At 41.0% G+C, this 132,096-nt stretch overlaps 3 protein-coding genes across 3 annotated transcripts; 1 reads left to right on the top strand and 2 right to left on the bottom strand.

The window, feature by feature from the left end:
• The first annotated feature begins 1,590 nt into the window (after positions 1-1,590).
• On the top strand, positions 1,591-12,746 carry prpf4bb (pre-mRNA processing factor 4Bb). The gene is made up of 16 exons (XM_041967622.1): positions 1,591-1,697; positions 3,450-3,519; positions 4,327-5,459; positions 5,849-6,022; positions 6,224-6,382; positions 6,903-6,984; positions 7,114-7,315; positions 8,221-8,294; positions 8,421-8,511; positions 8,650-8,797; positions 8,921-9,058; positions 9,175-9,328; positions 10,365-10,479; positions 10,559-10,710; positions 10,819-10,905; positions 11,594-12,746. The coding sequence occupies exons 1-16, from the start codon at positions 1,639-1,641 to the stop codon at positions 11,795-11,797; spliced, it is 3,042 nt and encodes a 1,013-aa protein (XP_041823556.1). The 5' UTR covers positions 1,591-1,638; the 3' UTR covers positions 11,798-12,746.
• A 2,403-nt stretch (positions 12,747-15,149) lies between these two features.
• gli3 (GLI family zinc finger 3) lies at positions 15,150-112,848 on the bottom strand. The gene is given in 20 exon segments (XM_041967621.1): positions 15,150-17,920; positions 18,403-18,796; positions 20,714-21,004; positions 21,099-21,263; positions 21,355-21,504; positions 28,748-28,762; positions 28,764-28,889; positions 29,804-29,917; positions 30,887-31,106; positions 32,221-32,425; positions 36,133-36,288; positions 40,195-40,252; positions 40,254-40,286; positions 40,289-40,336; positions 40,338-40,385; positions 40,387-40,408; positions 58,184-58,289; positions 75,381-75,626; positions 96,553-96,726; positions 112,423-112,848. Coding segments are annotated over 19 exon segments (4,902 nt in total). The 5' UTR covers positions 96,686-96,726; positions 112,423-112,848; the 3' UTR covers positions 15,150-15,548.
• Positions 112,849-124,197: 11,349 nt separating this feature from the next.
• ccr9b (chemokine (C-C motif) receptor 9b) lies at positions 124,198-127,086 on the bottom strand. Its single transcript, XM_041967460.1, has 3 exons — positions 127,027-127,086; positions 126,820-126,872; positions 124,198-125,520 (listed from the first exon to the last, which is right to left on the bottom strand). Exons 1-3 carry the CDS (start codon positions 127,028-127,030, stop codon positions 124,465-124,467), a joined length of 1,113 nt encoding a protein of 370 aa, XP_041823394.1. The 5' UTR covers positions 127,031-127,086; the 3' UTR covers positions 124,198-124,464.
• Between the last annotated feature and the right edge of the window lie 5,010 nt (positions 127,087-132,096).

Genomic DNA, 132,096 nt, shown 5'->3' on the forward strand with positions numbered 1-132,096 from the left:
CACACCAAGAGATTTTGTCGTACCACACTTTTTTTAGCATCCATATCACAGTTATAAATCACAATGTGCAGCTGAAATAAGTATTTTTAGACTTTGCACCAACAGCTGTCATGAAATGGCTACAAAATCAAATCCTCTTCAGCTGCACTGAAGGAGAGAGAATCTGAACCAAGCATTTATGTAACATTTTTCTTGCACATACCAATGGTGCACACAAAGGAGGAAAAACCGTGGGGTGCATGAGGGGCCTTCGGCAATCACATGATCCACTAATTGACCTCCAGAGCCATCCTGTGGTGTTGGCAAACTGAACCTTTTGCCTCCTTGCTTTTCTCTTTTTGCAGCTTTTTGGCAACCCCTCAAAATGTTTCAGTAAGACCGTTACTACAGTTGTTCAAAGGTTAACATCATCCAGCACTGCAGGCTTACAGGTAAATGTTGAGACAATACAAATAAGATGTGGTCAGACTTTACTCACAGAATTATGTTTTTTGTTGTTTTTTTACACACATTTTCATGCCAACAGATACAGTGAATAGCATACAATGGTGCACAAATTAAATTTTAGGTGAGGTAAAGATAAATGGATCTTGGAAAAAAAGTAAACGATTAAGCTTTTTTTTAATAGCTAAACTTGTGTATTATTTTGTTTTAAATAAATTTTGAGAGAAAGAGGAAAAAGCCTTCAGATAATATTTACTAAGGTAAAAAACAAAACAAAAAAAACAAACATTAATTAACTTGTTTGTGCTCTGGCTTGGTCAAAACCAGCCAAATTATACTAAAAGCTTTATTGGTGCTCTGACTCCTCAAACCTTGTCAAACACTGATGAGCTGTAGGTTATTCTTAACAGTTGCCTAGCATTCATAAAGTTTAAATGATTAATCGCCACAAAACACAGGAAAAGGCTTCAAGAGAAGATACAAAAGCATTTCAGCTTGTTGTAATTGGAACAACGCTGGAATCAAACTATAACAAAATTTTGAAGCAAACATCATACTGTCTACAAAATAAATGCTTAAGTTGAAAAGAGGATGGAAAAAGGGATCCACTGGGATAATAATACTGAACAACACACTTAAAAATCCCCAATATTTGACCTCAGGACATGCATGGTTCTAGCACTCCCTCACAATTTAAACTTAATAAAAACTGTGACTAGACCTCAGAACAGTGGTGCATACAAAATGACGAAGTAGACGCCTCTTACAGGAAGAACGGGTGAAAATCCCACAACAAAAACACAAGCTGCCAAGATATTGCAATCACCAGCTTAAGCTGTTGTAGTAATAAACAATTTAATTATTTATGCAAACCATGGGCATTTTCCCCAGGTTATCATATTATGACACGTACAAGTGCCTCTACAGTTGCAAAATATCTGTAAAGTCAGACTATTTATTTATAAAAATTTTTTTACTTTGAGCTGTTCCATCAGGTACCCTATAGTACCAACAAAGCAAGACAGCTTGACATCTTTCAGTTGGACAAACATACACCCTGGTGGACGTAGGACAACCTGCAAGGTGCAAAATTCTGGCTGCAGTTCACCGCCAATACACCAGAGTTCATGCCAGTATTTTCATTCCACTTCTAAACCATCGAAGAAGAAGAAGGTGGCACCTCGGCTCAGGAAAATGGCTGACGTTGAGATGGACATCACGTCCAGAAGAATGAATAATGGCAACGAACACGTGTAAGTCATTTAAGCAAAGATAATTAAACTTGATGGCAATAATGTGTACGCGCCTTTTTGGTACAAAACCAAAAGAGAACTGTTACAATTCCGGAGGCTAACAGAGTAGCAGGTTCCAAATGTGGCCCGGGCTAGCTAAATGACATGCTTACGTTTGGCTAGCAGTTATAGCTATTTAGCTAATGTTCCTTAGCTTAGCCATCGTTAAGTTTTGTTAAAGGTAAAGTACATATAGATGCACACTAAATACATTTACGAGCGTTTTCTGCAGTAAAACTATGCATGCCATGCCACTAAAAGGGGAAACGATAGGTATTTTACAGTACGTAACGATTTTATAATGGAAGTTAGCCCGCTAGTTTTTAAGTTTGCTAAAGACGTTTATCATTACGGAGCTAACGGCTAAAATCCTCTTGGCGCTCTGGGTCAGGGAAAGAGCTAACTGGGCTAACAAGTCGAGTTTGCACAGAAACGAAAGGTTGTCGGCGCCCCACAGCAATATCTTAATTTCTGGCGTTATTGGGTGTCTCTTATGTCAACATTTCTTCTTGGCGTTTTATTTGTTTCAAAGCTAAGTTGAGCACATTACGTAACCTTGGTTTACCTAACGTTTATCGTTGTGCTCATCTTGCCTTGGGATGCTGTTGTCTGGGTGAGGATGAATTCAAATCAAACTTGAATACGTTCGTTTTACTGAAGTCTAAGCCAAACACTGTACATCACTTATATTGCTAATTTAATTATGACATGTCTATTAGTTATGAATAATAGTTAAAAAGTCACTTCACAAACTTTTTGACAAGTAGTCGTATTACGTTGCTAGGATGAAGAAAATGTATGTATATATTTAGCACTAGATTCTTACAGTGCTGCAGTCTTTTGGTCTCTGTGTTAATCTATCTTAGCTCTTGTCATATAAAACACGACGAGAGTGAAGAACTAACTTCCATCTCTGCAAATGCTTGAATAATCGGCAGCTCTCTGCCTTAAACCTGGGCTGTTAACAAATGTATTATGTTGCCTCGTGTTGTGGCAACAGTTGCCAGGCACCACCAAAAATGTTCCAGTTGCTTAGCATCAGTCTAAGTAGCCCACATATTACCATACAGCTTGTATATGAAAACTCTTTTTATCTTTAGTGATAGAAATTGAAAAGTAATTTAAGTTTTTCTTTTGTATGAAGCAGCAAAGATGTTGCTTTTGTGTTTATTTTTGTTTGAAATACTCCACGTTGATGATGATGTACCAATATGTTTTCCAGTCATACTTTAAGTTAATCCTTATTTGTAGTGTTATTGAATGAAAGTTTTATTGAAAATCAAGTTAAAAAAAATCACACTTGTATTTGAAAATATTTTAAGTGAAACTGGTAAATGGCAGCTAAATTGGCACTTGAAATCTTTATCATCGCTACCTGATGTGAGTCAGTGCCGGCAAGATTTCATATAACCCTTTGTTTTTTTTTTCTGACACAGATAGCGTAATTTTATTGATGATGATCACAACCTCTGTGAGGTTAAAAAAATGCAGACATATCAAGTCATCAGAAACTTTTCCATTGAAATGATATAAAATTCAACGAAATTAAAAATAAAATGAAAAATACTTTGCAATTTCCCTTTGGGATTAATAAAGAAACACAAGGCTTGCTGCATATGTCTTAATTTAATCTGTGAGCTAACTCACTGTTAGTGACTTGCTGTTTTAATATAATTGTGAAACACATTTTGTTCAACATTTCACATTAAACAGAAAGCAAGATCTGGAAAGCCATGAAAAAAGTGGAAATGAGGACAGTGGAGACTTATCTGAGGAGGAAGAGGTAAGACTACACAAGAGCATGACCCAAAAATTTTCACTTGTATCATGTCATGATTTACATGATTTCTCAAAACTATTAATTGAAAATACCTAAATTATTTTGAAATTGTTATGGGACCAACAACATTTTGTTGGATTCAAACTGTGATACCAGAAGTTCTCAGTATCTAAACTTTGATAATGTTGCCTCTATTCAAACATAATGAAGTACATATAGTGACATGGTTATGCATATATTCATGCACTGTAGTCCTGAAATGTTCTTGGCAATGCAAATGTCTGCAACTTTCAGTACTTTCTGCTGAGATTTTCTGCTGTGTGTGTGTGTGTGTGTGTGTTGGTGAAAGATTGTAGTTTCAACAGACCTGTATGCTGCTTTCCACTCACTACCTGTGATTGTGGATACATGTAGTTCTCATATCACATTCAGGAGCCTCATCTGCTTTTCTCAGTGTGTTGTAAAGAAAACACAATGATTCCAACAGTGTAATTTCTGCATCATGTGGTACCTCCTGCAAGCTATAGAAAGCTGTTACCCCACACCTCCTCCCTCACATTTCCAGCTGGGAGAGTGCATCTCCAGGAGAGAGCCTTCCTGCTGTGATGTGCTTGTGTGAATAGCAAGACCAGAGCAAATTGTCCCAACTTGCCCCTGAAAGTATATCTGGTGTTCATGTGTAAAAAAGTTAAGTACCATAAAGATAAAGGACAAATTATTATACCCATGTTTACTTCTTGTCCAAAAATGTAAATATTGGTGCGATCTGATGCCTGAGTTGTTTTTAATTCTGCAATTTTCTCATCCTAGGAGGAGGCTGAAACTAACGGTGAGAAGATAGAAGAAGGATCCAAACATCACAGTAGCAGTGGAAAACACAAGAGGAAAAAACACAAGCATCGCAGTAAGCACAAAAAGCACAAACATGCATCAGATGAAGACAAGGACCGCAAACGCAAGCATCGTCACAAACACAGAAAACACAAACGTAAAGAAACAGGCTCCTCTCCCTCTGGAGGTATACCTTTTGGCTCCTCCGGCCAGAGGAAGGTGGAATCTTCACCCTCCTCTGGAAATCCAAGTCTGGATGACAGAGCCTTGTTGGAGGATTTGGAGAAGCAGAGGGCCATGATTAAAGCTGAGCTGGACAGCCAGTTGATGGAAGGGAAGGTGCAATCTGGCATGGGTCTGATCCTTCAGGGATATAACTCTGGATCTGAAGAGGATGGAGATGCAAGATTCAGAAATGGAGAACAACGTCCAAGGGGCAGCTCAGGTAAACCCATATCTCCCAGAGGGGGTAAAAGTGGGAAATCTAGACGAGACTCAACAGAGGGCATTAAATCCAGCTCCAAGCGTCGCAGTCGAAGTAAGTCTGCAGATAAACCTGTCAAGGAGTCTAAGCAAGACAAGGGGACCAAAAGCACCAAGGATGCAGGTGTTAGAGACAGAGGCCGTGGCAGGAGCAGGTCAAAAGACAGAAAGCGCTCACACAGCACTGATCAGGCCAAGGAGAGAAGGAAGTCAAACTCTCCTTCCAACTTTAGAAGTGAGCAGAAAGTCAGTCGTCCTGATAAACGTTCCTCTCCTCAGCGAGATGAAAGACCAAACCAGGAAAGAGCGAGCCGACGGTCACCCACACGAGACCGGCCAAGTCGCTCAGATGCTGACCGGGACAAGCGGCCTGCTAAGTCTCCATCGAAGGACACATCATTAGGAAAAGAGAACCGCTCCCCTCACAGACGAGGGCCTCACAGTCCCACGAGAAAACGCAGTGCTTCCCCTCGCCATAGGGAGGCCCACCACCAGTCCGCTGGTGCCTCAGACAGGACATCAAAACAGAGTCACTCTCCATCTAAAACAAGGCCCTCACCTAGGAGAGCCCGCAGCCGCTCACCAGACCCCAGGAGGAGAGATGTTGACAGGCAGGACTCACCACTGAGGTCAGTCACAAGTCTTACTCCCACCAGTAAAGTAAGCTGTGAGACTAAAAGGAGAATATAAGTTTAATTCTTAGGAAATACATGTAGTCAAGCTGAGTAAAAGTCTGTCTTCGAAAAATTTTTGTGAATGTTTAATCACTAAAGAGATCAAATAAAGTAACAGAGCTCAGTATTGAAGTGTACTGGTGTATCAGGGCTCTGTATTTTGTAGGAAGATGTTTGGTTACACTTATTCATAGTTAATCTGCATTGCAATTTCAGCCGAGTTTATAAACATTTATAGCACAGAGGAATTAAAGGAATAACAAAAGAAAGAAATTAAAACAGAAAAGATGGTATGACTGTAAATCTGGGATGATATTAAAGATTATTCTTTTACGTTGCTGTAGGAAGCGCTCTCGGGCAGATGCTGGACCAGGCAGAGACAGATCACGAGATAAGAGTCCCAGGTCATCCTCTCGCCGCAGAATAAGTCGCTCACCTCTGAGGAGGAGGTCCCCGTCACCACGGCGGCGCTCTCGGTCCTCACCACGCAGACGAAGCAGGTCTCCACTGAGACACAGGTGATGGCTACTCACTTTTCACTCAACAGTCCCTCACCTAGGACAGAATATGTTTCATTGTGTTGCACCAAACTGTTCAGTACAAAGCAAAGGCAGAATCAGGCTTTTGCTCAGATTTAAACAAGAACTTCAGTCTCCTGGTGCAGCAAGACCTTTTTTTTAAGCTGATGATTCATCTCTCTTGACAAACATGCCTTGCAGGTCTGGGGAGCGAGACAGGTATGGGAGACTCCGGCAATATCGGCGCTCAACTTCTCGTGATCGTGAGAGGAGAAGGCGGCGCAGCAGAGATGAAGACAAGTTTAAAGGTAGCCTTTCAGAGGGGATGAAGCTGGACCAGGAATCCTCAGAGGAAGAAGTGTGAGTAAAGGGCAGTACTTGCACCTATGCTGTATAATTTATTTTTTTATTATTATTATTTATTAATTATTTTTGTATTTTTTTTTCATGTAGTTTTGTTGAGCCAAATTGTGAACTATTTTTTTAAATATAAAGAAAATTTATTTCTTTTATGTTTGGTATTTTGTCTGTTTTAACATGCCACACTTGATACTGATTTAAATTATTAGCTATTATATAACTACTAATTTAGTGTACAGTTATTAGTTTAAGGTTTAGGCTTCTTTTTCTTCCAGCTGGTTTTAATTTGTAATAACTGGTACTAATAAATTCAAAGTTTTGAGCTTCTGTTCTTGCAGTTCTGTCAAACTTTTTGTTTTGTATTTTATTAAGAAGTCCGCTGTATGAAACAGATACTCTGCTTCACTATTCACTTGATTTTACATTGGCTCTGTTAATGTATCGTCACAAAACTTACTGCTCATTCTTTGGCAGGAAGGTTTAGTTTTTCTGTTTCTTAAAGCCTGGCTTACGTTTGCAGCTTGGAGGACTTTGAAGGTGAAGAGATAGATGAAGAAGCTCTCATTGAACAGCGGCGTCAGCAGCGTTTGGCCATTGTCCAGGTCTGTTTATCTCTCCCTAACCACTTAATCATTTTTAAGCTTGAATGATTTCATGGCTTTAAATGAATTATCTGTCTTCTCTCAAATTTTTCCTACCCTTTTTTTTCCATTTTTTTTTTTTTACCCCAGAAATACAAGATTTTGAATGAGGACACCAACATGGTATCAGAGCCCAGCAGCCCTCAGAGCAGCACACGGAGCCGCTCTCCTTCTCCTGACGACATCTTGGAGCGAGTAGCTGCTGACGTCAAGGAGTACGAACGCGAGAACCTCAATACCTTCGAGGCCAACATCAAAGCCAAGCATAACCTCATCGCCCAGGAGAAAGACGGTAATGTCTTTGTGAAAATAATTAGATCTGTTGGTGTACAAGGCCAACTGAATGAACCACAACATCACGTGCGCCTCTAGTTATTTAGAAATATGTCTGGAACCTTCAGAATGAATACAAGAGGATGCACAAAAACAAGATTACCCTGATTTAAGTTGCCATGTGCATGTGAGTCATTGTGCTTAAGATTTCAATGCAAGTATTGATAGAATTCCCAATCAGTGAGATCTACTGGCAGACAATAAAAGAGAACAAATTAATTAAAATGCATTCTAATTTAAATAGTTGCATTTCAGAAGTACAGTCACGTTTAACGCCAAGAGGAGGATAAATACAGAGATGATGTAGAAATATAGTCAAGTTGCTGCATCTGATAGAGTACAGCCTTCAGGGAAAATCAAGGTGATCAGCTAAATGCTCTGTACCCCAAGTACAGAGGTGTTTTGGATAAACTCTGAATTTTGTTTTAACCATGAAGCATTCTTGAGTTCACAGCCCACCCTGGCAATTTCTAAAAGTGCGCTCTGATTAAACAAAACAAAACATTTTAACCCTGCGTTTCAATTTGAGTTGTAATTGTACAATAAAATTGGCCCTTCATAGCAGGTTGGCATTTTCACATGCACACAGAGTCACATCGAACACTGACACTAGTGGCTTGAACTGTGTGAGAAATGCAGTTGTGTGATGCAGGGATTTTAATTTTGTTTCTTTCTGTCATATGTTCATTCAGTTGCTGGCTTGTAATCCAAAGCCTGGTTGTGTCTGCCACCTGCAGCATGTTTTGATCTCTGCAGAGTATGTGAATCAAACACATGTTCCAGATTTACTGTTTTACAATATGCTGTGGGAGCTGAGGAACTCATCTGCTGTTGTGCTTGTGTGTATTTGTTTTTATGTTTCAGGAGGCAACCCAAAGAAGCCTTCAGCTCCTGACATGTTTACAGAGTCTGACGACATGTTTGCTGCTGATTTTGATGTAAGTATTAATAAATGAAGCTCTGTGTGACATCTGGAAGTTGATCTATATTTTATCGACTGATTAACTGGTTCATGTGACGTTTCAGATGGAAGCATTTTTTTCTATTTTTTATGCTGTTTGCAGAATGCCAGGATGAGAGCAGCAGGTTTGGGAAAGGACTTCAAGGAGAACCCCAACCTCAGGGACAACTGGACCGATGCTGAGGGTTACTACCGTAGGTGCCTCTGAAATGCCTGCAGCTAACTTGCAGCATGCTTGTTCCTGTCCGAGTTAACTGATCATAAACATTGTATCAGTGTTTACATTTATTTAAGCCTTCCTACCTTTTTTGTTTTGTTTTTTTTTTACTTAGGGGTGAACATTGGAGAAATATTGGACAAGCGCTATGATGTGTATGGCTACACTGGCCAGGGTGTGTTCAGCAACGTGGTCAGAGCCAGGGACACTGCCAGGGCCGGCCAGGAGGTGGCAGTCAAGATCATCCGAAACAATGAGCTCATGTGAGTCAATCCCATTTTAGTGTAAATATTTTTTTTATATATATAAATTTGAACACTTCCTAATTTGTATTTGGCAAAACAGAAATGTACTGAAAATAACACGAATGGGTTTGTGATGAACAGGCAGAAGACGGGTTTGAAAGAATTGGAATTCCTCAAAAAGTTAAACGATGCTGATCCTGATGACAAGTTCCACTGCCTTCGTCTTTTCCGGCACTTCTACCACAAGCAGCATCTTTGTCTGGTATTTGAGCCTCTGAGGTAATGAGAGAGGGAGTGTCAGCTTGCCTTTTAGCATCATTTGAAATCTACACACTTCGATTATCACTGCATCATTCATCTCATAACCACTTGTTCTCAACTTGTCTCATTTTTAGTATGAATTTGCGAGAGGTGCTGAAGAAATACGGCAAAGATGTTGGGCTCCACATCAAAGCTGTGCGATCGTACAGCCAACAGCTCTTTTTGGCCCTCAAGCTGCTCAAACGATGCAACATCCTCCATGCTGACATCAAGCCAGACAACATCCTGGTACCATCAAAATACTCACTCAGTAAAAATCAGGAGATGGATTACTTTATTGTCAATCAAAAAACAGTACACCAGAGATGCACTGCACAATGAAATAAGTTTAAACTAAGACAATGTAGATTAAAACATTGTAAAAAAGAATTTTTAAAAGTAAGCAACAATAGTTAGAAAATTATAAATGCCCTTTAAAAAGAAATGAATATAAATATAGTGCAATACTGAATGAAAGTGCCAGTGGCCAGTATTGCGTCATGTTGGGACGGTTCGAGTGTTTAAACTGTTGAGCAGTGTGATGGCGGTGGGATAAAAACTGTCCCAGAACCTTCCAGTTCTGCATGTCAGACTGCCTGATGGCAGGACACAAAGCAGTCCATAGCAGTGTTGAGCGGGGTCCTTGATGATTTTCACTGCCCTGGTCAGGCAGCGTTGTTTTGCCAGGTCCATCCAAATAATCCTCTCAGCTGCTCTCACCACCCTCCTCTGAGGCGCTGCTGCTTTCATACCACAGAGAGATGCTGCCGGTAAGCACACTCTCAGTGCTGCCTCTGTAGAAGGCGGTGAGAATTGTTGGGCTGAGGTGAGCGCTCTTTAAGAAATGCAAGCACTGGTGGGCCTTTTTGACAGTGGAGGAAGTGTGCAGGGACTACATGAGGTTATTGGCTATGTGAATGTGTGGGAAGATCTCCAAAGCAGCACCTCTGATGTAAATTGGGATGGGCACAGGCTGTTTTTTCCTGAAGTCGATCACCAGTTCTCTGTTTTTTCCAGGGTCAGGTTATTGTTACTGCACCAGTCCAATAAAAGTTTGACCTCCCTGTAGTGCCTCTCCTCGTTGCCAAGGACAAGGCCCGCATAGTTGATGTGATTTGTACTGTACTTGACGTGGCAGTTGTGGGTCATCAGCTGGGCTGCATCAGTCCCAGTGGGCCTAGTTTGTTAATGAGGTGCTGCAGGATTATAGTATTAAAGGCTGAACTCAAATCCACAAACAGCATCCAAATGTTGATGTAATATGTATTTTATTTTGTCTTTAAAGGTAAATGAGTCAAAAACCATTTTGAAGCTTTGTGACTTTGGTTCTGCATCACATGTTGCTGACAACGACATCACACCATATCTGGTCAGCAGATTTTACAGGGCTCCAGAAATTAGTAAGTTGCATTCTTTATTTGTTGTCACTATTTATCAGTGTCTTTTAAATGAGAATTTTACTTAATCTCTCTTTTACAGTTATAGGAAAACCTTATGACTACGGCATCGACATGTGGTCTGTCGGCTGCACTTTGTACGAGCTGTACACCGGCAAAATCCTGTTTCCTGGATCTTCCAACAATCACATGATCAAGCTGGCGATGGACCTCAAAGGCAAGATGCCCAACAAGGTATTATTGCATCATAACGTTTTGGTTCCTCCCCAAGATGAAGTGAGAAGTGTTGCTGCTTCATGCAGTGTTCAAGAAGTGATGCAATGCTGTGGATTCTTTCCTCAGATGATCCGTAAAGGCTTGTTCAAAGACCAGCACTTCGATCAGAACTTGAACTTCCTGTACATTGAAGTAGACAAAGTGACAGAAAGGGTAAGATGTTTTTCTTGTATGAAACATTGTGATTATTAACATGTGCTGAAATTTTAAAAAGTACAAAATTCTATTTGCTTTTGTGACAAGTGCTTGACGTGAATGTGTACTAAAAGTGCTAAGTACAGTAAATACCTCAAGATACGAGTTTAATTTGTTTCGTGACGTTGCTCGTATCTTAATTTGCTCATATCTCAAAGCAATTTTCCCCATTTAAATTGAAATCCCATTAATCTTTTCCAGCTCGCAAAATTCCACTCCAGTTGTTTTGTTTTGAATATGAAAAATGTACAGTACCTGTATTTATAAATGACAAATATTGTATAAAAACATACAGTAATGAAAGAGAATGTTAAAAAATAAACTGGTTTTATTAAAAAGTGTATTATTTTCTATGGAGATCAGATGACTTGAGCTAACGGAAGATGTGCACGGAGGTTAAGGGAGGAGTAAACAGCTTTACACAAGTGTTACCAAAGCGAGCTACACAAACAGAGCACACGTTGTTGTTGGGAATCTTTGTTTCGGCGGCGTCTGCTCGGATGCTCGTATCTCAAAAATTTGGCCGGATCACAGCTCGTATCAAAAAATTTGTATGTCATCGCACTCGTATCTCAAGGTATTACTGTATCTAATTTTCACATAAATCTCTTTTTTTTTTGTTTCCCCCCCTGGTGTACCCCTTCAGGAGAAGGTGACTGTAATGAGCACCATCAACCCCACCAAAGACCTGCTGGCAGACATGATAGGTGGCCAGAGACTGCCTGAGGACCAGAGGAAGAAGGTGATGCAGCTGAAGGACCTGCTAGAAGGCACACTGATGCTGGACCCAGCCAAACGCATCAGCATCAACCAGGCTCTGCAGCATCCGTTTATCCAGGAAAAGATCTGACACGTTAACCCCACACACTCCCAGAGCAAGCAGACAGAACCGACCACTAAAACCACCTCTGACAGGAACTCTGCAGTGCGGCAGTCAACCCACAGACTTAGTTTCAGAATGTCAAGTTACGTTCTTTTTCAACATCATTTTGCTAATGGATGCATTGTGTTTTATTGTAAATAATCATTAAAATGGTAGCCACTCTCAAAGACATTTTGGCATTTTTCATTGTGAACTTCCCTTCATACCCCATGATGCATTTATGGACTTTCTTTTTTTATTTAACAAGCATTGGAGTGACAGATGTTTAAAAGAAATTATAATTCCTGTAAATACTGTATGTCTATTGCATTAACAATCTCAAGCAGCAGACAGTTTGAAATTTTGTCAGTTTGTTTTTCACCACATTGCTCATTGTGGGGAGATGCATGCTTTCGAATGTGCACCCTTTTGTCTATAGGTTTCTGTGGTGCAGGCCTGTGTAAACGCTCTATGCGCATCAGTGTCCCACGTTAACACCAACCCCTCTACCTTCTTACGATGTCCTCAACCATGGAGGCCTACGATGAAGGAATAGATGCATGTTAAGCATTTCTTGATTCATTTTTTCCCCCTTTCTTTTCATTGCGTCATTGCTTTGTTTTTTGTTTTTAAACTTTCCTCTCCCTCCTCTCTGGCGAAGTCCTGGCTCTTAAGGCTCTCCCATTCAAGTGCCTCCCGTACGAGCCTGGTGTGTTAAAACACCAAACAATGCTGGCCTATAGAAGCCACATCTGTGACCCTTCCAATGTTGTAGATAGTCCATAGTTACTGTCCTTTCATGTATTAATTATTTTTCTTTCAATTATGTGGTAAAACCAATCTTGTGATTTCAATAAAGAATAGTTGTGAAAATCGCTGCTGAAAGAGCACCTTCAGTACAAGATGGTTTTTTAGTAATAAAATGTTTCTTGTTGTATACAAGCCCCTGGATTTTATTTGGATATTAAGTCTTGTTTTATTAGAAACTAAATTTTATCAAAGGTTGCATAGTTAAGTGAATATATGAAAATTAGCTTCTAAGGGCTCTAAAGATGCAAGTGAAAAAACAGCTTAATTTTGTGGTTAAAAAAAACCCAAAAAGCTGCACCCTTGAAGCATCAAAAGTAAAACCTCTATCTTGCATCCAGTTATAACAAATTTTTTTGCTCTAATGCTTCATTTAATTTTCATGGTGTGATTGTAGTTGTGTTGAGGCCCTAGAAAAGCATAATGGGAGGCTCGCTCAAAAAAGATTCCCATTTCTCTCCATCTGGAAAGTGGGAGAGTGATGCAATTGCTCTGCATGCTTGCAGAGTGCACTAAAAGGGCTTCAGATAGGAGCTGATGGGCTGTCAAGCTAAAGAGGTTTGTAAATACATGTAGGCTGTAGTGGGATAACCACCAGTAACGATGTCAGAATGAATGAACTGGCATGCTAACACCTGCTGGCTTTAATCTCAGCATAGAGATGCAAGGACATGACTGCCTTTAATGTGAATATGTAACCAAACAAGTTATTTATTACTTAAATTCACAAGCGCTGCATAGCTAATGTCTTGAAGTGGTCAGTAGAGGGCATCAGATGTATTACAGATTCTCCATGACTATTAAGTGTTTCTAAACACTAAGGTTGTAACTATATATTTCATTTGGCCTTTGGATGTTATTTAGTTATAAAAGTTGCATTATAGTTGCAGGAAATACAAGTTTTGAGGATTTACAGGAATTTGAAGTGGATGTTTGCTGAGTTACAGATGTTTTATCCCCTATTTTTGTTTAATGTCTGCATAAAACCCGAATACATCATTCAGTACCTTCTTTTTCACAATTCATCAAAGCGTCACATATAAAGAAGAAGAGAGACTTAAAATATGATTTCCATTTTTATTAAAACCATACAAACATTTGTTGTCAGTTATAAAAGCGAAGCGGCTCTTCTGGCAGAAGGGCAGCGCTGGGCACACGAAGCTCCGCTCTGAGCCAGATCTGCCTGGCCTCTGACCAGGGCCTGGGAATCCCTGCTTTCAAAGTCAGTTCTTTATTGGTCCCAGGATACTCCACATTTCCTTTGCTAAACCTACAGAAAGAGTAATGTATTTACATGTGTGTATATATATATATATATATATATATATATATATATCACAATAAATGCCAAAAACTTAAAAATAATAAAAATAAAAAACAAACAGTAAAAGCAACAAAAGTAGAATGCATTTCACAAAATCTTAACTTCTGATATTCAGACTTTTATATAAATGTTCTGTCATGTTATCTTTTTTTCAGGTCTCATAAGACACTTTACACGTTTCATTTCATTTGTTCATTATTCACAATGGAAGATTGGCAGTGATCTCTCTTTTTTAACAGGCAGATCAATTAAGGCACATACCTCAGTAATTTCCTTCTTTCGAAAGGAAATGATTTCTACTTCTTTGAAATAACGAAACACCATCAATGCACAGCTACAAAAATGACAAAAGTACCAAAGAACAATAAAACAGTTTGTACCTCATTGCTCTGACGCTGAATAAAAGGTAAACTACTCAATATTCTGTGTGCAGCCACAGAAGACTGCAAGGCATAACTAACACTGTTGACAAAGTCACTGCAATACTTGATGGCAGTACACATTCTGAATTTTAAGAGCTTTGGAAAACACAATACGGATAGTTACCCATAAAACATCACCTTATGGCACGTAACGTGCTGTGGGCCTTATCATGTGTTGGTCATTACGACAGTTAAAAACCATGGAAGTCCTCTTATCAAATAAACGTGAGCATACATAAAGCACCAAATCCAGTCGACATTTCAACTCCACACAACCGTGCAATCCAACATCAAAAATCTGACCACAAACACTGTTATATACACTTGTGAGTACCTTACCAGACTAACATAATCAAGCCATTTAGATATCAAGTAGACGACAATCTATGGTGTCTTGAAGACTTGGGTGTGTGGTCCAGTTTTCTTTTGGACTCCATCTTGACAAAAACACCACTTGGTAAAACTCTTTAGAAGCACTGAAACATTTAAAGCCTCAAAAAAACCAAAATGACAATATACAAATGTCAATATATCATTTATTAAATCCTATGATATGTATATACGTACACACACCCACTCACACATACATACACACACACACACATATATACATATATATATATATTTATATATATATATATATATATATATATATATATATATATTTTGTGGTCAGGGTCTGTTAAATTAATGACCCACGTCTCACTTGTTATGTCAAGAAAAGATTTTGCTGTTTTGTACCTGTAGGATTAGACTGCTTGACAGTTGGCACATGGGCTAGTCTATGTACATATATAGACAGTGTTTAATGTTTAGCTTGAGTACATGCAATTTTACAAACAGGGTATACAGCAAAAACAGCGACAATACACAGAATACTGATTCAAGGAAGTGAGCTTTTGCTCACCATCAAAGAGAAGCGGCTTCCAAAAAATAGCCTTCATTCCAGAAACGGAATATAACTACTTATCTATACACATTTTTGACACATCCCAGTTCTTTGTGGGATGAGATTTTTACAAAACTGAAAGAGTTTGGCAACTGCTGTTCCACAACACTTTTAAGTACATCATGAAGTTCTTAAAACTGTCACTTTTTATGTCTTAATCTTCACATACACCAGTCTTTTCTTCTTTTTTTCCCATTTTTTTATCCTAAGGGAGGAGAAAGCAGAGAGAAAAAACAGCTACTGCATGATAGTTAGGAACTTGCTCTCCTCAGCAAGAGTGGTGAGGAGAGAGCTCATATCGCCAATGGCCATGTTGTTTAGGCCAGGGGCCATGCTGTGAAAGGTTGCAGAGGCTCGAGGGGTGGTGAGGCGTGACGAGGTCCTAGACAGGCCCTGGAAGATGGAGGGACTCAACACTCCAGAGACTAGGCTGCCTTGGTCGTAGCCGTCCTCCAGGATGGCACCAAAGTCCAGATTTACTCCTTCATCTAATACCCCAGACACATGGCCATCCACTGTGCTTGTCACCTGGTCTGTACCAGGGGAGGGAAGGGCAAACGAGTTCCCAGTGCCACCACCTGGGCCATCAGACTTCACTATGGAGTCAAGCAAGTTTTGATCCTCCAGAACAGGGAATGAGGAAGCCTTGCAATCTGCTGGTTCATAAGAGAGGCAGTCTGCAAAATTCTGCTCCAAGTATCTGTGGTCTGGATTCTCCAGTTTCAGTCCAGATACCTGATGTGCAAGGGAACATTGATCTCCACTCCTCTGCAGCTGTTGAGGTGAGCTAGGGCTAGCATGGGTTTCGCTGGAGATCTCAGGACTGAGGTACTGTTGGGTTTTAACCAGGTTCCTGTAACTATTGATTGGTGGGTGAGGGACATGTAACAGCTGATTGTGATAAAGAGCGGGTCCCTGGGAGAGACTTTCCATGGAAACCCTGCTGAGGCTTGGATTGTTTCCAACCTGCCAAGAGGTGCTATTGTTGTTGTTCTGCTGGAAGTTGCTGTGTTTCTGAGGTCCATTGGATGGGTGCTGTTTCAGACCCTGGAGAAGAGGCCCATTGATGATCTGCAAGATGTTTGATCTGCCAAAGGTGTTTGTAGAGTTGTCACCAGCACCTCTTATCTCCATGCAAGTGTTAGGGGCTGTCTCTAACTTCACTGCAGGGTTAACAAGGCAAGGATTTTGAGATTGATTAACCTGGGTGCAGCTGTTCTGGAAGTCAGTAGACACCTGCTGCTGAACCACCATGTTTCCAAACCTTCCAAAAGGTGCAGATGTGGGTCCATGTTCCATGCTAGGCCACCTCCCACACTGCGAATGGTGGTTATGTTCCCTCTCAGGAGACCTGTCGGTACTTCCAGAGCTTACTTCATTCCACTGGATGGGAAGCTTACTGGGGCTCTTCCTCTCTGTTATCTGCTGCTGCTGGAAACTATGGGATCCAGAGAAGGTTGCATTTAACCTTGAAGCCTGGATGGTCTCCACAGACTGATGGGAGGTGTCCCTTTGACTGGAAGCTGTTTGGTCCTCATTTTGAATGCAGGAGCCACGGTCCATCTGAACCTGGGAATGGAGGTACTGCACCAGGTCATCTGGTAATATATCCTCATCCTCAAGCAACAGACCAACTTCCCCATCGTCCTCCATGGCCAGAGCTTCTAAACCTGCATTCTCTGCAATGCTAGAAGTGTAAGGTGAGTGTTGCAGGCCTCTCTGCAGGTTGCCCTCTGAGCGTGTGTAGTTCTGCAGGGTAAAATTGCGATACTCCAGTGGTGTATGGTGAGTCAGAGGGGGAAGAGGGTGGAGATTACTGAGGCTGTTGAAGCGCTGCACTGGAGGCAAATTTATAGTTTCAGGAACCTGTGTACGCACTGGGTCACTGGCCCTCCGGTTCCCATTCAGCAGTCCCTCACCAGGATAGAGGACCCTTCTCCTGTAGCCTCCATGTCCTAAAGATCCGTTGTTGTACCCGTTGGTAGCTTCACCACAGCGAGGTGGCCTTACAAGAGGTGGCAAGCAGCGGTTGCTCCCACCCTCATCCATCATGGCCACGTGAGTCTTCAAGCTCATGCGCTCCATGTTGGGTAGCGGGGTGGGAGGTGGGCCGCCAGTCGCTGCAGCATACTTGGCTTTAAGGTGGTAGTGCTGTGCTGGGGTTAAATTGAGCATCCCCCTTGATCCTCCTCCTCCCCCTCCTCCTATGCCTACTCCTCCTACCCCTCCACAGCCTCCACTTGAGAGCATCCCTCCACCACCTCCTCCTGCCCCACCTCCATAGTGGCTAGCCTCACTGGACCGGCGGGAGGCATCAGTGGAGATGGGGTCATAAGAGTCGGTGGAGCTCAGGTTGTGGAGGCGGCGATGGTGAGCGGCCGTCATCATGCCCTCGCTCTGGGAAGCCTGGCTGGAGCGTCGGCTGGAGAAGCAGGGGGAGATGCCCGAAGAGCGCCGGCTGCTGCTCAGGTAGGCTGAACTGGTGGCGCTGCCGCTGCTGTCACGCCGGTCTCGGAGCAAACTGAGCACCGTTAACTCTGTGCTGCCCAGCTCAGCATGAGCAGGTGGCTGAGGAGCAGACACCCCCCACTGCTTTCCCAGACAGGATCCTATGTAGACACGCAGAGACAAGCATATAAAGAAAATTAGAGCTCTGACACAGAGAACATGAAAAGTAATGCATGGTGACAGGAATAGTACTGGAGGATGAGAGAGAAAAAGCCGCATAAATAAAGTCTTGAGTGTGGAGAGATCTCTTAAACAGACAACTAACAGCGTTTGGCCATGAAACATTACATTACATGCTATTCTCTCTGATATGATGCACAGCTTGATACCATTTTGCAGCGTAACAGCAAATTTTAAGCATTTGTTTTGCCTGAATCCTTTAGCCAAAATGGGCAAGATGGAGTAGGGGATAATTTGGTTCTGTAAACTCAGTCTACAGGTGTTCTGCCAGACATGAGAGTTGTGGATGTTTTTTAAACTATTTTAACAGCATTTAGAAGAATAAAAAAACTCCTTGCATTCTAACCTCATACTTGAACACTTTAAAATAAAATGCCAAAAGTCTTAATAACGTTAATCTTACCCTTCCCCAGGATGTTGGGTGCTGTAGAACCTTTTGGGGGTGGTGTAGGGGACAAAGGCCCCAGCCTTGGCAGCGCTCCATTCACCTGCTTCAGCCTCTCCATCTTCATGTGCTCCATCCAGCGCAGGGGGCGGCCAATGCTTCGCCTCGCCTGCAGGGTCAGCATGGCCGCAGTTGCTGTGGAGACCGTGGAGTCCATGATCGGGGCTGGCTCACCTTCACACTCCTCCTCTCCCTCCTCTTCATTTTCCTCCTTCTCCTCGTCCTCCTCCAGCCCCTGCCCTGGCGAGCGTCCGGCGCTCACAGCAAGCTGGACTCCACTGCTGGGATAGGTGCTGACGGGGGACTGGACACTGCTGCATGTAGACTGACCGCCAGGGCTTGGCTGAGACGTCTGACAGATACAAAGAAGAAATAAATAAGTGGAAAATATAGTTATATGTCACAAACAATGAAGTTTGAAGGTGCTATTCTTTTAACATTAGACAAAGATGAGCTTTGATGAATAATTTACAGGAAACATAACTGTATGCAGACGTTCATATAACAAGCTTGGCTTTAATGGCTGAGCCGAGAGGCGTGATTTAGTGGAGGTGGTATAAAGTACAATCATGTTACAGACCACTGTCAAGAAAACCTCGACAATTCAACTTAGATGAAATGCCATAATGAATAAGTTAACACAGTTCTGTTTAATTCATTCTTCATTTATGGGCTGACTTTACAAACTTATTTGTACCTTCCTTGGTGGCAGTTGTTGATGTATTTTTAAAAAGTGTCAGCCATTTTTCTGTCTGACTTGTCTGTTTAATGTATGGCTGATCTGGGGTGACTGCTTAAACTGAACTGCACTTGGGGAATTAATAAATTTGTCTGAAATGAACACCTTTCTGGTTTATCACCTCAAATGTCCCTTTGGGCTCTGAAATAGGGATTATTTTTCTTTTTTTTCTTTTAAAGAAGCCTTAGGTAGCAGCAAGCTGTTAACTGCACAAAAATCTCAACAATGCAGCGACCTATGATCCAGTGAGCAGACAGGAAAACAGAATGTCTCTTTAAGAGGCACTCAACTAAACCTCAGAGAAACATCACAGAAAATCCCATTCATGAAGAAGTAGATTTGTTTTTATTTAATTAAACTTAATATAAAACTTAAAATTTGGAACAAAACTTCCATCTGGTAATATGAGATGATTTGCAATAGATTGAAGGGGATGCCATACCTAACTGATAGACTCCTGAGCATTTCCTTTTCTTTCTCTTAACTAACTTCTTTAATTGCAAATCATCTTGCATTTATTTTAATATTCAGTTAGTTTGGATTTATTTTTGGATCATTTTCATTTAAGGTAAATGTAATGAATTCATGGATAATATGTGCAGATGGCTTCATAAACTTCTGGAATAAAATTATATTTTCATCTGAGGAAGAAGTCCTTGTTTTATATCATGTCATACCATCACCTACGCTGTGAATACTTCTTGGGATCTGCATTCCTTTACTAAATAAAGAGGTGTTTCGACACTACATAACTTAAGCATGAGTAATGCCTCCTCCTGCGACTACGATAGGAAAAAAGTACTTCAAAAGCCAAATAGGATAAAGGACTCCAGTGAGGCCGGCTTAATTAGATTGTTTACAGAGTTTTAGGAGCTATGTCACACCAAGGAATAATGAAATCACTTTTTTGGCACCGAGTGTCAGACACGTTGGAAGGCACTTCACGCTGTTTACGAGTGAAAAGGATTTGGCTGCACAATGAAGCCTTGGACAGAATCAGGCACAGTCTCAGTGCCCTGTCAGTTCTGTCCAAAGGCCTGGGCGCTGCTCACAAAAATGCCTCGCCTTTGGTAAATATCAAAGAGTTGTACAGCGAAATGTGAAGAATAATCTTTTTATGACTGTGAGGGATGAGAAACTGAGACCTACAATGAGAGTAAATCTGGCATGTTTGGAGTGAATGCGTTGAGCAGTTACAACAGGATGAGGGAAGAGTCAGACAGACCGTGAAGGGATGAAGGAGAGAAAAAAAATGAGATTTGGAAAGAATGCTTCACAGATGCAATGTGATACCTATCTCACCTGATTACCCACTGTCCTTAGAAAGGGACGGAGAGAAATGCCGAAGCATTGGATAAAGGAAAAGATGGACTCGTTAGTAGATTTCAGTGTTAATGTTCAAGCCCCTCATTCAAATCACAGTGAAAGATTCATTCTATTACAAGAGTGTTAGAAAAGTCAAACTAAAAGGATAAAAAAGATGTTGAATGTATCAGAAAGTTTAGTCTAAAACCTGAAATGAAGTCTTACCATGGGCTTCTCTGTCTTGATAGATTTGACCTGCAGACATTCATCCTGTTTAGAGGTAGCATGGTTGTACTCCCTTTGGTCCGTGTACCCACCCAGGGGTAGTTGCCCTGGTGACCGGCCCTGACTGTTGCCCCCAGGGTCCCTCGGCTGGGGCGGAGGGCGTGGGTAATCTCCGCGCTGCTTTTTGGTGACGTGCGCTTCGGGCCCATGTACCGTCTTGACGTGCTTGCGTAAGGAGCTGGGATCTGTGTAGCGTTTGGTGCAGCCTGGGATTTTACACACATAGGGTTTCTAGAAGAGAAGAGAGCAGAACATGACATAATTTACTTGGCAACTTGGTCAAACGGCAAATTTACAGACTGTGTGGAAGTATAAGTGTTGATACCTCGTTTGAATGTGTGCGATTCTGATGTTTTGCCCGGTCTGAAGCGTTGGAAAAAGCTTTGTTGCAGCCCTCATGTTCACACACATAAGGCTTCTCTCCAGTATGGGAACGCAAGTGAGTTTTAAGATTTTCCAGACGAGAGTACGCTTTGGTGCAGCCTTCAAACTACAGGGAGAAAGAAGAGAACTTCCACTTGCTATACTGTAATAACTTTGTAAATAAATTAACTCAGCTGAACAAGTATGAGCTCCCTTACGGTGCACTTGTGTGGTTTTTCACCAGTATGCCTGCGCATGTGGACCACCAGCATGTACTGTGCCTTGAAGGGCTTCTGCTCTCTGGAGCATTCTTCCCACCGACACACAAACTCCTTCTTCTCTCCATGGATGTGGTCATTGTTGATGTGCTGGAAAAGAAGACGAGAACTTAAAACAGAGCTGCATTATTATACTCTCCTGCCATACCTGAGCATGAGAGTTAACTACACAGATATTTTAAAGTCAACTGATTTATTACTTTGCTTTGGGAAATGTTTGCTCAGTAGCACAAGAGCATTTCTTCAAAATTCTTCAATCTCATTTCTCTAAATGCTTTTCTTCTTTCCTTCCTTTCCAGCATTTCTCTGATTCATTCAGCTGAAAAGCATACAAAGACTCGGCAGTCTCTGTGTCCGATCTGGATGGGATTTTCAAATAAAACCCTGTCACCTCACATCACTTTGGACCCTCACCACTCCATGACAAGCGCTGACAGTTGTGCTGCCGTGGCAACTTCCAATCTGAGGCTTAGAAAGCAGGGGAACGGGGAGTGAGGTGAGGAGATGGGGCCAGAAATCAAAAGTTCAGTCAAAGCTTTTGAAATGCGAGGGTTTTACAACTCTAGCTAGGCATGATATCTGCAAACACCACTTTTATCTCACTCCATCCCTTACTGTCTTCTTTTTCTCCATCTTTTTTCTTTTCTCACTAACTGCCTTGTAAAAATGGATAAGTGGTGGATAGTACAGAGGAATGAATAAAGGGAGAAAAAGTACAACCCTCTGGGGATAAGTCAACATCAGGCTCTGTTTGAGAGGCAACCGTTTGGTGGCCTAAGAAGTGTCTTTCCAAGGGCAGTTTAAACCCAAAGAGACAGACAATATCCTGACCTAAAGAAACCATTATCATGACATTCCTGAGCAGCAGAGAGTCTTTTTTACCTCAGGGGTGAATACAGATGGACAGATGGGAGGAGGGGACGTAAATACAGACTTGACTTTGAATGCTCCTAAATGTCTGGGGAGTCTATGCTTTGTGTGAGCACTTATTCACAAGATTGTCAAGCAGTGAAACATGCAGCACCAAAGCAAATAAAGTATTCAGAGTGAGTTTCCCTCCAGGCATGACCTGACAAGACCCCCTACAAAACCATGACCATGACATCCACCAGAAAGCTCCCTTCTTTTAACCTCACAGTGAAGCTAAAGGAGGAGCGATGACAAAGAAACAATAAAATTGACACTAATTTATCAGGAGAGAGCTTCCATTGCTTTTACGTGACACTTTTTAATTTTAAAGTGACAAAACAAGACTAATTCCAGGGACAATGATTGGGAACTGGATGATCCTGAAGATTAGTCTTCTTCCCATCTTGGTCAGAGCTCCAGAAAAGCCTCCTCTTTTTTTCCTTTCCTCCAAGAGGGAATCCCTGTGGCAAGCGATCGCTCTGTTGTGACCAGCGTTCAATATCCGCTGGCTGAGAGCGATGGGAGACCGCTGTGGCGTTGGATCATGCCGGTGGCTGGCACAGGACAGCATACGAGCACTGTTTGTAAAAATGAAGGAGGTCACAGACAGGCTTGATGCATTAGCCTCAGCTGACAGAGCGGGGGGGACAGACAGCACAGGGGAGAGAGGGGCCGCCAAGAAACCTAATGGCATGATCTAATGGCAATTCTTATTGAATCAATAATCTCCATGCTGAGCAGACAGGTCCCGTTGGCCGGCTAAATCGACAAACAGGTGCTGATAGCGGCGGCGTGGCGGGTTATTCATCTTCCTCCTGCCAGCTTATCGGCCAACAACTGTAAAAACGCCACCAAGATGGATTTAGGAGGGAGTCGCACGACAGGGAACGCAAGGGACATGGACACAGGGGACACTGGAGCCGCCTATGACGTACAAGAGGTGTATACACACACACACACACACACATACACACAGGTGTAGTCATTGCTTTCTTGGTTCAGATGACTGCTGCTTCAACAGAAACAACTATCAACATAAAAAGCACTAAAACTCACATTCAATTTTACACTTGGATTGGTGTTTTTTATGTTATCTTAAAAAAGTACAAGCTTCTGATTTAGAATTATTTTCTGCCTTTGCATGTCTACAAGCATTATTGTAATACACAAATTCATTGTTTTCTGCTGTTTCCCACCCCTTGCTCACTTCAGTATCCATCTCCATATCTCCTTATCAAATCCTCTCTGGGACGCAGCCCTTATGCATTAGAATGCAAGCGTGCATGAAAAGAGGGCCTGTTTACAAGGCAATTTCACTAAGCGATGGGACCCGAAACACCGTTTAGCTTTATCAAACACTGCCTAATAAATCATATGCTCTTTTGTGATGTCAGTTGCTGAAGTGCTTTGTGTAAAGAGAGAGGAAGGAACAAGCATGAAAAAGGGAAAGAAGGGAGGGAAGGAGGGAGGAAGTAAAAAGGGGGAATTGAGGCTGAGGGAGGGAAGGAGGGAGGATGAGAGTAAGTGAATGATGAGCAGGGGGCAGGGAGCTGGAATTGGCATGTGTAATTCTGCACAGTCTTTTCATCTTAGAGTAAGATACTCTAGACAGATAAGAGGCCTAATCCTTCTCCTGATCAAAAATCTGCATTTTACCAATTAAAGGCCTGTGCCAGCAGCCAGAGATGAGGGGGAGCTGCCGTCAGACTGTGCCTGCGTTTATTTCCCTTTAACACTGGGGAGGCACCCAGCAGTTGCCTCAACAAGGCTGTACATAGGGAGAACCAGCTCCCCCACATATGGACATCACAGCACTACCTATAAGGACAACCTGGATAGCTCTGGAGGGTCAAAAAAGGTCTAATGAGATGGGAGGAAACATATGTACAGGCCACCAAGTCCTTCTAGCACCCTGATGTTTTGTCTTCTAAAATATCTTCTAAAATAACTTTGATGCTTGCAGCCTCACAAGTTCAGAACATATGGATGGATGGATGTGGTCACTTTGTTGTCACCTCTGACTCGTGGACTTGTGTTTTAAATTTGTTTTCAAACCATCTTGCTCCTTTCAATCTAGATCAGAGAGCTCCAACTCCGGTCCTCAAGAGCTACTGTCCTGCAGGTTTAAGATGTTTTCCCGCTGCAACACACTTGACTCTAATTAATGGGTCAGTCATAGGCTTGTGCAGAATATGACAACAAGCTGTTGGAGAACCATTTTGATAGAAATGCAGAAAAGAAGAAAATGAGATGTCAAAAGGAAACCTTGATCTAAAACGTACTTTTATTTATTGTTTATTTAACTCTAAATGGGATCACGATCTACAAAATTATTATATTAAATAAAGTTAAGACTGTCAGTTCATTAGGTTCACATTTTCATGAGTAATGAATACGAATTTTTCCTCTGCTGGTCAATAAATAGAAAGAAGCTTGAAGTTACTCAACTTTTCAAACCAAAGTCTATACTTCTATTCAGTGACATCTTATTTGGCATCTCTTTTAGTTGTGCCGTCCAGCTTTGCCAACAACTGCTTTAACCCAGTATGATAAACCAGGGGTGTCCAGCTCCAGTTCTCGAGGGCCACAATCCTGTAGGTTTTTGATGTTTCCCTGTTCCAACACACCTGACTCAAATTAATGAGCCATTGTGCAGAACTTGATCGGCTGTTGGATCCATTTCATTTGAGTCAGTTGTGTTGGAGTAGGGAAACATTGAAAACCTGCAGCACTGCAGCATTTGAGAACTGTCTTTGGACACCCCGGCGTTAGATCTAAGGGGCTTTATTTAAAAAAAAACAAAAAAAAAAAAACACTTCCAAAACCTGAGGGTTTTAAGAACATTTTCAATTGGTCCTTTTATTTCTCAGCCTTTTAAGAAACTTCAAACATAAAATGACAATTATTTCAGGTTTAAACTTTATTTATTTTTTATTACAGGCTTAATCTTTATGTTTAAAATTTTATTTGAAATAATCATAAATATGTAGAGGTGAAAATATAAAAACACATATGATGCATTGTAGAATAAAGGATTATGGGTCCAGCAAGGTATGCACATTAACTGAGCAAAGAAAAAAAAGAAGAAAACCTTCCTTTCTTTATCATTTTTCATTAACGTTTATTCAATGACTCTACTGTCACTTTTAGTTAAGACTGCTCTAAAAATTCTCATGTAAGTTTTTCTGTTGTAAAGAGTGATAAATCAAGAGGAAAATAATAACAGATTGTAAAGCATGGGCAAATTAGGGAATTGTGTGTGTGTGTGTGTGTGTGTGTGTGTGTGTTTTGGGGGGGGGGGGGGGGGGGGGTGGGGGGGGGGGGGGGGGGGGGGGGGGGGGGGGAGATGGCATCTCTGTGACAAACTGAAAAAACCTACTTCAAGAGAGACATTAAAGAAGCCACCAGGCCTTATCTATAAAAGTGCTCCCTTCGAGGGGAAAGTGATGAGGGAGAAAAAATGAAGAAGGGAGAGGCTCATGCAGAAAAAAAAGAAAAGAAAAAAGAGGAAGCAAAAGAACTTGGAGCTGAGAGGAAGATGGAGAGGTATAAGGAGTAGAAATGTAGTGAAAGAAATAAATACAGCAAACTAAAATTGACACCCGCTTCGCTTTTGCTGACTGGGTAGGCCAGATAAGTGAGCCAAATTGCATAGATCTGATGTTTATCTTATCGGCGGCACCGAGAGCGCTTAAACGCAGATGATAAAGGAACGCTGTGGCGTGTCGCGGTGAGAGCCTGTTTGATGGTGTAAAAATATGCATCAAGAGCACAACAGGGGCACTTTTGAACAAGGTGGAAAGCGATGAGGGTGGTGTGAAGGCTTAATTCTAAATTTAGGCCAACCACAAAGAAAAAGGGATATTTGAATTAGCACAGTTGTTACTTTAACCACTTCAAAAACCTGTTTGTTTCTTGACACAATTTGTCAACACAGACTGGAAAGTTTAAATATGAATACTTGTTTAAAGTTTAAGCAAAAACTAGTGATTAAAATGGCTTCAACCAAGTAGAAATGTGTATTTTATTCTCATCATGTCCCCCCCTTAAATTCATTTTAGAAACCAAGGACAGGGGGAAGGGACGTTCCATTGTTTGGTTATATGGAAATCCCCCCACTCACTCACCCCCAAACCCCTCCCAGAGTGTGAAGAGAGCCACTGTGGTCCAAATACTGTACTTATCCTATTACTGAGGGGGGTGGGGGTGTGGAGAGATAAGAGCATTTTCCCGTCCGCTCTGCTGAATTAGAGGGCAGGGATTCTGTAGGCGAAGACGTTTATTGGCATCTCTCTGCATATCTGCATGTGCATAGAAAATGAGAAATAAAACGTCATATCGGAAAGTCAAATGCTAGAAAAACGAAAATAAAAAGACAATTCCAAGATGGGAATATGGAAAACCAATCAGGATTTTTTCTTGATAATAATTGCAGCTTAGTGAGTCTATGTGGAGAAATATGACGACATTGCTTTCTTCAGATGCCCCCCCCCCCTTGTGTGGGTACAGTAGCAGGAGGATGTGAGCAAGATTTTCTTCCATGTAGACGCCACCCTGCCTTCCTCTCCTACCACTTTAACTCATCACACCTCCTGAAACAGGGGCAAGAAGTTGTCAAGCTCCTCAACCTTTGAGCCAAGCCCTTCAAACACGGGAGGCAGCCCATTTCGTGCTGAGGATATCAATTATAGATAGGGGTTACCACCGCAGCTGAGGATTGCAATGTCAAGACGGTGAAAAGACAGCTGTGGAGAGCTGAGGATCTTTCTATCAGATGTGTGATGTTTTTCACGTGTATGTGAGCCCTTCACCGTCACTTATATTAGTGTAATTTCATCACTTCTCCAACTTCAGTCTGCTTTCTCACTTCACTGAAGGGTAAGTGGTTCACAGGCCAAGTTAGAGCTAAAAGCATCTGTAGCCACAGTAGAAACGACGCTATTAATATTTAGCTTTATAGGGAGCCCTCGGGCGCAGGACGATGAGAACCATCCATCTCCCGGGCTGTGTGAGAGTTCTGATAACGGACAAGAAGGGGGGTCCGGTCCAGTACAGAACACAAAACTCTAGGAGGCTTAACCAGCCAAATCAGTTAGCACAGTCCAGCTGTGAGATGTGCTTTCCCGGTTTTGAGCCCATTACTAGTGTCCCTGGATCCAATCAGGAATCCAGCATCACTAAGAGCCAGCGCCTGTAGCTCTGAGTCTGCTGCTGGCAGCCAGACACAGAAGCTGTGGCCTGATAGGAGGCACTGTCCAGAATGGCAGCTTCTGTTAATGATGCTGGGATCTACTGAGCTAGAGGGAAGAAACAGATAAACACTCTTATAGTGCACACAAATGTTTTCTGAGCGACATCGTAGAGTTGTAAACACCCTGTTGTGGTTTAGGACTCAGTTACAAACTGAACTGTGCTGGGGTCAGATGAGTACACAGAAAGTGGTGAATCCCAAAGCAAACGAAAGATACGAACCATTTATTTTACAGCAGTGAGAGAAGATGACAGACAGATATGTTCATTTAGAGAGCAGGTTGATTGAGGGTTGATGCATGATACCAACATATGTGACAACTGTTAAAAGTGTGACACAAAACATCAAATCCCACTTTTGTTTTAAATATTTCAAATTTTCTCTTAAAGGCATACGGCGCAGAATGTTCCTAAAAATACTCATCTGCAGAGATGCAACCAATTTCCTGCAATTTCTTAGCTTCAGGATGTTTTTGGGCTGCAGCCTTTGAGCAGTGGTTTTGAGAAAACAGCCAAATGTCAAAACAACATAAAAAAGCTTCCTCCCTGTGGGGGTTTGTGTAGAGGTGTGTAGAAGTGTAAACTTTTGTGTTTGCAATGTAAAATGTATCAGCTGTAAAATCTGGCCAGCAGAGCCAAGAACTAAGACTTTAGGTATTTGGCTTCTGTCATTCTTAAACTCACTTGACCAGCAGCTGATGCGTGTTGTGTCTTCTCAGCTGATTTAAACAGATCTGAGTACACATTGTACTACAGTACCAACTCTACATAGTGACCAAAAACCATTCAAGAGTCAGTTGCTTTTCAAAGGGTGAGACAGTAAGACATGCATAAGATAAAGTTTGTACTCCTCCCACTTTCTATATTTCTGGATTATGATGTGCATGACATATGCTTCACACATTGGCCTGTTTGCTAAAACCAGACTATGCTGACTACATAAAAGGTGTTCATGTATTTATTAGTTATTTTGGGGGGGGAAAAAAAGTCAAATTTCCCCAAAACAAATAATCAGATCTGCTCTCTTCTCTTCTGTTAGCTAAGCCTCACCTCTGATAGTTGGTACCCCTTGGGGAGGCCTGCCTCACACTTTAAAAAACCTTTTCTCTGTCATTTCATAAGAAAAATTTCCAAAAGCAAAACTCTAATCTTCTACATTTTGCTCAGTACTCACTTGTACCAGCTGCTCCCTGGGTGTCAAACTCACGGCAACAGTTCTCCCAGTGGCAGTTTGTCTCATAAACCACCTCAGGCTCCTGTTTGCTCTCATCCTTGTCTCCTTCCTCCTTCACCAGAGTCATCCCCTCAGGATGGTCCTAAATGATAGCCGAAAAAAAAAAAAGTTCAGCAACAAGCAAGCAACGAAATAAAATGAGAAATGTGACCAGAAAAAAAATGAGTAAAAGCAAAGGAACAGTTTTACCTCCCTCCCAACATGTAAACCTGTAATAAAAGCCATTTTTCACATGAAAGGCACAGCGGAGAGTTACTGGTTACAGGTTTCGACCACAGTGCTCCTGTGAATCTGGCCTTGTCTGGCTACATGTGGAGAGAAGTGTGGAGAGCGGAAATGTAGCAGTGAAAGCCCCTCTGTATTTTGGGGTAGTTATACGACAGGACTGGGCCGAGTATTTGAGGAATCTAACCCCCTCTTCCTGCAGTAGGCTGCTCTATTAGCCCAGACATATTTCACTGTCACATGGCTGAGTAGAAGTGCAGGCCACTGCAGGAGGCTTCCACCACACACCTCAGCTTTCATCTGAAAAATCAACTTTAATAAGTTTTTTTCCTCTGCAGATGAAAATGCTAACTGTTATCACATTTTGCTTTCATTTTTCCAGCCACTTAAAATTTTGATTAAAGAAACGCAAAAACAATTTCCTTCTGGTGTCCCAAAGATCAATGGATTGTTTCACTTGGGTAACAAAAACTGATAAGAGCAAAGCGGGAAACCAACACCAACAAACTGCCAGATGCAGGTAAATACAAACCTGCTTTGGCTGGTAAGCATGTCTATTGTTGTAGCCACTTTGGCATCAGAGCAGCATTTATATGGGCTTCTTATTCTAGGGGGGAATAAATTCTAAAAATATAAACATGTTGGTGAAATCTGGGATTTACTAAGCAATGCAGGGTGTGTACTTTTAGCCAGAGTATTAACAGTTCTGAAAAATGGCTAAAGGACGCCTGTAGAGGTAATGGTTTTTTATTAAATATAGGAAATCCTCACCTGTACGCTTACCGCGCCAGGGCTCGGCAGCTCCTCTTCTGGTTTCATTTTGGACCGTTTGTGGTGCATTGGGTCACCTGTGCTGCTCACAGCAGATTCGCTTGTCGGTTTGGCCTTGAAAGAGAACGTATCATTAAAAATGTATGCTATGCTTATAAGCTAATACATCATTTACTTAATCAACTAGACAAAACAACTGGGGCTGACCTATAATGATCATGCAAGCAAAGTCTCAAACAAGAGGCTAATGAAAAACTATGCAATTCAATGTATCACATTAGCTACCCTAATCATTGCAATTAAAACAAACTCATGAACCAATTCAACCAACAGATGACCTGACTGGCCCTGGCTTGAATATGCCCGTGGGGGACTTTTTGTTGCATTAAATGCAGTGTGAGAATGAAAGAAAGAAATAACAAGAAGCTTTTAAACATCTGGAAAAGGAGATGAATTTTGTTGGATTTCAGTTCTTAAGAATGTTGATTTTTTTTTCCACAGGACTCCTCATCCGCTTTGTGTCTCCAGCATGACACACATTTGCCTTATCTTTGATTTTCATCTGTAGGCCCCGAGGCAATATTCTGTTTATTCAGGGAAAGGAAAAGGCAATTCTGGTGCCCAATTTGAATGGGGCCTCATTTGTGATAAGGCGGGATTCAAGGCATGGGAAACAACAGGGAGGATGGGTAATAAACACTGAATATATGCTTAAAATGTGGGCCCGCACAAACAGTAAGAGCTGAGGAAGGAGAGAAAAAGCTCTTTGGATCCATCCATCCCTGTCAATATTCCCTCTCTATATCCCTGTTCTCTCTCTAGTGATTAATGGAGTCAGCAGTGGGATTCTATGCTAACAAGCCCCTTGTTGTTTGCTGCAGGCACGTTCTTTGCTCTGCGCGGCAGCCTTAAAACAAGAGACAACACAACTAGGAGGAAACTCCCAAGAGAGGAGTGCGTGGAGGGGGGGTCCTGCCTATACCATGTTCACTGGCTGCATTTCGCTCACATGTGGCTGGCATGCGGCGGCGCTGTCTATTACGTGTGATGATGAATCGTAGAGGCGCCGACCACTGCTCTCACCTGTGAGGAGTCGTTGGAGATGACTGAGCGCTCGCTGGCGCTGAGCCCTGATGGGGGGATGCCAGGCATGGGTCGCTGAGGGGCAAAGGCCGGCGTCGGGTGGACTAAGGGAGGACTGTGACCAAAGGCAGAGCCAACGATGCCTGGTTGACGGCCAATCAGCTGTTGGTGCACATGCAAGGCCACCGGGGTTGGAGGATAGGCAAAGCTTAATGCTGGACTGGAAACAGCAGAAAGAAAAAATGGTTAAAATAATAATAAAACTAAAACACAAGTTTACTTTATTATTAGTTGCAAAAGCAATGAGGCAAAAAAGGGGGGAACGATAGTGAGTAAATTGATTGTTCTGGATAGTTCTTTATCCCTGAGGACAATCTGACAGGAGACGGTGTGGAAATGCTGGAACCAGGGGACTGTCTGCAAATCCCTGACAATGAATGTTCAGCTTGTTAACACAGTGAATTATCATGTGGTCTGTGTAAGCCAGTATGTCATTCCTCCACTGGGCAAATGATACAGATGATAAATAAACTTAAGTGTATCTTAGAGCCATATAAATAAAGCAGAATTATTTTTTAACTAATGTGGCAGAGTTGTTTTCTCTGTAGATTATTAACCCACAAAGTGAGCTAACTTTGTTGATCATATTGTGTAACCACCAGATAAACACAGATCTGTGTGGCTCAACAGCAGCGGCCTCCATTCATCCTGTGCTCTGACAATTTGCTCTCTCTGCGACCCATATGTCTGCTGATCTTATTATGAGCCGAGTGGAAATCAATGGGCCGAGACACATTTGGGGGCCCATCCGCTTGTCATATCACTCATCAGTCCTGTTGGCTCTGGGCTATTTGGCCCCTGTCACTTGGACAGTGGCTGACTGTGCAGCATGATTGATCAGGCTCTTCTTACAGATTGCTGATCAATGGCTGTGGGTGGGGCAATGGATCTTTCCCTTTTCCCCCTCTTTTATTCTTTTTTTTCTTGTGCTTCCTTTTGCTTTCCTCTAGTACCAGAGCGTGATGTATGTGATGTTTCCATGAGGTGTACCCGATGACTGACACAAGTCGCCGGGGAGGCAGGCTGACTACACTGGCTGGGAGATCATCACCCACATGGGGGTTTGACATGGAGGCACACACATATACTTATGCATGCCATGTATTTGCTGTGAATTGGATTTTATGATGCTATTCTGAAGGATAAACATAAATTATTTACAGTAAAATTCCCAAACTTAAGCTGAAATACACTTAACAGCAGTACATTGGAAAAAAAAATTAAGCATAGGAACTTTTAAACAATTTTGCAGATATGATAGTAGTTTTTACTACCTGATGGCTCCAGCAGAGAGGTGACCATAGGAGCCGCTGGTGGAGGAGCTGGAGCGTGAGTTGGTGAGCAAAGAGTTGACGAGGGAGTTGGGTGAGTTGCGGATCATGGTCTGCAGGTCAAAGCTGTGCTCAGAGAGCGGCGATATGGGCAGAGGGCGCTTCCTGCTGGGCCGTGATGGAAGCCTCGGGCTTGGGAACCGAGAGCCTGCACAATATGAACAGAGAATGGAGTGGAGTAAGATGCGGCAATACAAAGGGGTTCTGCAAGTGTTCTGCAAGGTTGTAAATGTACCCTTCTCTGCTTTTTCACGCTGTATGTTTTTGGACAAGCGCATCAGTTAAATTCTGAAAAGAGCTTTTGCTGAATTATACACAATTTTCTGTTTGACTTCATCCAAACTCTAACCTAATCTAACCCTAACAGATGACATTTTTGTCAATCATCAGACAAAAGGCTCATCTGAATGAGTGTTCGGCTGTCACTTGATGCACTGCTTGAATTTCAACCATGAGAAAACATGCCTTTTATGTTGGAAAAATGCTCTGACTGTGTATGGTAATATTTAATCAAGTCCAATTTGACTCGTTATTCAAATGCAATCAGTGTTGACTGGAAATACTAAAAATGGGGTTTGAAAAGGTAAAAGGCGGAAACAGCACAAGCATTCTCTCTGCACACACAATGAGCCACGGGTAGAGATTAAAACATGACTTTTGTTGTCTTTTCACATGGAGATGTCACAAACAAGACAGAGAAAAAACAGGGAGAGATGGAAGGAGGGGAAAAAAGCGCTGAGGGGATGTCGTGCTTTGTGCGTGAACTGACACAATGACTTTGTGACTCAAGTCTTGGAAATAAAACATTTTGAGTTATTTTATAAAGGCAAACAAAACCAGCTTGCACAGCCCCGATAACCCCCCTCCATATTTACGTCCCCCTCAATCCATCCGTCTCCCAAAACGTAAATGCTCCATCTCTCGTTTGACACATCCAGCGATTACAGAATGCTCCATTCACATGGTAATCAGAGTGTGTGGATGTGAATGTGTGTGCGTGGATAGCACTGTGGTGGCAGCAGTGGTATTCTGGCTTATGTAGGCCTGAGTTGCATCTGCAGCATGAAGCTGTATGAAGAGCAACACCCCCTTTACATTGTCATTGTATGGAGAATCTTGCTTTTTCATGTGTTAGTGAAGGAGGTGCAAACAAACCTCGAGCACACACAATTGCTAAATAAATAAACAATGTGTTTGTCACTTGACATGTCTGATATTTACACCTATTCAGCAGCTTGAACTATACATGTAATCCTTCTTAAAAATATATAGTACACACACATATATATATATATATATATATATATATATATATATATATATATATGTAGATAGATAGATAGATAGATAGATAGATAGATAGATAGATAGATAGATAGATAGATAGATAGATAGATAGATAGATAGATAGATAGATAGATAGATTTACATCCTACATCTACATCCTAAATTTGACATGTCTGACACCTTAAACAAGCTGCATCCCAGTGAGCGCGAGGAATAGCATCCACTTGTGGTACATTAGGAGGGGATTCAAGGGGGGGGGGGGGGGGGGGGGTCTAGTTTGGGAGAATGAGCCTGTGTGTCACCACTGCAAAGCCTCATGGGAGTGGTGTTTATTAATGCACAGCCCAAATGATAAATCGGCCAACCGGAGAGACAGAGAGAGGAGCGTCCTGGCTCATAGCAGGACTGTCCCTCTAATTTCCTCTTGATTTATGGACGCGATGGCTGGTTACTCGCCGTGTCATTAATTTTGAGGGCCGGGGAGGGTTCGGATGGACCAGACTGACGGCAGTGGAAATAAAAAGTTGGCACCAAAACTGAGGTTTGAACCCTTGGCAACACAGTCGGGTGGGATGTGGAGAGGGGAAGGTGGTACCTGAGAGGGATGGAGTGTGAATAAAAGATTGCTTGCATTTTACTTTTGCCCAATTTGAAGCTAGATTCTAGAGATGTAAAGGCACAACAGTAAACTATTGTTTAGCCTGTGAAAAAAAAATTACAATCTTGTGGTTTATGAGATCATTTATCAACAAATTTGGAAATTATATACAAAGATAGAAGCTAGATTGACATTTACTTAATTAATATATAAAAGAAGCATATAAATATTTTATATACAGTTTAAATTTTGTTTTTAAACAGCTATATTGAGAGAAAAATACATATATAAAATATATATTTATACATATAAAAAACAGTGTGCTACAGTGACAAATACATAAGCACAGAAATATTTAAACATCAATAAAGCAAAACTTTTTGGATGAAAACTACTACTAGAAGAAAACAGCAGTGCGATTAGCTAATAAAGAGGACAAATAAAGACAATAGTGTAGACCTCAGTCATAGTGATCTATGAGAGCCATGGTGCTAATTAGACAGGACTAACGAAGACAATGGCCCATTAAAACACAAATAGGCAGGACGGGCCCATTGTTCCATTAACACAACTCTCTCTGAAGGTAATTACACTGATTTGAAATAGACTAAAATAGCTTCAGTAACATGGTAGCACAGATTATCAGTGAAAGCCTCTTGATAGACTGCTCTTTGTGTTTTTTTCTTTCCCTGAAATCCACCAAAGCTTTAAAGTGTTAATTTTTCCAGTGCAGGAACGCACATTGTTGAAACATGATGAGTTATTACCAGCAATGATCACAGGGCGATTTTTAAGTGAGGAGCACCACATCTCCACTTAAATTTGGCCTTAATTGTTTTGTTTCAGTCTATTAATCTTAAAAAGTGACACAGAAGAAAGGATTTTCTCCAGTGATGAATGGTGGGACATTCCAATTCCCACTTAATAGCAATTAATTTTCTGATACCCGCACAAGTTTGGCTAGTTTTTAATTAGTTTGTTCTGAGGAATCGGGGGAAGTTCACCCCGGATTCCATGAAAGCAGCGTCTGCCTGACTAAATACATTCTCATCAAAGGGAGAGGGGTGAGGCTGTCCGACCTTTCTAAGATTCACTGTGCGTTTAATTTCCTATTTACACTTTAAAATAACTCATTAGCATAAGTCCTCTGCATACAGTCCTGAGCTCAACGCATTAAGACAATGGCTCATTTAAATCATGTCAAAGTTAAGTTGCAGAAGCTTCTGCGCAATGGCGGAGGTGTTGCTTGATCTAAATATAGTGCAAGAAAGGTGAGTTGTAAAAGTGCACTTTAAGGATGGAACATCCACAGCGGCCACACACCCTTTAATGATCTGGTATGCACTCAAAAGATTGAGTTGCATTCCCACTAAGTATGGTAGGTGTTTTTTCCATCAGCAGGGATGCTTAAAATACAAACTTTGCCTTAATTTAAAATTTGAATAAACTTAATGTCTGATAAAGGCATTATTTTATCAGGTATTTAGGTCGTTAGGACTTGGCACACAATGAAATGCAGTCACTAAATAGTGTAAAAACCTTTTAGTATTGGTTAATCCTGGTTTTAACCTGGATTTATGGAATTCTTTGATCTTCAAATGCCATACTGAAAGGGAGGAATAAAAGCCACATATCTCTATATTTGGTAATCTTTAATTCTTAAAGAAAAAACATCAAGGATTAAGTGTTTCTTTATTGGTAGAGAAAAGGAGTGCTCTCTTGTCACAGCAGATAACATGTCAGGTCATGACAAGCAGATATTTTGGAAATACATGGGTTTAAGAACAACAATGCAGAGGTGATTAGTTTCATTTATTTAAAAAAAAACTTAAATGCTGTTAAAATCCTTAACAATGAAACAGCTGAGCCTAGATGAGGTTTGGAGTTTATGTCATAATCTTAAATGTACACAAAATGATCCCACAGGAGACTAGAAATGCTGTGTTAGTGTGCGATCAGTGCAAACTTACTGTCCATGGCCTGCAGGTACTCCATATGAAGGGCACTGCTGGACCCGGCTGTGGATGCCACAGACGGGAGGAGATCAGTCGTGTATGGGCTTCGGTGGCCTGCTAGCAGAGCCATCTGATGGTAGTACTCAGCTGTTGTCAGGCTAGTGTGAGGCACTAGAAGAGGAGAAAAGGTCAGCTCAGCAAAGAGGAAACAGGCCAAAAAAACAACAACAACAACAAAAAAAAGAGAGTTGCACATGAGATGTAGCCATTAAAACAACCCAGGAGCGAGAATATTTATTGGGGAGGAAGAAAAACATGACAGGAACAGCACCTGCGCTACACTACAAAACTTGCATTCATTTACTTTAGATGATAATCAGCTCAGCAGAACAGTAATGAGCACATTAGCAACACCATCAAGTTGAGCAAAACAGCTGCACAGGGAGCATCACCTGAAGTAGAGAGCCTCACTGGGGATTACCGGATGCTTGCTCAGAGATTACAGTGAGTCTGAATTAGTGTTTGATTGATGCATTCATGCAGAAAACAGCATAACTGATCATCTTATAATGCAATTCCTAAACAGCCGTTTCTCTTCATCACACTGCTCTTTGATGATTTGGAAGGGGTGTTCTATATATATATATATATATGTATATATATATATATATACATATGTGTGTGTGTGTGTGTGTGCGTGTGTGTGTGTGTGTGTGTGTGTGTGTGTGTGTGTGCGGTAAAAGTATGTGGGATGCATGGAATACATATTTTGCCAAAGATGATGCACATATAAGAGTTGCACTCTGCAGATATACAACCTGCTCCTTGACTCTACTCTTTTAAACTCTAGATCTGCACACATAAAACAATTTTCCTCTACTTTACTTCTTTCTTTGAATGCTTTTCTTTCCCAAATCATTCCCTTAGAGAGAGGGTGCTTTAAGTCCTTGAACCATGGCCTAAAAATAAACATCTGGCGATGGGCTTCCGTATGCAAATGTTATAAGAAAGAGAGGGAAAAGACTCTGGTTTTGGATGCAAATATAAAATCTGTTCAGATTTCTGCTGCTCGTTCCCCCCAGTTGGAGAAATAAAGAGAAAATAAATAAAGAAACAATGTATGAGGAGATTTCCTCTAAAGTCTGGCCTGTATGCCTGCAATATGCATCTATGACTGGTTGTATGAGAAGAAGAAAAAAAACTGTAAATTAATTCGATCTGGTTTTTATATCTTTGGTAGAAAGGGGGAGCTTCTTAATTGTCACCAGCGTTCCGTCTTAGCTTTGCTTTTCCATTCAACTATAATGTGCCCCATTCAGTTTCCATGTGCGGAAAAGAGATTTTTTGGAATTTCTAAAATCAGAAATGTTGGCATCTGAGTGCCAGGCTTGGGGCAAAAAGGGGGAGTGGGGGAAGGCTCTGAGTGTGGCACTGGATGTGGAGAAGGCAGAGACTTGCCTCAGGACTTATTGAGCCACCGGGTGCCTCCTTTAGCACAACAATATGATCATGAGCAAACCTACATCTGAACCGGTTTTCATAAAGAAGTATTGAGAGGGGGAAAGCAAGAACAGAGAAAAATGTGTGAAAGCAAAATGTGTGCAGCAAGAGGGTGGCACTAATCCCACCCACTTTAAATCTCCATTAGATTCTGTTAATTAATTCATCATTATTCAAATGTAATTTTTGCTGGAAAAAAAAATCTTTGCATATTGAGGAGGCACCCTGTAAGCGCAGTGATATACTAACAACACAAAAGCTGATGGGTTAATTAATCACCTGGATTGATTAAAAGGAGTAATTAGGTGCCTCATTCACAATTCACAGCATTATGAATTGAATGGGATCATGTGGTAGGTTGGAGAAACTATTTTGATTTAAAGCAATCTGAGCCTGGTGCAGATTACGTTCTAGTAATGGAGAATTAAGGGTATAGAGCTTGAGCTTGAGTGTGTACCTCCAGTTTGCAAAAAGCCGTGTCAGAGTGCAGGAAAAGGGTCGAGGGGAAGATTTCTAGATTTCACTTAGTTGCAGCCTTTAACAGATCTGGATGGGATGAAGTCAAGTATACAGGTTCAGAGGAAATTACCCCAATATCTGTCATTAAAGAAGTACACTCCAACACCAGGCAGGGAGCTAAAGAGTGTCTGTGTCTGAAGTGTCAAAAGGTTGGCTGAGTGATATGAGGGAAATAACAGCTTACAGGACCATTTCAGCACCTGTATTCTAATGCAGATATTTGGAAAATGACAACTTTATACATATAGCTCAAGAGATTTGTAAAGCACTGCTTTTTACTCCTTCGTGAGATGTTTTAACCCTAAACTCCTTAAAAAAATTTAACTAATCTGTTTAGTATGAAAGTGTCTAAATAAAGAAGAGAAAAATAAAGGAAAAAAAACGCTTCAGTTAAATAATGCCCATACATGGAAAAAGTCAAATAAACAGACATTTGCAAGTGCAATTGCAAATATTTCTATTTTTAATTAATTTTATTCCCTTAAAATAGGACACTGTTAATTTCCCTTCAAAATGATAAATCAGCTTCTATCAGCTTCTATATATATATATTAATATATGCTGTCAAAAATAACGCAGTAATGGTAACTAATTTTATGTAATTATTCTGTTTTTAATGCATTAACAGTAGCATCCGTCTGGATGCCTAGAGGCAATATGGAAAAGGTGAGTCAGCTTTGGTCTAGGCATGGATTTGAGGGCATCAAATCCATGGGAAATGAGGATTGTTTTAACACCCACACTTTACTGGTGAGAGTTCAACACCTGCATTTTAAAAAAACAACACTTTTCACGTAGCTTGCACAAACGTCTCTGCTCTGGTCGTCCATACTCCTACACAGCGTGCGGCCTCCTACTCGCCCCTCTCCCTCATGTTGTAAAACACGACGGCTGTCCGTGATCAGCTGATCGGCACCGAGAGCACTGTTTATTTATCATTCAGCTTAGAAGGAGGAAACTAGTTGTTCATAGTTGACATTGGCACACATTTACCCAAAAGTATTGTACTTGGACACGCTAGCTAAAGTAAGCAACATTTATCAGTCTCATGTCAATTAGATCCATGTCAGCTGTCACGGAAACAAGGCGATGTCTTCTCTGAATCATTGGTGCTGTACAGATGTTGACAGACACAAGTTTGCTCATTTAGACCATGAATGTAGTGAAAGAAATTATAACAGGTTCTGAGATATAAATCAGGGGAGCTCTCCTTTCTAATAAGTATTTACAGGTGTAGAAAGGATTCATACTTCAGATATGCAGGGTTGGGTCTAGAAAAGTTTAGATGGGGGCCAGGGCACTTACCAGGAAAAAAGGGGACACAAGTAATATATACTTTTAAAGGTCTTGCTTTAATGTAATATTAAACTGATTATTTCAACTAACATAATCATTTAATGTAAAAAAGAAAAAGTAAAGAAAAACCCAAGTAAGCTTTGGTTTTGATACATAGTATAAATATATTTCAGGCTATAGTGCTGATGTGATTAATTAATATATAATATATATATATCTATTATATATATATATATATATATATATATTCTGAATAATAAATTTAAAAACCCCCCCCAATATTTCACATGCCATGAACTTGAATCCCACCCCCCCGCTGTGCTCAGTGTAACGTGTATGTGACCCAGCCGCTTACTGATGCATCCTCCAGAGGTCTCCGACATGACTCGCGGATCAAAAGGATTGGCCTCCCTACAACAACTGAGCCCCCACCACAAGGAAGGTGCTGCACTCATAAATACTCCATCCACACGCATCCCTCACTCTGATACCATCTCAGTGACCCCTGAGTTTTAATAAAGATGGATCTGGTTGCCTCTCACATGACCATCTGATCTCAAACAGGAATTGGAAACTGAACTAGAAGAAACGAGGTCCCTCCTAAAAGCATCGAATCTAACTGATCAATTTCAAACAATTATTTTTGAAGGTCTACTGAGCCCTTGCCGCCTCTTTCTGCTCTGCTGAGGTTGTATGAGGATGTGTGTATATGCCAAGTGTAACTAGTGCTTCATGTGTCAGTGTATGTTTCACTTTATTCACCATCGGCAGGGCTGAGGCCCCGTGTTGCTGACAGTACGGAGATAGAGGGGCTGCTGTGAAATGGAGCGGATGTAGTCCATGTATGGGTTGAATGTAGCGGGTGCGGAGGGTGGAAGGGCGACTCCGCCCCCACGGGTGGGTTTCCGCTGCGGTGAGATCCGAATGAGGGGAGAGATGTCGGAGAAGGCCGGAACTGCCCGCCAGTGCCGGAGGCCTGCAGAGAAGCACACAAGAGGACAGAATAGGAATAGTATGTTATATATATATTTTGAATGTAAGCCAATAAAAGATTTTAGAGAGAGAAACATGAGGTATGTTTATTTATTTAGAGGATATATTCTTTATAGGAATACTTTTAACAACTTATTTGCAGTTTTAAATATTGTTCATACTTAACATCTAAAGGTACTGATCCAGCCAAAATAATCCTCAATGCATTAGAGAAAGGCATGTGGGAAGTACGTTTTTTTGAGGTTTCGCACTTCTGGCTACATCGCTACCCTCATCAATGACCATGGACCATTGAGGAACTTGATGAGGACGTCTCTCTTTATAGGAATACTGGGCAGAAGTCAGCAGTGCCTGCTTGAAACCTGAAGGTCTCTACAAAGAAGCTGGAGAAAGTGGCTGAAGAAAGACAGGCCTGGTTGTCTTTGCTCCACCTATTGTTATGGTGACCCTTAAATTAACTAAATTGTTTGAGGAAAGGAATGGCAGATTAAGTATCAGACTAAAAATTGCATTTTGTGTGTTTTTATTGCTGTTAACTATAAAAACAGGCCAAACTTGACCAGACTGGTATGTAAATGTTAAAGGCCCCATATTCAAAATTCACTTTCTAAGGTTTTCTAACCCTCATAAGTGTCCCCATAGCCTATAGTACAGTGTATAGGCCCCAAAATTAGAAAATTCTGTTACCTCTCACTTGCTTGCTCCACTTTTTAGCTAATGTGTGCTCAAACGGGTGAGGTCCTGAGATCTTCCCTTTGTGACATCACGAAGGGAAATAACCACTGGCCCTCTAAAATCACAGAGCGGGCACCAGTGAAAACCCAGATCCTCTCCCAGAGAGGGTGCGTGGACAGGCACCGCTCATGAACATTTAAAGGTTCAGACACAGAAACGGCCTGTTCTCCATAGAGCTCACTAGAGCCACATTTGGAATGGCTGAAATTAAGGACAAGGCCGAATGTGGGGTATACACTTTGAAAAACAATGTTGTTGGACCTCTGACACCCATATGAAATTGTTGAAAATATGTATAATATGGGAGGTATGAATGGAGTTTGAACGTTGTGTTTAAACTCCTGCCACAGACTCTCACTGTATGACTCCCATTAAGACCAGTGAAAGCGATTAAGTCACCAACAATGTTTAAGAGCTAAATCTTTTGATTCCACTATGCTCTTATGTTACCAAATTGTGGTTAAGCAAACATGAATAATTCAATTTCTCCACAAATTTACCTAGGACATCATGCTCATTTCATTAGGCCCCATACAACAAGATTTAACTACTATGCATGGACTAACAGTGGCAGGGCCAGACAAATAGACCATGACACTATCTCTCTTCTTCTTCCGTCTGCAAGGCAGAGAGAGCGTACTGCATTCCAACTGCTCCCTACGCAAACATTTCCTCAGATCAAAGACAGCTTTCACCACTGCGTCTTAATCAGAGGGAAACGTTAGACCGAGCTCACCGCTGGCCAGAGCAAGACAAGCTAAGCTACACCACAATGCTCCATTGCTCGGATGGCTTTGAGCTGAAACCAAGTACCGATTACACATGACAGATCCAAAATCCATCTGCAAGTCCTCAGACAAAATGCACAATCTTTTTCTTTAAATAGAAACAAAAAAAAATCTCACTATCAGACTTCTCTTTATCAAAAACCTTTACTCTGAAACCGTCTCTTTTTGAATGGATGTGTAATAAAGTTGAGAACAATCAGGGAAACTTCTTAGGATTCAAGTTTGAGACAACTAATTTGTCTCCCTCCTTATAATTGGCTAGGAGGGCCTGAAAACTCCATAATGATGGCCTTCACCACAAAGGCCTTCCCCGGAGGATGTGAGAAATCCACATATCAGCCAGACATTAACAGGCTAAAAGATTAGACTGAATTAGCACCTCCGCTTCTCTGTGGCTCCCCAGTGGACCATCTACCATGACAAAAGACCCCAAGAGGAGGAGATGATGGCTGAAAGAGGAAGGGAGAAGAAAAGTGTGGGTTGAAGAGGGGGGCTAAAATAGAAGAGGGTGGAGAGATGGAGAAGAGTGAGAGGACCTGGCTCATGGTTTGTCTCATGCAGTGACCTTGAGCAAGACCAGGGGGAGAGGAAAAGCCCAATTACAACCTCCACCCTGTCCCCCTGATCCCCTACCGGCCCTTTTGTCCCTCCACTTTACTCCCCCCCCCTAATGAAAGAGCTCAAGACCGGGTCAATAATGAGCACTGAGGAGTGGAAACAACGAAACCACAGGACAAATGTGAGTACAAACACTCACACACACAAACTTTGTCCACAGGAGCAGTTCAGTAATTAGTCTAAAGGGGCTGCAGAACAATTTAAGATTTTCACTGGGTTCAGGTGTGTGACAAACCATGCATCAGGATTCTGAAGAATGTGCAGTTCCAACGATGGGAACTGTTCTAATGCTCTCAGAATCATACGCAACCTTTCAATTCGTGGGAATCTTTGTTTTTTAACCCCCATTCAGTCGTGTACTTCTGCACGTCAGCTGTCAAAAAGCTCATGATTAATTTCTTTTTTTTTTTTTTGCCCAACACCTAACAGGCCACGGTGAGGGTGGTTTCAAAATAGGTGTGGTGTGTGTGTGTGTGTGACAAGAGTGTATTTACGATACGCAAGTCATATGCCCTTGCACCACCATTTGCAAGCCTCATTTACACAGATCACAACGCAGCTGCGGACTGACGTTAGCTTTGTTGTCATGTGGCTGAGCATTCATCTCACACACACACTCACGAGCAAACAGGAGCGTGCACTTGAGATGAAACACGAAAAAAACCTGCTTTATCCTGACTGCACAGGAGAAACTGAAATGAAATTTTCCTGCTAGCTACCATGATCACCCTAGCCTGACCTTATCTGTATCCCTCTTTTTGCTTAGAATGTGCAAGATTCATACCGGCAGGCCTTGAGCATCGAGAGAGGAAAGGAGGGGAAAAAAGGGGTGGCCAGAAACAAAACACAAGAAAGCATATGTTGATTTATTGGATGATGATGATGAACAGATAATTTAGCCTGCGGAAAGGTGACAAGGAAGAAAAAAGATTGAAGAGGATTGATCCTGGTTTCGTGAACAGAAGTCACACAAGAAGGAGGGTGTATGTGAAGATATAACTGAGCTGAGGAGATAAGAGATGCTAGAGAAGAGTTATAACAGAAAAAGAGTTGGACAAGAAAAGGGAGAACAAAGATGTCTCAGGGGGTGCAGAGCCAGGTGTGAGGGGATTTGAGGAGGACAGCGGAGAGATGGATAGTTTGGAGGAGGTGTGGTGGTGTCCTCTGGGAGAAAATGCAGGACAGTGGCCTGCTCCTCTGTGTTCAGCTCCTTGCTGCGGGGCCATGATCATCCTAGCATCTGCCAGTGTGCATTAATCAACATGACAAAAAGAAGTAATCTGACAATGAGCAGGGTGTGTGCAGGAATGCTTACCCGTGTGAAATGTGGGAGTCGATGTGTGGCCGGAGAAAGTAGCGTTTTAGATACACCTGATTTGAGATTACATCAAAGCTGTACCGCAGGGTTTTCAGGCTTCTTTTTCCCAGGGAGAAAACTTCACCCTTCAACTTCACTTCATAGGTTTGCAATTTCTATTAACCCTCAAAGAAGACATCCTTTAAACAGGGTACAGGGAAAGCCTGAGAGTTTCACATAGTGGAAGCCATTTCCTTTTGCGTGGCCTTGCTTAAACCAGCCAGCACCTCTTTTCAGGCATTGCATGTTTACACTGGGCAGCCTGTGGATTTTAAACTGTCTTCTTATTTCATGACAATGATTGCCAAGTATAAACATGCCCCCAAAAGATTTTGAGGTTTAATGGAGGGTGGTGTGTATATGTAACAGACCTCGAAGCTTTGTTTGGAACAAGGTTGAATCAACACTAATAACTTTTTTCAAAGAAAGCTGCATAAGCAGCAGAGTTGTGGTGGAGGTGGATGACTTCACTTATATACAGAAGGTATCATTGTGGTGGCAGCAGTTAGACCTGCTGGTATTGACACAGCGGTCTGCTAAAATAGAAAACTGCCCTTTGAAAAATACTTTTAGCTCAAGCATGAAATGGTTGAGCATAAAATATGACGATTCCTTTTTAAGTGTACTTCACAGAAGAAAACAGGAAATTGTTGGGTCCTAATCCAATAAGCCAACAATCATATTTTCATCATAGCACAGACCAGTCTAAAATGAAGAAATAAAAAAATAAAGTAAATAAAGTCATGACCTTAAGATCAACTATCAAAATTCCCAACTAAAAACAACTCTTGGATATTATTGATTTACAAAGCATAACATGTCTGCATATTGTGGTGCAAAATCTAACAAAGTTAGCTTGCTAACTAGCCAGTGCTGAAGCTAATTAGACAGAATTTTTTCATAAACAGGTTACAGTCAGGTAATATAATGCCATCCTCTTTTAAGCATGCTGACAGATAAAATAAGAAGCCAGCAAATGAAACACTTAATGCAGTAAAAATGGAAATCTCTTGGCAAGGAATTACTGGTAAGGTTGTTGTTGGTTAATGAGATATTCTAAGAGCCAATTCTTTGTAGCAAAACAAGAAAGACCAACTCCCGTCAGAAAGAAGAGAATCTTCATCTGTACCTACTACTATGCCATTCAAGCCTGGGCGGGGCTTAATTTTTGATGGGCACACCCTGTGGCTAATCACATGCAGGAACAGACTAGAATCATACCCTTTAATGAAAAAAAGGCAGGGAAGGCAACCACTCCAAAGACGGGTAGTGTTTTGAAATAGGCCAGGTACAGAAAGGCTGGGGTGTTGGATTTAAATGCAATGATTTAAAAATGTATATTTGATTTATTTGCTGTGGATCTGTGTTCAGGTTGTTTTTATTTAAACGGCTTATTAAAAATTTGAACAAAAAGTAACTTTACTGTCTTTTTTATGAGAAAAACATTTAAAAATCTGGCTTTCATGGAAAAACAGATAAAAAAATTGCTTACCAAAACACACAAAACTAGTCATAACTGCTAGATTAGACTGGAATAGAAGCTCCAAGTGATACTAAATGAAGAGCCAATTGAGAACCACTCTTCTTCTAAAGCAGCCAAACTTGGACCACCCATCACTTATGACAGGTAGAGCAATTGATCCAGCTAGGTTTGTTTTTGGCTTATCACCTCCTGCTGCGCTTCTGCTTCCTGCTGAGGACCAAAGCCCAGTTCCTGCTACAAAAGCTCAGCATCCTCCTACTAGCTGGTTGTTGGACAGTTACCATGTTGCAGCAGGTGTCTGGAGGTGGTCGACACAAGACCAGCTGCACCAATTTCCATATGCCAAAGCATCCACCACCCCAACAACACAACATAAATATTTCAGGTTCCCTTTCCTCTAGAACAGGTTTAACTGTATTCTCTTATAAAAAACTAAACAGTCTGATGTTATTAGTCTGATTTACATGATGGCATGTCATTCAGCCCTGATGCCACACACATATACACAATGTGAATATGGAAGCAGTCAGAGTATTTCTCCTATTTTGGTGTTTTATGTCCATCGCGGAAACAGCTGAATCTACCGTCATTGTAGTAATTTTCTTAGTTGTACTACGACTGGCTCCAATTTTCTTTGCAGGTTTTATTAACGTCAACCACGTTATCTGAGATCTGAACTTTAAGAAAAGTTATGCAGAATGACATCCACTGAATGAAAGGACATTTAAACTGGTAAACTGTTTTCTGTTTTTTTTTACAGCATTTAGGTCACTTATAGAAAACTGGTCTGCGATAAAGTTTTGGAAAATGCAACTATGTTTGGCTGCACATTGCCAAAGGGAGAATTCAGGGTAAATGTATAAAGAAATTATTGTTATTTAAAAAAAGAGAAATGAAAAAATGGTCAACTGGTGATAAATCAAAGATATCCTCCTCACCCAGGCGTTGGTGACAGGATGGTCCACATGTTGAAGTTTATAATCACTTCAGACACCTAAACATTTTTTCAAGTTTTTTTCTTTTGCTGCTGTTTGTTTTTATTGTATGTGCCCTTTAATGCTTTAAAACAGTATTACTGACTACTGCCAAGAATAGTGATGAATATAAAAATAATTTATCTGAAATTTTACTAGGAGTTCTTTTATGCCAAAATTCTGCAGTTACCATTTAGTTGGATTACATTTTCGTAACAGAAGATACCTTCAAATGATATGTAAGTAAGACCAGAGTGCACACACATTACAACCTGTGGCCACAAGGGGCTGGCGAAGTGGGTTTTCTTTTTTTTTTTGAGGGAACTGCTGGGATCAGTCCAGATGTCAGGTCCTGTCCTGACCGAGGCTGACAACATCACACGGCCCACCATCCCCCTCCAAACCTCAACTCAAACTTACAACCTCATAGAGACCCAATACCAACCCCCCCCCCCCAATCCACTCCCAACCCACTAACCCCACCCAGCAACACAGCACAATGTTGCTGCCACTGCTCTGAAAGCCTAAACCAGAGATGAGGAAGAGAGGGGCTCCTGACAGCGGAAACAGAAGCACTTTAAAGCTCCAAACCTTTTCACTGAGATCAAAGGGCCAAAGAAACAGAGCCAGCTGAGACCCAAGGAGAAAGGAAAGGGAGCTGAGACAAGGAAAGAGAGAAAACAGTCAAGACAGAGACACACAAACAGAGGAAGGTAGATATATTCTATTTTCTTGATGATTCAGTGGGAAAGTCTTCATTAAGTTAACCATTAACAGATATTTTGAAAGCAATTACAGCTGTCATTCACAAAGTTTAGAGAAACATGACTGACAACGGCTTTTACTCACTTTTTCATCTTTCATGCATATGCAACATGCAACAGATGAAGTTTGTGTTCAGTGGGTAAGTTCAATGTATTTCTACAGGGCTACAGCATGGTGCCTTGGAACACGGACTGAGTAAGAAAACTGAAAACAGTATTTTTATTGGCACAGTGCGTCAACATTCATTGCACATCGGTGTCCCGTGTGAACAGGAATGAATGGTTGAAAGTTGATGTGATGATATGGGAGATAGTCACAGGACTACAATTGTCTGAACAAGGATGATGTTGCCTCCTGATTAGAGTAGTGCTTATTTACCTTGTATAAGCACACAATGATGTGGCACTGATCTACCTCTATATTGTCTGTTTTAATTACCAAAAAGGGTTAGACAGCGGCAGCGCAATAAAGATGTCTTTTTTTTCTGCTTTTACAGCAAAAACCACTGTATGAAATGTCTTAAAGTACCAAATACAATCAGAAGTTTTCAGTGGAGGTTTCTTTTTTTGTTTTTATTTTATTCTTCAGGAAACTGGTTTGAATATTGCTTGAACACCAGTTCTGTCTGTCAAATATCAAGTTGTCCTATATGCAAAAATAAAAACATTCACTGCAAAAGAACTCCCCTTCTGCAGTCTATTAAGTGGCAGCTAAAGTTTGTTCCAGTTTTGTTGTTTAGTGGAAGCACACGTTATGACAGCATCATGATTTCCAGAATTCGGATAATAATTCTCTGCTGGTCCACAAAAAGTCACTCCAAACTGGCATCCGAGGTGATTTAACAATGAAATTATAGGATATCTGCAAAATAACTGTGCATTAAAGTATTTTATTCTCTGTATGTTACAATAACTCATGTTGGTATAACAGAAAGAAAAGATTTTCAGCTTGCTTCAGTTTTCATCAGCCAACACTGCAGGAGGTAAACACAACTTACCCATGCTGACAGTCACCGTTCTTGTGAACCCCATATGGCTGTAGTACATTACCTGTAGCTGTTATATGGGGGTAGGCGCATGAAAGCCACAGCAACTTTATACTAAGTAATTGGCTCTTTCATAACCCTGTAATGCACAATAACGAAAATAAAACAGAACGTGAAAAATTATGGTTGCCTTGTTATACATCAATGTACACAGCTAACTTTAAGAATATTTCATCAATATGGTCAAGGAAGACTCTGCAGAAAAGCAGCAAACCCTGCTTTGAGTTGTTCTTTTGGCAGCATAGTCCTGAAGGCTGCAGAGTATGCTGAGGTTACCAGCGTTCAGGGTAACTATTGCTCCCCCTCAGAGCTTGAGGTGTCTGTGTGACCCCCCACTGACATCAAAGGCCTGGGTGGGTCCAGGGGGTGGGGGAAGGCTGTCTAATTCATGGTCACATCAAGCAAGGATTCCCTCTCGAGGGGATACCTCGAGAGGCGTGCCCGACATTCTCGTACACTGCAGAGTCAGCTCACACACACACTCATATGCTGTCCAGTTGAGTACCCAACACTCCCCTTCAGTTTCTCCATCCCCCCCCACCAATGTGTTTCAGTCCCACTGACATTCTACATATGAGCAGCAGCAGGAAGACACATGCACGCTCGTCCAGCCTGAACGATGTACAGTACATCCCAGTGGGCACGTATCGCTTCCATGCCGCTGGAGTGATAACATATATTTATCAAGAGTCAGTGACTGTGACAGGCTTAAGTCATAACAAACCGGTCCAGGTGTCAAAGGCTCCATTTGCAACTGCTGCATTTGTGAACTCAAAAGGAGTCACAAACCTTCACGAGTTGGGTCACACATGAGAAATGCTTCTTGTTTTAAGTCAAGGCTCCATGTCTACAAAGTCAGGGGGATTATACTTTATCAGAAAAGACAGAATCTCATCTCCTCACTTGCTCTGGTTCCAAATCGTTTGTATTCAACAGGTTATGTTTGGTTTTGCCACGCGAGCAGGGGTTTTTATTTTTCATTCTTACAGCTGTTTGAAAACCATTTTTCCACATCTGCAATTAAATGTAATTTCAGCCATCGAGATAAGAATGTCTACCAAAAACGAATCAACTGAGTATGTAGCAAGAAAAAGAAAACATGAAAGCGAAATTGCACAAAATGAGCCAGTTTTTTTTCCTGTAATTTCAAGGGGGCTGGAGTCAGGGAACAAACATGAGACCAAAAAAAAAAGAATTTTTTCAGCTCCTTTTGGTCTTTTCCCATGTATAATTTCACCATGTACATAATACAGTAGTCTATTTGAAATTGAACATTTCACCTTCATCTTGGGTCACTGCAAAATATGCACTTGATTGGCCTTTTTTTCAGAGGCAAGGAGAGTACACACAGGTGGAATTAGCTAGCAGTCAGTTTTTTGAGTTCCTCTAGCATAGTCCCTCAGGGCTACAGAGAAGAGAGAAGAAGACTTCTGGGTGTTAAAGCGTTAAACTTGTTAGAACAGGGAGGAAGCACGTCTATCTTTCTTTTTCCTAGCGAGCGTTGTCTCGATGGCCCTTTACCCAAACATTCAGCTGACGCCTGCAGCCAAACAGAGCTCAGGTTCCACATCCCATCGCCTTCACAACCCAACGGGTCAGGTAATGAGCACGCATGTCCGAGTGTGAAGGTGCAGCCTACAGGTGAGGGGAGGCGAGGAGAATGAGTGTGGCCAAGGGGGCTGATGCAGTGGCACCGCACGATACCCCTCAATTCACCACATCACACTGGGCTGCCGGAATGAGCAGCCGCACGGATGGGCTTGAGCAAATCACAAACAATACACCGCGCTACAAGACAGCCGAGACACACTGCTGGAGATGGTTAATCCTTCAAACAGAAATCTGAGGTAGAACAACAGAAAAAATAAAGGGGGTCGAGAGGAGGAGGAGGGGCTGAGACACAAAAAGAGTAGAATAGGAGCATCAGGTACAAGACACAGAAATATATGTTGCCTTCTCAGCTCTGAAAATCTCCTTTTCGAAGAGAAATCCATCACATTTCCCTAACACATACTTCTTCTTGCAGAGGAGGGGAAGGAGAGAAAAGCTGGACAGAAGAAAGGCAAGCGCTGGTGGGAAACTGAACAGACGCAGCCTACTTTATTCTGGCCATTTCATCCATCTTGTTGGGCTAATAAAACGTCAAGTGGAGTTTCTTGATATTTAATCATGAAGGGGCTGAATGCGTGGTAGTGCCATTCTCAAGCTTGATGAAGCTTTGGGAGGCTTAAACACAGACCTGTGGAAATTTTGGACAGACCCAAAGGAGGATGTTTCACAAAAAGTGAAACAAAACTGATAAATATGGGAGGGGATTCCTAATGAGCCGGCTTTGGCGAACATTAATCTTCTCTAACTCTGGCTCCAGGAACAATCTTGAGCCTTGTTCAGTCCACAAAAGTAAACTTTCACTCCTAATTTCGTAAAAATTCACTGCCAAAGAAAGGCTGACGTATGGGCATTGCAACAAAACCCCCTAGCTGCATTCTTACAAGTGCATTCAACCCTGCAGCTGCGTGCATGACTCTGCATATTTGTGCAGCTCCCATCACGTGACGACTTGCAAAGAAAAACCTTCACAATCTGACGCCCTCTCAGAGAAAAGCGAGGTATCCATGGAGATCGTCAAAATTAGCAAAAGGGCGCTTTTTTTTGTGGCCTTATGGTTCAAACAACATCATTAGTATGAAAATATTCTCTATCACGTTATCAGATGTAATGGACGCCACATCTGATAGTGAGTATAAACGGCTGAGAGAAAAGAATCGCTTTAATAGTGATATGAATTAATTGTTCACTGGTGAGGAGTGTGTAAAAAAGTGATTTTTTTTCATGTGATTTAGAAGATAAATTTACAATGGGAGTAAAAGATGAGCAAAAAGCAATGAGAGAGAGGAAATAAACTAATTTCCTCTCGTCATTAGTAGAAACCTCAGCCACACTAAAAAGGTGGTGATATTTCACATTAGTCCTGTTTGGGGTCCTTTCAATCATGTTACTGAGAGTAGGAGAGATGGAAGTCAAAAAAAAGAGCGAGGAAAGAAAGGGCGGGACGGAAAGGAGAGGATGGAAAATAAGGAGAGTTGGAGAGGAATTTATGACCCTGTTCCTTGGTCTCGTTTACTCGCTATAACTGGCCCCAGAGGTGGGAGCGCAGGTTCTGGAGCCCAGAGATCAGAGTAATGGATAATTCCACATTTCTACAGGGCTACAGCATGACGTCTCAGGGCACGGGCTGAGTTGAAAAAAAAGGAAAACTGACTGTTAAATTGATTATTCTGCATTAGAGTGAGGAGCAGCTTTCTAAAATCATTCATTCCTCTTATTGAAGAAAAGTACATTTAAGTGGCAGCTTCTTCAGGCGGGAGGCTCTTTTTAAAGCTGCAGCCCTGAGGTTGTGGAGAGGATAGTGAGGCGTAGTGCTGTCAGAGCCGGCTTATAGCTTGACAGTGACTGCTGCTCTCTAATAGGTCCTCACCAATGAGAGGAGGGTCTTTTACAAACCAATTAAGAAGCTCATAAAATGACAGCCTGACACACCCATCAAATACTTACCGATGCTTTAACTTGCCTGCTTCTTATGAATACGTCCCACAGAGTAATATTATTTAAGAATAGCTGGTGTAGATTAGTGAGAAGATTAGTGAGCTAATCAATTAGCTGATGACATCAATCAGAAACTCTGTTTAAAATATTTGTATTTTTTTAAAGGCTAAAAAATGGCACTGAATGATCATAGGCCAATTTTTTTTTTTTTTATATCTAACTATAAACATTTTATAGTAAAAAGACTTGAAACAGATTAATCAGCACTACAAATCAACACTACAAATACAGCAGTTCTAAGACTTTTTTAATGCACATTTTAATTATTTTAGCCCTTCAACTGAGACATATTTGCAAGTTGTAAATAATCAATGTCAAAATTGTGTAGATAAAAAGGAGGAAAATTAAAGCGAAAGAATTAAGAAAAAAAAAGAAAAAGTGATGCTAAAAAAAACTAAATTTATTTCATACCCATGTGTTTGTGTGTGTATTTAAGCATGGCTGCACACACACACACACACACACACACACACACACACACACACACACACACACACACACAAACATTAGAGCAGAGCTGTTGGCACCTGCCTGTTATCTCTTCCCCTCAGACCTGGTTTTCCATTGTGCTCCTTGGGAGAGCTACAAATTGAGATCTCAAACATGAGAAGGGGGCAAATGGCTTGTGTAAAGAAAATCAAATCCCTAATGTGTTACATGTGGCAAATAAGCAGTCCTCGCATTAGAGATTAATGGTGCTCCTCTTTTATCAGAAATGTACCTTTTTCAAAGCTATTATTAATGGACCCTTAAATTAAATTCCACCCTGGACCGACACTGAAGAAATTACAATGTTGAAGGTATAAACAGGCAGGAACTGATCTACATGAATAAAATGTTATGTAATTGATCAGACCGTGAGTTCTATGATTTTTTTTATTTATAGCTTACTATTCAGTTCAATTAAATTTTTATTTCAGACTCACAAGTTTGGTCCATATAAGGATAAAAAGATACAAAAAAAACAATACTGTATGCCTTTTAATATAAAATATTGCCTTTTAGAGGAGATAAGATCCCATATAAAATTTGATGTGATGTTCAATAGCTAGGCAGAAATACAAGCATGCATGCACAGGGTCCGCAGCAGCCTAAATGTGGGTAATCCTAGCCGGATAAGTGCAGCTGGAACAAGTCTTACAGATCTCCACAGGTAATGACTCAACCTTAAAACCTTTACAGGCCTCGTCAAATCTCTTCCATGCCAAACTCGTTTTTTTTTTTCCTTCCAACTTACTGGATCCATAATTCTCAAATACACAGGTTGCCTTAAAATATCACGGTTCTGTGGCACAAGCTAGAGGAAAAAAAAAAGGAAGACTACACTGCCCATTTAGGTTTGAAACTGGTGTATTACAAAGAAACAGATATACTGTAACTTCAATCTGCCCACATTTCTGCTTAGCCATTTATCTCCTTTCTCTCTAAATCCTGAAATTGCCTCAGAAACAAAAAGAGAGTATGGAGGGAGGAGAGATACTTTCCCCTACTGAGTGGTGCATAACTTTCTTTCTTCCCTTTTTTTTTCCTGCCTGTGAAAATTGGAGAGGCTTTATGTCAAATACTGCTAAAGTCAGCCTCTCCATATCAAACAACGCTGCGCGAAAATTACTGTGGCGATGATAAGGGCTGCCAGATAGAGAGGGAGAGGAGAAGCAAGGGGGGAAGGAGGAAAAACTGAAAGGAAGTGACTCTACTCAATTATACTGCAGAATTGGTATGACTGAATATTTTTCATTCAGGTGACTGATAGTATCAGTGAAACTGCAATGCAGATAAATAAAGGAGCCTTCTGTCAAGAATAAACACCATTAATCATGAAGCCAGCGACGGCGTGACCGCCTGTCCTCCTGACTTACTCCATAGAGAAAGTATTAAAGAAGGAGGGAGGAGTGAGGGAAGCAGTGACTGCACTATAAAGGGGTGGACCTATGAAGTCACACTGAATGGGTTTTGGACAGTTAGCGAGTAAGATGAAAAAGTGGCTTTCGTCTTTCTGCCCCTGCTTTTTGATGACAGCAGCCCTATAAGGACAGAGATTATCAGAGGCGAGTTAGGGAATAAACATTGATTCTTAGTTTAATTTATGGCTTTACTTTGCATTCTGCGTTCGTCTTTTGGCAACTTATAGGTATTATTTTAAATTAAAAAATTAAAAGGGGAATTGTCAAACAGGATTTTTTCCCCCTATTTTATTTTATTTTATTTTATTTTTTTATCTTTTGGTTTTTCCAATCAAATTTTAAGAAATTTCCATTGTTTTAAAATAAAAAATATATATACTGAAAAACAGTAAGAACAAGTTTCTGTTATGAGGTTTGAAACTGAAATATAAATGATCAAATGTGGCCAACAATAAATAGCCAGTGATGAAAATACACATTACAAAACATTTCCCCTCCAGCAGTAATAATAGGCACACCAGCTCCCTTTTTCTTCCTATTGTTTTCCAGTATGTGTGCATGCCTACACTTGTGTGTGTGAGTGTGTGTGTGAGCACAGCAATGCTCGGCCTCGTCCCATCTGGAAGGAGGGTTGAGATAAGACCGTGGTCTTTATGCTAAGCAACACGCCGCTCCTCCATGCAGGAGATTGCGGCACTCTGACAACAGTTTATGTAAATAACAGAAGAAGTCGGCACACAACTTAAAAGAAAACCCCGCTAGTGAGGACAGCGAGGTGGAGAATCTCCAATGCTGACCGAGAATAAAAATGAAATTAAAGGGTAACAAGGGTTTCAGAATGCTGCGTTCATTATAGGAAACAAAAGCATCTGAAGCAACAACTAAACTCCTCCCTGGTTAGTCGTTTCTGAGCTGAGGTTGCACTGCGATGACGGAAAAGGCAGCAGCTCTTCCCACAGTACCTCCAGAATACCTTCCAGTCAGGCTGGGCCTAGCAGCTGAACAAACAAACTCCTGAATAAAAATAACCACTTGGGCCAGGAAAAATGAAAACAGCACCCTTGAAGCCCCAACCTGTGCTATACACCGACAGAAAATATAGAAAATGACTGAGGAGAATTTTTAAGCTTCAGGTTAAAAATCCTTAAAGCTGGTAAAATTCTGACAGTCCTCAATTATGGAAGTAACTATTTAGTTATGCTACTTTAAAGCAAAATAAATAAGTATTTGCGTCAAACTCAAATTCTTCAATAAATATACAAAAACACATCATCATAAATCATGGAGGATTTAGAGCAGCGTGCCATGGTTTAAAACTTTACAGACTCTTAAACTGACTAAGCTTGTCTTACTTCTTTATTAAATTCACATACGGTAAGTGATCAAAAGGTTGCAAGTCAATTGCTTATCCCATAAGAATGTTTTGTTGTGTTAGTAGCCTCATTCACAGCACGAGGGTCCGGGACTACAGAGTAAACTCCTGCAGCCGATAATTGACTTGTGACGGATCCTCTGTTTGTTCTGAGTGGTCTCCGGGTGACCGAGAGCAGGCGTTGAGATGCATAAGAGGGCTGTTTTGTTTTGCTGTGTACCGCGGTCGGGGCAATAAAGCTGGACTGAAAGGATTAGTTTCTACTCTCTTCCCCCAAAACTCCCATTAAGCCAGTCCCGCACAATAGTGGTGGCAGAGGGGACCAGATCTCCTGTGGAGAGTCTACTCTTCATTGATCATTGTGTTTATTTAAGCAGGAAGCATCTTCTTAGGGACTCTTCTCTCTCTCCGAGGTTGGAGGTTAGCTGTTTCCAGGCCACAGCGAAAACAGAGGGCAAGCTTGAGGGCAGGAAAGACTCTGGCTGGTCCTGGATCCGTGCACACAGTAAGGCTTGAGTCAAACTGCAATGCTTGGAAAGGTGGAAGAAGCTTATTGGTTGGGATTATCTGAAGCTGTTGAAATTCTTGAGTGCTGTTCTATCAAACGAATATGTACATTTTTCAGCACTGTACAAGACTCCCACCCCCTCCCCTGACCCTGAGGCTTTAATATTGAATGGCACATCGGTAACTTCCCCACAAGAATTCATAAACTAAACGATTAGCCTCTGTCTGTAATTGCACTCTGCCTTGCCTAATAGGGGAGGTGAGGTAAAGCAGAGAAGAAAAAAAAAAAAAACAAAGGACAGTTAATTTTTGATTTCTCTGCTCATTTGAAGGCAAATTAAGTGTCAAACAGCTAATACAGAGCATATTTCATTTTATGAGCTTTTAATTTAATTCCACTGCCTCATATTGCAAGAGCCCGTTAGCAGCGCTGCTAACGCCCGCTCGTCGCCTGAAAACGAGGGCCATAAATAAACATGTTTCAATTAGGCCCTTCACTGTAATAGGATATGATTCTGCTCATTTGCCACGTACGGATGGTGGATGTGTCGTTGTTGCGGAAAAGAAACAAGCTGCTGGGCGCTCGTGGTGTTTTTTTTTCTCCGGCCACGGATGCCCGGTGGTGGCTGGCTTGTGTGCACAGCGGGGGAAGCGGGCTGGATTGATGGAACTGCCGCAGGGCCAACCCAACTGTAATTACAGGCCGTAATGAGAGGTTGCATGGGGAAGTACTGCAATAATAGTCCCTGTGTACTTAGGCATATCTTTGAGAGGGCTAATAACGATTAATTCTGCACACGGAGGAGAACTTGTCTTAAAACAATTCAATATTTCTCCATAAGCTGCCTCCTGTCCCCCATTTCCCTGAAGCGACAGCTATATGTTGACTGCCTCTATTTGCTTGGGCTGGCTGCACGCAACATTACTGAGCAGAATGCATCACTTAGGTCCTGGCAGAGACTTGCTTTTAAGTTGTAGTTTCAGGCTCGTAAAGTTCAGCCACAGCAAGAACTTGCACGAAAACTACCCGTGTAATTAACTCCAATTTGCCATCAGGTGGTTGCTGTAATACAAAATGTGATGAGTGGCTTCTTCTCACGGAGGAATTCAGTGTTGCTTTTTAATCAAATGGGTAATATTAACACTTTCGTGTGCAGAAGTGTAACAGACAATATGGCACTGAGCTCACAGAGTTGGTTTAAATACAGCAACAGCTGTCTTATAGTCATGACAAATAGTTTCCCTCAACATGATGTCATATTAAACAGCTTTATGCTCAATAGCTTGGATAAATAGGCCTTAAGTAGTGTGGCAGAACATGGCAGTGTCTCAGTGACGGCAAACTAAGCGCACAGATAACTCCTGTCCGGACAGAGTGACTGAAGACACCAGCGCAGGGTAACTACTCCTCCTTAATTCAATTCCCTGCCTCCCTCTATCCCCACTTCCTCATCTCCCCCACCTCCAGCCTGTGCTCCACATTGTGCCAAAGCGCTCCTGACGGATAACAAACCAGGCTGTTTGCTTGAGCCTATGTTGCCTGAACGTGTTCACCCCATTATCTCTGCATAAGCTAAATGCTAAATTATAGTTGCCATTTTGTTTGCACTGACACGGGGCATCAATCACCTCCCTTTTTTTATTTCTCCCTCTGCTACGGCACCTTGAGCAGGAGACGAGAGGGGCTGGAGGTGGAGGGGTGGTAGTACTAGTGGTAGTGGTGGTGGTTGGGGGGGGGGGGCATAAAAAATTCATTACGCTTAGTGGCACATCAGCAAGGGAGAGATATGACTCCTGGAGGAGGAGAGGGGGGGAGTTGATAATGATGAAGAATATCAAACATAATGCGGCCCAAGTAGCTGCCCCATCCAATTTGTCCGCGTCGCACGGTGATCGCTTCCTTCGTGTCTGGCAGTAGGAAACAAGCAGCGAAAGGACGATGAAGTGTCTCCTCGTGGTGCTTGCTGTTTGGACGCAAAGAATACAAATGACAAAGGGAGGGAAAGAGAAAGAAAGAGTGATAGCAGCTGGGTAAAAGTGGGTTGATGGTGCTTTGAAGTTCTCTGCTGACCCAGCCAGCACCACCAGAAGCCCTCCAGGGAAACGCTCATAATACGAGTTACACTGCTTAGACAAATGCTTCTAATGAGAAATGACACCATGTTTTTACTTTATTTCATAGCTGACAGAATGAACATGTGTGTGATTGGATGAGGCACAGCGGTTAGTTGCATCTGTGTCTGTCAGAGATGGGTAAATGTCAGCAGAGGCATTGCTTCCTTCTCTTGACAGGGCTTGATCACTGCTCTTATGAGAATTGCGTGCTCCCAGGCTCCCCTCGACCTGCTCTCATTTTCATGTCTCTGACACATGTTCATTTGCGTGTCTCTGACATGTGGATCATGTTGCGCGCATACAGGGCTATGGCCTTTGATCCTGAAAGGCAAAAGAGAGGCACCCAGCACCCATGAGGAGGATGCTCCACGCCCACGGGCGGAAAGAAGTTTCAGGGTCTTGAATTATATCGCCAAATGCAGTTGTGATCAGCAATATTCTGGTTGTAAGACTGTGCTTGAGTGTGTGTGACCAGTTTGAGAGACTTACACATGAAGAGGGGGCACGGGGGAGGGCTCATAGATGTAACGTCCCTGGGTATGTCTGTCGTCTATTGGCACAGGAGGATGGAAGCTGGGGAAGAACTGTGGAGCAGCTGTGTAGAACAAAAAAGAGAAGACACATGAGATACTTTTCTTTACACTTTATAGTAGAATTAACTTATTTTTTCACATGAATAAACTCCATGCTAAGCTAATCTACATACCAGCCATAATGAAGGGCAGTAGTTGATGGTTATCTTTCAGCAGACCCACCCAAATGAGACCCGAATAAACACACTGAGCTAAAAGCTGCATTTCTCCAAAATGTTTGCTGAGGAAGTCTTTGTAGATGTTTCAAGGCTGATAGAACTTAAAATAAACAGTGACAAATAACCAAAAGAAAAGCAGCCAAATGGCATATTTCTCACTGAGCCAAGCATAATGTGGTTTTGTACAAAGAATAACATTTAAGTAAAACCAATGGAACGTATGAAACGAGAACAAAAACATCCTTTTCCATTTGAGTGTTTTGTCACAACTGCCAGAGACGATCCAGAGGCTTCTTTTTTCCCCTTCCAGATAAAACATTACAACATTTGCATAATATGTGCTTCCAAGCTTTTCACTATTTTTACCCCTGAAATTTAAACTGTTGTGCTGCCACCAGACCGAATTCACATTTGCGTGCACTCATCGTCTAACCTTAACTACACTCCACACTATAAACTTTTAAAACTAAAGCTGGAATTGCAAGTTGGAGCTGTGCATCCACTTCTGGACCAGTTGAAACAGGCAAACCATGAGTGGGAGTTCTGCATCAGAGCTGCCTAAGTTATTAAAAAAAGAAAAAAAGAAAAATCAGAATTTCATAGAAATGAATCACATCTTCATTCACCATCTCACCAAAACACGTGTCACTTTACTGCAGTTTTCTTATTTTAAGTTGCCAAGTTGTGTCTCATCACCCGGAGGCAGAGCATGTGTCAACATCTGCATAACTTCACACAGCAAGTCCAAGGCTGCTAGCTATGTGTTTTTACATTTCTTTAAGCTTGTAAACATATGAGCCAAGAGGGCAGATGGCCAAACAGTGGCGTGCCAAATGGCTCTACAAGTGTCAGGCCATGACAAATAACAGCTGCATCCCTGGGCAGCACAGCAGGTGTTGGTCCAGGTCTGTTTACCTAATCAGCCATTCATTCACTGAGATGATTATTGCCAGTTTCGACCAGAGCAGCAATAATTAAGAGTTGATGTAATTGGTGTTGTTTGTTGTTGTAATAAATAGATAAATAATGAAAGAAAAATGTTGGTCAATATATCAAGAAATTTAAGAGTTAATTCTTTTTTTTTTTTTTTTTTACAAATACTTATTACATAAAACAATCAAATGACTCTCTTTTTAAATTCTAAACAGATTAATATATTTTAGTTTCTTTTAGGAGAGGTTAGTAAAGTTAGTAGTAGGGCTGGGCGATTAATCGATAAAATCGATAAATCGAATTTTCCATTTCTGGAGATTAATTTTTTTGAAAATCGGGATTTTTTTCCATGGTTAGTTAGCAGCAGACTTAGCCCTCCCTCCACACCAGAACGTTTGTCTGACAGATTTTTAGTAAAGTGACCCTTCACTCACGCCTGGGATTTAGCTGTGCGTATAACTGCAGTGAGAAATGCTGCTCTCTATGAGATGCAGAAATCAACTTAACCCACAAACCCTAGTTAAGAGACAACCTTCATCAGGGGAATTATTTCTGCAGTGGATCCTGTATGATAAGGATCCAGATGGAAAGAGATCACGGATGCATTGTGTCGCATATTTCAATGTAAGATATGAAGTCGTTTATATGGTGGAAGAGCCATGACATTATGTGCTTTAGTTTTGCTAGCATTCATCTATATAAACAAATGAATGTTTTTAATAAGTTATGTTTTGTAAAAGAAAAGGAAAAAAAATCGATTAAAATCGGAAATCGGATTTGGTTATAAAAAATCGGAGATTTTATTTTTAGGCCATATCGCCCAGCCCTAGTTAGTAGGTGATCCTAAATCAGCTTCAAGCTAGACGATCCTGTGGTTTCTTATTGTTTTCGAAAACAGTTATTAAGGAAATGCGCAAACAGATGCTAAAAAAAGAAAGGGCAGAGATGAATTCAGATGTTACTATATGTAAACTTAATAATTGGCTAAGTTGCCAAGATAACTTGAGGTATTTCATTGTATAGGTGCAATACCTCAAGTTAGTAGCGGTAGGACGTTGGAGCTAAATCAAGAAATGTCGTGTTTTTACACCTTATGTTTTAGCATAACAAATACTTTGTGAAGAAAACAGAATAAAATAATAATAATAATAATAATAATATTAACAATAATAATAATAATAATAATAAATTGCTTAGGTCCCTTATATCATAAAAGCAGCAGAAGTCAAGGTATCCTGAGTTTTAGTCATTCGTATAGATCTACCAAAATCTCCAGATCTTGTACTTTATATGATGCAATATAAAAAAAATATTGCATTTGACGTTCTTGTCTGTTTAATGTCCTATCTTTCAAATACTATGCACTAATTTTGTAACACAAGCCTACCACCAAGATACCCAGATGATGCAACTTGAGTATTTTTGGCAATATTTGAAAGTTCTCTTTAGAGCAACAGATAAAAGAGTACATCTGTTTTCACAAGCTGCAGTAATCCCCCTGAGTATTTAATAGAGTCTTAACATGATAAATTGCTGGATTTACTGGCACATGCAATACACAGGAAGACAGCCAACACTTGTGTTTTTTGCTTTAACTTGCACACCTGTAGTGAGCAGTTAATACCTTTTTTATAACTTGCTGTAAAAAGATAATAGCATGTCTGTTGATGAATTTTGGGGGCAACTGAAGTGAAAAAAATAAGTCAAGGGGCCACTGGGGCTGGTCTGCAACAACTTTCAAGAGTTTCGTAAATTACATCAATATGAATGTTAGGGCCCTAGGCCTGAAAGGATCTTGCATTTGAGCCTCCTGTTAATGGTCTAAATGCTGTATGCTGTGTTGAACTGTGACATGCAATGTTTAGCACCATGATAACCTCATACAACTTAGGTTATCATTTATTTCTCATAGCAACACTGGAGCAAGTGAAAATATAACTTAGGCAAACTCCTACAAACCACGCCAGAGTTTTTATCCTGTGCTCACAATAACAAGAGATAAATGGTAAAAGCCTCCTCCATGCAGCTCTGGCAAGTATCTGACCACTCCAACTCTCTGTTTGATAGTTTTCTCCTGATGACTCTGTTTCTTGGCTCATCACAGGTTGGCCGATTCCAGAGCTATTGTGGGAGGGAGGGATGACGGGATGCTGGGATGTAGGGATGGGCCGATGGTAGACAAGGGTGGAATCTGATCTGTACTCTCCACAGCTCCAGTCCTGCGTATTCAGCCCTTGGCTGTCAGACTCGGAAATCAGCCTTCAGGTTTAAAAGGAGTGTACGTGTTGTGTACAGGCTCAATATGAGTAATAAATTCATGCTTTCTAATCTAAACCATCCCTGCCCACATAGCAGAAGCCTTACACTAACCTCTGTCATCTTGGGGGATTGAGAATGACTACAGAGATTACTAACCGTGAGATCATTTTAAAGGCTCCTCTCGTTCATTCCTGCAACATACACCTTCAGTCCCACACCCAGCACTCGTCTTTGCATTACCCAGATCCCCTTTTTGTTTATGTCTCTGGAGCTACTCACTCAGCACAGCTCTGTGCATTGGCTGGACTATTTTTCTTACTCCTTCATCACCTTCTCCCTCCCACCCTCCTCTTGCTGTTGCCAATGACTTATCCGCACAGCAAAACGTTCCACTGAGGTTTATTTAAATCCAGCTCAGAAGTTTACTTTACCATAGCTCTATCTAAATAGAGCCTGCCACCTCTTTTACACAAGGGCAGCTCTCCATTAGCAAGGCAAACAGCTTTGTGTCACTAGAGGGAATGTATACAGTCACAAAGAACGGCTAGCAAAGAAAAGTGTAGGAGAGCCTCTATCCTGCAATCCATCTCCAGTGTTTCCTGTTGGGACTCTTTACTGTTTACTCCAGGACTAAATTGCCCCTGTTCTTCTGGATATTCAAGGGTATTCTAGTCCTTTAATACAGAATACAGCTGGAGGCAAGCAGGAAGCCAAAAGACACACACGTCATAGCTTTTGCCCTCCCAATGTGGCCACACACCGCAGCAACTGAAGCATTCCTAAAGAAAGCATAATCACGACAGTTTGTCCTGGCTGCAAGTGGAAAACCACCACTGGCCAATTCAAAAATGGCCTCAGCCAATCAAGAATTTGGAGAATTTAAAACACTGGACATCGTGATCTGAAAACTTCAGCACAGTTTTCCAAAATTCTAATAAAGTCAATGTAACTTCTTGAGCTGCCCTATTCTTGTTTTTTTTTTTAACTTAAATTTTTTCCCAGTCTTTATGAGAAGGGATCGGAGCTATTAAGACATGATAACTAATGCGTCTTAATGAAAGGGCAATTAGAAGCAAACTTTGACCGGGCTCATTAATTTTAATTCAACACAAGCTCACCATGCTCAGGACCAAAAGCCAGCTTCCCCTTCATTAAAGAGAGGATACTAATTGCCTTGTCCTTTATTGGACGCTTGAATGATTTCAAAAGAAGGGGGAGGATGAAGCCTAAAGCACATCTTTTGCAATGTCCTTATTTGTTCATCTCTTTTCATAATAGGAGTTTTGCCACAAAGAATCTTTGTTGGCTTTAGAATTTATGTGATGTGATACTTGCGGAGAATTTAAGCTGTCATTTGCAATTCTGATTTGGGTTTTGATAATAAAAACAATTTCTCTTCTTCTCCTTTTGTTGTCAAGTCAGCACTGTGAGTTTATTGTCTTGACGGCTAAACCTGGACTCCTTCTCTCCTCTGGTGAGGGTTCAGTGACTCTGCTCTAACAGAGTGTCACATGCAGCCAAGGACGAAACTCTCTTCCATAAACACTGCACTTCCCATCGATGCTCCACTGCGAGAGCACAAAGAGCCACTGACAGATTGTCATAAGTGACTAAGGCGGAGTGAGAAAAGGGCTGCCGGGGCCTGCTCCAGAGGTTTGTGAATTGCTAATGTGGAACATATGAAGCTTGTGCCGGGGCTGTGACTGCCAGATTTCATTATGCCACCTCTCTCCACGCTCATGATCTCACTGCTCAAGCATGTTCATCTGCAGCGAGGCCCGCGGTTTACATCGCAACTCTGCAGGGTGTGTGAGAGATGCTTAAGACTTTGTTTTTTTGTATGTTTAAAGTGTTTGAGTGTGCAAGGCTTGTTGCTTCTTAGTGCAAAAGAGGTTATTGAAATTTTGGGCGTATTTCTTTTTTTGTGGTTTTCTCTTTTCTTTACTGGTTCTTTCTCTTGGTATAGTCCCCAATATCTGGAGCAGTAGATCTTTTTGTTGTTGTTGTTTTCCCTTTCCAGATTGTTTAATTTGAATGCTTTTTTGTAGCCTACCTCCTCTAAAATTATTAATTTTGGTGCATATAGACTACAGCAAAACAAAAATGTGATTGTGGCCATTTAAAAAAAAGAGAGCAAGGTCTTGGGATGTTATTTTATATCAGTGTGTGTTATTAATTTTTTTTCCTCTGTAAGAAGAAATAGCTGAAGAATCGATGATGTTTAGAAAATCTCACACAAAACTAATTCACAAAAAAGTTTCTATCTCCCTTTATGTGCATCAACTATTTTTCTTAAAAAAAGGCCAAAAAATCCCTTCAGTTTTTTTTCTTTTTTTTTTTCTTTTAGATTTCACGGCCTCCATAAACTTTTCTGATGAGTCTGATCTTCAAATTCACAAATGGTACATAGTAACATTACTGAATTAAACTAACTATAAGCTGTGTTTGCATCCAGTTGGTGAAGTAGATTTAAGGTTAACATCTGAAATGTTGCTGTACCGAAGTACATGAAGGTCGTTTCCATTAACTCGCTTGGAGCTAATGAACAAGGATATGTTGTCAACAGGTGACAGTACACACCACATTGCGCATTGCTGAAATAAAGAAGTTGAAAACCAGAAACAAAACTTTAAGGGAAAACAAGATCAGTTCTTACAAGTTCATATTTTCTTTTTTGAGGCATAGAGGTTTTCCTTCTCCTTGTACTATGGTCCTCCACAAATTTGAAGAATGATTTTCGAAGAGGCACATGCAGATTGATGAAATGTTTATTTGGCATTAGCATTCAGTCTGTAAAAAGTATAATAGTTTTCTATTTGAGACTCTTTAAAAAATCCCTGATATATAAGTTTTTTAACATCAGAGGGACTTTTCATATATACACATCATAATTCTCAGTATGAATGAGTATTTAGTGTGTCTCTAAATTGTATGATTACATGACTAGTGATCCCACTTTCCTCCAGAAATGTGACATGAAACCTCTTATCACTCTTATCAAGCTGGCAGAAGATGAAGATAAGAGACTCTTGACAGACTATCAGCAGGAGTAGGGTAGAAAGCTGCCTCTCTTGAAATGACAAATTCCCCCTCTGATCAATCCCTTCTCGCCCCGCCTCTCCCCATGTTTGCTTACACTGAGACCTCAAGCTGTTTGGACATGTAAATAACACTTTCAGAGACTGTTTAGCTAAGCTCAATGGGAGTTGCTGTTGACTTTCGGAGCGCTTTGCTTAATTACAGGTCCCAGATTGTTTCAGGTCTAATGGCCTAATTACCGCTGTATAAATTAGCCTAATGTTCATGCTGTGCCGAGCTTTCACTACTGTATGCAATGCTGCAGGACTGCAGAAAGATAAAAAACAAGTCCTTATTCAGCAAAGATGCAACACTGTGAAAGAGGGACAGGAAAGCCAGCAGAGAGGTTAAATAACAGAAGAATGCGAAGCATTGGCTTGCCACTCTCGCTGCCATTCATCATATACACCAAGCTGGCAGATCACACTCTGCCCTTCCTCTGTAAATCAATAGCTTTTCCCCCTTCTTCCGCTCTGCTTTTACTTTTTCTGTCTCTCTTGCTCTCAAACCCTTAAACACAATCACCCTCTCTGTGGGTAAATGTAATTAACATGGTGCAAAAGAAGCTAAACAGAGGGGGGGGTGATCGGTAAAAGGACAAATGATAACAGGCTTTCTGCTCAAGTATACATTCCATCGCTACTCGCTGTCACAAGCAATTTGTTCGTCTAGACTGAACAAGAAAGTCTGTGCCCATAGTTCTACAAGTCTATGCATATTTGCTCTGGGAGCTGTTGCTCAAGCAAGTTATGTCTTTGTGCCAATATAAGGAGGACATTATCATTTTCATTCCCTCCAAAATACCTAACCTATCTAATGCCTTACGTTTAGTGCTTGTTTGCATTCCAGCATCTGCAAGTCATTGCCCACGGTTACATGATGGTTTTCAATTCAGAATTAATTATTCCGAATAAAATTATTTGGAATTAAAGTATTCTCCTTCGCATTGGAAATAGTAATTCCAAATTGAGGTTTACTTGTAAAACATTTTTAATTGCCTTTATTCAATTCTGCTTAAGATCTGGGGGTTGGAAAGGGTTCTGATTGGACAGGGGTCGAACGTGACGTACTTACGTCTACCGGGTGTAAACAAACTCCAGTTCCTGCTTCTTTCCTTTCGGCTACAACATGGAATAATAAGATAATAAGAATAATTTTTGCTTTTATTTTGACTATAGTTTTCAAGCAGCAACTCGACACTAGCATACACCTTCACTTCTGTCAGCTGAGGAGGGGAAGGGAGAGTATCGTATGTGTGTCATCGCAACAGGACAAGGGAATGAGCATTTGCAGAATGAATGGAATTAATTTAAAGCGGAATGAACAGGGATCAAGGAATTATTCAATTTGGAATTAAAATCAGAATAAACCAGTTGCTTACTTCGGATTAAAGTTTGATTCAGAATGGTAATTTTCATTTGTAATTAGGTGTTTATAAGGTTATTTTTAATCTTCTTAAAGTGGAATTAATTTTTACCCTGAATTAAAAGGGAATTAAAATTCTCATCTAAATGTAGCCATTTACTAAGTCAATCTTAACAAATTGCACCCAAACACAAGGATTCTTGGCTAGAGAGTGGAGTTAAGCACAAACATGGTTCGTCCTGAGGCCCCCAGCACCATCCAACTCCCAGCTATGCCCTATTTTTCTTCTCTCCCCTTTTATCCCCCATATGGATCACGGAGTGGAGGTTATTTCACAGGACCGCTGCAGAGCACCAATCTATCTCCTACATTTGCAGAATTTCCCCCAGATTGGAATAAGCTGGGGAGCAGAACAAAGAGCTATGCGTTGGCCTTCTCCCCTCACTCCTGCACTCTCACCACCCCAGCACACACCTCCAGCCTGTTCTCCCCCACCCAGCTGGGGAAAGATGAAGCAGTTTAGTAGCTGAAACCCCATGTTACACCTCTCCTCCCTCCTTCCTGTCTTTAGCGCTCACATCTGTCTATCTCCTTTTCTCCAAACTATGATAACGCTTAGACAGCAGGGAGTTGATTTAAACCTCTAGTTGACTTCCCAGGACTACACTACACTGCACTTCTTTTTCTTCAACGATCCCTGCGTGATTTATTCTAGTCGAACATAAAGCCACTACAGGATTTGAAACTTTATTCAAGAAAGGTGATAAAAACATTGTCAACATACATTTACACGCATTTAACCAGTCTCAAGGATAAGCATAGGACATTTTCAATTGATCCATCTAGAGAGGCAAATATGTATCACTCACACAATCGAGTCTACTAGCTAGCACTAACGGACCTCTGAGCTAGTTGCTAACTGCTAGCAAAGAGTGAATGAGTGTAGCAAGAGAACTATGAAAGCAGGAGTCAGACTGAATTTGAACTTAAGTGTCCCAATTCAGGGTCTACACACTTCGGAGCGCACAGACTACGTCAGCTTTGGAGTGTCTTAAGTTGTCTGTACACTTCAAATCCGCTTATTGTTCGTGAAATGGGACAGCCTACTTAGCAGACAAGAATTTCCCATAGCAGCAACATAGGACGTTGAATAACTTAAACCTCTGAAATAACTAAGTTTGCATATAATAGGACACTTCTTGGTAATGTGTTTGAAAGGAGGATAGAGTTTAAAAATTCTCGTCTGTGATGCCTTTGAGCGGACTTAGGTATTCAAGCCTACCAGACAACCTGCAGAAAAACCTGTGTAGCAGCAAAACCTGAAAGCCAACAAGGGAATGAAATGTGTTGCACGACTTTTATTGCAAAGGTTACATTTTGAGAACTAACACTGTAGTCTTAATCTTTGGGGAAATTTGAAGACACGGTTAAGTTCAAAACAACACCTTGATTTATTTTTGTTAAGCAAGTCATAACCCTCTAACACTGTGTTCGAAGCAATAAAAAGTTGGCTGGAAAGTAGGAAATAAATCTTGGTGAAATTTTCTTGGATTCATTATTTTAAATTCATAAACTTAGCCACCAGTGCAGCCTTTTAATGTATTTTTACAAAGAAAATGGCATTTCAACCCTGTCTTCTAAGTCGGTTTTGCCATTTTCCACTGTGCTTTTGCAGACATGACACAAAGTCTGCTCAGGCCTCAAGAGGTACGTGGCCATTAGTTGGGCTGATGGAGGAAACTGTGTGTCACAGTGATCAGACAAACGGCTGCTGGGTTCTCCAGGGCCAGACAAGGTTTAATGCCCTTTGAACCAATTAGGTCTTATAAGCGCCACAACATCTGGAAGACTCTCTTTTTTTTTTTTTCTTTTTTTTTTGTAGCTCTGAGCTGCCTGTGTTGATGTCACCTTACCCTCTCTTTCACCCTCTTTCTCACTCTTGCATCGTCTTCCTAATTCTTTCAGTTAATCCTGCTCTCTGCCTATCTCTTTTTCTTTGCCCCTCTCATTATTCAAAGCGCATCCTCCTGATCTTTCCCCTTTCCCTCCTCACAGCATCCCAAAACAAGGACAAAGTTGTAATCCATTTACTACACCCCTGTCAACAGATTCTGCCAAATAATCCTAAAAGACTTACAACCAGGCCTAGGTACTATCAAGGGACGGGGAGGAGAGAAGAGGCAGAATGCACAAGGGAAAGTAAGCAAGCCACAGAAGAAGAAGAGCAAAGAGTGAGAAGTACATACAAGGGGAGTGGAGGAGTACAGATGGCGGGAACTTGTGTCACAGTGATTTGAGTCTTTGTCACGCAGGTGGCGCCCAGGGGGTTCCCTCAGCCTGGGCAGAGAGACAAACTGAGGCCCATGTAAACCTTAAAGAGGATTAACCCTGCCGGGGCCCTTTAATGAGACCTGAAAGTGCCGTGCACCGGAGAGCCCTGCTGATTGAGCTGCGCTCGAGTCAGATCCCAACGGTCGGCCGGCCCAGCAGCGCTGCTGCAGACCCGTGGCCTACAGCTGCCCGCTCACACTGAGCCACATCAAAGCAGCCCGTCTGGGAGAACCCCGAGATGGGGGGTGGAGGGAAGCATGTGATGCGAGTGCAGGAGAGGTGGGAGGAGGGAGAGGAGTGTGCCTGGATGGAGGAATCCCTTATCTCCTCCTGAGAGGATGCTGCTCTGTGGTGCGAGATTGTCTGGAGCTGCCACCTGTCCCAGGCATCTTTGAAGGCAACACTAAAGACTGTGATGGGCCTGACCTCCTTGAGCTCCCTTTCTTTTATGTCTCTCTTCATTTTCTGCTTTGTTACACCCCCTGGCTCCCCCCTTCTCTCCACTCTCTCTGGCTCTTCTACTTCTTCCTCTTCTTACCCTCCATTTCTCTTATACCCACAGCCGTGTCTTCCTTTCTCTGTTCTCCAGCGATATCTCACATTTCACTAGGCTGGTAGAAACATTTTAATTATAGTGTGTTCATCAGCCTCCTCTCCATGTTGAACAAAAAGTGCTTGTGACCCTCCAGAGACAAGAGCTAGATACGGGTTGTTGGCTGTAAGGATATGGGTGCTTATCTTTGACACTATGTTAGAGGAACGCAAATACAGAAAGGAGCGATGAGATTTGGATACACAGAAAACAAACATGAAAAACTCTTGGTTCTCCTGCCGCACAAGGAGGTGATTATCCTGCTGAAGACTACAGGGTAACTAAAAAATAAATAAAAAAAAAACTCAAATTATTATGGCTTCAACTAGATAACTGAGGAGAAACCCCCATGAGCATTTAGCCCTCTTGTTTTATGGCATAGTGCTTAATGTTTTGTGTTGCCAGCAGGGTTTGCTGCAGTTTATTCTCCTTTTGGATAGACAAGATACAACAAATCTTCATTTTAAGCCTTCGCAATAACAAAGTGCTATTGTTACTGCTTGTTTCTGCCACTTGACTGATTAACCAATCACATTTGCAAAGAAGTTAAACATAGTGACAGATGTTGCTGCAGTGATACTAAGAAATGCAGAGCATTCCTTCAGTGCATCTTCAGCTCTTTGGAAATTCTTCTTAATTCTTCTTAGCCCCTTCAAATTTAATCTAGTCATTGTTAATGAGGAGTGCCATTATTCCCAGATATTCAGTTCACACTCATGAGGCTTGTGCTAAGAGCAGCACATGACCTTAAGATGGTATGAAAGTGCATTCTCGAAGCACTTCAAACTCTGCTTAACCCTCTTAAATCATCAAGAACTACAAAGAGGCACAAGCATGTGAGAATATTGCCTATCTTATAGCATGAGATGCCTCTAATAAGCTGTATAAAAGGGGATCATCTGATTATCCCTGGTGCGCTGGACCAAGGGGCCACAGCAAAGCACAGGCCTATGTTGTTCTTGCTTGATGAAAGGAGGTGGATGGAAGGGATCCCTCTCCATTGCCTGCAGTGTGCCCCAGGCTTCTCTGTGCCTGCACACCACTGGGGGACTACACCGCGCCACCATGCTCAAAAAGCCAATATTGAAACAATCACAAAGACAAACACTTACCCTTGAAACAGGCACGTGTCCTCTCACCCCGGGCTTTCCTCTCAACTCCCCAATTCTTTGGGGGTAGGGTGTTTGAACTGACGTTCCAGCCAGTTGTCACATTTAAACCAACAAGAGACCAGGAAGTTTTTTCTTTGAATGCAAACTTTTTTATCCATACTGTTTGAGCTTTTTTGACACATAGGAAGGTCTTCTGAAGTCCATATGAACTGAGTGACCGAGTGCTGTAATTAACTGTAGAGTGCAGGGTTATTGTTATATAGATCATGTTAGGTTTAGTGACAGTGAGTTTGTTCACTTCAGTGGTCAGCCACATTTTTATATCAAGGCAGACAGAACGACGCCGGAGCAGCGGCTGGTGTGCTACGGCCGAGTAAACCTGAGATCAGCACAGCACAGCAGTTTAGAGTTTAACCTTTGAGACTGGACCACTCCCACCACCACACCATAAAACACTGGGACACATTTTAGGGGTTCTAATACAGCATATCAGTGACAGCAGAGTCCCTGTGTGAATCCTCATGTCACCAACATTTGGAATAATAATGACAACATACATAACTTTGCAGTGCAGAATGGAGCATAATACTTTAGAATAATATAACACTATTATTTTATATGGAAAAAAGATTTTTTTTGGGGGGGGGCATCATTAGTTCAGCTTTTAGTAGCCACCATAGTCCTATATAAGTTTCATACTGTGAAAAGTAACAGTTAACATCACATTAAATTGCCAGAGTTGAATCCACCCAAAAAAGATTTTGACCCAGTTTGATGGAGCCAATAGTGAAAACAAAACAAAAAAAAAAGAGCGAAACATACATTCAGAAACACTCCAGATGTTGCCAGTGGTTGATTCACAGCTTGGTGTTTAAGGCCCCTTACACTACAGGTCAGTGCTGGCAGCAACTTTCCCACAACACATGGTCTGTATGATCCAAATTAGCAGTCACCTTCAATCAGACTCACAAAGCAAGTTTGCTGTGATATATGTGGAGGAATCCTTCAGCCCCTACTTTTGCTGGGCTAGCTTTTGAAATCAGTCAAGGACAGCATGGCTTTGGTAAGGGGATTAGGGCCCTGGCAGTAAGATATGCACCAGATCTGTTAAGGAGCTAAATTAAGCTGATGGGCAGCCATCACAGTTTGAAGACACTTGTGTCTGGTCTGCCTCAATCAGCAACCTACTGTAGCAGTTAAACAGTGCTACCACTCCAGCTTCAAAATGCTTAAGCTTTCACTTTCATCTACTTGCCTTTCTTTCATTAAACATTCTCTGGTGTTTCAGTGCAGTTCCAACATTGCTATGAAAAGGAGAAGCTTTGAGTCCCCCCATGGATGCATTTTGTCTGGCAAAGAGGGGCAAAAAGGAAACTCTTTAAAAAAGAAGATCTCCTTGGAGGAGGCAAGATGCTTCGCCAGCAAGTGGGCTCACTGTTGCTGCAGGACCACTGACCGGCTAATCAGCACACAATGTAAACAGATGTCAGCAGTGTGCGTCCCATTCACACTTCCAAACAATTAAGATTTTAAAAAAAGACTTCTCCCTCATTAATCCTCATCTCAATCCGTTCTTCTTATCCCGCAGCAAAGCCCTATGTATTAACGTTGTGGTAAGAAGGATATGGACTCTTATCCAGTGTTTGCCCAAGAAAAGCAGCTAAGACTCAGGCATTGCTACGATTAGCTAGTACTAACAATGGAAGTAATGTTTCCTTGGTGCCTCCTCTTTTCTGTGCTGAAGTGGGTATAAAAAGCAGAGTAAACACAGTCTTAGGCCAAGGACGTAAGAGGAGTGGGAGATCGCAAGTCTGGGTGAATAGCAGAGATTTACCCAGAGCACAGACCCCTGAGGATAAAGCCCCTTTGCTCTCTTCTCGTTTCTCAACTCCTACACCTCCCAGAGCTTCACCAGCACGTTAACGACCCAGCAGCCAGGTGTGGAGAAGCTGCAGGTGCCGTCGCATTTAGGCACATTAAGCACTGACACACACCAGTGCTAAGAGTAATCGGATTTACCTGGCTGTCAGCTGCTTGGTGTGGCACTCTGTGCAAGCACAGCACAAAGCGTTAGTGCACCCCTCTCCATCACACACACAGGTACATACACACACATATGGACACACCTGGGATGAATTTAGGAGGTGACAAAGCGCAGGATCTGTGTGTGTGTGTGTGCTCAATTGTGTATGGAACCAGAAACTAGAACAGGAGCCAGTGGCTTTTTACACCTTGTGGTGCAGGAGTGGTGACAGATGCTACAGGGCTCTGGTTCAAAGCTGAAGGACAGAGGGGGGTGAGCAGAGGTTTAAGGGGACCCCTTGCGTTCTGCTGACCCTCAGACCGCCAAAACTCGTGGGGACTGAGCTGGTAGTGGGTTCAATCAGACAGAATGGGACCGCTGCCTTTAGGGACACCCCATGTCCTCAACACCTGGGGCCAGGAGGAGGTGTTTTACACAGCAATGCTCTCATCTCAGATCATAAGTCTTCCTAAGCACCGGAAAGATCAGAGAAGAAACAGAGAACATCAATGAAAAACACCAGAGGCCATTCAGACTTTGTGATTTTGAAGCATATTTAGTTTTTTTCATCCTCGCTGGTGTTGTTTCTCATTATAGCACTTTACTTAATGGGCCTTTTGTGTGATTTCTTAAGCACTTTCACTTGCTGGTGTTCCTGCAACAAACAATCTATTGGATATCTTAAAAAGCTACTATTTTCTTTTTTATTTAGCCTTTCATTTCTCCATGTCAGTCATGATTTCACAGGACACAAGGAGGCATAAAAACTGGAATTAATGACTTCTGCTGCTGATAAAGCCTATGACTGCCACTGTAAAATGTCGAAGAAATCATCTGGGTGTAACCGGAAGTGCAAGCAATATGAAGAGCTACAGTTTATAATATTAAGAAAACACTGATATGCAAGCTAAATGCTGACCAGTAATTTCCACTTTTGACCAACATGAATCAATTGCTCTCCAATGGAAAGTCAACTGGTCCAAGGTGTACCCTGTCTCTCACCTAGTAGCTGCTGGGATAGACTCCCGTCCCCAGTTACCCTGCACTGGACTAAGCAGGTATACATAATAGATGGATGGATGGAAGACAACAGTTGATGGGGCTCAGTTTATTTTCATTTTAGTTCAAAACTGTTTCAAATTTGAATATTGAAAAAGTAGAGATTGAAAAAAAAAATCCCACCAATGTGAGAAAAAAACGATTTCATACAGTCACATGAGGTAGTTTTTAAACATCTCTTAGTAAAAGTCGTGTGCACTAGGGGGAAGGCAACAACTACAAATAGTGTCAAAGTTTGCACAGATTAAAATGATGTGACACATGAGCTGGTTTTGACTGAGCTAGCAAACAATAATCTTACACTACTTAATGCATTTTTTAGATATAATATCCCAAATATTCCCAGAAATTAAAGTAACACTTGATGATGAGCTCTTTTTTTCTTCTTCTTCTTTTTTTGTGGATGTCCCCTGCAGCTGTTTTTGTTTTTTACCTTCACACAATATCTTTCCAGTGAAGAAAACTACTACTTCTATTGGCAAGGTAGTCTACATTTCCAGTTTAGTCATTTTAGTTCCAGCTTATGAAGACATCTGTTCAAATACTAGTTGTTACTAAGATCATGTACCCAGCAGCGTTGGTTGGTCTGTGTGTTTGTCTGTTACCAACATAATTCAAAAAGTTATGGATGCATTTTGATTAAATTTTCAGGTCATCTCAGAAATGGAATGAGGAACAAATTATTAGATTTTTTCTGGATCTAGGAATTTTTAAAAGAGTTCTTTATGACTTACTGTTTTAAAAAGTGATTGTAAATGTCTTTTACAGAAACTGATTGGCATAACTGTAACATTAAATGGCAGAGAAAATGAGAAGGAACATTGTGGGCTTTCACAGCTGGTTAGACATGAAGTTTGTATCTTAATTGTTTTGACTTTTATGAAGAAGGCTAGATGCTAAAAATGGCTGTTTTTATCAAACATGATGATGGTCGAGTTGGTTTAACTGGTTGCCGTAACATCTACAGAGGCTGCTCCAGCCTCTTAGGTCTGAGTACACAAACGAGGTGTCTTAAAGCTCTACAGCCCTTTTGACTTTTCCTGCTGCTTTTGAACTCTCCATTTCAGACTGTGATTTTTCCGCATGACCCGGAGCCTCACCATGACCGCCACCCCTCCTCCTTTCCACTTTGTTCCTCCGAACTACCCCACAGCTTCAGCGGTTTGGAACCACCACATCTCCTTCACACATACCCACACACATTCATAAAATGAGAAGTGGCAGTGTTGCTGAGTTAGGTCAGGATGTAATGGGCAGTAATGTACTGCCCTAAAGGCTCCTGTCCACAGCACCATAGCCTTGTTTTAAGCAACTTTTCCCTTAAAGAGGCACCTTGGTTATTCGCAGGCACCCAGGCACAGGGGAGTAGTGGCTAATGAAGTAGCTGAGTAAATGGAGTTACAGTGTAAGGTTGGGGTCCACTGGAGCTTTCATTACTGCCACAGCATTAAAATTCTCCTGTCCAATTCTGTCTGGCCCAATTCAATGGCAATATAACCAAACTAAACAAGCTATCACATCAAATTCTTGTCTTCAGGCAAAGTCCTGGCTACAGTGGCTGCCAAATTAACCTCCTAATCAACCTCTAAAAACACCTTTCCCCTTTCCCCCTTTTCTCTTTTCCAACTAACATATCACTTCACTTTTTTTCTGACTACTACTGTTTATCTCCCCTTTGTTTCAAATTATCTCCACTATTTCAACTGAGCCACAGCTCTCTTCCCTCACCTCTTTCTCTTGGGCTTCATCTCTGTTAGTCTCCTTTTCTTCTCTCACACAGTCTCTGAGTCCCACAGAGAGAGAAAGAGACAGAGTAGGGGGTGGTGAGGTTTGACTCAGTGCTGCTTTGGGGCTTTGAAGTGTGTGTTGATGAGAGAAAGAGGAGTACTGTGTTCAGACAGGCCCCTAATGAGGGAATTAAGAAGCTGCGCTGGCCGTTCCCCATACTAAATTCCCAGGCACAAAACAAGACAAGAGAGCGTGCATGTGTTCACAAGTGTGTGTCTGAGTGTGTGTAGAAAAGGGCTAATCTGTCAGACTTAATCAAGAATCTAGCAATCGTGCCTCTCACCTACAGTAAAGAGGCAACACTGGCCTCAGCATTTGGGGTGCTACAAACATGTCCTTGAGCTGTACAGTTTCTTAACTTTCTAGGATCGAGTTACAAGTATTACAAGACTTACGATAATGGGAGTCTAGGTAGCCATTACGGGGGTCCATGGCAAACAGTGTGCCTCGATATGGCAAAGCATGGTCAGCTAGATGTGGTAGGGAACCATGAATCTCCTTCTTAAGCAGGGATGGACGTTCTTCTGTGGATGTGGAGGGCTCCTCGGCTACACTCCTGTCAGGGACACCTGGAGTTGGGGCCTGGGAGCTGATGGCATTGCGCCTTTCACGGTGGTATGGCGTGCCTGAACTCTCATCTTCTGCCAGAATAGAGAAAGAGAAAAAATAAGAGAAGAGAAGCTAATGTTAAAGCTGCATGTTTCTTTTTTTAAACATATTATCATGACATGTTGAAGAAGTCTGTTCACACAGAGGGAGCAGGTAAAGGGAGGAGATCAGCTCCAAACACCTGAAACCTACCAGGCATTATGGTTGTAAATCTGCCTAGGATGGCCTTCCACAGCACCAGATGTTGGAGATCAGAGGCATATAGTGTTAGAGCAAATGGACATCATGAATCAAAAAAATCCAAACCTCTTAATTTCACACAGCTGAGGCAACGTAAGTTCTTAAAATCAGCTTTGTGTGTTCTTTTTAGAAACAGATTCCCATGGAGAAAGCTTTCAGCTAGCATTCCAAGCTGCCCATTAACAAACTAACCCTCTTTCAATTTTTTCCACCCCTCTCTGTCTAAGGGGAAATTAGGAGGAGAAGGGTCTTTGGAGAAAGCTTCTTGGCATGCTGTGCAAAGGGGAAAACGGTGGAGCTGAGTTCAAGGGCTGAGCTCCCCCACAAAGATGTGGCCTCTGACCTTTGGCATGGCCTCTGAACTGACATGTATAAGGGTCAGCTAGCTTCCTGACCTAGTATTAGTCTTCTCTGTAGTTTGATGGTATTGAGAGTGACTCAGAAAGTGGCTTGGCATGTCTGGGATTCTCATTTATTTTCTTAATTCAACATGAAAAATTATCTGGAACTTGTTTTAGTTCTTCAAAAGAATTATGTGAATCCTTCCTGATGAGGCCTGAACATCATCATCATTAGCGACTTACTAAACTGGATGTTTATGTTAGCAGTTGCTTCATAGTAAGGAAGAAACTGCAAAAATAAATATCCTGTTTGACTTGGGGAAAAAAGAATACATGAGACCCCAGGAAGTACAGATAGATGCGTCAGAAGCAGTTTGAACTAAGATCCAGTAGAGGGCGTTCTAATATTGACTCGCCCTAATGCATATCCTGATAACCTCTCAGTAAAATAAGCTAATGTTGCATTTAAAGTTGGGCCGATACTGATATTAGCATCGGAATGCTGGTCAATCTTGCTAAATGTAAGGGGATCTGGATCGGCAAATAGATCGGAAACAGAATTATAATTTTTTTTTCTAGCCCAACACCACCACGCAGACACAGGAAGTTATGCAATCTTGCGTAACGATCTTTTTTGAGTTGGTAGGCGGAGTTCTAACATTTAACATTAGCGTTATGTTAGCAATTTGCCGTCATTACTCTCGAGAAAATCCTACTAGCAAAACAGAGACATACTTAAAATGCAGGGCTGAAGTTTCCAGAAGTTGCTAAATTTAACTCCAGCAACCTTATAAAGCATTCAGGTTGCCATTAAGTGAAAGAGCATAAGGGCTTTGTTACCTCTAATTAACTTTGGCCATTTTCTCAGTGACACACTCGATGTCACTGAGACATACATACTTTGACATCATACATCAAAGTCTATAATAAATATAATCGATTGAAATGATAAATTTAATAGACCTCTTAATAAAATAAAAAAGGTATTGGATCGGTATTTTGTACCAACAGATACCTAAACCCCAGGTATTGGAATCAGTATAGGGCAGATAAAAATGCTAATGGAACATCCTTAGTTGCATTTGCAAAATTGCTGCAGAAATGAACAAATATCATAAGTAAAGCTTCTAAGAGGAAAATCGTAATTAAAAAACAATCAGCAAAACAGTGTTTAGAGGGATTTTAGGCGGTAAATTATCTAATAACCTACGAAGACAAGGTAGTTTGTTGGCATAGACCAAAGTAGCTGTCTTTCTCCACAACCATTTTGCACACTCACCAGTTACTTTGCCACTTTTATGCATCAAAGACAGCAAATTTAAGCAAGCCAGAAAGCAATTCATAGCAAGCAAGTCAACATCACTGTTTGACTGCCTGCTGTTCAGCAGTCATCCACAGCAGGTCACTTGTCAAACGCTTGCAAAAGAGCCATTATCTACAAAATAATATTAAAAAGCTGAAAACATCAGCAATCAGTGAATAAATGTAACATCTCTCTGAAAGCAATTATAACTGTTGCTACACAGTATGCAAGTTTTATGTATGTGTGTTTGTGTTTCATGTGCATTATATATGTGTATCACTATAAGGACCTAAACCTGATTGCACACTAACTCAAGCTGGGTACACCCATTAAGATTATCAAGCTGTTTTGGTCCTGATTTTGCCCCTTCCCGACCAAAGACGGCGAAAACGTGATTATCTTAAGTCTTATAAGATTATCCTATAAAATGATCATTTGGTCTGAGGTGTGTTAAGACCGAATTCGTCCCGACAATCAGCTCCGAAACAGGCCTTGGCCAACAATCCTAAGTACTGAACATGTTTTACAACTGAAAATCTTGATTTGTTTGTAGAAAGCCGACAACTCCTGATGTGGAACTGAATGTAGCCAATCAGAAAGCCAGCTGACTGGGGAGAAAGGAAGGATAAAAAGTCAGTGTTCACGCTGTCTCCTGTCTGTTGTTTTTATTTTTCAGTTCTGGATTTTTCTGTTAACAATAGTTGCAAGACCACCATCATTACTTCATTATGTATGTCCTCTGCCATGCTGGGTGATGTGTTTTCTGGTTCTTGCCATGGTTCTTCATTTTTCTGGTTGTACGTTTCATCTTCATTTTTGTAAGACCATGTTTGATTGTGCAAGATTTCGTAGAAGATTTTGTAGAAGGAGAACTGAACTGCAGACTGCATAACAGAATCTTTATGTGTGTGTTGTTCTGTACGATCAAAACTGTTAAATGCCTGATTTTTTTTATCTTCATGTGTGGGGTCTCTAACAGATAAAAAAATCTCTTCAGATTTAGAAAATCTTTATGTGTGTACTGGGCTTTAGGGTGACTTCCTGTAAATGTGGGGACTGCAGTTTTTGTGAAGTGAAAAAACATTTTAATAAAATCAAATAATTCTGTGGTTACTTCAAATTTATTTGAACTTATTTGGAAAACGTGACAGATGAATTAGTTAAACTTTGAGGTGCAAACCACTCCAAGAAAGGCAAAACAATACAACAAAACAAAAAACAAAAAAAAAAACAAAAATAAAAAATCAGAATTGAGTCAAAACACTATTTTAGAAACTAAATTTTCAAAAGTAACTAAGTAAGTAAAGTAAAAACATGACAATGCAGATTTTGAAATGTAATTCATTTTTAGTAATTATTGTTTAACACTGTTTGCTGTTCGGTTGTGTTTAGTGAAATATGTTCTCCAAAATCTGTCTTATTTAATACTTTTTTAACTGTTTTAATTTGCACCTCAGGGCCACCATATATAACATATAAATGTACAGAATGCTAGACCAGTTTACACAATTAATAATGATTACAGATTACTCATAAAAGACATACTATTTCTGATGGTATACACATTTTGTACTCATTCACATTATGATGCTTGGTACTAAAGGCACTGTGGAGAGGATGATGTCAAGTTTGGTTACAATACACAGTCTGTTCCAGATTATTTACTTCTTTAACAGTGGATAATCACTTGAATTAAGTTACTTAAATACCTTGTTTAAGCTTTGCTTTAAACAGAGACATGCTTGTATGAACAAATAGATCTGGGACTTTATTCACTTTATTAAGATCTTTTGTCAAGTGCTACTCCTCGTTTTTTCCCTGTGTGCTCTCTATGTTAAAGCCTTGTTGTATGTAAATATAATTTTACCATTGAACGTGCTGGTCATTGGGGCACTTCAGTTTTTTTTCTGAATTAATGTCCTTCATTGAGAACCTGGCAAAATGCCGCTGTGCTGGCGCCAGAGGTTCTGTAGTATTAGCAGCTTGGCAGTGTGAGTGCCTCCTCCCACTATGAACTACAACCCAACAGCATCCAACTGCCAATTAGAAACAGAGCAGAGGGCCAGATTAAAGAGCACTACCTTAAGCACTAAAGATGGCCACCATAGTGCTTGGCCACTTAACAGAGGAAGAAAAGCGATCAGAAAGGAGAAGAGAATGAGATTGAGAGAGGCAAAGAGAGAGCAGCTTGAGGGTCCTGCCTTTATTCCCCTCACTGCCACATCCATTACCTGCGTCTGGGCCAGCCATGCCCTGGCGCAGCACTGGCAGCAGATTCAAGGATTCTTAACGCGGAACTGACAGCCAGAGAGGCAAGTCGCTCTCATCTGTGGGAAATGACAGTGTCAGTTATGATATAAGTATTTAATCCTATACTGCACAGCCAGTGATCTTATTAAGGGAATAATGCAACTTATACGGTTAAAGCTGGATTAATAGGTCTGCGCTTGCAAAGCGCAATATTAACATAAAGGGATTTTGGAATTGGGTTCATCTTCTGACATGGATTGAGGAAGTCGAGACTATAAACTGTGCAGAGAGCAAGCAGTGCTAAGGGTAGAGCATGTAGATGTGTAAAACAGGCTCCTGCTGTGTACTTTCAGCTTTTGCACATTCAGAAAAATCTAGTATTACAGCTTGGAAGCTAGACTGGCTACATATTTATGAGCTTGTTTTTTTACTTTTATACACACATTTGATGTTTTATAAATACATTCATCACTGGGGCCTTAAAAAGTGTGAATTAAGCTTGAAAAAACTACTAGTTAAAGTTTCAACTGCTGTGCTGTTTTAATTTGATGTTTCTCTCGCAACTTTCTTGTTCTTCCTTTTGTTTTTCTTTTATAGTGGCCCCCACTACTACATCTTTCTCCTCCAAGAGAGGTCAAGCGACAAATAGTTCAATCACAGCACTGTCACAGTCCCACCATCCCCCTCCAGTCACCCCAGTAAACCAAAGGAGGAGGGTTCATCATTCGACCATATACCACCTTCAGGGGCTTCATTACTTCAGTTCATAGAACCTTAAATGGTTAAACAAACACTCTGCAGCACAAGGGTCAATTGACTCTTTGACTCCTCAGTGGAACAGAACAATTCTCAGGTAGGGTTTTCCCTCTGCGCTGCCTGTATGTGCTGGTGGAAACTTTTGTATCTGTATAACATGTTGAGTAGCTGTCAAAAACTGGGCTAATGAAGACAGAGCAGACAGAGGTAAACACATGCAACTTTGAAAAGTTCAATCCTGCAACACTGTACTAACTCCTGACCATACACTCAACAGACCCTCTCCCCTCCCTCATTTTTCATTCCTCTTTTATTTCTCCCTATATTCCCATGGTTGCCACATCCAGTCCTCTACCAGTTTGCAGGTCTATTCAGCCCACAACACAAAAGCAGCAGGCCAGTCCTCTGTGGACTAGAGGAAAGCATGCCACACAAAAAAAAAAAAAAAAAACAGAAAAAAGAACTTTCCCGTTCTCTCTCTATGGTGATTGAATTTCTTAACATCTTTTCAAAAAGCGCTTAAATGCCTGGAGGCGAGAGGAAGAAACAAGCTAATGGTGGATGGGGAGCACTGAACAAATTTCAGAGCCCTTTCCTGCTCGCGTTTGAGGTTGAAAGCGAGCTCCTGCCTTTCAAGTTTCAAAGTCCTCCTTCCTCCCGCAGTGTCACTGAAGGATTTGAAAAGAAGGTAATTGTGCTCACTGCCGTCCTGATCAGAGCACACGCCCCAGCTCTAGTATTTCAGGAGCTTTCTCTGCCACTATAATAGTACCTGGTGCTCCATTCCTGCATTCTTACTCCCTTACGACTCTTTCTCCTCTCCCTCTGACGGTCTACAAATGCACTCTATCGCTCTCACTCACTTGGTTTCTATCCCTCTTTCACCCCCAGCAAGCCACTCATTAAATCCTAAAAACCAGGTTTCTCCTTTTTATTTCTCCCTTGTCTGCAATCTCTATTATAAGACTGGTTCAAATACCTTTCGAGAAAACTCTATGCATTGCCTTTAATACGTGAGAATAAAAGAGAGCATGGACGCAATGACAAAATTTTGAAAGAGATAATGAGATATGGAGTGGGGCCAATACCTCTAAGGGTTGGGGTTCTAGGATAAAGGGGGGCTAAAGCTAAGGGTGTCCAGGCAATTCAAAAAAATGGAAAGTGAAACAAACCCTTTGCTTTGTTGTTTTGAAGGCATTTTCCAGAGGCAAAGGTTAAAAACAAGGATTGTTGTTCTCCCACAAGCCAAACTGTCCTTAACTCTCAAGTATCTGAATTGCCTTCCAGGCCTGGGACATGAATATTTCAGGGGTGCACAAAGGGCCATTCCATGCAACAATTCACCCTTTACTGAAAGCCTAAAAATCAGAGGAGGTGTTGTTTTACTCTGAGCCAAAGCCAGACATACGCTGTATTCCACCTTCTGACTTCTCAAAGCACTGCAGCACAAACAGGTTTTGGCTGGGGAGCACATGGAGAATGAACAAGGAGGAGAGGAGTGAAAGATATACGGTGAAATCACAAAACACTTCTTCAAAGCTCCTCTCCTCCTGTGCAATAATCTCTTGCTCCTTTTTTTTCTTTCTCTTGCAAATCAACTCCAGGGAAAGACTCAAGACTCCCCAATTAACAATGAGAGGGGGAAGAAAAATTCCAGCAGCTGGCTAGAGTTTAATAAGAGCACCTCTCCAAGCGGCTTAGGCTTATGTACCTGATTCACCGGCCCTGGCACTAGCACTAAAGACAGAGGGAATCATTCACGATTAGTGCAGGCTGAAGTAAGAGGGGCTCCAAACCCGACAACAAGAGCGCAGGGGATTAGTGCAATTGTGTGAGGTATTTTTCTGATCAACTTCTGGGCTGACAGGCTCTGTGCCACAAGAAGCTTGCTGCCTTCCCCACAACAGAGTTCAGATATTTGTTATGAGGAGGTTGTGGAGTTCTAACCAAGTTTTCTGTATCTCCACAAAAAGGCTGACTTTTGAGCAACTTGTGATAAATAAACCTAAATGGCAAGGCAGAAGGAAGTCATTACTCAGATATCCGTGGGAAGGATGGTTAGCAATCCCGTATCAAAATGTCTCTCTGAACCTTGGGAGACTTTCAACAAATATTAAGTTCACTCCTTCTTGCTCTGCACTCATATTTGATTCTGTCTCTGTAGAGTGAATCCGTGGTTGTAGATTATTTAACCATCACTGCGTGACTGATGTTGGGGCGAATTGCAGAGAGAGGTTAGGATGTTCCCTTTCCTGGTTAGCAGTCTATTGTCAGCTGCTGATTTCCCACACAGCATTCGCATATGCCCTCCTCAATATTCATCTAAGCAAATTCAACAACTCCCACATCTCAATTTGGCCCTCGTCAGCCCACACCCCAACCCCCTGCTCCATAAAATGCAGTCCCAGCCCGTTCTTTCTGCCGCCGGGGGTCTTCAGGGACACACCAAGAGCTCAGTATCTCGCAGTCCTAGCCGCCAGGCCCCAGGGCATGGGAGGGGCAAATCAAAGCCTGCTTGACTCTTTCCTTCTTCACTGTGCTCACCTCAAATCAGCCTCACAGCAGGGTTGTGTCATGCCCAAGCCACTGCCTGCCCCTTGCAACCCCCTTATTCACCCATTAGGGGCACAGGCCCACCATAGAGCAGCCTGAAACCCCACGACCATTTCATCAGGCCCACATTGTGAGGGAGCAATGAGCATTGCAGTGAGAGGGCTGAAAGCCTTGACTCTAAAATGTGCATTGATGCGTTTCTTTTTTTTCTTTTTTTTTTTACCACGGATAGTTACAGCTTTTAAGGTTGTTCACTCAAAGGGCATCTTGGCCTTCATTCTTTGAGGAATCAAACACCAAGAGATGCATTTGATCAAAGCTTCAAAGCCAAAGATGCCATTTGGTGCTCTGATTGGCTTACAGACTTTATTAGCATAGCTTCAAATGGTCACAAGCCAGCTATCATCACCCATAACCTGTTAGTCATTTAATGTTCTCTGTAACAATATAAAATGATTGTCTGCAAGGGTAGAGTAATATCCATATGGGAAAATGGGTCTTTTAGGGTGAATCTGGGAAAACTGCCCACCAGACCAGAGTGGGCCAGCTTTCCACTGGGCCTTAGTACTGGAATCCCACTTCTGACACCAGAGCAATCCAGACCAAGTCTGTGGCACTCAGATTAGGCATGCCTTGCCAAGAGAAATGGATATCGAGCCAAAGCAAAGGAACACAGTGCCAACAGTTATGCTAGAATTGAAAAAAATAATTCAGCAATTTTAAGCCAATATGATGCAAAATGACACAGTGTGGATGATTCCCACCTGTTAGTGTGGAATGATTTAGTATTTCCTAATAGATATGAAAATTCTGAAAAGTCGTCAGCATAAAAATACACATTTGTTCACACAAATTAAAGTGCATTTTGTGCAATACCTTGAGACATATATGCCCCCATTAAGATGAATTACCTGCACTTAGAAGAAGTTCAATAATTAGACACTTCAAAGGCACCTGCCCACCATCCCAGAAGAGGCAAGAATCCCTGCCTCTCGCCCCATTTAAAAGCATGTTAACTCGTATCTGAGGCTAGCAGGCTAATTTAACTTTTGACATTTGATATCTAAGGAATGAGAGGGATCAGCCATTTAACTGGAACAGGATTACCCTCCCGCGCATCCCCTCTCCTCCTCTTCCTCCCCTTCAACCCCAAACACCCCCCCCTCAACCAGTCAGGCCGGATTCATTAATTTTCCTGCTGCTAAGCACTTTATCAATGACTGCTGAGCGTCTAAGTCCAGAGTGGACTCTCCCTCTGCCTTCCATGCTGATTAAGCCTGTGGATGTTCAGATCTGTGTGTCTAATTCACTGGCTGCTCTGGTGCTGCTGATCACTTTTCACACCTGCTTGTGCAGTTCAGTGAACGGAGGTGAAACATCTGCAAGAGTCATCTTTGAAACTCACTCAGGCCACATTCACAGTTAGCAGACTTATTTGTAAAATAATGGTCAAGTGTAAATAGTGCAGCATAAATTGCTAAATCTGCAAAAAAGACAGTTTTAAAAAAATTACATGTCTTAGGCAACACCATCTTAAATAGATAAGCTTCTCTTTTGTTCATGAGCTGAAATGTGATCACCTGCCACATTCACATGTTACAATCTCTAATTTCAGAAAAGTTAGGCTACTATGTGGAATTTCTTTTTCCAGTGTTTCTGGATCATGCTCATAGATGGCTTCATTGTTCCATGATATAAATTCAGCATGCATGGATGCAGTGGATGGCATGGTGAACTGTGTTCACAGACAATGACTGGAAGTGTTGCTGGGGCCACACAGTGATTTCCATAACAGAACCACACCTGTGGTGTTGCCTGAAGATCCAAAGATCACAGGCATCTAGTGCCCTTTGAGACATTTGATTTTTTTTATTTAGTAAATTATGGCAACTTTAAATATTAGTTTGAAATTGTTCCAAATTTAGCAGACTCTGCCTCTTTATGTTGCTCTTTCAAGGCCTACTGTCACTTAATCTGATAAGTTACAATATTATTATAACAGTTATTTAACCTTTAATGGCCCCTGTTTCAACTTTTGAAAGTCATTGCTATTGTAATTTGTTTAATATTATGAATTGGCCAAAAAAGAGAGATCGAATTTTGCAGGGCATCACTAACTACTTTTTAATTATCAAATTTTACATTTTACTTCCAGTTAGGTCCATCCTTTCTTTCCTTTTTTTCATTCTCATCTTTTCGATTCCCCATTAGATTTGTTCAGCGTTAGCCAAAAAAAGAAAACCAACAATCTTCCTAGGTAATATTGGTTGCAAACTGAGATAATAGGAGAGCATTCATGATGGTGCTCCCATCCCAATGTACAAAATAAAGTAATATACCCTCACATTCTCTATTAGTGGTCAGTGTCTTACCCGCAGTAGATGGCAGCCTCATTCAACCTGTTCTGTGTTGTAATAAGGAGGTTCTTTGATTGAAATAATGTAATAAGAAGTAAAAATTTAAACTGATGTGTAGAAAAAAATCCACAATATCACATTGACTTGAACCGAGATGATTTTTTTTAGATTGGTGAGTCTGTCTTTTTTAAGTTTGTGCTGCAATGATTCACCTCTCCATCAGCTCTTTATGGTTTTCTTGTTTTACCCATTTAAATTCTTCCCTGCTTCTCCAAATTGAGAATTACTGTTGTCTACTAAAGGTAAACAAGTATCCATAAGATCTAAACATAGCTTCGTTTGAAAGAAGCTGGTATAAACACACAAAAATCATATACAGCATATGTTCCAATCCCAGTGGGTATCTACGTTATTCACTGTTAATGTGTATTTCAAAAGTACTTCAGCTGAATAAATTCAAATGCCGTCAATGATCTCTGACATATCACAGGTAGAGAGGTGTTGCAAGTTAACCCACATCCATAAATCCACATTAGTCTCAGACTAATGCATGCTGCTGAATGTCTACATTACAGGTTGAATCAGGGGCTACACATGAGTGTGACGGATCTGGGTTAAATAAACAGCATGTCTGGGGCTTTGATGCTGCAGCTGGTAATGCTTACAGTTTCTAACCCATCACATTTGGACATAAGGCCTTTTTAGCGTAGAGCATGACAATCAGAATTCCAAATTACAAGCCAAAAGCTGTAAAAAAAAACTGATTCCTTTCTTCTGTTTCCACGGTGACGGGCTATTCCCTGCACAAATTAAGACCCTGGGAAAATACCGTCAGCACTACTTGAATCTACATTTTCGTTCAACAATTTGGTACATTAGCCATCTAAAATAAGATAAAGTTGCTTTCTAGTTTTCTTCGGGACCTGAAGGTGCTACTTTACCTCACAAAGACTCCTTTATAAACACATCAATGGTTTGCACTTCAAACGTTTGACCTTCAACCACTCACATTTGTGTAACCAGGGCCTGCTTCATGAACGGAGCGTGGCTCCCCTTACTCCCACCTAAATTACAAGTGAAACATGGTCCACTTCATTAAGGTGTTTGCAGCAGGCAGGGAAAATATCGGCAGATTAGAGGATCTGCCATGTTGGCCAAACAAATTTAACCATCTTCTCTTCTGAGAAGGGGAGGTAGGTTGGATAAGAAATAAATATCAAATCAAATCAAATCAAATTTTATTTATAAAGCCCTTTTCGTGCCAAAGGCAACACAAAGTGCTTTACATGATTATGAAATTTAAGCATAATTCAATTCATGCATGTTAAAAACAAAACAGCCCTTTACACATCAAAACAGAATTACATAAAACTTAAAAACACTCATTAGGATCTGTCACACAGTTGCACACACACACAAAGCAACCCCCCACCCCCTATAAATGCCCCTGTAAATAGTGGTGAATAACAAAATAAGTTGAAAGCTGCAGGTCTGGCCAATAGACTTGTTGCTGGAACAGTGCATGTACATGTCACAGTTTAGATCACAGGATTTGACTCATAACGAGTGTATCATACAAGACATTTTAATTTTCCTCTGTTGTTCCCGGGTGGTGGAACAATCTACCAAACTCTGTCCGATCTCCAGAGTCCTTCCACCATCTAGTCCATCCACTTTTTAGAGCAAGCTAAAGACTCAGCTGTTTAAGGAGCATTTCCGCACTTAGCTTAATTCTACTCGTCGGAATGAGTTAGAAAGATTTGTCCAGCTCTTTAGCTCAACTCAGCACTGAATAAGCTGCATGCACTTATGCCCAAGATGATATTGTGTGATGAAATCGTGATCTTGTATTTAAACATAGGACTTACGAAAGACAAAAGACAAACAAAAACATATATGGCAGCTCCTGGGTCCAACTGGACTCACAGCAGTCTGACTACCACTTAATTATGATGTCCCATCTTGTTTGAATTCTTGCTTGTGTTGTTCTTACTCTCAGATGACTATAGAATAGAATAGAATAGAATAGAATAGAATAGAATAGAATAATTTAAAGGGTTAAGAACTCTCAAACTAACAGTAAAATAGATTTTCACCACAAGTAATTTCAAATTACTGGCAGTGATGTATTTTAAGGCATGATATTCCTGATCTTAAATCATTAGTACAAAACACGAACTACCTCAGTTTAAGGTCTACAAAGTCATGAATGCTTTGAAAGGAGCACAGGGGCATAAAACATACAACATAGTAACATGAGTTTGCTATAATTCTGAATACTCACTGGCCTCCAAAACAGTAGCTGACTCACTGACACAATCATATTTTGAGTAATTAATCATACAGCACTAACAGAGAAAACATGGCCTCTTGGGGCCAAAGTTTTAATATTTAAAAAGCATAAAACATTTATTATAGGGCAGTCTTTTATTTTTATGAATGTTGGGGAAATTAGAGCAGGAAAACTTTTTTTTTAAGTATATCTGTAGCAAGTACAGACGATAGTGTTAATTTCCCCAATGTATTACATGCTTTATAAAAACATGCAAAAAAGTTTGCTTCGTCTTTCCATACATGGGTCAAATTCCTTTTTGAGTAAGTATAATGCAGCCTTTCTTCCTAATGTTCATTTTCCTAACCTTTTCATCCCTGTCTTTTACTCATCATACCTCCTGCTTCAGCACTTCTCTCCTGTTGCTGTCTCCTCCTGACAATAAGTTCCCCTCATGTGTGACCTCTTCTGTCACCCCCGCCGGTGGAATCCACCTCTCCAGCTCTACTCTCGCCTCCCTCTCTAATCTCTGCATTATTTTTTCATTAATCCCACATTCGGCACAAGACTGGCCTCTGAAGCTCAGTTGTCTTGATGCCTTTGTGATCTGATTTTCTTCTGAAACAGAGTGATGGATGGTAAAAATAGTTTAAAATTCATTCTAAAAGACCTGAGTGCTGCTTTGGGATTCGCCTGTTACATTCTCATTCCTCTATATCCTTCTTTCTGCTTATTTTACCTCTCTACACCCCACCACCAGCAACTTATTCTCACTTTCTTCCTGTTAATTTTTCACAAATCCCACTTGCTCCTTTCATTCTCTTAGGTTTTCTCCTAGTTCCCATGTCTTCCCCAAATCTCCTCAATCTCTCTCTATCTCGCTTTATCCGTCTCCTGCAAATTCCCTTCCCTATCTCCATCCACTACCTCCCTACATCCATACCTCACCCTCCCCCTTGAGCCACAGTGGGACTGTTGGACTCACGCAGCTCCATGTTGAGCTGCTCCAGAGCCAAGCCAGAACAAAGAGCCCATTGAGCCGAGCAGAGACATAATGTGGGTTGCCTCTGACAGCACCGAAGATGAAGTCATGAGGTCGCCGAACAGTTAATAACGCCAACCCATCCTGCAGCTGCACAAAGTGTGTAAGTACGGTTTGGTGCCACTGAGAAAAGTGAGAAAAAATAAGAGCGCCTGCATGCATGCATGACTGTCCACAGTCTGCAATGTGTGTGTGTACATATCTTACAGCATGTGGATTGATAAAAAGCTTTTAAAAGCGTAATGAGATACTCCATGACACTCAAAAATGTGCTCAATCACTTTGTAAATACCACAGAGGAAAAACAAAACCATTGGAGAATTGCACTTTTAGTTCTGGCTCTGCTCCAGCTGCGATGAAGAACACCCACCCTACCCCACCTCGTCACCACCCCCTTTTGCCTTGTTGGAGTCTGTCTGGCGCAAAGTCTGACATGAGACACATCTCCCCGGGACTAGAGCTGTCGCTGCAAGGCCCACACTCCGAACATCATTAGACTCACTGCTCCAGGTGGGATCAGTGAGGGTAGCAAAGATTGAGAGAGGTGCAAGTGTGGTTGTGCAGAAGCTTGCATGTTGGAGATTTGGTTCAAGTATTAATCTCAATGCCACTGAGTGGCTAGGGCCTATTAAAATGCCTTTACAGGACCACTTGCCTGTCAAGAGGCCTCTGGGCTGAATTGTGCTTGGGTTAGAGGGAATGGGAGGAGGAGGCGGGGGGGAGAGAATAGTGAAAGACAACTACGCAATTGATTAACATTAGAAGGACTTGCTCAAGTTCAAATTGCACAGCCCCTCTGCTGCAAGCAACAGACATTTGTTTCCCCGCAAGTAGAATGTTTCTCTCAAACCCCGTCTCTGCTACACATCTGAGTTCAATTCTCCGCATGGCCTCCCTCTGAAAATCAATTCCTCCACCTCTCCTCTGCTCTTTTCCTCCAGCTCTGCACACAGACCAGGGCAAGGGGATTACACTGTCCCTCCCCAGATCCATGCAAGACAACAAATGGTTCTTATCAACTGACACCCCCCCACCTCCTGCCATCCAAAAAGAAGAAGCAGAAAAAACTAGCCAAGCCGCTTCAGTATGGATGTGTTTCTGGGCTCTGTCTGCCAATCGTGGCAACTCTTTTCACACTTAAAGCCTGAGCTATTTACGAGAGCCCTGGGAGGATACGTGCACAGCACCGGAGGGTGGGAAGAACAGAGGGGAAAGAGTTGCTGCTTCTCAACCTCTGCTTCTAATCAATCACCAGAAATCACTGCCGTGGTTTATGGCCTTTGATCCTAGCTCCTCTTTCGCACTGTGAGGGAGAGAGTTGGGCAGCAAAAGGGGAGGGGAGCAGGGAGAGGGTGAGAGTCAAGGCCCAGAGGGGGTGCAGGTCAGGGGAGAGAGATTAGGGGGTATAGGGCCTTTTGCTCTTTCAAAAATGAAAACATGTCCTGATTTAATCCAGTGAGTTTGGCCTGAAACATACAGCCTGCTTCAGACATAAGATGCATATTTAATTCACAACACTTGGACGGTTTCATTAAATATCAGCCTTTCAAGGAAGACTTCATGGTTTTTATATTGGACTGATGTTCCACAGATTAATCTCTATTTGTTAGTCACTCAATTTACTGCAACAAGCAATGCAAAACATGGACTCTGCTGTTTAAGTTATTGGTTATTACTTAAAGCATAAATTACATAACCTTGAGTAATAGATGGACCGAGCCTAAAAATATGAACAAACACAACTTGCAGGCCCCTCCTCCTCCTTCTCTGCTGTGCTTCAGCTCTGCCTCCAAAGCCCCTCCCTGCAGAGGGGGCTGTGATTGATACCAGTTAGAGATTCATCTTGGCTCTTAACCCCTCGACGACTATTGTCAAAGATTTGCAACAAATCTCTTCCAATATTTTTTATGTTATCTTCTTGTATTTTATTGATTGAATTCATTTATTTATTTTAATTTATTTACTATTATTTATGCATTTATATTATTTATTTATGTATTGAAAAAGTAACTGTAGCTGCCTTTATTTTAGCTCTTCTCTTTTTGTTATTTTTTTCCTTAAAAGTTAAGGGGTTGGAGGTTGTTTTATTCAGATACAGTGAATTCCTGCAAACTGTATTATAAGCTTTTGTCTTTTTCTTTTTAAATTTTTACATGAAAATTAATGTACATTAAATTTTCTTTGATTATTTTATTGCCAGAAAATAAATGCACTTGCAGCAATTGTATGTGTCTCCTACTCCTTGGCAAGAAGCTGCATACAAGCTAAGGGTAGCCAATCTTACAGATGTGTAGTGCTCGCGTAGCTTTGCTAGCAGAAAGACAGAGGATTGCATTTACATCAGGGAGGTAACTGCATTATTTGGAAACTGTGAATGTAAAGGACCAGATCTAAGGAAAATGTAAATTGTGCCTGGGTGATAATGTGTGTGAGAATGAAGAGCTTTGCATTAAATATGAAGGGGCACTTGTAAGCTTGGCAAAGTTCCACAGCATTGGAGAAGAGTCTTTTTCATGAGGAGAATGATGCCAGTGTTACAGCTACATAAACAGAGAACTGCTAGCTTGTAGCTTGGCTGCAGCTCTCACTCCAAAATTTGAAAAACTTGTTGCTAGTTGCGTAGTAGAAGAGAAACTACATTCAAAATTGGACATCCACAAAGCGTAACGGGCTTTGTGTGACCACTAGTTGCTTCTTTATCCTCAGTTCATTCAGGAAAAAAAAATACCAGAGCTGATGGCGAGTGAACAAAACAGAGAATGCAGAGAACAACACAACCACAATAAATCCTCCTGGCTGGGTCAGAACCCTCCAAGCAGGAGGGAGGCCACTGATGCTCGACAAATGGACAGAGTGGTAGAATAATCAACTACTGTTTCCCTACTTTATTGGTTTATGAGTTTATGGAGCCTCTGGTCAGTCCTGAGTGTCTCTCTCTTTGAGGGAGCTAGATCCGGCAGAGCAGCAGATTTACCAGGGAGAGAACAGTAGTCGCTCTCTAAAGCTCCATCTCAGCTCAAGCTGATTTGCCGTTAAGAAGCTGGTCATTGCTTCTGACCTGCATGACCCCTCATTTTCAGGCTTTTGTGGTTCCCAGCGTGTTGGTGAAAATGACCTCAGATTTCTTTAAATAGCCATTGTAATGGTAAGCATGAACTCTCACAACATATTATAGTTAAAAACTTATCACTGAGAAGTCAACTTGAAATAACATGAGTTTTGGCTTACAATACCACTCGAATCTAAGAATGAAGCAACAAGGGTTTATAAGTGGTTAGAAAAAAACAACTTAATCTGTTTCTTTTTTAGGAAGTCATCCACAGACCAGCTATACATGGCCTTTGCCTGGCTGGAAATTACTGTAGTGGTATGTTTCTAAATCTCTGCAATTCTCAAGCACTACAAATAGTCAAACAAGTATGTCCAAAACTCCTAAACAACACTTCACATTGTAAAAAAATGAGGAATTCTGACTGAAATTTTGGGTCTTTCATCAGTTCTAAAGCTGTATCGTGCTACAAAAACTAGGATGAGTACAGACTAACAGCAAAAGATGCAAATACAATATGCCTGAGCTCTGAATGCATCTCCACATTCTGCACAAGTCTTCAGGCAGTGGCTTATGTGCATCTTCCAGCGGCAAGGAAGCAGCGGGGCCCCGGCAGGCGGAAGTGTGCTAGACAAGAGAGGCCAGGCATTGCTGGAGTGGGGTTGGGCAGCTGAGGTTACCCCTCTGTCCTGAGCAGCAGCGAGGCTAAGCTAATCCTGCGCCTCAGGCCTCTGTGAGGTGGCTCTGCCAAAGTCTGTCCCCCTGCTGCTGCAGGAAATTGCCTTCAGTGCAGAGGTCCATGAAATGGCTAGGGCTCAACAGTGAAGGCTGCATGTGCACATGGTGATTTTACAAACTCTAATCTACAGGTAGCTATGGTAGATAAAATGTACTACCACAAAAAGCAGCGACATTGCAGTTAAATTTCCATTCTCTTCTATGTATTTCTTCGTAAATAAAAAGTTTTTCCGCATTTTTATGTATTGTGTATACAGCATACAAAAGTCTTTTGACACTAAAGGCAGTTTTCCTGTGCGGGGTTGCGTGTCAGGCTCTATAACGCCTCCTCCTTTGTACTGTTTGACCCACAGGCCAGCCAGAGCTCCCAAGAGGTCCCTTATCCCTCCATCAGTTCTCTCTCATTAGCCCCAACAGGCAGAGCAGGGTAACATGAAGGGGCCCTTGCTTCCCTCTCTGCTCCCCATAAAATAAATACAACACAAATACAGATGACACAGATCACCCTGTAGCAGTTGTGACCCACAAGCACATTTCTTAAAATAACAAAAGGCTTTTTTCCTGTCAAAAATTGGCAATTTTCAATAGAAGATACATTCTTGACATTTTGCAACTCCAATCAGACGCCCTCAACATTATTCAATATTTTTTTGTCATGCTGCGTTGGGTGTTCTTATTAATTTATGTATTTATTAATCTATTTTCTAAAGTTGTATGGTTAATCTTGTTTTAGAGTGGAAAGGGTTGGGGGGAGGTAGGGAATAAAAAGTGGAAAGCATGAGGTGGCAGCATGAGGAGGGAGGAGGAGATGGGGCAGGACACAGTGGAGAAACAGTTGATTATGAGCCCCATCAAGTGATCAATGATTTCATTAATAAGACGGATCATGCGGCTGTCATAGCTGTGACACGGGCTGAGGGATGATCCGATCCCAACGCTCCATTTCCCCCCTCCCAAGCCTCCCTCCTTTCCTTCCTCCTCTCTCCCTCCCTGTCCTTCCAATATTGCCAATGACAAGGGAACGCCGAGGAAAGAGAAAAAAAAAAGGAGGGATGTATCTGGGTGTTGGTGGGGATGGAGGGATTGAGGGGTGGGGGGTTAGTCATGAGAAAGGGGAAGGGAGGGAGGGTGGAAGAAAAGTGAAAATCCATTTTGAAACCCATTTTCAATTAGGGGTCCACAAGCTGTTATCACAGGTGTCCCAGAATGGGGGCCCGTAAGTGAAAATGTCTCCTATCCGTTTCTGAAATGAAACCTTATCTGGGAGGCACAAAGATGGCGGGGACAGCGTATCTGTAAATTACTTTCCATCCCTGCTGTTAACGGGAACTTTATTTCTGTCAGATGACATTCCCCTCTATTTACTGTTGATCATTTAAATGGCTGCCTAAAAAGAAGGTGGCCCCTCACTCTTCCTCTATCTCCCCCCTCCCCTCAGTGCATCTCTCTTCCTTCTTTGCCCTGAGAAGAGTCTTTTTTTTCAGCGTATTCAAGTTGTCTTTTTCTCCTTTAAACACTTTAGCCACAGTACCCGTGTGTGCAGGGATTTCTCCGGTAAGGCCAAACATTTGTTGCTCTTTAACTTGTTTACCTCAGAGACACTTCCTATTGCCTTTTCATCATAAAAAGGTCCCTACTTATGTCCTTCATCACATGTTTTACAGCACTCCCTGATGGTTTTTCTAAACTAACTCCAGTTTATTTCCTCCCATTTTTACTTGTTCCTCTAACTCCCGAAACTTGTACTCCTCCAAGTCTCACCATTTTTTTATCTTTTTTTTTTTTTTACTAGCAAATTATCCCATGTCGACAGAATTTATTCAGCTAAGGAGCATGGACATCTTTTTTTTTATCGCAGAACTCAACAAAAGAATCAGGGGACTTTGTGGTCCACCTGCCCGGCAAATGATGAGGATTGTAGAGGAGAGCAGCACCCCCCGCCCAAAATACCCCTCCTAAAGAGCACCAATCACAGCATTGTTGTGGCTCAGTCGGCTCTTTTGAGTTGTCAGTGCAATGGGAGGAGGGGGGGGGGGGCACAGAGATGAATAGCACACAGGATGAAGCCACCATTTATCCAACCATGTAGGAACTCCGCCAGGACTCTATAATTACTCAACTTAGATAAAACTAACTTAAGGATCAGCAAGTAGGCAATTGTCCTTGTGCTACAATGAACCTGATCAGATCAATACCTGCTTGTAAGCTGATCCCAAATCTTGATTACTTTAGAAACACCAGGAATAACATCCACCATTCCACCTGCCCTTCCTAATTTTTTGCCACTTTTCACAACTTATCGTAGCACAGTTTTGCATGGCGCACCGTGGGGGTTTCTGCTTTGCTGAGATCAGGGCTACTCGGCTTGACGGGGGGACATTTTTTGCTAAGAAGAGCTGGTCGCTGGGGTTCCACAGCTGCTCACAATTACCTTTTGTTTGGATGGAGGCAGCGGGGCAGGGGCTTCGAAGGTTAAAGTTGAGGCAAGTGTAGGGTTACACCTGATAAGAGGTTATGAGTTGTGGGGGCGAATTGGGAATGTGCTGTAATTATAACCACACAAAGAATGTGTAAGCAATCTTATGATTCCACGACAAAGATTAAGATCTAAAAGGGACCATTTTCTCTGCAGATGAGTATCATCCTTCTCGTCAAGTGCATTATGAGACTACTGTAGATTGTAGGGAGTGCAATATTGTTCTCTGATATGGCAAAGTTCTTAAGACAGACCGTGTGCTGTTCAGAGCCATAATTACCAGGACATTACTAAGAAAAATCCACAATCATTGAGCCAAATTACATCCATGTTTTTTCCACAACTAACTTTTCTTCCTTGCTGCCTCTTTAATGAATAAAACAGCTCTGGCCATCTGGGAATGAGTAAGAGTGAGAGTGTTCCCAAGATGCTTCAGGATGTATTGCCTTTCCTACTTCCTGTGATAACTCCCATATGGAGACCAAGTCACAGCAAATTATTTACTCTTTTCTGGACTGTTTGTTTCCCATTCACACTTGGGATGACGGCATTTGACATTAGCAGAGTCAGAAAACACTTTATCAAGCCACCAGCTCCAGCTTTTAGAGCCAAGTCTCCAAATCCAAAACCTTCCAAATCCTCTCACAGCTAATGAGCACAGCTGCAGCTTAGTCTGTGGTGATCTCAACTCTGGTTTTGTTATGACTTCAGCTTGATGCTCCAAGGCTTTCTATGAAAAATTTGCCATCAAAAATTTCTTATTCCAGCCATGGAATTGAGAATGAAAGGCTGTGTGACGACAAGCTTACTGAACTGCATGCTCCATGACACTTTTAATAGCAAGTGTTGAAGAGATGTTGCTCTGTAAACATGCCAAGTTGCTACCAGGGAGCGAGACCCATGGTGAACCATGAGAACAGAGGAAAAGGAAACAGTTATGTGTGAGAATCTGTTCATGTCTAAATCTTATAATCATGTCTTTGTGAGTTGGTAGTCATTACATAATGAGAACACAGGCACACAAAAAAAACTCCTTGAGCCTTCATTAAATCAGTGGCCCCAGTGCTCAAATATGTTGAGTGATGGTTGGTGACATGTTGGAACCAGATCTGGATCTTTAGCTTGCAAAGGATGGGATAACTTTTGAGACTTTAGGTAAATGATTGATAAGGAGTGACTGAATTCATTATGCAAAAGTTGTCTTGTGTCAATTTCTTTATGAACATGTGAAAAAGGAACGGAAAATGACAAAATTTAAACAATTTAAATGTATGTTTCCTACTTGAAAAGAGCAACTGTAGCTACCACAAAGAGAAACACTCCATTTTTTTCTTGTAAATGGCCTGTGCAACAGGTTTTATTCATCTCTCCTTCAATTTTTTTTCTTTTTCTGCATATTCTCATCTGTTTATCATGGCCATGTGTAACATATTCATGCCAAACCAATCTGAAAAGGCTGAAGGTACAAGAGTTATTAGCCTTGTAGTGACAGCACTGATTCACTTTACTTAACAAGTAAGCTAACAAATAGACCAAACATGAACCACTGAGATTCATCATGCAGTTAGAGGCAACACATACCGTTTGAGGTGGTGCTGGAGGCCACCGCCTTCTCGCTGATGTCACTGCGTGCTGATGAGCCCTTTGTAGCCACGATGGTCTCCACCCTCTTCTTCTTCTCAGCTGCTGAACTGGCCTGGGACTGGGTTTCCATAGCGTTTTTTCATTCCTCAAGACCTCATGGAGACGGGATAACTTGAGGAAGAAGAGCAGATGGATGCAATGAGGTAAAAAGCAGAAGATGAATTAGATAGAGCATTTTTCTGCTTAAATGTGTCTGAAACATGAAGTATTGAAGCACACACATTTTTGGCTCATCAAAGAGTCTTCTTAGTTGCAGATCACTATATACGATCCAAAAAGCTGATTATACATTGGCCACCCACAAAAAATACACATCTCTTATTTTAGTCATTTTCACGTGTCATTTTTGAGCATTTTCATCTTTTCACACAGCTTTACACCATTTTGTCTCCAATTTGAGAACATAAAGGTAATGACTAACATACGTTGGATTGTTAGCCAATTTCAATTACCAGGCAGCTCCAAATAAGAAAGCTGCAATTTACAGTTTATTTCACTTTCAAATAAATAAGCCCTCACTCTGACACCAAACAAATTAAAAGTTTTAACTGTTTTACAGTATTACAGTTTACATTTTATGTTCATTTATATTTTTGCTTGATATCCTCTTAAGTTAAACAGTTCATCAAAAAACACTTCGCCCTCTGAACTTTGTGAGGAAAAACTTCAGATCCTATCCTCCCTTTTCATGATGCCCAGAGCAGAGCACGGGTCAATCCACCGGCTCACCCTGATTTATTTTAACTTAAACCTGCTGGGCTCTGATCTGCTTGTCAGGGGTGCAAATCTCCTTCTGAACTAATTCTGGTTGAATATCCAAAACCAAAAGTTAGCTTATCTTATTTTCTACTAAATGTCTGACTTCTTGTAAAAAAAAAAAACAAACAAAACAGCTCAATAACAAGAGCAAGGCAGGACATCCTGACAAGGTTTTATATCTCAGAATAGGCGTAAAGTCAGCTTGTGGATATACTGATAATCCCACTCTAGCAGTGTTTCCAGAGAGAAAGGAGAAACCTTAAGGGGATACCACAGAGAGAGAAAGAAACATTCACAGTCCTGAAAAAACAAGAGTTGTTTGAAGGCCCTTTTGGGAATATCATGGTGCCGGGCAATTTTTTCTTTCAAAGAATAAAGGTGGTTCAAGTTAATGCTGTCTGTGGGTTTAGAAGGGGTTCAGCCAACAGTCTAGCAGACATGCTGCTCAGTTCAGCACCTCTGAGGCCGTCTACAAGCTCAACTCTATCTAGGTCATAGAGGTCCTCTGATTACGGATGGTGATACACCACAACCGCCTATTTACACAAAGTACAGGACTACTTCATTTGGTCCAATACAAAGTCTTTACTTAGACACCATAATTCGTGGATAACGAGTGGAAATATTTAGTCTGACAAACATTTTCTTTACAATAAAGACCAGCTAATTACCCAGCTGTACTATTTAATTGCCTTCCACTCTATAAACATGCACAGATACAAAGGCAGTAAAGTCAGCTAGAACGTAAAAAGAGTAGTGCTGCTGAGACTGGAAGATGAAGGGGGGCTGAGTTTTAACCAACTCCCCAAGGAAGGAAGGCAAGGGGGAAGTATTGAGGGGTAAACTTCAGACAAACACTGTGCGCTTTGTTTGTTTTTTTCCCAACCCCCTGAAAAACCACAGTCTGTCATCCATTCTGACCCGACAACAACATCTGTAAGCAATTGCTGGCCTACAAAAAAAAGGGGAGAGAGAGAAAAAAGGGGGAAAAAAACACAATGCAATTACGCCCCTACCAATCAAAACAGAATTAAACAAGAGCTTGTCCTTTAATCACTCTCACATGAATACATGTGTAGTCGTCATACCCAACCAAAGACATTTTTGTTTCACTTGCAGAGATAGCATCTGAAATCACTCCTGCAAGTGCTTGATAGAGGGAACGCTTTCATTTCTGGTTGTTTCTGCCATAAAGGTGAGTTAATCGTTAGAATATGCATGAATGCCTCCACGTCAGTTTGTAAGCGCCTGTGATGATGACTGATCTGCTGAGCCATTCATTCACTCCTTCATCAACAAACCAAACATAATTAGAAAAAAATTCTCCCTGTTTGAAACTGTCATTACCTCAATGTAATGGCTGGATTTGAGAAAAAGCAGTGAAGAAGGAAGGAATGACTAAAGAAGCTGTACAGACCAATCCACATATGTATGTCTGTCTACTTATCACCCCCAGGTGAGTCAGGCCGGAGGGGGGGAAAAAAAAGAGCCTAAAGTGCTTTAAATATGAGGGTCAGGATTGAGGTTTGAATTGAAGGGGGGTGAGGAGAAAGCGGGGCATTCCACTGGTCGGGCAAACATTCACAAGTCCAAGCCACTGAAGCGTGTCTGACGGGCCTTTTGTGTTCCACAAGGCAGGCCACAGTTCCAAAGCAGCAATTAAAAGCAGGACCTTTTCACCCATAATCCCTCTGACCTGGACGCCCACACCCAATCCTGCAGATGTTCCCGTCTCTACTTTTGCATGTTGTTCATTTTTGTCCCTTCCAAATCTCTAAAATGCATGCCAAAATTCACCAACACAAAGAGTTTTCCATCTGCGTTGCCTTTAGTTTAGGACTCTAAATCCTTACAGAACAACTTTGAGCTACATGCTTTTTTCATCTGGCCCTTTCACCCCTCACCTCTAAGATCAAACACTACACACGAGCCATTTCCATTTACATGAGGCAGCACAGAACAAACTATCTGTATGTGTTATTGAGGCCTAGTACAGGCCCTTTACAAGAAGGCAGTGAATCCTGTTGCCAGAATATCTGTTAATTTCATATTAATGCCTTCTCCATGAAATGTCTGTCCTACACCCAATTAAAGAAGAGAAAAAGCATCTTTATTTGTCTTCAACTGTAATCCTTCCACACAGAAAAGGCAGACGATTAAACAGGTTTAAAACAGCACAATTCAGACTGTTCCCTCAGAAAAAAAAATCTTATTTTATAAGCACATTAAGCAAATCAATTTAACATAAATTATACGCCTGGTGACAAAGGCACTGAGTTGAAAGTCATCTACAAATTGTACACATCAAAGTAAAACACAAAACTAAACTTTTGCCTTTGGTAGAAGAAAAAAATCTGTTTTTCTTCATGCAAGCTTAAACAAGTACTAATGGTATAAAAAAAATCACTGCTTTTTGTTATTCAAAGGCTGCGTCTTTACAAGCTTAATTTTATTGCACACACACAGTCAGAAACTGACAGACATGTATATATAAACTCTTGAAGTGTCTTCTTAGATTTGGCAACCCCCAACCTCACAGACGGGGTACAGTATTTGTGTTCATTTCATTAGGGCGACTGTTCAGTGTCGAGGGCCCCCTGAGGGGGAGACTGGCAGCACCGCAGCATTCATCATCATTACATCAGCGACCACCGAGATCTGCTATCTTAGGCTTATCAAGGCTGCACAAACGCACCGCAGCACAGCGAGTTAGAGGGGAGGGGAGAGATGGGAGATGTAGACGATTGAGGGAAGATTGTGAGCAAAAGGGGGATAAGGGAGAAAATGAATGGAGAAGGGGAGGAGCACAAGAGTGTTTCTGTATGTGTGTGTGTTTATGCATGCATGCATGCATCTGCGTGCACCTCGCTGTGCCCCTGCATGCCTGCACATGTTTCTCTGTATGTCCAATGTGTATTTTTTTGCACATTTCACAGCTATGCCAACAATATTAAGGGCTTTTTCACAGCTGGAATAACTAAAACACTGAGGGGCTAAAGAGGAGGAGGAGGAGGAAGAACCCAAGCCCTTCAGGAAGATTAGCAGAGTCTAGCTATAAAACTGAACATGCTTGCTATGCATGTGTTTGCAATGGAGTGAAGTCAGATTGGAGGAGATGAGACTTCTTAAGGAGACAATGAAAGTGCTTGCACTTAGGGAAAAAAAAGAAAGAAAAAAAACACTCAGGAGATGTTCCCAAACTCAACAGCTTTTTGAGGAAACCACATACATTTTGGTTTCCATGTTTCATTCAAGATGATACTTATGGCTTGCCCTAGAAGGCAGAGAGATCTGGGATTTGGTGGTTTTTGGTTCCCACTCGGCAGTAAAACATCACATAGTGCCCAGATGGCACTGGCCTACTGCTGAAGGGGACCAACCCCTCCAGTAAAGGCCATTTAGCAGGAATTAGTCACACCCTGCCACACACAAACACACACACACACACACACACACACACACACACACACACACACATATCAACAGCCAAAAATGCTCAACTCAACTTTATGTGTAAGAAGACATTACTGAGCTGTTTAGATTGTTAGTTACATGTTTGTATATTACTCTAACTTTTTGTAAAGCTAAATGTTTCACTGATGAATCATTAAATCATCTTATGATTGCTGCATAATAAACTTATGTTCAATTACTTTATATGATTTCAAACACTGAAATTTTACAGACATGTTTGTGTGTTTCAATTTTTAAAAGTACATCATCTTATCAGACTTCATTAGCTGAACTAAGCTGCTACACCACAAGCGCACTACATAAAATTTAAAAATGGAAAGGCTGCTCAGATGAGGAGTCCTTTTTATTATTTTTTTCAAGGACAAACAGCACAACAACAGAGTCCATGAGTAGCTTTCAGCGCAGCTAATAAGATTATCCTCGGATGCGTCCCTCAGACCTCTCCACTTCAGATGCTTTGGAGGGCTGGTGAGGGACCCTGTGTGTTGCACAGCAAAATGAGCTGAGTGCATCTTACATTCCTGAGTAACAAACCCACACAATGTAATCATAATGCTTACACGATGCCTCTTTTGCATTCCCTACCCAGTAGATAAGGGGCAAATAAAGCAAGCGTTACAATAGAAGTCTTGCTCCTTTTCCCCACAGCCCCCTGCTTATTAGCTTGTTTATTTATATATTTTGACTTTGCATTTGTTCATGAGCCACTTGTTCTGTTGCAAGTGGAGCTGTGACAACTTAGACAATGGATAATGCAGGCAGCTTTGTGGCTGCGGTGGCCCAGTTATGCCGTATTGGTTTCCCCTGCTCCCACTTCTGTTCCCATGCTTAAACGTACAGCCTTTGTTTGATCAGATGCTTCTCCTTATTTTTGAGAAGTAAAATATGCTTATTCAGCCACTTACTGAAGGCGAGAGCAACCTATTACTTTAGCAACATATAACACCGGTCTTTAAGAAGAGAAAATCACTCCTTGCAGAAGTTTTCTGTGCTCCTTGAACTTTCAAAAGTTTTCCTAATAGACTTGACTGACTTAAGATTCACTTCCTTGAATAATTACTGCCTACTGCAGCAGCCAGTTTTAGCTAAGTTTTCCATTCAAGTAGCCCCTGCACATGGCAGATGCTATAAAGCACAGGAGAATGGGATCTGTATCCTGTCAGGGGGCCTCTCAACTTCAGGGAAAACAGTTGTGTGCTTGTGGAGGCGTTCTTGATGCAAGGTTTTCGAAGGCGCTCTGCACGATGCCACAGCTAGAGCATGACAACAACATCCTTTGCCATGCTCTCACAGCAAAAGAGCATGTGTTATACTGTAGCTGCAATGTTTGAAAGTACCATTTCTGTGTAATGCGTGTGTGTGGGTGAAACTGTACCGTGCGTATAGGAGTAGATGCATCAGCTGATCTATATGCCTTTCTGCATGCAAGTGCAATCACCATGTGAAGTAGATAAATAAGAGGGGACCCGAGGGAGGGGATGAGTGAAGGAAGAGACATTCCTGTTGTGATGAAAACCTCACACACATAAGCACATGTGTGCGCATATCTCTCTCTGCTTCTTCCTCACACATGCACTCAGAGGTGGATCAAGCAGATGGATGGTCGTGTGTGAATGTAGTGGCGGCAGGTATGGCTTTGACAGAAGGTCTCCTGCTTCGCCCAGGAGACAGAAGAATACACTTTTCTTATCCTCTGCAACTTAGGCTGAAGTGAATAACAAAGAGCAGAGCTGTTTGAGGTAACTGAGCTGCTGAACGCATCCCACAAATACAGCTACAGGTTACAGAGTTATTGTGAAATTGTCCTGCCCACTTTTTTCTCAGTTCAGTCATGCTTCTTGTGTATTTCATGCACACTCTCGCAACTTGCAATACTCCTCTCTATCTCCCTTTTCTTTCCTTTATTCCACTGTGTCACTGGAATAAATGTTGAAGCGGAAAGAGTCAGTGCCACTTTGTGATTAATGACGAGCTCCGGCGTCTCCGGGGTCGAACACTAAAAACAGCCAGGGGGCAGCGCGATAATGCACAATAATAAAGCCAGCAGACAATCAGCCAGGCAAAGCAAGGCCTATTAGCTAGCCCCATCAGGACGGCTAAGTGAGAAATTAGCCCTTCCCAAGCTCCGCCACAATTCATCAAGTACTGCCCCTGAATCCCCCCTCAAGAAGTCATAATGTTTACTTAAAGACTAGCCTCGATGCCCCAGCGGTGAGCTTTATTGGTTCTTATTAATTCCCGGCCCGGCCCTTGCAGCCATGCCATTTAAACTGAATTAAAGGGGTGAAAATTGGATGAGATGAAGTTGTCTTGGTGTTTGGCTCTTGCATGATAAAACCGGACCTAAACAGAGGGAGACATGAGAAAATGAGGAGGGAGGGCAAACAAATCGGGATGTAAAGGAATGCTGAATGAAGCTGTCCTGAAATGTGCCACAGCCAGTCAAAGGAATGCAGGGGGAGAAAGAAGGCTGGATGGGGGGGAGGAGAAAAAAATGAAGAGCACTGCTTTAATGCTAGACTTCCTGTATGAATGGGAACAGATCCAAAAGGGTAGTGCTGGGTCACACATTCCACAGATGCAGAAATGGATTTTGTTGTATCCACCCCATTATCCTCATCTGCCATCAGATGGTATGAAAAAATACCTTAAACTAAGGTCATACTGTCAGCACCTTACTGCAACATGTCAGTGATGGACAGGAGGAGGAGAGGGAGGACACTCACATGGAGTCCTTAACTTGGTCGCTGAGCTGGTCTTAAACTACCAAGATACAAATTACTGATTATTCTGAGGTAATTATATTTTCTTACCAAACCTCTGTTTCCAGCTGCTCAGATGTTTACAGTTGTTTTCTGATTCATATCAGATTAAATTCTCTGTATTTTGAACTTCTATCAGAAAAGAGCATTTTTGAAACATTATCTTGGAGTCTGGGAACAAAAACTGCCAACGGGTCTAAGCAATCAGTGTTTATGGCTCTAACCGCAAGATCTTCTTGCTGTTTCTAAAGTTTTTTATCCCTAAGTTGTTCAGGAAGAGCTTCAAATCACCGTGTATAGGTGTGCTGAACCTTGCGCTGGTCTGTAACTGGAGCGTACAAGCAAAGAGTCTCACTGTGTGAAGTATGAGTCTGTGTTGCAGGATTGACAGAAGGTGAGTGTATGGAGTGTAGTGCGGCAGAAGAGTGAGATCAAAGACAGCAGGAGCTCAGAGGGAGTCCCAGAGACTTCCAGCTCCCTGACGGCTCTCCCCACGGCGGCGTAGGGAGACAACTCTCTCCCTTCACTTTCATATCAGCCACTCAGCCCCCCCATCCCTCTGCACGGGCTCGTAAGCTTCACGCGCACACACGCAAGCAGCCTCAGAGGACTTAGAAGTGCTGCCAAACCTGCATCCCACCTACAGCAACACTCCTACACATGGATGCACACACACACACACACTGTTGCTCATCAGAAACCACTGCTTCAAAAATACTGAATATTTCAGTTTTTGAAAAGACTGGAATTCGGAAAAGACTCTCACAACTCAAGACAATATCACACCACACAACACAGGAATGAGACACCAGTGAACTTAACAGCGTTGGCTTTCTGGAAAAACTTCCCCATAAACTCTAAAGAATTACAAAATGGCCCCTGAAAATCCCCAGCGTGAGGAACTGTCATTAGATAGACAACCCCCCCTAAGGCCTGCCGATGTGATTGTTAGGAAGCCAAACATCTGGGTGTATTTACTTGTTGCAGCTGTTAGCAACCGCACCTCAAATAAATCTGGGAGCTGTAACGCCACTGCTAAGCAAACACGCTCAACGCTTGCCGACTCACTCACTCACCTCCGCATGCCATCTCAACCACAGCCGGGCCGGCAAATAAACTCATGAGGAAAAGGAGGAGGAGGAGGAGGCCTTAATTGGAGCATTTGATGGGTGCCTGGGGTTAATTGGGAAGCATGGAGAGCAGCTGGCTCCACAGTGGAAGTTGAGACAGGGATAATAAGTTCACCCTTTGCAGGAGAGACAGTTAGTGATGAATCAGATCAGAGGAACAGTGTACTGTAATCATCCTCACATCTCCCCTCCTCCACCTTGCTCTGCTGACAAGCAGAGACAACCTGGCTCGCAGCTACGCAATCTGGCACCTATCACACAGGACTGGCCGTCACAGAGAGGAGATCACCCAGCAATGCTTCACACACATGCTCTTAACTCTGCGTTCACTCAGATAATCGCTCACACACACAATAATTCTTACCTCTAGGATACGGAACCTAGTTTATCAGTTCGCCGGTCGATGTATGTAAATCTCTCCAGCAATGTGTGTACTAATGGCTTATTACTCTGCGTTAGCTGGTTTGCATTGATCTCTATGCCAGAGGGAGATGGGAAACTGGAGCAGTTCAGTGCTCATATGTAGCAAGAAGGACTATAATTACATTCCAGCTTGTTTCAATAAAAGACAAACATTAACATAAACCATCTAAAACACACCAAAACCTTCACCCCCGCTCCTTCCGTGCAAGAAAAAGGAGGGGGAAAAACTTTTCTGGATTACAGGGTAATCAGGGCCATATGGGATAGGTCTGTGTAACTTTGTGTCTCTTTAGGACTGTATCCGTCTCCACTGATTCTGTCCCCTTAAATTACAGTATTTTTCAAGGGGACAAAACTGTTTAGATGGTTTGTATACAGAGAAAGAAAAATCTGGTAGCAGTAAAGGGTTTAGATGTAACTCTAAACTCAGTTCCTTCTGCTGGGAGGGTGGCTGAGGGAGCATTTGGGGGCTGAAGGAAGCCCAGGTAGAGTCATAGGCAGTAATGGGAGGAGACAGGGACTTAGGGCGCCACACAAAAGCCAGGCTTTATAAATAATTCCAAAAGCTAACAGGATCCCTTGTATGTGAGAATCTGTGAAATACATTCACACATGAAGGCACACACACCCACAGACTGCCACCAGGGGGAATAGGTTATTCACACTGCTCCACTGGGGCTGTTGTGGGTCTGACCTGCCTGGATTGGTAAATTTGGGTGAATATCTTTCATGCATAGGTGATGCAAAAAGGAAATCAAGTGCATTAAGGTCTGTTATTTGCAAGACACACATTTACACACCCGCTCACTCATAATGCAGGGCACACCGAAGACCTGTCTTGTAAATCTCTTTGTGAAAGCAGCTTTGGGGGGTAGACAGGGGCTTACACACTGAGCCCTGAGGTAGAGCTACAGACTTCACTCCCTCTAACCCCCTCTACGGTCTTTCTCCCTCTCCCACACACATACTCTGCACCCTCATGCTCTCTCTCCTTCTCACTTTCTCTCTACCCCACATTTCCTCCTCTTTTCTTGCCCTTCTCTCACCTTTTCAGTTGCTCCCTCCCTCCTTCCCCTCTGTCCTCCCCTCTGTCCAACCCGGGCTCCAGAGCACTGGTCCTTAGCCCCTTAGGCTCCCGCGGCGTTGCAGTGACTAATGTCCTGCCTTTGCTCAGACAATGAGTTTGAGGCTGAGCCGGGAAAGTGTTGAGGAGGGAAAAAGACTCTAGCACCTTTGACAAATGGAACCCTTCGCACTCCCATGCCCACTGAGGGAGGCTTTACAATGTTGCGCTGCACGCTCCACGTCCTCCGAGGGACGGCTGCAACCCGCAAAGCCGCATCTGGGGGAATATAATGAATTCTTTGGGAAGTCTAACCTGGCTTTCTTCATGAATAAGATATATTTCCAAAGCATGTCGACCCCTCTTAATAAAAACACCAGCCTGGCAGGAATAGCCAAAGCCGTTTTAGGGCCCCGTGTACAAGTTAATATTTCTGTTTCTCTATAAATTTTCTCAGGCCCACTTCTTTCCAGGACTGTCACTGCAAGGCCGACCCTAGATTTTCCCTGGAAAGTAGAAAAGCCATAATGACAAACTGTCATCAAAAGCTGCCCGAGTCCCTCTCTTTCAAGGAACTCAAACTCTTGGATGCTCCCTCCTCTTCCCCATGCACCCTACCCCCCTTGCAACTCTGAAAGGAACAGGGCTTTGTCTGAGGAGCAAAGGAGACCCCCCCCCCCCCCCAAACCAACCCTCTCCGAAAAAAAAAAAAAAAAAAAAAAATCCAAGCCCCACCTCCCCTCCCTGAACCCTGTTCCTCACTCCCTGCAGAGTATTGTTAAAACAGAGCCCCCTCTCTTTCCGTGGCCCGGGCTCTTAAAACAGCGTGCTTTGCATGAGAAAAAACGATTAGTCTTCAAATGCTGTGCTGTCAAAGGAGGACTCTCTCAGGTTGGGGCAGAAATTTGCTCAGATAGTAGAGTTGCCCTTTTGTTTTTTCAAGACGAGGCATTATTAGAGGCAGGGCCTGTTAGCATTCATTACTGAAAAGAACACACGAAAGGGGTTTATACGGCATAGCAGCCCCCCTCCCCTCCACCCCTCCTTTTCCAGCTTGCTCCAGGACCACAGCAGACGGAAATTAAAGGGTAGAGCAGGGGAAGAGGTAGCTATCTAAAACATGTTTGGAGAGCATAGAGAATGTCTGGGCCTGTGCTTCTTTCAGGTATTAACCTTGGGATTTACATTTGGCATTCAAACAATAGGCACCTCCTTGACCTCCACTCCAGGGCCCACTGGAAGAAAACTACAATCAGCATGGGAGTGCAAACACATGGGGTTCACATAGTGAGCCTTATTGCATGACAACACATAACTTAATTACCATTGTAAAGACAGAAACTTTGTTTAGAAAACACAGTTTTTTTTCCTGTTCAGTTGAGATAATTTTGAAAAAAAATCAATAGAAATGTGTAGCCTGGCTTCAAACAACAAGAAGCAGGGGTAAGGGACAGATCATTGTTCACAGCAAGCGGACAGTTTATGTGTCTCCCAATAACCGCATTGGACAAGAAAGCTCAGACCCCCTCACGGATGCCAGAACCGGCTCCCATCAAAGTTGACACAATACCACATCTGCAATAACAACTGCGGACCAGGGGAAACTGTCTGCTTAGGGCGCTCGACTTTACACGCAAGCAGATGGGCCTCAAACCGAAGCACTTCAGCTCTTGCTGCTATACTTCACACCACAGCCTTAAAGACATTTTTACGACAGCCAAAGCAAACAGAAAAGGGGGATGAGCAGAGGCCATGTAGGCGCGACCTGTCCTGTTTTCTTCTTCAAGTGTGTGAGAAAAAAAATGCAGCCACTCAATGTACTTTTTACACACAGGCCTGCATATCAGCTATTAAATTTAAATTTAGCATGACCTACAACGGGCTTCATGTTAAGCTGTATATATATATATATATATATATCCCGCTTTCCTTTTTTTTCTATATGCCTCACACCAGGAGACCAGGCTAACTGTCAGGTTCAGTTGAAGCTTCCAAAAGGAAAAAGAAATGAGAAATAAACTGCACTGTAAGGCTTAGCTTCTATTTAAAAAAAATCTATTTATTATCTATTATCTATTAATCTATCTATTATTATTTTTTTAAGTTGCTACGAACTCCAGGAAAAAGAAAAGCAAATAAAATAAAAATAAAAACTTGTGCATGATTGAACGTGCAGCAGAAGGCACATGCATGCCTGCATTTTTAGTGTTATGAGAGCTGAGTGTTTGACTCCCGGTTGCAAAGCCTGAAGTGTATTAAAATTCCTCAATGTAAGTAATATACATATCTAAAATTGCAGTTTGCTATCTTAAGTCTCATACCCTCTTCATCCGTACTTCCACTCTTATCCAAAGACATCACCCGGCTTGAAAGGTGCCTTTAGCAGACTCCTTGAAACAGGGAGCGAGGGGTCCCGCTCAGGGACAATGATGGTTGAGGTGGAGGGGAGCCAAGGGAGCGGGAACACATAGCATATTAAATCTGCTGGCGGAGCTGGCTCGTTCGCACTGAGAGCCAGAGAGTTAGATCTGAGGCATGCCCTGAAGGGATGACTGGGCCTGGGGATTAGGTGGCCAAGGAGAAGACCCCCTTCTTGTCTCTGCTCGTACACAAATGCATCAAGACATTTTTGACGCTCCTCAGGTTTGCCATCTCAGCCCAAGTTTTGACATACACACACATTTCCACCCGCTCTTATGCACACCCCTCTTCTTCCCTCCCTCAATCACTACCTCTGTCTGACTTGTCCTCTTTCTTTCCCCGCTGTGTCTGTTTCATTTGATGTCAACATATCAAAGTACCAAATCATCAAAGTGGAAGATTTCTTTTGGAGCCATCTAGTCGACTACACCAGTCAGTATATGCAAGGGAAGCAACAGCTAATCGTAACACCCAGGGACTCACACCATACTTCCACAAGTCAGGTGGTTTCTCTGTGTTTTTAATTTACAATAAACATTTAACTTATGACAATCATCGCATTTTACTATTTGGTTCCCTTCTTAAGAGGCTGGAAATTTTAGAAAAAAACTGCAAAACAAGAGTTTGCAAAAACAAAACCCTCCTTCCTCCTCGTTATCTTAGGGATAATCAACTTCCATCCCATTAAACTTGTTTTAACAAAACATTTGCCACCTATTTGAGTGCATCAGGCTGAAGCATTAGCACAACAACACAGATCATTAGTGTCTCTTGAATACAAGCCTGATAACAGGTATTCTTCCTGCAGGGAAGTGTAAAAGGCCTGAAGAGAGAAGCTGCCTTCAGCTGTGAATGCAAGGCCCCCTAAAAAAAATAAATAAATAGAGAAGAGGGCCATACCTCAAAAGCTAATAGGATGTCATCTCCCTGCATTAACATGACAGCTCCTATTCTGCCAGGTCGCAAGGTCACAGGTGGCCCGGGCCAGTGTCACTTTATATGCATAATGTTGCTAAACGGAGTGCGTAAAGTTGAGATAAAACACTGTGCTGCCGCTATCAGACTGGACAATTCCTGCAGAGGAAAACGTTATCCGCCTCACTCCTCCTCATGCGTGGAGTTGAAGAGGTACAGAGCGGCAATGATGCATCTTCCCTGGCTACAGTAAGCGAATGGCTTTAAGTTGTGCATCTCATTCCAGGAGATTATCATCGCAAACATGCTGCATTCATCCTTACTGCATTATAATGAAACTAAGTTCTTTTTTGTAAAGGTGCACTGGTAGCAGCTACAAAAATATTGGGTGCAAAATTTCCTAATCATAACTGGATTGTCACAATTCCTATTTAAAGTATTTTTTGCAAAATCCTCTAACATCTTCTTTGTGGTGTCAAAATAGGACTATTTAGTATTTAATTATACACTGAATGTTTTTTAAGAAAAAAAGTGTGAAAGGTTTCTGAGTATCAGGAGTGAAATTCTGACTAAATACATTTCATCACCTAATTTATTGGATATTTATATATAAATAAAATAATAAAGAAAATAATATGAGATGCCGTCATTACTATGACCTCTAACAGCAATGTAAAAGATAAATAGATGTTCATTTTAAAAATCAAAACAATTTTAAAATGCACAATTAACATGTCAAAGGGCACAAAATACAAACATAAAGAGGAAAAAGGCACAGCCTTTTTGGATTGATGGCCACAAATAAAATTAAAGTTATAAATGACACTCATATTGCCATTTAAAATTTCTTTATTAGGTCAAGGCCTAAACACTGTGCCTATTTTCCCCCATGTAAGATGAATCTAAGGATTTTGACAGTGATTTATCCATGAATATATCACTATTGTATTTTAAAATAAAAAGGGAAATTATCAAATGGCACTGTATATGACTGCTTAATTAATTTTATTAGAAAAATGTAATCAAAAGTCTAAAAAAAACATCCAAAGCCAAACATACAGCCAATGGCTGAGGAGGAATGCTCATAAAAATAGATACAAAGGAGTTTATATTTTTTTAAGTTTTCTTTTTTTTTTTCTGTGGGAACTTGTTTAACATCTTATTTGCTGTGTTCCGTCTAAAGGCAGCCAAACCTTCGTTAATAATTTGCCATGTGTCAAAATGAAAAAAAAAAGAAAGAAAGATTTAAGCCGCACCGCATGGCTGAACACCTCGGACCCTCGTCGTCTGTATGAAATCCGAGAGCAGACAAGCAGATAAAATGTGGAACAGCTGGCGAGGACAGGAGGGAAAGTTTCAAACAAATATCTGCACATGTGGAGGCTCGGGGGTTCTCAAACGTTTTCATGTCCGGGACCCCTAAATGGAACTTCAGTTCACTATTTTTTTTTTTTTTTTACTTGTTTAACATGCTCAAAACCATTTAGGTGAGTATTTATATATATATAGCTTTTGCTTTCCCCCTTTTTAAAGACATGCATTTGAATGACACAAATTCATGTCAGTTGTAATAAATTAAATTATAGAAGATTTTTTTCTACTTTTTTTGGGGGGGGCATAACAGTCCCCTCATGGACCCCTGCAGGGCCACAGACCCCCTCTGTGGTGGGCTTAAATTTCTCAGAGCACATATGCTTTTGAAAGCTGTGAAGTGCCTTTAACACGTTTCTTTTTCTTTTTTTTTTCTTTTTAAAAAAATCTAATGTCAGCAGCACTATATGGCCATGGTTTTATATTATTATTATTAGTGTTAGTATTATTTGCTTTACTTCAGTCAATTAAATTCTAATACGAAGAAATAATCCAGCTGCATGAGAAAATAAATAATAGTAATGACAATAAGAGCAATTATGTCTTAGTGTAATTTTTATTTTTCACATAATGTTATTTTTCACATATTTGGCAGCATCTTGATGCTAAATATGTCTCTTTGGCTATTTTGAAAGTGCAAAAATATGCTTCCAGGATCATATGTATTCAACAAGACAAATATCTTAAAGTATGAACTTTAACCTTTTTATAGAAATTTAGAAATAGTTTCACGGGGAAATTCGTATATGTTCAATGTGCACATTGGGGCAAAGCCCATCGCATGTTAGATTTAAACTAATAATAATATATTTTTTAAAGCGTCCAAACAAACTCCACTAACTGTTTCTGCAAGTCTCAAACAGGATAAAGCGAATCAATAGCAGGCGCTGAAATATGATCACACATGCACATAAATATGCATGTCGTGCCCCCCCTACACACACACACACACACACACACACACATACACCACACCCCCCGCGCGCGTTTCTTGGGGTAAAGCTTCAATAAAGTTCAATAAAGTCTAAATACGGTTTCAATTTTATAACCCTTAACAGCCTTATGAGACCATTTTCTCAGTCCCAAATCAAACATTTCAAACATGTTCACTAGATTATTTATGCAAGAAACAAAGTTTAAGGAACTTTTTGAGCTAGTTTTGAAACGCACACCTTGCTATTGGATACTTTAGTCACTAAATCGCACGCGGGCCAAGTTTAACGAGCTCCGTGGCGCGTTCTCAGCTTATATGGAATCCGAGAACGAGACTTTCACCGTTGTTTAAAAAAGCTGAGAGTTCCTGCAGTCAACTTAAACTTGTATGAAATTCCAGCGTTTTGAAATATGAGCCCTCCTCTGCTCCATAATGTCTTACTGGCTCACTAAACTTCACAAGAAGACACATGAGTGCAACAATATCCAACTCTATGCCGTTTATGTGGAGTTTTCTTTTCTTTTTCTTTTTTTTTTTTTAGAAATAATTACTTACTTCTTGTTAGGTGACTTCGCCTCTAATTCTTGGTTTTTTCAGTCTTCTTAAGAAAAATATATGTCTTCGTCTGTTCTCCTCCTCTTCCCAAGTTGCAGATGTGCCTCTGGAGTTGCTTGGGACGACTTTTTTTTCTTTCTTTCTTTTTTTCTTTTTTACGCTCCTTCTCCAACTCCAAAACGGCGCTGCCAGAGTTTTTCCTCTTGTCTCTCTTTCTCCTCCTTCTCACAGTTTTCTGTGTTCACCAGTCGCCGGACTAACACCATCAGCCTGCCGACAAAATCTGCAGATAGCAGACCACAGATGTGCGTAAAAACAACATAAGCGTCAGAGAAGCGCGTGGAGAGTTGTTATTACATTTAGTGCGTTTTTCGGATAGGAGAGAGGACGAAGTGTGGGACTCCAGCTGCTCCTTCCCCCGCCTGACTCCTCCCTTCGGACTGCTCCCTCCTTTACTCCTGCCTCCCTCCTTTTTTCTCTTTTTTCTTTTTTGACTTTGTGTACCCCTTTCTTTCTTTCTTTCTTTCTTTCTTTCTTTCTTTCTTTCTTTCTTTCTTGAAGTAAGTATTATGGAGGAAAACAACATCTTCAAACTCCATTTCAGTCTTTGGCACATTAAAAATGGCCATGTTAGTGGCTAAAGTATCCATTTTAAGGGGAGATTTTTAATTAAATTACACATATCAAAGAGAAACTACTTCCATGATTAAACTTCCTTATGGGGATGAATGTGGGACAAAAAAACTATAGTTTCCGCTTTGTTAAAGGTTTTTACCTGCTTACACTGCAAATCCTTTTTAACACAATCCAGAGATCCCAGTCCCAAAAGTTTAAAGATACAAGGAACATGTTGTTCTGTGTATGTAATCCCACTAAAGTTCCAAGACTACATTGTGTATTTAAATTAAATTAAATAGTAAATTCCAGGTGCTTCTTGCAGGCACTACACTCAATTAAAAACTCCCAATATACAGTAATTTACCTCATAAGTTGTAAACTGTTGATTTATAAGGGCCAAATTGGTCCCCTGGGCTCATCCTTCAGGGTGATACCAAATGCTCACATAAAGCACAGGGAAGTTGCTCCTGTATGGTTAGGTGTGATCAATATACCTAATCAATATACAGGGAAATTATGTGATAAGAGAGGTCTTTAGGGTGCAGTTCCAATCAATGAAGAGGTGGGAGTTTGGGAAGGAAAATTACCCATTAATCGTTTAACCAGATTTCAATGTGTGTGTGTGTGTGTGTGTGTGTGGCCTAGAGGTCAGTCCAACAAGGTGCAGTTAGTTCATTTAACCACAATGTGAAACTCAACAGATCAGCCACTGTTGCAAATGAAGAAATCTAAATTATTTGATATGAAAATAATTTTATAACCACTTTCTTGATGTCCATTTCGTTGATAAAGTCGGCAATGGCTAATTACGGCCTTAATCAATCAAAGCCAGAGATTCTCTGTCACAGCTGTCAACATCTCTTTCATCATTAAAAACAAAAGGAAAAAAAGATGCTTGATTCTGATCCTGAAAATGGATTTTTTTTTGGATGTCAAAGTTGAGTAAACTGTCTAAGCTGAGTGTAAACAGCTATTTTACATATTCCATTGCAAGATGAGGGGTGGAGTTGTCTCTGCTCATCAATAAATCCACACATACAGATGGCATAGTATGAATGAAGTGGGATATTTATCTATCTTTGTTATTATTATTATTATTATTATTATTATTATTATTATTATTATTATTATTATTATTATCAATAGAGAAATGCTTACATATGAGTTACAGTAGAACAGACATTAATAAAAGGAAAGTGCTTGTGTCTACACTGCGACTACAGGAAGTCGGCCAGAGAGAGGAGACAATCAGAGGTGTTCTGTAAGACACAACTAATACTCCTGTCAGTTTGTCAGGCGGTGCTCATCTGGCCTGGACTACACAGAGATAAAGTCCTTGTTCTGAATCTCTCAAAGAGAATCCAAGGAGCGTGGTAGTAGAGCTGGGGGGAGGATGGAGGGTTGGGGGTGAGGTGGTGAAGAACAAGAGGGTAAAGGAGGAGGGAGGAGGTGCACATGGGCATCAGTAGGGTTAGCAGCTCCCGAAAGTATTTCATCAAAGAGGGCCAGGATCCTGGGGATTGAGATTCTGCCTGGAGGCAAGTAACCAATGGTCTCCCAAGAACATATTCCAAAGTAGGACTCTGAGAGCCAAAGCACACATCAAAAGCACCTCTGCAGCCAAAGCGATTCTGGAGGAAAAAGAAAGGGGTTCAGGTCCCTTCTTGGCCCCCTTTAAGCCCCAGATCTCACCCCAATTAAGAAGGAACTACTGTTTGTTCCAGACCCTGAGATCTGCAGGCAGGGAGGTGCACTCACTAAGGTAGACACTCAAGCATGCCCACAAAAAACACACACAGAGACACACATTTAAGTGTGATAACTGAACACATCTAAATGTCTCGTTCACACTTTTTGCCATAACACAATCAAGAACGTGAAGGAAAGTGCCCGCGCACTCCAGATCAGCCTTGTGCTGGTTTCTCAGAAAATGACCAACTGACAGAGCCTGTTCCCAGTTTCAGATGATCTCACTGAAATTATATGTAGTGCTCAGTTCATCCACGTATGTTACACGAGTAACAGTAAATCAATACTTGGCAGCATATTGTGTAGGCATTTGGATTCTTGCCTTTAATTCTTCGCCATTGGACAGATGTCACAGTGAAATGGATACAGCAGAATGAGCACATAATATCCACACAGATGTACTGGCTGCATGTAACAGAGCAGAGAAGGAAAGGGAAGGGTTAAATGAATAAAAACTCAATAATACTCTGCATTTTATTTGACTCATTTGTTACTGGAGTATATGTGTGTATATACCACCTAATGCATTATTTCTCTTAAACTTTTTGCACATGCAGACTTTTAAATGCTTCTTCTAATCTACTTTTTTGCACATTAAATCTATTTTATTGCTTCAATGGAAGCCTATTAAAATGTGAAGGGTTAAGGAATACAAATTCTTACAGTCCACCTAAAATTACCAGTAAAACATTATTTGGAAATACAATGACCAAGGGAGAAAAGGGTCAACAAATTATTTAGAGTGGTGCATTTGGTACGAGTGATTAAGATGTATCAACTGAAGTTTTGTTTGTTGTGTGCTCTACTTGTTGTCTTTTCTTTTTACACTATATCACAATACCATTGTACCACCACAAAGAAAATAATCTAAAAGTGAGTAATACTGTTGTTGGTGAAAACATGTTGCTGTCAACACATAAAACACTTTTGTTCACCACTCTGAGTAGCACAAACAAAATTCTTCTAAGCCCAGCTGCATCAGGGGGAAGACATAAGCTTCTAAGAGACATATTTCTCCAAACACGGACATATGAAGACGTAACACACGGGAAAATGAAAGCCAAATGTACATGCATGACCAGATAACTCTCAATATGAAGAAGAAAACTGTTAATCATGTAAAATATGCTCTCAAATTCATAGTCAAGAAGTTCAAAATAATTTAAACTGATGCTATATCAAGCTACCTTACCCTGTCGTTAGACTGAGTAAGATGCTAAACTAAGGTTTGCTAAAGAGGCTAATTATTGCCCTGAAGTTTCACCCCAGCGTTTCCTCTTTGCCTACTGTGGCCATCTGAAGAGGGTTCGAAAGGATTTGGTCAGTGTGTTTGCTTTGCCTTAATCTTACAACCACAAATCTGTTAAACACACGTAACTAGAACAGCTTGACATTTGGTCTGTTTGCCAGGAACGCCGGATTTAGGGCCAAACAAACACACCACAAGGGAGAGCTTCTAATCGACTGTCAGGAGTGTGCTATCCATCCTTGAAAGACTTCAAAAAGCCTTCTTTCACCACTTTCCACCTCTCTTCATGTTGTTATTTTTCCTCTTTTTTCCCCCCTATCTCTCACATGTTCTGCACCTGTACACACTTGTACATTCAGGACACTCTCAAGCCCAGCACTACCCTCCTCTCCTCACATCCCCCCTGCCGGAGGTATCGGGTGGCTTGAGTGGGCCATTAGTGTGAATGACTGATAAGACTCTTAGCCCCCAACAATCAGGAAAGAAAGGGATATTTGCAGTTATTTTGAATCCGTCAGAAATAATAAACGCAAAACTATATCCACTTGGGCTACTTAAGCAATTTCCCTGTGATATTGTCCCGCGGGGATTTCATGTGGATTCCAAATGACGCCATAATAAAACCACGACGCCTGCGCCCCCTTATCAGACTGGATTAAAAGGGAATAATGAAACAGAGAGGGTTTTGAGCCTTGTGTGGTATGAATATGATTATCTAATGGACTCCAATGGAAAGGCATGTTAATTCGACTTTAACGCGAGACCTTTCCCAGACTATCTCCTGCCCCTGGCTCCTCACCCCCTCGACCCGTTTCTCTGCCTTCTTCCCCTCTTCCTTTAAGTTTAAATAATCGCTCTGCCTTTTCCTCAGAAGTCATTATGCCCGCTGTCTATCTGTGCATGAACGTGAGCATGGGAGAGTGATAAATCCAGCCCCATTTTTCACATCCATTTTTTTTTTTACCCAGTGTGATTGGAGTGTGTTGGCCTCGTAACTTTCAGACAAAAGCACTCTAGGCAGTTTATCAATATTCAGATTTCTTTTTTTCATCCGTGAAGATCATTGTTACTGGGAGAATGTGGGTCACTTTCATACAAACTCACATCAAACTTTCTGAGCACCCACTTCAATTCATATTACATGGTCTGATACTGGGATTAACAAGGCCTTACTATTTGAAGTACTTAGTCAAAACAGCATCACAGAGGAATCCCTTGCTTCTCTAATCAGTTTTCCTGTTATTGCTATTTATTTTACCACACATTTATTTAAAGTCAGATTAGGATTAAGGATTCTATGATTTTTTGGTTTGTTTTTGTCTTTTTAAGTCATAGTTCCTGAAGAACTCCAGAAAGTGTGGAGTTTTCTAAAATAACTGCCTTGTACTTATACTTTTTGCTAATTGCTTATGCAATTAATTTAGCATTTTTTCAGAGGACTCTGTGTCCATACTTGCTGAGTAAAAGATTTTGTGTAGCGGCTCAACAGTCTGTGGTTGTTGTCTGATTTCACTTTTCATAAAGCCGCTTATAGGAGACAGATTTGGACTTCCAGCCGGCCAATCAAGCAAACTCACTTTGTGTCTATGAAGTCATGCTGCAAGCAAGACATTGCTTTGATGGTATCTTATATCTGGACTTCCACATCACAAACACTGGAATTTGCATCTGATAACAGTCTGGATGATCTTTCTCACGTTTGGCAGGTAGAACCAAAGGTCTATTTGTTCCACATTTTTGCAAAAGAAAAAAAAGTTGACTCTTCTGACCACGAAACATGTGTTCACTGTTTTTCTGTCCATCAGTTTTTAGGTTAAATTTCTGGATCATCAGAGGCCTGTGTTGAGTGAAAATGGTTTTCCAAGAAACATCTGAGACTATGTGGCCATATTGAACATGGTGGCATGCTAGTTTCTCATGCAGTGCTGCCTGAGGGCTCAAGTGTGATGCTCATTCAGCAATGTTTTACATGATTGACTAGTCAGGTCCCAGATAATTTTAAAGTAATTTGTTAAAAACTAAAATTTTTTTAAGTGATTACTGATTCTCTGAATCAGCTTAGTAGTGTTGTAAGCTAGGATGCATTTTTGACTGGAAAAACTAAGTCTTGGTGGATGCTCATTTTATACCCTGTCCTGGCGCCCTAACCCAACACAGATTATTGGTGACTGTAGAGTCATTTAGAACAATGCAACTTATATTTTATACAGGCTTTTCTGTCTTCTTTTGCGTCCATCCCAATTTCATTTTTCTTATTGTGCGTTGTTGGCATCACATTTTATATGTTTGTATTTTCTGAATACAATAAAACTGGTGAGTGAAGGCACTTGAAGTCCTCTATGGTAAATATATATTCAACAAATTAAGAAATGAGGAGTTAAAGTTTTTTTAAACACTTTTAAAAATGTCTTAACTTTTTGGAAATGAGACCAGAGCATTGTTGAACCTTTGTTTTCAATAGAAAATAAAGATTTAAATCATGCAGGCTTTGCTGTCAACATTCTGTTAAGATGTCAGACACATATTTCTTGTATATGTTTCTTGCAATGGATTCTGACTGATTAAATGTACCTTTTCTTTTGATCAGCAACAAAAACAAAAAAGTTCAGTCCCAGGCTGGGGGGTCATCATTACCCCCATTAGGGCCAAAACCACTCCTTGAGCAGCATTGTCGAGTTCATTCTCATCTATTGAAGCACGGAGCACTATTGTGGTTCAGCACACACATCTTGAGAGCAGACTGAGCTCCCACAGGACTCAGTTAAAAAAAAGCATCAATATTTCATCAAACTACTCTCTTTTTCTGGTCCAGATCAAAGCCTAGACTCCCACAGTCCTACAGGTAGAGATGGCTCTTTTGTTTTTGCTCCTCAGGTAGAGCTGCAGTCAGACTCTGCTCTCTTTTGGAAACCTTGCAAAGCTCAGCCCATCCATCTCTCGGCTTACGGCTTCGCTTTTGAGAGGTGGTAAAAGGAAGGGTTGAGACCGTGAGGGTAAAAACATGTTCCAGAGATGTCCAGAGATTGAACTTTTTGGCCTTGTTGTGCTGTGTTATTTCCTGTTTTTTCTTTTCTTTTTTTTCTTCTTCAAAGGCTTAACCACTATGAGACTAAAGGTGGAAACAAAGGTTTTGTTCTTTATTTTAAAAAAGTGTTGCATAAGAACTCTTCTCATTATCACTTTTTAAATACATTTCATATACGCAGGTTGTAGGTTTGTTCAGAAATATTAATCAGAATCCAACTGCTGGCCTCAAAAACTCAAAAATCATAATCTTAATTCGAGGGTCTTCTGCAATAGTTGAAAAATATTTTGATTATTTAAAAACCATGTTGTTTATTAACACTGCCACGTCACTACAAGAAGATTCCTGGTTCGAACCTCAGTTGGGACCTTTCTGTATGGTGTTTGCATGTTTGCATCTCATTGGTCTTGTTGGATTCATAATATTATCCACAACTTTACTGGTCCAGCACACTGAAGCTTAAGCCCCCTTCCACTCTTAGGCCTATACTATCTATTTGTGTTATTCTTCGTTTGGCCACAGTTTGCCTCTCTACCAAAAAGATCATTATTACACATTGATGATTTTTAAAATAAGGCCTGCATCTGCATTATTTGCAACACTTAAGGTATGAAAATAATTAATAATTATGAGCATGGATAGGAAACTTTTAGCTTGGCAAGGAGGTTCAATATTTTTGTTAAAGGGTCAGATTTGACCCACTATGCACTATTTGCATATGCTGTATTTTGAATTGACATTTGACATAAAAAAAATATTCCACAATGAAATAATCTAACCAAACCAAAAAAAAATTTATGTTTCAGTAAGCTATGCATTTCTTCTCTGTTTAATGGTAAAAATTAATTCTATTGCTTTCATATTTCAGTTTAATGATGTAAGAAAAGAAAAAAACATCATTTTAGTGGTAGAAAAGCTTTGAATGTACACTTACAAGAGGAGGATGTTTGAGTTTACAATATATAAGATCCTACATATCCCTGGAGTTTTGGACCTATCGGGAGTATGGTTGTTCATAGACTCAAATTGAACACAAATAAAATTCACATTTTTGTCTTTCTAGTTTCTGTAATTAATTTAACATTACATAACTGAGATTAGCACAGAGAATGTCCCAGCTATTTCTCTAACCGATGCTTCAACAACAAATTCAGATAAAATAAAAATTACGATGTTTAAACAAGGAAACATAGGATTCACCATAGAGACAAACTGTCTTTGTGTTTATCATTTTAGGTGAAAATGTATTTCCTCCCCCTGCGTCAACAGTGGTTTTCTGTTGTCTTTTTTTAAAAAAAAAAACAGGATATCTCCCCTTTCCCATCATCAGCGTCAATCTGTGGCTGTCACTGGGAGCCGGACAGTGACTAACGACATTCCCAGTCAGTCAAACACTTATCACCACACAGGTAACACACAGGCCTGGAAATGACTGACATGAAATGGAAACGTCCCTCATTCTGTGGGCCCGGGAGCTGAAGTGAAATATTAGCTGTGGGAGAGATGGCGGATGATAAGAGGCTCCCTGTTTGGGGTGGAATTGTGGAGGTCCAACTTCTATTACATTTCTTTTTACGCTGAAGACTGGTGTGAAGGTCCTGGTAGATTATGCAAAAAACACCTTTTCTTTTTTTTTTCCTTTCCTTCTTTTTGCTATTTTATTCACAACATGCTTCAGATCTTGACCCAAACTTCAAAGATGAGCTGTTTGTGATTTGCTTTGGGAGTAAATGCTGCTCCGAGTCAGAGGGTCACTTTTGATGGCTAAGCCATCGTCCCTGAGGCTTTTTCTTGTCCACAAGAACCAGGCTGTAGGCCAGTTGAAAACCAGACTGCATCCTGCCCGGTGTCATCGGGTCACATATGCTAACCGGGTCTCTCCTATTACTCATAGACTCCAACATCTCCTCCCTCTTCATTCTCCCACATATCTCTTTCATTTATGTACACACACACAGGCACACAGACAATTCCCCCTGTACAGAAAGATAGATGGGTTGCTCCCAAACCACAGGTGCTGCTCTACTTGTGAGTCTTTTGCATTCTTCACAACAAAATCCAGATCTGCTCAGGTTTTACTTCTTGCTGTTTTCCCCAGTGGTGATTACTACCATACCTCAGGACTCTCTAATGAGAGACATGATTTTAGAAATATACAATCAATCTATTCAATGAGAGTGTTTTGCAAAAACAAGAAAAAACTTTACATCCAGCCGTCTTCTCCCACACTCAAGTACAAAGCGCCACTAGATGGAGTTGGTTTCTTTTCAACTTCTCAGAGAAATGAACAACAGGCAACTCTTCTGTCAAAACATCGCCATCTTGTGGATTAAATGATGAGGAGCTCCAAAAAGCTCATGCTTGATCTTCTGTCAGTCTAATAATTTTATTTATGCCCTAAAATAAATGCAAAAGATTCCTCACCAAAGGTTTTTTTTTTTCTTTAACTGAATGAGCTATAAGGAGTTGTAGTTTAACATGATTGCTTTGGTGTTTATGTTCAGGAGAACAATAAAAGCTCATATGGGATTATACATTCGGCTTTGACCTCCTTTTTCCTTTAAAACTGCCGTAATTCTTCATGGCATGAATTCAACAAGGTGTTGGAAACATGGTTCTGAGATTTTGGTCCATATTGACATGATAGCATCACACAGTTGCTGCAGATTTGTTGGCTGCAAATCCATGAGAATCTCTTGTTCCACCACATCCTAAGGGTGCTCTGTTGGATTTAGAACTGGTGACTGTGGCCATAGGAGTATGGTAAACTCATTGTCATTGTCAAGAAACCATTTGGAGATTCAAGCTTCGGGACATGGTGCATTATCCTGCTGGAAGTAGCTATCAGAAGACAGACACAGTGTGGTCATAAAGGGATGGACATGGCCAGCAACAATACTCAGGTAGGCTGTGGTGGTTAAACCACCCTTTGCTGGTACTAGAAGGCCAAAGTGTGCCAAGAAAATAGCACCCTACCATTGTATCAGCCTGAACAGCTGATACAAGGCATATTGAGTCCATGCTTTCACCATGTTTACACCAAATTCTGAACCTGCCATCTGAATGTCACATCTTAAATGGAGACTCATTAAACCAGGCAATGTTTTCCCACCTTCTATTGTGCAGTTTTGGTGAGTCTATGTGAACTGTATCCCCAGTTTCCTGTTCTTAGCTGACAGAAGTGACACTGGGCATGATCCTGAGCTGCTGCAACCCATCTGCTTCAAGATACAGTGCCATGTGTCTTGAAGTAACCTGTAATTATTTGAGTTACTGTAGCCTTTTTAATTATCTTGAAGACATTTTCACCCAGACAACTGCTGCTCACTGGGTATTTTATTTCCCTGTTTCATGTTGTATACACAAACATGTTTGACGAAAGCCAAAAGGAGCTGTTATTTTCTTCTTTTATTTAATTTCAGTTTCATTTAATGTTCAACAAGGAACAAGAATGAGGTATTCAGGCCCACACGTTAACAGGACTGGGTATATACAGCAGATTTAAAATACAACAAACCATTTTGACAATAATACTTTTCTATGTGTGATGTGGGAAAAGTGAACCAGAATTGTGTCATAATGTAAATTTTCTCTTTTGTTTTATTTTCTTCTGCTCATGGCAAATCTAATGAGTTCCAAAGCAATCAGTCATAACATCATTCAAATAATTCTCATAAATTAGGCCATTGTTCTCATAATGTTAAAAAAAAAAAACAATTATGAAGCAATAAAATCTGCTTATCATAGATGACACATTTTTGTAGATTCCTCTTTTTGAAGACGCACAAGACAAACTTCTCCATTTCTCACAAGATCAAATGTGTGACCGACAACTTGTAAAGCGAGACGTTTGGTCATATAATAAGATTTTATTCTTACATTTAAGGGTAAGTATTATAACATGCTACATCAAACTGGAGTAAGGTTGTCCACTCTCTTAGAAAAACTGGTGATAGCCCCTCCCTACCCTTCAGGTGCCAACAGCATGTGTAGCAGGAACATTTTGTTATTGACTTGACTGATGGTTTCCTGTCGTGTGAGGAAGAAGCAGTCAAAGGAAAATCTGTGTGTCTGTGGTCTCACCTGAATTCAGCAGGTAGGTAGCAGACTAAGGGCCAACCTCAAGGACCACAATAATACCTCAGGTTTTGTTTTTTACTGAGACAATGTACTTTTCTGTTATGTTTTAACTGACAACTGTCTCTTTCTTGGTTTCCTCTGTGGGAATAGATTGTAATGTATTTGGTTCAGATGGAACTTAAGTCCAAAACAACTTTTTAATGTGTAAATAGGTGTTGTTTGTTTTACTCTACAGAGAGAACTAACTATACCAAGCTCAAACCTCAGTGTTGAATCTTTATATTCCCTTATTTCGAATGAATGACTGCAGCTTTAATCTAGGCAAACCAAATGACAAGTGCAATACCTTATATATTGCAGGATAATGTAAAAACAGGCCACCAGCTCACCAAAGAAACATTTTTATGTTACCACTGCTTTGTGATATCAGTTTATCTACTTAAAGATGTATTTATTGCCATGCTTTTTTTTTAAAAAACCAATTCATTCAAACATGAGGTATGCAACTTTTTAAAGCTGAAACTAAAGTAGTCAATAAATTGCTGAGCAAGTAAAACCTTTTGACATGTCTGCCTGCTGTCTGTGAGCTACAGCCGTTAGGAAGCCCACATGAAAACCATCTTTCATGTCAGTTTGAATGGGCATCCTTTATCGTTCATTGTGAAACTGCCAAGTCATTGCTAAACTCAGATTCAACCATTAAAGAGTGTCTGCACAGACGATGGCACAGACCAACAACATGAGGATGTGTAGTCACAACGAAAACTCTGTGGATGTGACCTGGCCACATTCAAGCAGGTTTCCCACCACACTGAGTACGTTATGCCAGTGAAAGCAGACTAATACTTTCCCAAATATGAGATGCTGATCTCATCACTTTGCATTCATTGATAGCGTGTGTGTGAATTTTTTGTTGCGATTTCTTCGGCTTTGTTTTTTTTTCTGGTTGAAGACAGAACACAAATGACATAAACTGGAGATTTGTTCTTATAATTTTTAATGTTTTTTTTTTCTGAAATGTAAAATTACTTATATTTTTTTTCTTTCTTTTTTCCTATGCTACAGCAACACACAAAAAACATGTTGAGGCAAGTGTTTAAAAAAAAATTAAAAACACTTTCAAATGACAGTATTTACAATGCTGTACAGTTTATACAATTGGTCCAGGAAACATTTGCTGTCAGAATATGAGTGAAATAAATGAAAACTTCAGAGATGTTTGATCTTTCAAGGCTGTTATTGTTGTTGTTCTTCTAATAAAAAAAAAAAAAGTAATGCATTTGTAAGAAAAAGTAAAGTGTAGGTTTAGGGAAATGGGCATCTATAAGGAAAGGGCAGGAGTAGTATCAGTATCCGACATAACAGAGGGACGTTTGGGAACAGCCTGACTTTTACTGAGCCCTCCTTTTCCCAGACCACCATGACACGTTTTAACAATCCTCAGAAGATCTTGTCTGAATCGAACTCCAATGAAAACATACAGGAATGGGTTCAGGCAGGCGTGAGTAAATGCCAGGCTCTTGGCAACCTGTCCGGCTACATCAAAACCAATAACAGTTTGGCAATTTGTGATAGTGGTATTGGCTGCCTGTGTGGCCTCTACGATCAGCAGGGAATTGTAAGGCAGTTGGGAAAGAACAAACACAAACACTACGGCAAAGATGACACGTAGTGCTTTGTGCTTTTCAAAACTCTTGGCCTGCATAAGTGTGCGAATGATGACTGTGTAACAAAAGAACATAACCAGCACAGGAAAGCAGAAGCCCATGCAAATCTGCAGAGACAGCACCAGGATTTTAGTCCGGTTGAATGCATTGTCCCAGTAGACCAGAGTACAAGAAGATTGGCTCTCCAGTCGGTCCGTCTTCACCTGAGCAAAGATAAGCTCAGGTAGAGCAAGCAGAATTGAGACCAACCAGACACCAAAGCAAGCAAGTTTGCTGTAGAACACCCTCTTTTTCTTCAGGTTCTGGGCTTTGATGACTTGTACAATAGCAATGTAGCGGTCCACGCTAATGCAGGTAAGAAAGAGCATGCTGCTGAAGAAGTTGATCTTATAGACAGCAGACACGATTTTGCAGAGAGTGATGCCAAAGTCCCAACCCTTGATGGCATCAACAGCCCAGAAGGGCAGCATGCATAAGAAGAGGAGGTCAGCCACAGCCAGGTTCAGTAGGTACAAATCGGTCATTGTTTTGAGACGTTTGCGCACAGTGGTGTAAATCCAAACCACCAGCAGGTTACCTACAGCACCCAGGATGAAGATGATCCCGAACAGAGTTGGCTCATACTGACTGCGAAACTGCCTGACAGAGCTTCTGTCACACAAGCCTGAATCTTCAGTCGTTCCTGTGCCATAGTCGTAATCGGGCTCATCCTGCAATCAGACACAAATTTTGGGAATATTTAAAAACTGATTGAGTTAATTAATGATGGTTCTGTGTTGGAATCAAAAATGAATGAGGCACAAGTTGCTAAATTTAATGGACAACACTGCACACTTTTTGCGCAACAATAAACAGCAGGGTGTTCAGTCAGAGGTTCCTTCAGCTCTGCTGCAAAAAACAGGAAGTCAAGTAATACCTCTATATGCCTATTTGTAATATGACTATTATTTGCTTATTGACAACAAAACAATGTAATTTCCAGTCAAGGATTATTAAGTATCAATAAATTCAGAGTATAATTTCTGATAAGGTATAGAAGGAAAGGTTGCGTAAAACAAATACACTGACTTTTGTTTCCCGATGTTTTTGTTTCCAGTCATGTTCTGAAAGGCTCTGTTTTCTCTCTCTCTCTCTCTCTCTCTCTCTCTCTCTCTCTCTCTCTCTCTCTCTTCTGTCTTTATTACCCAATGCATCAACTGCAGAAGGTTTCACAACATAACAAGTTTCTTGTGGGAATTCAGTGTAATGACTTCAAACGCTGTCTGTGACGTACATGCTAACCAGTGTTTGCTGTCAGGTGCAGGTGTTGAGTCTGTGAAGGAGAAACCACACTACTGCACGATTTCCTGCTGCTATCCAAGCCTGAGGGGGTGAACAATCCTGAGGGGCTCCAGAGAGGGGCCCGCTGCAGAACTCAGTACCCCAGAAACTTAGATGTAGGGCACAGATAAACAGCAGACCTTAGGTTTTCACAAGCAATGGAAAATATGATACAGTTGTGGTTGCGACTGTGGCATTTTAGTAAATGTCTGATATAGATAAATTTACCATGTTTATGCACATTCATTTGAACTTTTTCAAACCAAGCAAAAGAAATGTACAAAAAAAAACAAAAAAAAAAGACAAAACAAAAGAATACAGGGATAGAAGTAAAAACCCAATAACATCTAAAAGTGGCAAAAAAAAAACCCCAAACAAACAGTGGTGATCATTCCAGTCCCTAAGGGCATATGTTTGTCTAAAAAGGTGTGTGCTATAAAAATGCAAGCTTTTTTTTTTTTCTTTCACTTATACAACACTTTGGAAGATGCTGTTATCATTATGAGAACACAAGACAACATTTTTACTTTCTGTACTGTGCACAATCATTTTTATTCTGAACAGACTTACAGTACATCAACATGAATAAATCCATAAGTATTTTTCACATAACTGACTTATATTTTATTTTATTTGTGTCATCACTATATTCAGTTATTAATAATAATAGTATTAACTTTAATACTTACAGTTTGCTCAGAATAGACAGTGGTTACAAAGGTAGTTAGGTCATCCATGTTGTCTAAAAGAGCACACAAGATGGTAATTAAAAATCACTCATTAAAATCTTATAACAGTAGAAACATGTAACAAGGATAAAAGTGTAATCTATTTGGAAATAAAAAATACATCATAGCTGAAAACTACTTTTTAAAAAGTATTAACAAATGACTTACCCATTCTGTGGTAAGAGAGAACCTTTCAGTCACAGTGCTATTACTCTGTCTGGGAGCACAGCTGTAAACTTTACTCAACTTCACATGCTTATATGGTTTCCCTTTAACCACATAGTCACGTGACATTTATCACTTCATTTCTATGTCAGAGGCTGTGGAGGACGACTCACATCTATTGTTTAAGCATATCTGTTTAAGTTTTAATAGACAGAAAAGCGTGCATAAACTTGCCAGGTGTTACCAAGAGTGATTTTAAAACCATTTGACAGCTATGAGCTTCAAAAGAAGCAGATACTTTTAGACAATAACCACTGCACCATGTCTGTTAGGCTAGTACAAAAGCAGGTTTCATCAAGTTCTTACTGAGTTTTGACACACTTTACACGTACAGGTGGAACATTTAACACCACAGGAGAATGATGCTTGAAACTGAAAACCATCATGTGTGAGAAAAGCCTGAAAGTAGAAGGGCTGAACAGAGAAATGTTGTAACCTCTGACTATAGTAACTATTGTATAAACTTCTGTCAGCATGAGATAATACTTACAATCATCAAAAAGTTTTTCTATGACTCAATGTTTTAGTGTAATTAATTGTTTTCTGACTTCTCATGCAAGCAAGTTATGAAATTAGTATTTAACACAGCAAAGAAACACACCCCCTCTTACCTGAAAAACATATTATTTTGACTAAATTTCACCCAGAAGTCAATATTTTTACATGTTTGACAAAAACAATTAAACTACTTAGTAGATATAAAGCTTCAACCAAGAAGTGGTTAGCTTAGCTTAGCATCAAGAACAGAGGATTGCATTTGGACAAAGCCTAGCTAGCTGTTTTTTCTTGTGTTCATACAAAGCTAAGTTAACATGCTAAGAAATAGGGATAGGCAATGTCTCTTAAAAGTATAAATTTGTTTAGTATTTTTTATTTTATTTCACTCAGACAGAAAAGTTTTTTCACACCTAATATTGTTAAGAGCAATGCAATCAAAAGCTCAACTCACACCACAAAGTAGTGTGAGACTGTGTTGTAACTCACTGTAAAGTTATTGCTAATTACACTGATTATTGGTATTGATATGTAAGATATCGGTTTCATAAAAAGAGTTTAAAAGTGCTACATTTATGGGCTCCAAAGCATAAAATGTTATGTCTGCCTTTAAAAATCATAAATTCCCTATGTTTTGCATTATATGAAACTGTTATGCATGCTCTGAAACACTAAAATTACAACATTTGCAAGGTTCCAAAGTGTCACATGTCGTTTTGCATTAGCTTATGTGAAACATAATATAAAAGTGATATTCCAAAACTATAACATGTTCTAAAATGCTTTTAAGGAGAAAGTATTGGTGGAAGTTCAAGACTTCTCTGTCCCCACTTTCAGTACTGGTTGGTAAGGATTAGCATGAATATGTTGCTAGAGTAAGTGGTACAAAACACACTGGCTTGAATAAATAATGTTATATGTTGACACCAAGTTGCTTTAATACTGCACTGTATAAAACAGCAACCAAATTAATAATAATAAAAAAATAAAATAAAAGTTCTGAGCCTTTGTATGCTGCTATGTTGACAAATGTGCACATTATCCTTTTTTGTAGGGCTAAATTTGTGTGAAGAGTGCAAAAAGTTGTTTACCGGCTAGGGGCCTGAAATAACAGACAGCTGAAGAGAGAATGAGAAGTGCAGACCAGTGGTGACGTCCTTGATTACAACAGTTCTGATTATAAGAGGTGGAAATACAGGCTGTTCTCTAAACAATACCAATGATCCAGAATACAACCAGTTCAACAACCATAGCTAATTAAGTTCAAAACAAAACAACAGCAAAAAAAAAAAAAAAAAAAAAAAAAAAAAACACATCTGTAACTCTTGACATTACATAGACTTGACTTGACATTGTTTATTTCCCCAAAACAAAAAGATTGTTAGATTTCAGCTTGTTTTGCCAAAATCAAGTCAAATCTACTTTTTAAATGATTCTAGCTGATTTCTAACCTCAAAACACATGAATATATTTTAACATTTCAATTTCTGTCTGGGCAAAAAGGTAATTAATGCGAAGTCCTGTAAAGAACTGTTCTATGGAAGGACAGGGAAGTGGGAAGTTTAATGGTACTGACAAACGTTAGGGGATAATAATAACAGAAAAACACCACATTGTTGACCGCAGTTGCGTGATAACATGACAAAGCAGAAAGTCCCTCAAATACAAACCTTTCTTCTGAAAAGCAAATAAAAGTGAAAATAAGAAAGCTCATTTGTGGCCTGAAGAGAAAGGAAACATGACATTATGGTGTTACAGAAGAAATGCATTCTGGTTTTCAAGGCAGTAATGACATATTTAGAAATTATTTACAGTCAAAAGTATTTTAAAAAAATTTCTGGATGTACTTCTTTGTGATACCCCTGTGCTGTTTTGGCCTTTGTTGGGGATCTCTGCAAGGCTGAGAGGGTTTGTTTTCACAGTTTCACTTCCCAGCCTCAGATAACTTTTCAATCTTGGCATGTTTTACATGATACAAGAGGATGAGTGTTTGGGTCTTGGCTTGTAGATTTCTACCTATTGTTAGTTGCGTTTCTCAGTTTTGCTCACAGACAGGCATGCGGAAACGGCTGTGTCATGATCTGTTTAGTGTTTGTCTTCTGGGAACAGAATTTTGAAACCTCGTTATTCACTAACTGCAAAAAGGGCTGCCACTTGACCGCAGTATTGTGCTATCGTACAAATCCAAGAAAAGATAATTATATGCTGTGTAGAAGCTTTAGAAGGAGGCTAAAATAGATTACATGCCACATCAAGATTGATTTAAATGTGTCATGGGAACTTCTGTTTTCTGATGGGGTCACACATTCATAGACACAATATGGCTTATCATCACTCTGGTCTATGGTATCATATCTGTAGTTAACTTATTTCTGAAACACTTAGTTATTAATTTTAAAAAAACTCAGTAACTGTTCTTGTTCAGTTGACAGGAAGCTGAGGTCACTCCACCATGTGTACAGTCAGGATGAGCTTGAAAGTGTGTCAAAGCTTGGGGCAATCATCATTTCTATATTTCTGCACAAATGTAACATAAAATATAAAATAACATTCCACACTGATCAAAACAGATAAAAAAAGGCTCACTAAACAAACCAGACAAATCCATAGAAGTATATGTATACCACTTTATTAGGTACACCTGTTTTGGTGTTATGACAAAAAGAGTTAATCAGCCAATCACATGGCAACAACTCAATACATTTAGTCATGGAAAATAAAATAAATAAAAGGGGATTTCACTGACTTTGAACATGGCATGGTTGTTGGTGACAGACAGGCTGGTCTGAGAATCTGCTGATCTACTGGGATTTTCACACCCAGACGTCAGAGGCTTTACAGAGAATGATAAGTGATAACATCTAGTGAGCAGCAGTTCTCTGGATGAAAATGTCTTGTTGATGTCAGAGATCAGAGGACAATGGGCAAACTGGTTGGTGAAGACACAAAGGCCAACATAAGTCAAATAACCTCTGGTTACAACCAAGGAATGCAGAATACCATCTCTGAATGCATAGCATGTCCAACCTTGAAGTAGATGGGCGTCAGCATCAGAAGACCACACCTGTTGCCAATCTTGTCAACTAAGAACAGGAAAGTAAAGCTACAATTCACACAGAATCACAAAAACTGGACAATAGAGTATTGGAGAAACATTTTCTAATTTGATGAGTCTCAAATTTAACTACAACACTCAGATGGTAGGGTCAGAATTTGGTGTTAACGTCATGAAAGTATGGCTCAATCCTGTTTTGCATCAACTGTTCAGGCTGCTGTTGGTGTAATGGTGGGGTAGGATATTTTCTTGGGATACTTCAAGTCCTTTAATACCAATTTAGCATTGTTTAAATGCCACAACCCACCTTAATAAAGAATTTAAAATAAAATAATAAAAATGATTATTATTGCATTCCTTTAAGACCACAGTCTCATTATGGATACAGCTGACAAATTTTGCAGCAGCTGTGTGATGCTATCATGTCAACATGGAGCAAAATCTCTGAGGAATCTTTCCAAATCCTTGTTTAATCTATGACACCAAGAATTTAGTCAATTCTGAAGATGTAAAGGGGTGATGAGTTTCCCTTTTGATGGTTTTTGATGGTCAGCATGTCAATTTCATGAAGGATAGGACTTTGACTTAGCTGTTAAAACCCTAAATTGTCTGTTTTGGTCATGTAATTGTATTCAGACCTTCTGGAGGGGCGTCCACTCTGTAATTCAAGAGGTTATTGGGAAACATTTTGAGCTGACTCCCTCCTTCTATCTTCTGAATTATACCTCAGATACTACTCTTGACACCAACACAAGATTTCTGCTAACAGTTCTTACCGTTCTTGCTAAGAAATGTATTCTGTTGAGGTGGTCATCCTCTCAGGTCCCTACTGTCGACATGTGGATATCACAGATTTCTGCCTTTATTCCACTTGAGAGGTTGACACACTATCTCAATCACAAACTTGACACATTCTGGAAGATCTGGGAACCTCTCCACTCCTTTTTACAGAAACCATAACGTTATTTATCCCTGGAAGAGAAAATCTGACTGCCCTTTTCCTCTTTCATCTGTTGCATATAAGCTGATCATTCCACTGTCCCTTGTAACCCTGTTGATTATACAATTATTCTTTTCGTAAGTACACAAATGGTCCTGTATACTTATGTTTTACAGAACTATATATTGCAGCGCTCATGGTTAGCTCTGGGGGGGATTATTTTATTTTATTTTATTTTATTGTAGTTTTGTTTTCTGTCTTGTATTTCTGTCTGTATTCATACAATTGATAAAATCAAAAAAAAAAAAAAAAAAAAACCCTAAATTGTATTCAATTATCTATAAACTATTATTCAGTCAAGCAATATTTGTGCATGATGTTATTTTTATTGTATTGGGGCTTTTACTTTAAATAAACATACATTTTAAAGCCTATAAAGCAGTAAACACAACTGACAACATTGTAGATACTTCAAGTTTCAGCCATCAAGTTTTGTGATATCAAAACACACATATAGAAGAAC

This window comes from Melanotaenia boesemani, chromosome 18, assembly GCF_017639745.1.
Source record: "Melanotaenia boesemani isolate fMelBoe1 chromosome 18, fMelBoe1.pri, whole genome shotgun sequence".
Lineage (NCBI taxonomy): Eukaryota > Metazoa > Chordata > Actinopteri > Atheriniformes > Melanotaeniidae > Melanotaenia > Melanotaenia boesemani.

Bases quoted from the DNA above. Each gene is read 5' to 3' on its own strand.
- prpf4bb (XM_041967622.1), top strand. From the start codon at position 1,639: ATGGCTGACGTTGAGATGGACATCACGTCCAGAAGAATGAATAATGGC. The intron at 3,520-4,326 runs GTAAGACTACAC...TTCTCATCCTAG, and splicing joins ACTTATCTGAGGAGGAAGAG to GAGGAGGCTGAAACTAACGG. The intron at 9,059-9,174 runs GTAATGAGAGAG...TCTCATTTTTAG, and splicing joins CTGGTATTTGAGCCTCTGAG to TATGAATTTGCGAGAGGTGC.
- ccr9b (XM_041967460.1), bottom strand. The intron at 125,521-126,819 runs GTAAGTATTAAA...GTCTGATTGCAG, and splicing joins CTGTCTATTCTGAGCAAACT to GATGAGCCCGATTACGACTA.